General features: G+C 45.4%; 7 protein-coding genes and 2 long non-coding RNA genes across 29 annotated transcripts; 4 read left to right on the top strand and 5 right to left on the bottom strand.

Annotated features, from left to right (window-relative positions):
- Positions 1-1,964: 1,964 nt before the first annotated feature.
- LOC140581140 (uncharacterized) lies at positions 1,965-3,454 on the top strand. The gene is made up of 2 exons (XR_011984181.1): positions 1,965-2,067; positions 3,085-3,454. It is a non-coding gene; the product is annotated as an uncharacterized lncRNA (long non-coding RNA).
- Positions 3,455-9,763: 6,309 nt separating this feature from the next.
- Positions 9,764-14,283, bottom strand: slc35f6 (solute carrier family 35 member F6). 3 transcript variants are annotated; one of them, XM_023839385.2, is made up of 6 exons: positions 14,048-14,283; positions 12,188-12,260; positions 11,844-12,015; positions 11,101-11,316; positions 10,914-11,024; positions 9,764-10,477 (listed from the first exon to the last, which is right to left on the bottom strand). In XM_023839385.2, exons 1-6 carry the CDS (start codon positions 14,122-14,124, stop codon positions 10,008-10,010), a joined length of 1,119 nt encoding a protein of 372 aa, XP_023695153.1. In that variant the 5' UTR covers positions 14,125-14,283; the 3' UTR covers positions 9,764-10,007. The 3 variants fall into 3 exon arrangements, with proteins under 3 accessions (XP_023695153.1, XP_023695155.1, XP_023695154.1); XM_023839387.2 differs by lacking the exon at positions 14,048-14,283 and adding an exon at positions 13,943-13,993; XM_023839386.2 differs by lacking the exon at positions 14,048-14,283 and adding an exon at positions 13,194-13,377.
- A 13,322-nt stretch (positions 14,284-27,605) lies between these two features.
- kcnk3a (potassium channel, subfamily K, member 3a) lies at positions 27,606-53,355 on the bottom strand. Of its 9 annotated transcripts, none has more exons than XM_023839402.2 (6): positions 53,220-53,355; positions 51,394-51,489; positions 49,516-49,602; positions 47,329-47,475; positions 44,737-46,601; positions 27,606-30,636 (listed from the first exon to the last, which is right to left on the bottom strand). In XM_023839402.2, the coding sequence occupies exons 5-6, from the start codon at positions 45,017-45,019 to the stop codon at positions 29,780-29,782; spliced, it is 1,140 nt and encodes a 379-aa protein (XP_023695170.1). In that variant the 5' UTR covers positions 45,020-46,601; positions 47,329-47,475; positions 49,516-49,602; positions 51,394-51,489; positions 53,220-53,355; the 3' UTR covers positions 27,606-29,779. The 9 variants fall into 9 exon arrangements, 8 of the variants coding, with proteins under 8 accessions (XP_023695170.1, XP_023695173.1, XP_023695174.1 ...); XM_023839405.2 differs by lacking the exon at positions 44,737-46,601 and adding an exon at positions 37,495-37,619; XM_023839406.2 differs by lacking the exon at positions 44,737-46,601.
- Positions 44,918-48,602, top strand: LOC111858035 (uncharacterized). The gene is made up of 3 exons (XR_002841496.2): positions 44,918-44,965; positions 47,371-47,458; positions 48,395-48,602. It is a non-coding gene; the product is annotated as an uncharacterized lncRNA (long non-coding RNA).
- Positions 53,356-53,458: 103 nt separating the features above from the next.
- On the top strand, positions 53,459-78,059 carry enpp1 (ectonucleotide pyrophosphatase/phosphodiesterase 1). 2 transcript variants are annotated; one of them, XM_023839389.2, is made up of 23 exons: positions 53,459-53,605; positions 58,477-58,549; positions 61,723-61,783; positions 62,767-62,864; positions 63,014-63,093; positions 63,274-63,393; positions 66,036-66,145; positions 66,840-66,905; positions 67,596-67,668; positions 67,811-67,919; positions 69,627-69,758; positions 69,851-69,882; positions 70,972-71,093; positions 71,176-71,245; positions 72,653-72,740; positions 73,958-74,142; positions 74,322-74,361; positions 74,556-74,710; positions 75,231-75,366; positions 75,501-75,566; positions 76,344-76,476; positions 76,819-76,963; positions 77,463-78,059. In XM_023839389.2, exons 1-23 carry the CDS (start codon positions 53,459-53,461, stop codon positions 77,613-77,615), a joined length of 2,394 nt encoding a protein of 797 aa, XP_023695157.1. In that variant the 3' UTR covers positions 77,616-78,059. The 2 variants fall into 2 exon arrangements, with proteins under 2 accessions (XP_023695157.1, XP_072559330.1); XM_072703229.1 differs by lacking the exons at positions 53,459-53,605; positions 61,723-61,783 and having other exon boundaries at positions 58,527-58,549.
- A 1,204-nt stretch (positions 78,060-79,263) lies between these two features.
- On the top strand, positions 79,264-87,439 carry sytl3 (synaptotagmin-like 3). Of its 6 annotated transcripts, none has more exons than XM_023839396.2 (16): positions 79,264-79,774; positions 80,967-81,204; positions 81,420-81,632; positions 82,061-82,128; positions 82,704-82,755; positions 83,407-83,473; positions 83,647-83,719; positions 84,023-84,141; positions 84,517-84,639; positions 85,065-85,228; positions 85,312-85,414; positions 85,509-85,679; positions 85,935-86,043; positions 86,131-86,233; positions 86,611-86,801; positions 87,130-87,439. In XM_023839396.2, exons 2-16 carry the CDS (start codon positions 81,107-81,109, stop codon positions 87,216-87,218), a joined length of 1,743 nt encoding a protein of 580 aa, XP_023695164.2. In that variant the 5' UTR covers positions 79,264-79,774; positions 80,967-81,106; the 3' UTR covers positions 87,219-87,439. The 6 variants fall into 6 exon arrangements, with proteins under 6 accessions (XP_023695164.2, XP_023695168.2, XP_023695162.2 ...); XM_023839400.2 differs by having other exon boundaries at positions 80,964-81,199; XM_023839394.2 differs by having other exon boundaries at positions 80,964-81,204.
- Positions 87,440-87,559: 120 nt separating this feature from the next.
- Positions 87,560-109,489, bottom strand: ezrb (ezrin b). Of its 4 annotated transcripts, none has more exons than XM_023839393.2 (14): positions 109,471-109,489; positions 104,029-104,118; positions 99,558-99,641; positions 96,374-96,469; positions 94,412-94,686; positions 94,110-94,193; positions 93,862-94,008; positions 92,145-92,241; positions 91,027-91,190; positions 90,180-90,310; positions 89,625-89,785; positions 89,396-89,488; positions 89,013-89,258; positions 87,560-88,771 (listed from the first exon to the last, which is right to left on the bottom strand). In XM_023839393.2, exons 2-14 carry the CDS (start codon positions 104,038-104,040, stop codon positions 88,607-88,609), a joined length of 1,755 nt encoding a protein of 584 aa, XP_023695161.1. In that variant the 5' UTR covers positions 104,041-104,118; positions 109,471-109,489; the 3' UTR covers positions 87,560-88,606. The 4 variants fall into 4 exon arrangements, with proteins under 4 accessions (XP_023695161.1, XP_023695158.1, XP_023695160.1 ...); XM_023839390.2 differs by lacking the exon at positions 109,471-109,489 and adding an exon at positions 104,861-105,015; XM_023839392.2 differs by lacking the exon at positions 109,471-109,489 and adding an exon at positions 104,809-104,900.
- An 866-nt stretch (positions 109,490-110,355) lies between these two features.
- On the bottom strand, positions 110,356-114,804 carry rsph3 (radial spoke head 3). 2 transcript variants are annotated; one of them, XM_023839408.2, is made up of 9 exons: positions 114,540-114,804; positions 114,012-114,099; positions 113,726-113,867; positions 113,196-113,341; positions 112,766-112,969; positions 112,482-112,644; positions 111,890-111,976; positions 111,004-111,092; positions 110,356-110,430 (listed from the first exon to the last, which is right to left on the bottom strand). In XM_023839408.2, the coding sequence occupies exons 1-8, from the start codon at positions 114,650-114,652 to the stop codon at positions 111,016-111,018; spliced, it is 1,020 nt and encodes a 339-aa protein (XP_023695176.1). In that variant the 5' UTR covers positions 114,653-114,804; the 3' UTR covers positions 110,356-110,430; positions 111,004-111,015. The 2 variants fall into 2 exon arrangements, with proteins under 2 accessions (XP_023695176.1, XP_023695177.1); XM_023839409.2 differs by having other exon boundaries at positions 114,524-114,613.
- Positions 114,805-118,579: 3,775 nt separating this feature from the next.
- Positions 118,580-124,026, bottom strand: tagapb (T cell activation RhoGTPase activating protein b). Its single transcript, XM_023839381.2, has 10 exons — positions 123,868-124,026; positions 123,378-123,466; positions 123,111-123,152; positions 122,494-122,563; positions 122,198-122,343; positions 121,398-121,559; positions 121,164-121,273; positions 120,671-120,839; positions 120,371-120,479; positions 118,580-120,013 (listed from the first exon to the last, which is right to left on the bottom strand). The coding sequence occupies exons 2-10, from the start codon at positions 123,402-123,404 to the stop codon at positions 118,857-118,859; spliced, it is 1,992 nt and encodes a 663-aa protein (XP_023695149.1). The 5' UTR covers positions 123,405-123,466; positions 123,868-124,026; the 3' UTR covers positions 118,580-118,856.
- Positions 124,027-141,206: the final 17,180 nt, after the last annotated feature.

Raw genomic sequence — 141,206 nt, 5'->3', positions numbered from 1 at the left:
CAAGCCGGCACTGCTGCCCAGTTAGCAAGCACATGTGGGCCGATTTTCGCTGAGTTGTGGCACATTCGGTTCACTGTCAGCAACGGTAAAAAATTGCGGGCCGATTGTGGGCCTAGCACGGCGACGATTCTGGCTGACTGTCGGCATTTTTAATCTGGGCCAGAACCATTCTGAGCACGGCGAGCGATTCTGGCTGACTGTCGGCATTTTTAATCTGGGCCAGAACCATTCTGAGCACGGCGAGCGATTCTGGCTGACTGTCGGCATTTTTAATCTGGGCCAGAACCGTTCTGAGCGCGGCGAGCGTTTCTGGCTGACTGTCGGCATTTTTAATCTGGGCCAGAACCGTTCTGAGCGCGGCGAGCGTTTCTGGCTGACTGTCGGCATTTTTAATCTGGGCCAGAACCGTTCTGAGCGCGGCGAACGATTCTGGCTGACAGTCGGCATTTTGCGTGTCGGACGACTTTGGCTGACAGTCATCCATTTCAGCATTGGTAACATGATTTGTGTCGTACCTAGCCCTCACCTGGCGTAAAATTCTGGCCTGATGTCAGATAAATATTCTCAAAAAAATTCGAACCAGAACTAGTCTTAACATGGAAGATCATTCTGACTACAGTCTATAGGAGGGGTCACCAACATGGTGCCCGTGGGCACCAGGGCGCCCCCAAGGACCACATGAGTTGCCCACGGTGACTGTTCTAAAAATAGCACAACTCACCATTGAGCATGGCGTCTAAAATTTAATTTTATCCTGTTGATATTCTTCTTTAATCACATTTGCATTTATATAGATTTGAAAATGGCAATATCTAAAAGAAAGCATTTAAAACGTGTTTATTATACATGATTTAAGAAAAATGTATCAAACTGGTAGCCCTTCGTAAGGCTCAGTACCCGTGAAGTAGCTCCCAGTTTCAAAAAGGTGACCCCTGGTCTTAGTCTATAAGAACATAAGAAATTTACAAACGAGAGGAGGCCATTCGGCCCATCAAGCTCGTTTGGGGAGAACTTAACTAATAGCTCAGAGTTGTTAAAATCTTATCTAGCTCGGATTTAAAGGAACCCATGGTTTTAGCTTCCGTTACACTAGCAGGAAGAATATTCCATACTCTAACTACACGCTGTGTAAAGAAGGGCTTCCTCAAATTTGTTTTAACATGTTCTCCCGCTAATTTCCACTTATGGCCACGAGTTCTAATATTTAGACTAATACTGAAATAGTCATTTGGCTGAACAGCATCCAGACCCGTTAGAATCTTATAGACCTGAATCATATCCCCCCTTAGTCTCCTTTGCTCAAGGCTAAACAGATTCACTTCCGCTAACCTCTCCTCATAAGACATTCCTCTAAGACCAGGAATCATTCTCGTTGCACCTTTTCTAAGGCAGTATATATGAGGTTCTCATTTCATTATGTTGTATATGTAAATCTGCAAGATGTCACCTGGGTCTGTTCGAGCATTGGTAATGCTTTGTCCCATACCTGACCCTCATCTGGCATAAAATTGTGGCTGAAGGCTCTGCTCTCTATTATATCATAACCACTGTCTGTTTGGGATAAAGCCTATACTAAAGATCATGAGAAACACAATAAAGGGCTAATGGCTGACATACAAAAAGACTCCAAGCACCAGCTGTTGACATAGTACAGTCCCACTGATATGATAATTTTTTTGTTTAACATTGGAAAACCATTAAAACTTATTGGATATTTTTTGTTAACTACGGTATATCGTCAATCATTATTTTTCATCTAACATGTTTACTTAAAAAAGGAAAAGTAAAAACAAATGAAAACATTAATTTATCTTCTCTAAAATCTTGTCTTTTAAAAATATAAACCCGTTTGGAATACTTTGTGTATAGGGCTTTTCTATTGACCGTTCGGTATTTGATCATCTACGCTAAACAACCAATCCTGAAATAAGTGGGCGTTAACGTTTCAGTTTAGACCAATCAATGTCCTTTAGACGTCACTGCAATTTCACCGGACTTTGAGGCTGTTGACGGCGTCGATCGACTTTAGATGGCTGATTCAGTTTGAATAATAACGAGCGAATTGTGGTAAGTGAAATATTTCAGTTACTTTTAAAGTTCCATTTAACCTTTTTAGTCAGAGACTTTAGCTTAAGATTCTGTCGGAACGGTATGTTGGGAATGATCGTTCATTTTAAAAAGTCGGTTCAAACAAGTCACACGCCTTGACATAATATTAAATACAGGGCTCTCGAGTTTAAATCAGATGTTTAACGTTAGATTACATCTGCAGAGCTCTCAAGTCTCACGTATTGTGTGTGGAACACACGCATTTAACACAACAATCTCCCACGCCAAACGACATTTCTCTGTCTGAGAAGTGATAAAGCTCGCGCCACAGCTAATCCAAACCTGCACCTTCTATTTTTTTCTTTTCATGGGGGACATGTCACTTCAGTCCACTGCTCCTTTGTTGCTGGTGATATCTGAAACTTGTTTGGTTAAAAATGAGCACCGCAAGTTCCAATTTACGACTTTGTGCATTTAATTCCTAGTGATGGAAATATATCCTTATATATATATATATATATATATATATATATATGCGTCTAATTGATCAATCGACAGATTTATCAGTTATGCATGATCATAAGTTGGTAAAGTTGTGTGTCATATTAAAGTCACAGTAAAAAAAAACAGGGATGAAATTCATATGGAACAATCATATATTCTGTGCAGTATTGGATATAGCAGCCTTATGGACAGTTACAGTTCAGCAATGAGTGTTTTTTATGTCAGATCAGAACAGATATTACATTTCAGATTGCATACATATATGCATACAACTTTGACGTGTTGTGAATTAAATGGTGAAATTAACAACCCTGTTTAAATATTGTTTACTTGTTCATGATATTCTGTCATGGACATAATGATTCATATCTCCTTATTTGTGTACTACTGTATGTGTTTTGGAATTGTTTTATACTATAAATGTTGGGTGCTGTCTTGATCTTGATGGTATGATTTATGTTCTATGCCTTAGAAGCAGGTGGCATTAATAGTTTTGTGTTGTGTGTTGTGGCTGCAAAATTCCTTAACTAGGAGTGCAACGGACCGGGAGGCAGAGAAAAACATTCAAAGATGGCTTCAGTTGGCACCTGACAGGGATGGAGGAATGAAGGAACATGCAAAAAGGGCAAATGACACTTAATTCCATTGTTTGTGATGTATTTACTTGTTTTGTATTTGGATGTTTTTGTGTGTGTTTTTGACCACCCAAATTTCACATTTTATTAACCAGTTTTACAGGGCCATGTTCTTAGATATTTTGTATGTTGTGAAGTGCTTTAAACGCCTCATCTGTCTGTTGATGTTACAAAGTAAAGTGTAATTAAATATCAATCAGTGGTTTGTTGAAAAGCATTTATATGTTGTTTATAGTAAAAGTAAAAATAAACTTTATTGATATCAATTGTGTATCCATTGTGCTTTATGATGTCACTGGGCCTGTTATAGCCCAAATCAGGTAGAACCATGTCTGGGCCATCACTGGGCCTGTTATGGCCCAAATCAGAAAATCCATGTCTGGGCCGTCACTGGGCCTGTTGTAGCCCAAATCAGGTAGAACCATGTCTGGGCCATCACTGGGCCTGTTATGGCCCAAATCAGAAAATCCATGTCTGGGCCGTCACTGGGCCTGTTATGGCCCAAATCAGGAAGAACCATGTCTGGGCCATCACTGGGCCTGTTATGGCCCAAATCAGAAAATCCATGTCTGGGCCGTCACTGGGCCTGTTATGGCCCAAATCAGGAAGAACCATGTCTGGGCCGTCACTGGGCCTGTTATGGCCCAAATCAGGAAGAACCATGTCTGGGCCGTCACTGGGCCTGTTATGGCCCAAATCAGAAAATCCAGGTCTGGGCCGTCACAGGGCCGTCATTCTTTGCGGTATCTGGGCCAAAGGAAAATGAATAGTGTGGGCCAGATCTGGCCCAAAAGAATTTTGCTATCTGGGTATAGTTTTCAATTCAGTTCAATTTGGCGCCCTTTTCATGTTCTGAAACTGTTTAAGGGCAATTCTAAGGGAATTTAAAGCAAAAAAAGAGCATTGAAGTAAAGAAAAATAACCGAATATCGTGATAAGTATCGATATCATTTGATATTAAAAAAGTAAGATATTTTACCATATCGCCAAAATTTTAGGGCTGTCAAAATTAACGGGTTAACGCGGATTAATCCATCATCATGATTGATCTGATTAAAATTTTTAACGCAATTAACTCATCTGCAGCGCAGAATGATTCAAAATCACTGAAATGTCTCTGTCAACCCATTTCGGGTAGTTTTAGTGCGTTCCATTTCCCCTCGGAACTTCCGGAGTTTTGAAGCCGGAAGTGACTACATGCGCTCCCGTTTCTCGGACATCCGAGAAATATCTCGGAGCAGCACAGAGGATCCCGAGTTCAGAATCGGAAAGTTGTAGTCTTATACTGTACTACTTCTCATTTGTGGCTCATTAAATTGGCCGTACACGCTATACCGTCCAACTTATCTGGATGTGTTGCTACGGAGTTTTATATGTAAAGCACCGCACGTAATGTGTTATCAACTGATATTGCTAACAATGGCAATTAACCGGGCTAGAATAGGACTTCATGATTGTTGGATTATTTGTCGGACGTGCTAATTGTAAACGAACGAAGATAAAGACCATTTAAACTGAGGTATATTAAATCCGTCAAGTTGTCCGTCTAAGCAAAAAATCTTGCTTTTTGATATGGGTCCATGGTATTGCACTTCTGTGGCAGATGGAATGCATCCGACTCATGTTCAAGATGTTCAATAAACATGTTAAGTGCACATATATTCCCTTTTTTCTTGAGTCTGTTTGCTCATGCAAAATTAAATGTAATTAATATAGATTAAAAATGAATGATATTTAATCATGATTATTCAAAATGAATCCACAGGAACCCTGTGATTAATCTGATTAAAAATTTTAATCATTTGACAGCACTACAAAATTTATTTACACACAATTAGACAATCAGTCATTAGACATTCCAGAATTAATAAGATAAGGATAAAATTTAAGATTAGGGAGCGATTTTTTCGGGAATTTCCCACAGCCTCACCACTCCCGGGTACACGACCAGCCAGAAAATACTTATATGCATCGAAATATTTATAAACTTTAAACTGCTCAAGTGTGTAACTATACGTGGTGTGAACTAGGTAGTTGTCATAATGATTCAGTTCAGGGATGTAGTCCGCCCTGCAACGCTACAGAGGTCCGAAAAGATGACTCAGTAAGACACGTGTGTGTGTGTGTGTGTGTGTGTGTGTATATATATATATATATATATATATATATATATATATATATATACATACATACATACACACACACACACAGATAAAAGCTTGGACACGCCTACTGAAAATGGTTTGTTTTTCAACAACATAGAAACACCTCCAGATCGTGTAGTTTTGGTCATGTTGTGAACAAGAAGAGAAATAGAGTAGTGCAACAGATGACCTGCCCCCATAATCCCCCGACCTTAACCCTGCGGAGCTGGTTTGGGATGAAATGGATGGAGTAGTAAGCCAACTTGTGCCCAGAACGTGTGGAAACTCCTGAGGACTGCTGGAGAAGCATTCCAGGTGGCTACATCTGGAAGCTGCTTGAAAGAATGCCAAGAGTCTGCAATGCTGTCATCGAAGCAAAAGGGGGTATTTAATATTAGGCGTATATTATTTGCGATGTAGAGCGCTTTTCTTGGGTGCAATATTTGATATGTATTACTCCATTGCCTCCAGACCTTTTACTAAGGTGAATAACAGCTACAATAGAGACAAAGGCAATAATATATGTATGTCACGGAAGTTAAACGTAATGTATGTTGCGTCAACGTTAAAACTAGTAATCCGCACAAGGGGGCAGTAAAGAATGTTGCAGCCGAGCTGTTCATTTAGACTTATGTCATTTGTTAACAGTATTAAAACGGGACGAGAAAACTGCTCTCAGTTACTATTTTGGAAAATAAAGAAATAAATAAACAGCCGCACTGTGCATGTTTTTTAAATGAATCATTAATCATCTCCAAGTGAGACAATTCCCAGTATTGACTGGTGGGGCTTCAGTGGACTTTAAGGGATTGCACATTGTCATAAAAAGAAAAAAAAAGTCACATGTGAAAGTCATTAAGCCCGAGCACTTCCAGAATCCACAAATATAAAAATCTCTACAGGAGTTTACAAGTTGGGATCAAATCCCACCTCTAATTCTACACATTTTCATTAGAAATGTTTAGGAAACCCGAATCTTTACTGTGTCTGAATCTGTAGATTTTCATCTCAACTTTTTAGCAGGTCAATATTTTTTTTGTAGAATGTCCAGTGAAGATTGGCTCTTCCTGATGTTTTGCTTTTTCCTATCAAACAGAAATATTGTTTTCATAAAACTTTACCTTTAATGCACACCCGAAGCAGATGATTGCGACTATTAGTTTATAATGATTCCGATTACGCAGGTGTGCGAATGTTCCGTGTTCATTGCAGACTTGAGGTACAGTATAAAGCCAAACGCACCTTCTCTCAGTCCCACTCCTAAAGTCTATTTACAGAGCCCACTCAGGCGGCTTAAATATTTGACACGGTTTTGATTAAGCTTGGGGTAGATCCCATCCCTTCTGAAGAGAACGCAATCGAACGAAATTCAGACATAAGCCAACATACCATACACCATTCTGGTCATATATTTGTCGGTTTCGTATACGAGAAACATTCCACCCAAAGATGACCTTTTTCTTTGGTCCAAAAGGTGCACGCAAATTTGTCTTTAAGCTGCCATCTACTGGTCACTTTATAAACTTACAATCCATGGCAGCCAATTTCTTAAAAACGATTAAAGCTCCTTAAAGATGTTTGGACGTTTCTGGTTTGTATGATAGCCCCCGCTCATATGAATGGTTGTTGGAAAATGGTAGACAAGAAACACAGGGACATCACATTTGAAACACCTGGACCTTTTCATCTTACATAAACAAGACTATGGCTTTCTAAATGAGGCAATTTCATATCCTTTATTTGGTCACTGTGATTTAAACCTTCTCCGTCTGTTTAATACGTTTAACAACCAGGGATGTCGATATTTTGATTGATATTGAACCGTACTGGACACACAGAATACAGACCTCAACATATGAGGTAATAAATTATTAAAAACTAATTATAGAACGATTAAAATGGTTTCATGTCGTATTTAGCGTAAATACAGCGTTGAACGTGCAAATTGAATTATATAGGCCTATTGCAAATCAGGACAGGCTATGTGAGCGGTGCCAGTGCCCCAGTTTAATTAGTTTTTCCATAAAAAACCAAAACAATAAAAACATTTTCATTTATATTCATGAAGTCATAAAATGCATTAGTTAAAAATGATTGATTATAGGATATAAAGGGAAAACACACACAGACACGGACACACGCAAAACGTTTTAAAATAAAATAACCAAGCAGTCAGTGATGAACTGAAGACAACGTACTAAAAATAATGAATGTCTCGTATCTCTCAATATCTCCACCATCTGCTCCTCTTCTGGACACATGCCTTGCAGTCAGAAATATGTTTAGGGCCCGGAATGTGAAATTGTCCAGAATTTAACCTTGGATCGCTTCCCAGGACAAACAAGCCCGTGACAGTAGACCGATGGAGGCACTACACACATTGGGGGCAGACATCTTCCCAAAACGTTTACTGTCAAACACAAGTAATTTACGCGGAAAATGTATTGTCTTGTGTTTACACGAGGTGCGCTTTAATGATGTTGCTCCATTTAGCTTTTTAAAGTCGCTCGCTGTCATGTGACATCACGCAGACTACATGCAGCTATTCGGCCCATTTACCGGCGTCTTTATGGGTAAAGCAGCGACCCCTTCGTACCTAAAGTTATACTTTTGTGCTTTTATGTTGCGATAAGTAATAACACCGTCATGATCTGCATTACCGCGCGACCCTAAGATAAGCGGCTGGAAGATGGATGTATGAATGATTTGTGTTAATGGCGATAAAAACCATGCAGTGCAATTCCAACGTTATCTCAATATGCATAATGAAATCGGGTAAGTATATCATTACAAATTGTGCTAACCAAATACTAAATATGCTACAATGATGGAATATGATGGAAAATGACTTTTTCCTGTATCCCTTCTTGACTTGGTAAATCACTTCAATGAAAATGTTCATTGTTAATCTCCAAGTTCCATTTAGGTTGAGCCCTGTAATGTAAGTATTTATTAAGCATATAAGTATTTACGCCAAGAACAAAACCATGCTAAATGCTTTAGCCCAGGGTGTAGCTGTGCACTGGGATGACTGGTATAAGCACTGGTGACACAGGCAGGCCTAAGAGGGGTTGGTCTTCGGTTTGGGTTGCTACTGAAGGGACCAGACCTGGGGGGTATTCCACAAAGCAGAATTTCCCAGTTAGCTGGATGTGGAAACTGACCAATAAAAAGAGGCAACTGACAATTTGGCTTAAGTTATTTGACTAATGAAAAAAAATCAGCTTTATGGAATACCCTCCTGGGTACATTTCCCAAAAGCATAGCTGCTAACAATGTTGGAACCATGCAACTGAATGGCGCCAATATGTAAGGCATTATGGGGAGCCTCTGGGAAATGTACCCCTAGTCAGGAGAATGATGAGCAGGAAATAAAAACACTGATCAGCAGATGTCATGTCGTATTTAGAATAAAAACGTTGAACACGCAAATATACATTTTAAATGAGGACATTTGAGCAGTGCTAGTCCACCAGCTTAGTTTTGTATTAAAAAAAAAAAACAAAACAAAACCTGCAAACGGAAAAAAAAAAAATATATATATATATATATATATATATATATATATATATATATATATATATATATATATATATATATATATATATATATTTTTTTTTTTTTTTTTTTTTTAAATCGAAGTCACTGGGGATTGTGCCCTTAAACTGCATGACTGGATTCAGTTTAGTGCCACATCATCCCTGCAGAACTGAACCAAACCAAACTCCCAGTGTCAACAGCTAAATGCTCATCTCTGCACTATCCTGAATGCGGGCCGGGGAGCCTGAGTTAGTTCAGTGTCTAGGAGCTCATTAACACACCAAGGCTTAAAGGAAGGGAGATCCCTGATTATGTGACCTCTCGACCAGCACCACACCCCCCATCGTGAGCAACGCGCCAACATATGCAAAGTCACCCTAAGTGTGTGTCAACAAACCAGTTCTGTCCTAATAAAAGCATAGAGCCACACAGTTTGTTAAAAAAAAAAGAAAACGATTCCTCTTAATCTTACAATTACTGGCCCAACTAACTCTCATCACGACACGATACTCAAGTCATGAATCATACTCTGGCTATTGTGTCTGGATTGTTTTTACCTTTAGAGATCCTGGAGATGTCATCATGACATCAATACCCATTACAAGGAGTTCCAATTAAAACACAAATGTTAAGAAGTTAGAAGACAGACATACACATATGTGAATTGGAAGATATGCTTAATGCCTCGGCCACTGAAATATCAGTGATCAACAAACCAAATATAAATTTCTGTTTTTAAAGAATGGCAAAACACTCTCCTACAAATAACATGGTAACTAGGGGTAAAAGGCACAGATCTGGATGTAGTTTGTTAAAATGAAGACATTTCTGGCATCAGTTAAAATACCATGTCAGAGTTTTCTCTGTCAGAAGTACCATGCCAAACTGCAGTTTTGAAATAGTGTTATTTTCATGCAACTTGGCAAGGTGGCAGATTTTGTATTTAAAAAGACCATTTTCCCTTATGTAGAAGAACACTGTCATGACAAAAAAAAAAACGTATGTGATACCTCTAAATCCCTGTAAATTAAACCGGGACATAAACCTGACACAAAAATTGAGGGTGTCCCTTCAGACAGGCTGACAGGCAGCAGTTTGAAGCAGCTTCTCGTTCACCATGCTGTCCCACAGATGGTTAGCTCTCTTCCTTATCCCCGGTACCTAGGAGCCGCGATCTCTCAGAGCTGCTGCTGCTGCTCTCCTCTGCGGTGCAGCAGGGCAGCTTGGCCACCAGGGGGCGATGGAGGCCATTGTAGAGCGCTGTACCAGCCAGAAGGATGATGAAGCCCAGTACCTGCAGCCCATGGAACTGCTCCCAGCCCACGGCCAGGCTGACCACCCAGATGACGACGGTGCGGAGGCTGTCCAGCACCATGCGCGTGGTGGCACTGATCTCCTTGGTCACGCTGATGCCAGCAAAGTTGAAGAAGGCGATGCTGATGATGTTGCCTAGCAACGCCAGCACGATCATGGGCTGGTTGCCGATCTGGCAGAAGGCGTCCAGTGCGTCTTCCAGGACGCGTCGGGGGTTGTTGCTGAAGTCCCCCACGGGGATGTAGAACATCGGGATCAGCAGAATGGTGAGGATGATGAAGCCAAATAGTCCTGGGTGGAAAGGAGGAGGGTTGTTAGGAGGAAAGTCTCCATCTCAAACACAAGTGGTGAAACCGGTTTACACCTTATACCAAACTACTAGAGACACCTTGTTTGGTTATAGTTCAAATCCTTGCTAAATTAGCATTACACATCACCAGCAGCGGAGCAGTGACGGTGTTCAGCACCACTCAGACCAGCTTGTTTTTAGCCTCTGAGGTTTGGGCCCCCTGTTGGCCACAAATAGTTACTACACTAAACATTAAACAAATTCATTCCTAATTTACTGGATGCAGAAGCAGGATATTCTGATAACCAGCTGTCTGCCTATGATTTTATGACTCTAGTCACTAGCTAATGGTTGGTGGTTGAGTGGGGGGGGGGGAGCGCAAAGTGGCTTTATAACCCCCAGATAAAACAAACCCACCCCTGCCTGAGGGGGTAGTACCTTCAGTCCCGACGGCCCGCAATGGATGCACGTCGTGCTTGTAGACAAACTTCTCCTCCAGGACCATCTGCACGGCAGCAATGATCTGAGCCATGATGATGAGGAGGTCGCCTGAAAGAACCAGCAGCTCGCATCACTGCGTCACGTGTGACGACGCGGCACCACCATCCACCCGCCTCTGCTTTACCCGTGATGACGTCGTTGAGCTTGTGCGTGTCGTCCCTCTGTCCGCTGGCGAAGTCCGCCACGCCCACCACCACCAGACCCAGGATGGTGATGAGGATGCCGGCCCACTGGCTGGCCACGAGGCGGCGGTTCAGGAAGGCCACGGACAGCAGCCCGGTGAAAATGATCACGGCGCCACGCAGCATCTGGAAGCTGGAGGCGCTGGTCATGTTCAGGGCTGGGGAAGCAGAGAGCGCGGCAGCCGTGAGGAGCGCGTGGGCTCAGACGCTCGCAAGAGGGAAATCGGAAAGATACCCAGGCCAAGAGTTCAGCAGAATGCGGTAATATTACTGAAAAGCAGAAGAGAGAGTACCATCTCTGCATGGTTTGACTGGAAGGAAACTGACAGTCAGCTAAAGCAGTCAGTCACTGACAGCTAACCATTAACTCCCATTTCCCATTCGCGCTGTTAACGAGCATCACTAACTTGACCGCCAGGATAATCAACAGGTGCATTAAAACACGGAAATGTGATATTCCCAGGTATCCACATTTACTTATTTAGCGGATGCTTTTATCCAAAGTGATGTACATTTCTGAGAAAGTCCCCAGAGAAAGCGTGAGATAAGTGCCTTGCTCAAGGGCCCAATGGTGACATCACTCCTGTGACCATGGGATTTGAACCGACGACCTTCCGAATACAGGCATCGAGTCCCAACTCAGTGAGTTGCACACCGTGCGCCAGAGAGCGGAGGCAAGACGTACCGACATACATGATGGACGTGGCCAACATGTCACAGACCGCCGGGGGGAGGAAGAGCAGGGGGTTGAAGGGCTGGCCAGCATTCATCTTGGGCTCGGGGGCACGTCTGTCATGACAGAGCAGGATGTAGAACACGGCCAGGCAGCTGAACTCCCCGAGGAACATGCCCACAGCCTATGGAAGAAGAACACCACATCCAAAAGGGTGGAGAACCTACAGAATAAGGTTCATTATCCTGATTGAGCACTGAGGCCACAGAAGGCTCAGCACAGCTGCCATAAAGCTACTCCGATTAGAATACTGACGGAATCACAACATTCCACAGACTGGGAACGAACGACCCTACCTGTAGAAAGGGGTGGGAGAAGGTATGAGAGGCAGAACCATGACATCCCGACGCTGAGAAGTTGTCAGCCCACCTGCAAAGCAGAGAGAAAGACTGGCATGGGGAACTGCAAGTAAAACACCAGTCACTGATCGGCCAGCACTGCAGCCAACCAAATCCATGACAAGAAGCTCCAAACTGATAAGAACATCCAGAACCTGCACTCAAGTCACAAAAAAGTACAGAAACAAAAATACTGAGACAGAAGACCATCAACCTACCACGGCTGAACACATATTTATTTTACTGCATCCCAGAAATAATTTTATATTTATTGTAAAATCTATTCCATTACCCAATACCCACCTCTCTGCTATATGAAAAAGCACTGTAGGTGTGAGCAGAGAGGAAAAGGACACTGGACATACAGAGAGAGTAAAGCGTTTCAGAGGCAGCAACCGGCGTGTTGAAACTGGAGTGATTTTATTACGATCTGAACTCTTGGCAAACACTTCAAGAATTTCTACATTCTCTAAAAGCTGGAGAGAAAGGTTGAGTAAACATTTGTCAATATCATTAAAACGGTATCAATAAAAATCACCGAGTACTCACTTCTTAAACACTACCGATTAGAGTGGTTCAGCACACTGAATATTTTCTGTTTAACGTTAATAATGATTAACTGGCGAGTATTGAATATGAGACTCCCTTCTGGTCCGGTATGATCCAAAAGGTAAACTGAGCTGGCAATAGAAAATTTACAGCGCTGACCCAGAACCACACAGCCTGCCAAGGAAGCCTGACGCCTTACGCTACATTACATTTCATTTATTTACTATTCAAAATACCGTTAAGGAAACTGAAAGAAGAAACGGCTCATGTTCAACCTGAAATGGGGAAGGCGTGGGATACATGAGCCGCTAAATGTCACGATGAACAGAGAGTACTGAAGACAAGACAGAAACAAACAGGGAATAACTTAATCAGATTAATCAAGTATTTCTAAGCAGTGAAAAATTCAACGTACGTGCTCTATTGTCTATAGTGAAAGAGAAAGTGATGCACTGACTATTAATAATAACCGGGAAAAATCAATTTGAATTCTCTGTCAAAATACTCACGTGACCAGATATGACGCGTCATGTGCGGAGTAGCTACTCAGCGGCACGAAATGCGTTTAATGAAACATTAATAAACTGTGTAGAGAGCTACAATAATGAAATATTTGTAATATACCAGCCTCCCCGAGGATTCTGCTGGCAGACCTACTTTAAAGAAGTGAAATGCGCCCCGAAAGCCAAAAAGTAACAACATTAAAGTTATTCCACTAAACTAAAAGCGGTGGGGGTTTTCAAAGTCCCGTTTTATATCAGTGTCATTTGCAATAAACCGGTTACAGAGAAGTACAAGGGCAAATATCGATTAATTTATCACGGCGTCAAATAATCGCTGATGTAGCACCTTTTCGGCACATGACGGCTTCTCATGACAAAACATGATGACCCGAAACAAGAGCCATCAGTAACTTTAAGGGCAACGATTTAGCAGAAACTTTTGCTGATAACTTCATCACGACTGACCTAATTAATCAACTGCCCGATCATAGGAAATGCGGAGAGTGCGATCTAGTCACCACCCTGCACAATGGTTTAATCAGTTTTAATGCGACCTTGCTTTGGAAAATTAAATTACTTAACCCGTTACGACATTACAAGGACTTATTTTTTAAGAAATGAAAGGTACGATGGCATGCCACCATTTCCAAAGGATACTGACCGAATGGAGATGTGAGACACCACCCAGTTTGCCTAATATCCTGGCGTGATTTGAGCAGACCCGGGCTTGCTGAAGACTAGAAGCGTCATAACCGGAGACACTTACTTGGCGGACAACGTGTTGATAGAGCCGGTGATGAGCATCATGGCAGCCAGCAGCAGCTGGTACTTCGTCCAGGCCATGTTGACTTCTAATGCCGGGGGATCTTCTGCTAATCTTCTGGAGAGCAACCAGTTTTGATCCAGATTTCAATGGGTTTCCTGCAGAATCACGTGACTGATTTGTCAGCTGACTCTCTGTCAGCCTTTGCACCATCCCGCAGCCGAGAAGGCGGATCTTCTGAAGGACCTTAGATCAGCTCGTCAGGCGCAATCACGTGACTGCATGTCAGCTGACTTAACGTCACCCCCGTCCTGTCCTGTAGTCCTGCAAGCATCTGTGATCTTTCGTACCAAATACACCTAAAGCAGCCGCCGCCAACTTGTCGATCGCGATCCACTGGTCACATGTATAGGAGGTGAATGAGTACACTATTTAGAAATAGCGTACTCCGCTTTATCTCTGACGGTACGCGCCGCGCTGTGACGGCACACTGACGAGGAAAAGATTAATTTTCCCGTCGCCACCCCCCCCCCCCCCACACCTTTTGTAAAAGTCGCTCTTTCGAGACCCATGATCTAAACCGTTTTGCATCCTATTAGAGGAGCGCAGTCCATATTCCACTGGCTCTGAGATTAAATCGACATGCGGCAGGCTGTTTGTCAGACCTGCATGCTGAAGAGGACAGGATAATCATTCCTGCCATATCTCCAGGGGTTCAGCGAATAATGTAGGCAAACTGCTGTCGGTGCTGGTGATGGATCTCACAAGGTGTCCAGTAGAGGTGTAGGGCCACATTACATTTATATAGGCTACTGTATTTTGTTTTATTACATTTATTATATTGTATTGTTTTAGAAACGCATGTGCAATTCACGTATCAGGTTGCCCGTAACGATCTGCGGGTTGTATTACGCAAACTATGCGATTATTATTTTTATTATTATTATTATTATTATTATTATTATTATTATTATGCGATTTGAAATAATTTCTACGTATTTTGTTTCATTGCGTGTAAAAGACGCTAACCTAGATTACTACAGTGCGGAAGAAATCGGGTGAGCATTAAACCCATTGAAGCAGTTATTTTGTGAAGCACGAGGGGGCAGTGTTGCTTCTGCGTGTCACAAATGACATTTTTTAAAAGGAATTGCGTTACTCAATAGATTGTTTTGGGGGAACAGGCCTATTCAAGTAGGCCTATGCCCCCCCTCCCCAAAATCTGCAGACCAATAATTAGCAATAACCCAGCATTGTTACCTTTAATTTATTTGAATTTATTTTGAATTGAAGCGTTTTAGAAGTATGAAAGTGTCTAAAATCATCATCATTTTTTAATGATTCGTAGTCTTGTCAGATTAAGTTGAATTTGATTTGTCTGTATATACACCCATCCACCCTTAGATCAGTGTAGAGCACAAGGCAGTGCTGCATCCTGGTTGGAATGCCGGTTCATTGCAGGGCATCTGCATGCAAACTAGGGCCAATTTATGTCTGCTGGTTACCAAATTTAATGCCTTTGAACTGTAGGAGGAAACTGGAGTACTAGAAAGAAAACTATGTAACACAAGGAGAACATGCAAACTCCACACACAGACTGGAGGTGGGATTCGAACCCAACACACTGAAAACATGCAAAAGCAGTGCTACCCACTGAGTTATTGGGTCACTCACTGTACACACAAGTGTTTCATTATTATAAAATTAAAATATTTCTTTCCTCTTTTCTCTTATTGCTTGTTCCTAAAACTTTTTAGTTGGACAATAATAAAACAGCCATAAGCCCCAGTTTACCTTTCCGGGAGTGTTAAGCTATCCAGCGTCCTTGTATTTGTGATTTTGCACAAACAACTTAACTTGACAGTGGTTTCGGGCACTTAGATAGAACTACAGAAGAAAATAATTGTACAGTTTGTGTTTTAAAATATATGGTGTGTCATTTAACGATTTTCAATGTGGCTGTTTAATTTGAATAATTTATTAATGTTTTACCAAATCTGTATGATTTAATTTAGTGTTATGTCCACACAATAAGTTGTAAATGGACCAGTCTATATTATTTGTGCAAGCAGCTTTTTTAAAGCACCTGATGATCACACCCATTTGAAAGATAAACTGGAAATGTAAGTTCAGTGCATGTGTGTTACCTAAGTTAATTGTGACTAACCTTAATCTCCGTGAATTGTGACTTATTCTTACGGGTGAATGGGCGGTGATTTCGACAGCTATGGGGGGCAGCACCTCAGTGTGTGCAGAAATGGAGACAGGAGATTGGAGGTTCCTAACGGCTGTGGACACCCAGCACACCACCAGGAAAACAGCCCCCCCCCCCCCCCCAGGCTAATTTAAGCTGTTGCTAAGCTACATTCTACCAGGCTCAATCGATGGCTTTCCCAGCCACTAATTACAGTTAATTGTTTTCCTTATTTAGCATTCCTCCCCCCTCTCCCCCCCTCCATGTTTAAGCGAAAGGTCATTTGATAGTTTCATCGCACGAATGTCATGAGAGGGGGGGGGACCCTCATCCTTATCGACCTTTTATAGAGCTGAACACAAATGGCGGGAGAATCTGTTGGTACGGTTATTGGGCTTTTCCTGCAGTTTGTTCGTTGAAAATAACCTGAAAAAACCCCTGGAGAGTGGTTACCACATAATAGCAATAATAATATTATTGCTGTGTCATCACATCGTGATAAATGGACTGCATTTATATAGCGCTTCTCTACTCCTACGAGTACTCAAAGCGCTTTACAATACATGCCTCGTGTTCACCCATCCATACACCGGTGGCAAAGACTGCCATGCAGGGCGCCAACCTGCACACAGGGAGCAATTTGGGGTTCAGTGTCTTGCTCAAGGACACTTTGATGGGATTAGGAAGAACCAGGGCTCAAACCTGCAACCCTCTGGTTGCCAAACGATAGCACTACCTCCTGCGCCACCATCAATTATTGTTGTTGTTGTTATTATTAATAAAGTAATAATAATAAAAGCACATTCAGGGTCTCTAATACTCACGAGCATCCGCCACCTAGTGTGTCAGATGTTTGAGGTGCAGTCCCTAAGGACGTCTGTTAAAGGTAATCTAATAAAGTAAGTACTATATATTAATGTTGTTTTTATTTCTGCTTTGTAATGAGTTATTTTCACATTATGGACTGCAGTGGTGTAAAATGTTATATGGATTTGCCCAAGCAGTAGCAAAAAATCCTTGAATTGAGCCCAAATGTAATGCACACACATGCATACAAACACGTGCAGGTCCATACATTGACGGTGTGGATATTAGCTCTAGGATCTATAATCTTCTCTCTTGCATCTGACTGATGATTGGTAATGCTGATGCTCTCTGGTCCTGTTCAGGTCATGCTGAATGTCTGATGATCGCATTCCCAGTGGCAATGTTCACCACCATTCAAACCACGCGTTTGCGTAGGGCGACCTGTTGGTCACGAACAGTCACTGCAGTGAATATTCAATAAACACATTCCTTATTTAGGAGATGCTGAAGCAGCATTTTCAGTTAGCTAGCTACGATCTGGCGCTAGTCCCTACCTGTTTACTTGGTAATAACATGCCGCTGAGATGTCACTTTTCTGAACCTAATTGTCTGTTACCACTATGGGCCAAATAGCATTTATTTATGACAGAGGATTATACGTTTAACATTATAAGGAAAATTGACTATATGATTAAAGTAAATAAAACATAGCATCTGTTACTTAGATGTTTCCCCCCCCCACCATCCATGTATTCGCTTAAATAACCTTAATTTCCATCAGTAACAGGTCGGGGAATAGGGGCCGTGCCTTGGGCTGAGACACAGGGAAGGGTCACCTTTTAAACCCAGTGGCACGTGTGTAGCGTGTCCCCCGTGACACGGTCCATGCCGCACATGTGCTCGGATTTGTGATGACATGTGGCACTTCGGCCGCGTGGCTCTTATGTAACCGGTCTTCGACAAGCGGTTTCTGGCTGGAGTGACACGAGCGAAGCCCCCCCTCCCGCCCGAAGGCTGGCAGACACACTCGCCGCGCAAAATCGCCGTGTCCCTGTTCCGTCACCCAGGGGCTGCTTACATTACAGAACACACATGTACCACATAGAATAAGTTACCTATCTGAGGTATTTATATCTCAGGTAGCTCATCCCATGGACATCCAGTACATGATTGTGGTCCTGAAATGATCCAAATATGCAGGGAACCCAGGAACAAAAATGAAGGCAAAAAATGAGTTATTTTTGGAGTGAGACCCTAATCTTTAGTGACATTGAAACAGCACTGCAGTTTTGATCGTAATACATTTTGAAGTCAGGAACATTTTAAGGCTATAGTACCAAACAAGGAAAGGCGACATTCCCACTATGCCATTATATGTGTAAGATTATAGAAACAGATCAACATTAAGACTCACGAAAATAAGGATACATATTTATGTCAAAATCTTGAGAAATACTGTCGGATTTGGGTCCTTTTGTTTGGCTATAAAAGCACAGAGATGTTCCACTAACATCCATCTGGAATGCCAGTTGGGCGGGCGGGACTTGTGGCCAGTCAGATCCCACCAGAACCAAGTGGTCACGACGACGTTGAGCCGGAGGGTGGCTCTGTGCGCCGAAGTTCCTCTGAAAAACGCCGAGAGGCGACTGGCCATTTCCGCGGGTCTAAACGCGCTATATTTAAAGAGCTCCCTGTGGCTCGGGTGCTGGGGGGAGGAGAGACGAGGCCGGTGTTTGCTGCGGCTCCCTCCCTCTCGGCCTCGCGGGAAGGACCGTCACTGCAGATCCATTTAAATCTGCTGGCTTCACTTGCTTGTTTTTATTTGCTTGTTTGTTTGTTTGTTTACTCACATTCGTTTGGTCAGTGATGTCCCCCCCCCCTTCAATGTGGTACAGAACTCCCCCCTTCAGGCCAAAAACTCAGACTGCTTCTATTTTTGCCTTTGAGCGCTGACCTTGTGCAAAATTTAGCATGTGGAAACCTGCCCGGTCTGAATGACAACGATGGTGTTTTGAGAGCGTGCAATTTGGAAATTAGTGCCTTCCTGATTTAACGGGGTCTCATGCCTCACATGCGTATGCATGATCTAAACAAACCTCTGTTCTTCATAATCAGTGACTTAATGTATAAATCTGTTGTCTTTTTTACTCCAGTTGAATTTTTTATTTAAACTATATTATATTAGGCTTGTATAGTTATTTTATTATGATGTCATTCTCTCTCAGGTAGCTCACTGAGTTGTATGCTGCCCTTAGAACTTTGGTTCCTTTCCCTCTGTATGTGTGCTGGAGTTGGCCTCTTCTCCCTGTGGTTTTTCTCCAGTTCAGTGTTTATTCTGTGAAGGACTGGCATCCTGTAGACTGTGCACCCTGCACTTTATTTCCTGGCGATAGGCTTGAGGCTGTCTGTGACCCTGCACTGAGCAAGTGGATGTGGAAAATGGGTCATTCTCACTCATCTTTCTCCAGCTGCTGGACCACGAGTGCTGTCATCCATCATCAAGACGTTATTTGTGCGTTTGTGTATTGTGCTTTCAACAGACACTGTTTTTCCAGGAGTTCAACTCGATTGGCTTCCTTGAATAGAGAATCATTCTAGAATTTTTTCAAATGTTTTAGTTTTTGGGTTTGTACTGTTTTTTTGTGTGTGTGAAACGGCCTCTGATTGAGGTTATATGGGAAACAGGATCATTATTTGAAGGAAGAAAACACTCTCGAGTGTCTCTGTCTGCTGTGTCCCAAACAGAGATGGTTTCACACAGATGGAATAGGGTGGAGCACTGACTGTGAATGCAAGCACAGACTGATCTTATCCCCGTATCCATTCTCAAAACAGAGACATATACATAAATGTAAGTTTTTTTTAAAAAAAAGAAAGATAAAAAAAAGTTATTTTCGGTGCAAATTAATCACTTTGTAGTGCACATTTGCCTGCTCGTGTTTACCAGATTAGCGCGTTTAAACCACCAGATGATGTTTTGTCCGCTCGTCTTCCAGAGCCCCTCAATTAAATCGCTGTCATTAGGGCTGCTATTACATAGCATCTGCTCTGAGCCAGGATAGGTTTGCAGATTAAATAACGTCTGATGTGGAACTAATACACTTTATTAGATTCCGATCTGTTTTCCCAGGATGAAAAAAACGATACCCTGAATTACCGTTGCAGGCTGTTTCCTCCAATACATCCCACAGTTGTGTGAAATGAATAGGGAGCAGGGTAATATACTTATAAAGATCTCCCATGTTCCCGTATAAATATGCTCTTTGTAGATAGATAGACAGACAGAGAGGCAGATAGGCAGACAGACAGCATGCCAGTAACCAGAAAGAGTTTTGGAGGAGCTGGCTGATAAATTTCAAGGGTGGTTCCAACCTGTAATTTTACTATGTGGCTACGTGTCTGACAGACAGACAGACAGACAGACAGTCACCCCCAACTCCTTGCTGCTGGTATGAGATTTTCATATTGTTGTGCAATTAGGTGTTTCTCAACAAACACTTGTCTTCAGAAAATCAGCCCATATCATTGAGTGGTACGTTTCAACCTTGCTACTCTGCAAGGTGAAACCCACCCAAGATCTGCTCTGGGCCTTAGTGATGGTGGAAGGAGAGAAGCCTGCCGATTCTGGGATGTCGATGTGCGGTTCTTCGAGTCTTCCTGGATGATTTTCCACCTCCGCTGTGTTGGCAAGACGACCACTCCTGGGTAGATTCAATATGGACAATATGCTTCTCACTGAGGAGCCCCAGATCTGCCTTTGTAACGTTTTAAGGCTGATGATCACATCTTTGCCCTAAAAGACCTTCAGGATTTTATGTTGCTCCAGTGGGTCTCTAGACGCAGCTGCCGAATGCTTCAGTCTCTTTCTAGAAGCCAGTGTTTAAAATTAAGCTTTATTTGCCATTTGTACAAGTACATAGAAATCTTTAATTATCACATATTTCACCTCACTGTCCTATTTCAGAGATACGAACGCAGAGGTGAGAGCAAAGCTTGGGGTCAGAGCATCAGTCCAACATCCAGGAGCCTTTTTCAAGGGGGTTAAGGGCCTTGCTCAAGGGCCCAACAGAGATATAGCTATTCTGCCCAGCACAAGATTTAACCAGGTGGCCTTCAGACAGACACTGGGGCCAAAACCACGCCACACATCACACCCCTATGTCAGGCCTACATGGGACGGCCCAGACAAGGCTCCGCCTACCATAACAACCATTATACAGTACGTTAATTTGGGTGCAGTACCTTTTTCACCATTAGAGACTGTTCTTTATTCTCTCACCACAGCACTACAACCTACGAAAAGAGATCTGAGCAAATTCAAAGTGAAAAACGAAGCGTCGGTCTTTCCTTTGAACCGCACGCATCGTTTATTGTACTTCACGTTGTATATATGTGGTCTGTCGCCGAATTTACAAGAGCAGGCCTGCGCTGTCATGTTTTATAAACCATCCTTCATATTGCAGGTACGCTTTTTTGTCTCCCAGACTTCTTTCTTTCAATGATGACATCATAAAACTCGCATGACACGTACTCTGCAAAGAGAACCGCGGGTTAAACTCCCCCAAACCACTCAGGCGCAGACAGTGTTTAATCCGGATTCCCCGGTAGATGCTGGGGGCTGAGACTGAGCTGTCGCCACGCGGAGGAAGGAGGGAGAGGAGACAGAGGAGGAGGACGACGGAGGGGTTTCAAAGGACTTTTCAGGCTGAGTCATGAGCTGACGGCTCTCTTTGGTCCCGCACCCCCACCGGCGCGCAAGGAGACAGTTTGAAAAAGAAATGAAACTAATCTGAAACAGCAATGTCCACTGCAAAGGGGGATCAGTGGGTTAGAACACTGCGCCTGTGATTGGAAGGTCACTGGTTCAAAGCCCATGTTTGCCAGAGTGATTTGTGAGCAAGACGCTTAACCCCCAATTGCTCCTGGCACTGTAAGTCACTTCGGATAAAAGTGTCTACAAGGTATATGTGGGGGTAAGGCTCTTCCATAGCTGTGACCTTTTAAAAGTCGATCCTTTTTGTGTTGCGATTTTGTGTGACGTCCTGAATCAGGATTGCTCCCTATAGCCTTCTGAGGCCATGCTAACCAACTAAATGCTGTAAATCGAGAAATGCGTCAGAACAGTTTGGGGTCACTTAGATCTGTGTTTCTCAAACCAATCCTCGGGATGGACTGAGAACTTGGTTTGAGAAACACTGACTTATTACATGACTCCGTTTGTATGTCATAGGGCTGTGATGGTAATCTAGGTGTGGCTTGTCCCCTTTGTGTTACAGCTGCCATTCAAGCTGACAGATGGGCCACTTCCAGAATCTGGTTCTGGAATATTTACCGTATTACAGCCCATGCCGAATATGTCATTTAGCAGTGCTGAGTGGGTCTTTTAAGTGCAAATGAAACCTTTGGTTTTATATTACATCTGTATGCAGTTTGTAAGGGTGATATTTATATTATTAATGTAATAAAAGGTAAATGTCACAGGTAAATAATTGATTAAAGAGCCAATATGAGCTTTTCAAAATGCTCTTTGGATAGGAAATACATCCTCAGAATAAACACAAAATGGTTTAGTTTAAAATTTGTCTATTAGTGTCGGGTAAGTATGATTGTACTGGGGAGAGAAACTAAAATCCCAGTGAGAGACCATTCAGGAGTCTCCATGGCTTCCGATCACCAGCTTGGTGCCAAGAAGCTCCAGGATGAATGAATCGCTGCTAACCCTGATTAAATTGGCGGTTTGTTTGGGTATAAACAGGGTCAGCTGCAGCAGCGGAGTTTTAGATCATGGCAGTTATGGCGGTATTTGTGTAGTGGTGCTCTTTGGTGACTTGGGTTCATTTCGCACGATTCTCCTATTTTTTAGTTATTTGCTTGATGTATTGTGCGAGGGCCCCCTGTTATGTGTGGTATGTATTTTATGACAGTGTCTGGAATTTCGTTCGTTCGTCAGCCGTTTTGTTGTGTGAGTCCTTTTGATTCTTTACCTCTTTTATGTGTTGTGTGATAGCCGGTTTCTTTCATTACCTGTTTTGTGTGTTGTGTGATAGTCCCTATGGTTTGTTACCTATTGTGTGTGTGATGACCTCTTTAGTTTCTTACCTATTTTGTGTTGTGTGATAGTCCCTTTTGTTCATTACATGTTTGTTGTGTTGTGTGATAGTCCCTCTTGTTTGTTGTTTTGTGTGTTGTGTATTAGTCCCTTTTGTTCATTACCTGATTTTTGTGTGTTGTGTGAAAGTTTCTTTCATTCATTATGTGTTTGTTGTGTGATGTGATAGTTCCTTTGTTTGTTGTTTTGCTTATAGTTTGTTACCTATTTTGGGTATGTGATGGTCCCTTTTGTTCGTTACCCATTTTGTGTGTTGTGTGATAGTACCTTCTGTTTGTTATTTGGTGTTATTTTGTTTGACATGTTTTGTTCTGTTGTACCATGCAGATGTGTTTTTGTCTCAGGATTCCTTCTCAGGCATCTCACCCTCCTTCAGTTTACCTGTGCTTTCTTACATATTACAGTGATACTTAACCTTAACACTGTTAAGGTGTAAAATGACATTTTAACTGGACATATTTCCATGTGATGGAAAAATGGGCTGGAAATCAACAGGAACATGCTTACTATCAGCTTCCCAGGATCAGCTCTCAATAATAAGAGGAAAGATATTAACTTAATTAAGGATGTTTATTAATGTTTAATGGTGTTAAATTTGTGTTCTGTTTCCCAGTGCTAATATAATTTTGTTTTGCTAACACGCAGACAATAGAAGACCATACTATTACTGTGAAAGTAATTTAAAAAATATGTTTATTTTTGGTGTATAGTTGGTGTGGAATGAAATTAAATCATTTACAGATTCAGCATTCTTTTCAAAAGTTTTACAGACCGGACTTTTATGGTTTCACTCTGTGCTAACTGAAGTCTTAACATCCCCTGAAACAATGTCACAACGTTTTCAGACCTAAACATAGGAAATGCGAAAAATTTCACAAAAATGACACTGGTCAAGGGGCGGTACGGTGGCACAGTGGTTAGCACTGTTGTCTCAGCCCCCCTGAGGCCAGAGTGTGGAATGTGTAGAGTTTGCAGGTTCTCCCCTGTGTTGTCGTGGGATCTCCTCTGGGTACTCCCATTTCTCCCGGCAGTCCCAAAACATGCTAAGGTGAACTGGTTTCCAGATTGGCCATAGTATAGGTGTGAATGTGTGTGTGAATGGTATGTGTGCCCTGCAATGGGTTGGTGCTCTGTCCTGGGTTATTCCCTGCCTTGTGCCCATAGCTTCCACAAATAAGCCCTGGAGCCGCATGACCCTGCATAGGACAAGATGGTAGTGTTCCCTGGAGGCCCCTGGGAACACTGTGAGGGTCATGTTTTTTGATTTCTCAAGTGCTTTTAACACTATTCAACCATCACTGTTGAGAGGGAAGATGGAGGCGGCAGGTGTGGACCAACATCTGGCTGCTTGGATTTTAGACTACCTCACTGACAGGCCACAATTCGTCAGGTTGCGTGACTGTGTGTCAGAGGTGATAGTCTGCAACACGGGGGCTCCTCAAGGGACGCTACTCTCCCTGTACACAGCTGATTTTAAGTACAGCTCCCATCACTGTCACCTGCAGAAGTTCTCAGACGACACCGCCATTGTAGGTTGTGTGTCCGGGGAGAATGAGCAGGAATACAGGGGGGTCATCACTGACTTCGTGAACTGGTGTGAGGAAAACCACCTGCTACTGAACACCAGTAAGGCAAAGGAGCTGGTGCTCGACTTCAGAAGGAACGCTTCAGTGCATACTCCTGCGAGCATCCAGGGCTCGGACATTGAGATTGTGGACACTTTTAAATACCTGGGTGTTCACCTGAACAAGAAATTGGACTGGTCAACAAACACAGTTGCCCTGTATAGAAAGGGCCAAAGTCGCCTCCACCTGTTGAGGAGACTGAGGTCCTTCGGGGTGTGCAGAGAACTCCTACGGACTTTTTACGACACAGTAGTGGCCTCAGTAGTTCTCTACACTGTTGTGTGTTGGGCAGGGAGCAGCTCGGACAGAGATAGGAAAAGACTTAACAAGCTTGTTAAGAAAGCTGGCTCTGTCCTGGGCTGCACACTGGACACCATGATAGTACCAGAGGGTTGTAGGTTTGAATCCTGGTTCCTCCTGACCCCGTCAAAGTGTCCTTGAGCAAGACACTGAACCCCAAATTGCTCCTGGTGTGCAGGTTGGCACCTTGAATGGCAGCCTTCGCCACCGGTGTGTGAATGCGAGTGTGGATGGTGAATGTGAGGCATGTATTGTAAAGCGCTATGAGTACTCGTAGGAGTAGAAAAGCGCTATATAAATGCAGTCCATTTAGCTGGACTTGTCTGTGCCCAGCAAAATCCTGTATGGGGTGTTTGCTGTCATCTCCCTGCTACCTTTGCTGATAATCTTGCTTGCATATTCAGGCTGAAAATGGTGTCTCTAAGGTCAGAGGAAGAATGAGGAAAAGGCACTTTTCATTTCTTGTGACGGTTTGCGTAGCGGGGGGAGGGGGGAGAGACGCGGGGAGGGGGGGAGAGGCGCGGGGAGGGGGGGAGAGATGCGGGGAGGGGGGAGAGACGCGGGTCGCCTGGAGCTTCGGGCCGCACACGACAGGCCCTGGCACACGGCCGCAGCGCGTCACGCAGCAAGGCGGGGAGACTGCCAGACAGAATCATATGAAAGTGACACAAGAGATACATTTATATGAGGAAATGTGAGATGGGACCAATAGCCGGGGGGGGAGGTCTACAGCATCAGGTAGGAAAACCACATCTAAACACGAAGAGCTGACCGGGGGGGGGGGGGGGGGGGGGGGGGGTACGGTTGTAATGCGATGTAGGAGAGGAAGTTCCTGGATCCAAGGTGGTCTAGAAGAGACTCTGGGCCCCCTGGCTAAATGTGACCTTGATCCTCTCACCAGGGCTGCCACTTCCAATCTAAAGAAATATAGGATGTTTGCAGGAAAACACAGAACAAACTGTGTTTTTCTCAGCATTTTCTTTTCGGGATACAGACGATCCTGTACTATCGAGATGGGTGGCAAATCTCTCACTAACCCAATTTTGCGTATAATTTGGCATATTCAAGGTCCCGTGAATCTGTCAGGGTGTCCATGCCCCTACTGCGGCCCGGCATGTGACCGCTATGCTTCTTCCCGATTGGACACTTCCTGCTTCTGACCTTCCTCCTTAGAGCCATTTCCTTGCAGAAGGACTTTGGGCCAAATCCGGCGCCATAGAGCAGACGCCGGCGCGGTGGGGGTTGAGCCACCGGGGGCTGCGGCGATGTCGTACCTTCTGCCATTCCTCCGTGAGCCTTAAAATGCAGGAGGCGGCGTCTCCCACAAGAGGCCGTGGAACGGAGGGTTGTGGGAACTGAGGAGGGAGAAGGGGATGAAGGAGGGTTACGAGGATGAAGGAGGAAGACAGCAATGAGGGAGGATGATGGGGACAAGGGAGGGGGGGCTGAGAACCAGGGCAGGGGATCAGGGAGGGTTACCGTAATGCAGGAAGGGGACATGGACAAGGGAAGGGGACATGGACAAGGGAAGGGGACCAGGATGAGAGAGGACGATGGAGATGAGGGACGGGGGAAATGAGGATGAGGGAGGGGAATGAGAGTGGGTTACAGGGACAAGGGAGGGATATGGGGATGAGGGAGGATGATGGGGATGTGAGAGGGAGACAAGGGGGAAGAGGGAAGACAGACAAGGAGGTGGGATTGGGGAGGGAGATTGGAACAAGGGAAGGGGGTGGGGACGAGGATGAGGGAGGGTGATGGGGAGGTGGGAGGGAGATGAGGAAGGGGACAGGGACAAGGGAGAAGGATGGGGATGGAGGGGATGATGTGGACCAGGGAGAGGTACGAGGGAGGGTTATGGGGATGAAAGGGGGAGACTGAGACAAAGGAAGATGATGGGGATGTGTATGTGGCTCTGGATGAAAGCATCTGCTAAGTAAGTAAAAATATATCAGTGCTGTAAAGGGTGGGTGTTACATATGCATGTACATGTGTGCACTGCTGTTAGGAATAGGGTTATAAATGTAATGTTATTAATGTTGAGGTAGGAGGCTGTGTGTGTTACGGAGCACTAAGGCTCTGGCCCTAAGGTACGATCAGTGGGAATCAGTCTGTAGATCTGTAATTAAACAAGGTACAGAATGTCAGACGGGTTACTTACGAAATAAGAGTCTTGTGACTTCATCCTCTCTTGTGTCACAGTGGTTTAATGTTATTTATGGAGGACTTAACGGTCTGTAGCCTGTTCCCCTGCGATATGACGAGGAGAGTCACACTGGGGTCGTCTGGAGGACCAGCCAGGGACGAATGGCGAGGCAGCGTCTGCTGATTTGTTGCCTCTTCATGTTCATCTTCCAGCCAAGCTCAGTAAATTATCATGTGCTTTTAGCGATTTTCACCCATAATCCAGAGTGTTAGCATCAGCAGTCCGGGAGGCGGACCTCATACGGACCTCAAGCTGCTCCGTGGACTGTGACCAAATCAGCACATCACAACAAAATAAATAAGAGGAGAACTACCAGCTGCTTTCTATATCTAGACTTCTTTAATTACAGAAAATTTCTTATCAGTGGCAAGGTAATCATTCTTTAATTTCACACGCCAGCATAACAGTACTTTTCGTTAAATAATTCTGAGACAGTGAGACATTAAACTCTTCAAATATTTATGGAATCTCTTGTAAATGGAAATTACACCCTTTTCTGACAGCCCATAGTATGCTGATTCAAGCTACTTTTGTTCTAGAAACCTCCATCAGAGGTGTATGCCTTCTTAATGGAGTGGAAGGGGAGAGAAATCACAGTGAGTATTTACTCAATTCATCCCTAAGGTCTACGAATAAGCACTGTAAACCAAACACAACACAGAGGTTCAGATCCTGGGTGAAAATGGATACCAGCACCGAGGCCACACGAAATGGATAGACCTCTGCCCAGCAATGGCCTCATCCTGTACATACAGAGAGGAGGGTTTGCTGTTTCTGGGGCCACACTCAAGAAGTCCACCACCCCGTGTAGTGACTGTTTGCGGCTAACAAAGGGGCCCCAAACCTAAGGGGCCCCATGCAAATGTGCGATTAGAGTGGTGGTCTATACCATCGTTGGGCACAGATGGACATATACATAGGGACATTAGCAGTCTGTACCACACTAGGCTGTGTCAGCTGACATATTAACACATGACCTCAGTGACTTTAAAAGCAGTTTAACCACTGAAAAATTCAGCTGTGGAAACTGTGTTAAGTCTTGTAGGAATGTGTCTCAAAAATAACTGTCTCAGGTTTGGGAATGACATCCTCATTAGAAGGTCCCACCAGCTCTAAAAGTACATTTTACGCTGGTCTGCATGGACGGTGAAGTTCAGTGCAGGTCAAGGGAGTCCCCCGACGAGATGCTGGCAGATCCGGCGGTGGGAAGGGCACAGGGAAAGGGCATCTGAGCAGCAGAGGGCAGTGATGTACTTCAGGGAGGCGTCCTTTGCAGCGCATTCCGCAAACGGACGCACGGACCTGCGTCGACAGCCTTGGGAAATCGTTTACCTTGCTGTCACCCAGTTTCAGCAGAAAAGGGAATGTTACTTTTGTAGTGACATGCGATGCATCCTCCTCGAGTGATATGGGTCTGTTCTTTTAATCAGAGGACAGAGGACACACAAAAAGGCAAGTTCCCACCACCAGATATTGCTGGAATCGCGGCTGTTTCAGATAGAATCTCGGCATTCTGGGAGCCACTTATCAGAGGGAGGCCACAGTCTGACGCCTGGTCACACATCGGTCCCACTCGGTCACCTCATCTTGTTGTGCATGTGCACAGTGATGTTGACTTTGACATCCATCATCCAGTTTGTAGGACCGTCAGCAGACGCACAGACCATGACGAGTGAGTGCTGTCTGATTCCCGTACCATGTTTTTGGACCCTTGATCACTCGTCCAGACCCACACTGTCCTCAAGCACCATCTTCTTGTTCCCACACCTTTGTTTTTTGTCCCACTCTACCAGCGATCGACACGTCTTCACATTTCAAAGGATATGAAATTCCCGTTAAATTCCAAACTCAGACGCTATAGTGTTCATTCGGCTGGTTCTGCCATGAGTACCAGCGTGCTGATATCTAAGATGGTTTCCTAAAGTGCCATTAACCCTCAATTACTCATTATACACTCGATGTACCATGTGCCGCAAGACATTAAAGCAAGGTTAGAGCAGCTTATGTGCACGGGAAAAGTATTTTTGAGAAACACAGTGGGGGAGACTGATCTGTCATGGGCTGGACATCAGGTGAGACTGTGAGACTTAAATCCTTTGGCAGCAAAAATAATATCCCCTGATAGAGTTATAATTCTGTTAATTGTGAAAATTACAAATATATACACATTTCTTAAATATTCCTGCACTCGAAAGTGTCCCCTTAGTCTTCAAGGGAAACGAAGACACAATTTCATTTTATAAAAACAAAGTATTAGGATATTAATTAATGATGGGATCATCTGATAAATATCTCTGTCCTGCATATTTCATATCATAAAAGTATGAATCACTAAGTGTAGCATGACTTACTAAAGAGCTTCCTCCTCACTTATCCATTCCTATATGTCCCAAAACAGGTGAAAGACAACTACACCAAAGAGGAATGTTCTGCCTGTATCTAATCCGAGTTTCGGTTCCATTTGCTAGATAAAATGCGGTGAGTCCTCCGGCAGCTAGATGGAGCTGCGTCGTTTCATAAGTGCCCTGTAAGTGGAGAGACTGTGCAGGCCAGTGGACACGGAGCTGATGGCAGAGCGCCGCTGTAGGCTGCAGACACAGCCGTTGGCGTGGGGGTCGGTGAAGGCCTCACCCTGGCCCATGTAGGCATCGGAGGTGGATAGGTCCCGGGAAATCATCATGGGAATGGAGTACTGCAGCTTCTCCCTGCTCTTGTACCACAGGCAGGAGCACATCGACTGGAAGTGCATGACCTCAGCATAGACATTGCGGAGGCCACGGCCCGACGAGGATGACGGCGGGTCCGGCGCACAGCACGGGAGGCCGGCCCGGCCAGAACGCGACAGCAGCGCCCGGTGCTCGGCGTCCCGCTTCTCATCCTCTGCGTTCATGGTCATGAAGCGCAGCACCACTAGGTTGAGGAAGGCCCCGATGACGGTGAGGCCTGTGAGGATGTAGATGAAGCTGAAGGCGACATATTTGGGGTTGGTCTGCAGGGCGTGGTCTTTCTGCAATGCCACGTAGTCGCCAAAGCCAATGGTGGTGAGCGTGATGAAGCAGTAGTAGTAGGCGTGGAAGAAGCTCCAGTCCTCATAGCGGGAGAAGGCGGCGGCCCCCACACACAACGTGCTGATGCACGAGATGAAGCCGATGGTCACCATGTTGGCCATGGACACCTCCGTCCGCCGCAGACGAAGGCACTTCTTCAGGCGGTGGAGCAGGTACTTGACAAAGGTGTTGATGCGCTCACCCAGACTCTGGAACATGACCAAGGTGAGTGGGATTCCCAGGAGCGCATAGAACATGCAGAAGACCTTCCCACCGTCTGTGCTTGGGGCAGCGTGCCCATACCCTGTGTGACAGACGGGGAAAATGGAGAGGTGGACGTTAACAGATGGTGCCTGATGACTGAGCTCACACTAAGCCTCAGACTGTCTGTCACTAATGAATGAGTTCATACTAAGCCTCCTGCTATCTATCCCTGGTGATGGAGCTCACACTAATCCTCAGACTGTCTGTCCCTGATGACTGACTCACACTAATCCCCCTGCTATCTGTGCCTGATGGCTGAGCTCACACTAATCTTCCTGCTGTCTGTGCCTGATGGCTGAGCTCGCACTAAGCCTCAGACTGTCTGTCACTAATGAATGAGTTCATACTAAGCCTGCCGCTATCTGTCCCTGATGATGGAGCTCACCCTAATCCTTCTACTATCTGTCTCTGATGACTGAACTCACACTAATCCTGCTACTATCTGTGGCTGATGACTGAGCTCACACTAAGGCTCTCTCTCTCTCTCACACAGAAAGTCTCCTGTTCTCGTCTTCCTGCCAACACGCTGAGGACTTTGAGAGATAAGCCAGCTTGGCCAACTAGATCTTTATCAGCATGATCTGTGAGAACGAGCCGCGTGATTCAGTGACAGGCAATCCTTCACAGGCTGAACTGCACTTGAAACACGTCTATTAAAATTATTTACTTCTAATTATCTAAAACATTTTTTATAATCAGAATATAGCCAAGTTTGAATTTTAAATCGGAACAGTTATGTTTTCTTGGACCAAACACTAAATTAAGAATACGAATAGCGGAAAAGTGGTCTTTTTTTTTTAAACCCGGTTGCATAGTTGTCACTGGGAATGGAGGTTCCTCACATGGTAATGCAGGTATAGCTCTGCCAGAACCCAGAGGCTAGAGAATCTGCAAGAAGAAGTTGCTGGAACGGTTTTAACTGCCTGTGTGTCCTTTACAGTTATAAAAATGAATGCCAGCCCAAAGCCCAGTAAAACCATGGAAATCATTCCCAGCTCAGAAGGTTGCAATGACTTAAAGCCACCATCTCTCACACTGTCATGGCCGTGCTGTAAATATCGACCCGGGCCTGGACTAATGATGGAGCCTTAATTAGTACAGTGACGAGCATCACCTTAAAGGACACCCATGTGGCTTCACGTGCCACTCACAGGCAGCCCTGATGAGACTCCATCCCTGGTCTCTGATTGGAGAGCAAACCACCCCCCTGAGGCTCTCAGGGGAACTGCAATATATCACTGCTGCTATTATGTAATGATGGCCTCTCCTCTTTTTCCAGTGATGTCCTGCACTTTCTTTTCATTTTCCTGTCTGAGTTCCTGTCTCCCCCCAAAGCATACATTGACGTGCCACTGGGGGCTCCAAACCCTCCCGAATCAAGAACATGCTGCATTTCCCTCACATCAGCTGCCACATTCTGCCAGCACATGTAATTTTAGGGTACATGGCAATTTAAGAGGTGTGATGTCAGTGCTCTTTAATTGAATGCAGGCTCAGACATGCATCATGTGATCAGCCGGGCACTCAGGAGCCTGACATTTCCTTCCCTGTGTACATAGCCATTTGTAGACAGTCTTATAATGAGCCTGAAAATGTCTGGTGTTGTCTGGTTTTGGTGTTGCTGTAGTCAGTGATGTAATGTTTTTCTTTGTACTATTTGGGATTAGTCAAAAATTAAGCAGACTGGGTAACATCTGTGTTTGCTTGAGGTTGGCTGAATATCACCAAAACATGCAATTTCATTTCTAGTGCATAAAAACAAACAGTGCATCCTTCCACATTCAATGCCTTTTACAGTCCAAATGTCCGACAGATAATACAGACAGACTGCATTACGCAGGGAATTTAACATACTGCTCATCAATCTAAACCGACCTGTGACTCATTACCAATGACATGCTGTTAAGAAGACAGGCTATTTTCTTACTTATTAATCTACCTGCTTGGTAATTATTAATGGCACTGAGCCATCTGATGAATTAGCTCACGCTGACATACGCGTGATTGCATGTAATGAGCAGGACTCTGTGTGACAGTGCTGCTGATCTCATAAAACACGCCGGTCATGGTTGTCATGCGTAAAGTCACTCTGGGATGGCGTTTATTGTCAGCAGGGGCATGTTATAGCAGATCAGATGGAGACAGAGGAAGGGAGAGGCTTTTACCAGCAGGGCGGCGACACCCCTTCCCACATTTCTCAGGATCGTCTCTAGTCCAAATCGCTCCACGCTGGTTTCCTAATTAGACAAACGCGCATTTTTGCGGGATGACAGGAATGCAGGAAGGCTGGATCCACCACCAGTGTCACCTTGTGTTTCTGGGAACGATTTGTGGATCCTGATTCACAGTGCTCTCCCGCTAATGAAACAATTCCCTAAACAAATAGTGCCAAAATAAGGGATTATTCCAGAAAGAGGGCTGTTTCCTCAGTCTGGCTCTGACCATATTTAATTACACAGGCATTCGCTAGATAAGTGTGTCAAACAAAGCCTTGCTCTTAATCTGTTAGACTCATCACGCTCCTATGTAATCCTTAAATATATTTTACTGTCCTTAATTCCAAACACAGACCTATAGGGGGCAATGTGCAGCTCAGTGGGTTAGGATGCTATGATCAAAGAGGTGCCGGATCAAATCCCAAGGTGAGCAGAGTGATTTCACTGTTGGGCCCTCAATTTCACCAGGGAACTGACCCTGCATTTCCAAAAACTTTGGATAAAGGCATCTGCTAAGTAAGTAAAAAACGTTACAGAAAAAAACCCGTAAGAAGGCCGTCATCAGCCTTGGCGTGAGGTCAGGCAGTATTTTTTAGCATTAAAAATTGTGATAATTTTTGCCGATAATTTTACTGATGTGATTTCACGCCTCAGTTTATGATTCATCCAACAGCTGAAATCCCATCAGGCTGAGTGGGATCAGAGGCCCGCAGTGCGTGTGAGGAAATGGTCCTGTACAGGAGTGGCGAAGGGCAACGGCGTCAACGAGGCTCATGGCGGACGGTGACCCGGATTTGCCTTCTGTTGACTGTCACAGGAAAGCTGCTGTGACACAGCTGCACCCACGGATGTTTACAGCCAGACCTGATGGTTAGTGAGGCATGAGCTGAATTCACCATGTGATCATACCTCTCAATGGTCAGATGACTTTAACTAGCTGAAACATCTTGGATATGTGCCCCCGTCAGTTTAACCGTATATTTATCTGTCTGGTTGTTTGTTTGTGTGACTATATTTATCCTGGGGGAATGTTATTATGTGCCACTGTACACCTATATATGTATGGTATGACAATAAAGCCCACTTAATGGTGATTATTATTATTATCCTTATTTTGATTATTATTATTATTATTATTATTATTACTATTATTGCTGTTGTCATCATTGGCTTGCTCTCTGTATGTTTCCCCGTGCTCTTGGAAGAATGTTATCTCGAGCCGCTGTATAGCTGTATCTGGATGGTATGACAATAAAGCCCACTTAATGGTGATTATTATTATTATCCTTATTTTGATTATTATTATTATTATTATTATTATTACTATTATTGCTGTTGTCATCATTGGCTTGCTCTCTGTATGTTTCCCTGTGCTCTTGGAAGAATGTTATCTCAAGCCGCTGTATAGCTGTATCTGGATGGTATGACAATAAAAGCCCACTTGGCTGGACGAAGGAGTCAGACTTGGATCCATTTATCCACATTTCTGGCATTTCCCAGGGGCTCCAAAGTACGTGTCTCTTAATGAATTTTAATCCGTTCCATCATCTGCTGTTAATTCCCTCCTCACCATTACTGGGCCTTTATTGCCGTTCACTCTTTCCGCTAAAAGCCAAACCCCAATTATTCCTCCACCCTAACTGAATTTCTGCAGGTGTTTCCAAGATCGAGCCATATTCCCGATTTCCTAAATTAAACATTTGATATTTCCGGGGGCTCTTGCGCGATTGAAAGAGCATTTCCTGCCCCTTTCGTGGCTAAAGGTCCTCGTGCTCCCTGACGCTCAGCTCACAGCCGATCGTATGATGCCTCGCGCCGACTTTCGCAGTCGCAATTAGCTGAGCTAAAAATGCTTCGAAAGCACTTTGAAGCTCAGCGTGGTGGTGATGGGACCCCCCCACCCAGGATGCCTTGGGAAGCACTCACGCTGCTCTCATCCTCGCTAGATTATCTCCCGTATGTCAGTCTGTGTCGTGAGGCACGCTTCAGTGGAGATGGACCCTTGTCAACAGACAAGCGAGCTGGAATCTGGTTAAGAGCGAAAACTGAACCCGTGCTGAAAACCCAGCTTTTGTGAGTCAGTTCATATTTCTGCCAGAATGAGAGCATCGATAGTCAGAGAAACCCTGGATTTGAGATGGCAGGGCTTTGGATTCATCCATTCAGAGGCGTCTGGAAGGCAGAGGCTTGGGACATCACCGGAAAAACCCGTTTGATGTTGTCACACTTTCACCTTGTAAGCATTTCATGACAAAAGCTAAGAATCTTCAGCTTCAGCTTCAGAGAGGAAAGGGATTACTGGGATATTTCAGGAATAAGAAAAGAAGAATATGATGATTTGAAACAGAGAACCAATACGATGGGACAGAGAAAAGCTTGTAGCTTAAACCGACACTTTACGTAACTGAACCTGGTTATCTACTGAACTGGATGTTTTTACTGAGGGATGTTACTGTAACAGTTCAGCATCACTCACTTTGCCCTAAGGTACAACGGTGCAGTAGGACTTGAATGTTTGAGGTCCCTGATTTTTACCCATAATTCCATCTGTCTCTAACACCCCACTGGTCTTTTCCAAAACCACACCACAGGCTTTGCAGATACGTTAAAGCCGGCAGAGTTGTGATACCGCCATGTTACCTTACATAGCCTGCCGATAAAGATGGAATGATAAACCGCGGTGGGTGCATCCCTGTCAGCACATCAGGAAAGACCGGGATCAGGCCGTGTTTCCCGACAGAGAGGGGAGGGACAGGATCGGGGCATGGAAAGAGTGGCACCTATACCAAGAACAACCTGAACATTGTAAGAAGTGCAGGGATCCATCCTTCCCGAGGCCCCGCCCACCCCGTCACCCGCGGTGTGTGGGGATGCTTTCAGGACAGCTGGGAGATCCACCTGTTTCTTCTCGCCCCTATTTTTCCCTCCCTCCTGCCATTCTTGGCAGCTTAATCGCCACTCCTCCGCCCTGTTTACATTCCAGACACACTTCTTTATGGCGGCCCGGCTCGCTCTTTAAATATTCATTAGTGGCCTGCTGTGAGAGGCACTCGTCCATCTTCCATTGACACCCTCACACTATCGCTGACCTCCTCACTCACAGCGTGTTTTTAGCCGCGAACATGTTTCCCCATTTCACTGTCCTAACAACAGCCCCGGTAACTGTTTACGAAGCAATCAGCTGTTAACTAAACAAAAGAATGACAACGTGAACCGAAGGGCTTCTGGGACCCTTGGCTTAATTTTAACATCGACGAGTATATGAGTATAAGAGAGATCGAAGGTTCCGTGATCTACTAAAAATCATGTTTAATATAAACAAAGGCTTCCTGTGTGGATAGCCATGGGGGAGTGATGGGGGGGAGATGACACAGCATGTACTGATCCAGGATCAGTGTATGCCTGTACTCTAAGGTCTGTGGTACTGTTTGTGGTTGAGCTCTAGCCTGGATCCACCTTGACAGTTTGGATTATATGTTCCATCCAGTGGTTCAACAGCTGGACCTTGAGCTGACAGCCTGTGGTTTCCATGCCTGTTCTCTTCACAGAACCTGCAGCTGCACAACCTTCAGCTCTGTCCTGCGGTCCGATACACCAACAAACCCAACTCAGTCCTCTAATGCTGCGCCTGGTGTGTTCTTCCTTTCTGACAGCTTGGCTAAATCGTCCCGATTATTATTTTACTCAGTGGGCAGAAATAAGAACGATAACTTCATCTGCAACAGGCTGCCTTAAAGCTTCTGGATGCTACTCTTCCTCCCCTGAGATGTTTAGCTGTGCAGTTGCATTTCAGAATAAGACGGTTCCTTCCCTTTCATGGAAGTGTTGGTTTTCTAATTGGGATTGAGGCCTGATGTTTAGATGGTCCTCTGAAAGCACGCAGGCGTGATACCCATGAAGTTTTACATACTACGTCTATTCGCTATTAAGAAATAATATCTCGGATGAAAGCAGCACTAACATGAAACAATGTTAAGTGATAAGCCGGTCTTCGTTTTTGGGGTTTCACCCAGGTTTTCGCAAAAATTACCATCCTTGAACTAAAGACATTGAACAGTATTATAATGTGTTAAATCCATCCATCGTACCCTGGTCAGGGTTGCATGGGGGCCTGGGGCAGCTCAGGGCACAAGGCTGCGGTACACCCTGGACAGGATGACAGTATGTGCTAAATTGTTAATAAAAAATATTGCTAATCTAATTTCCAAAATCCTCACAATTGTAAGTAATAGCAAAGCCAAAACAATGTCACAGAGAAGATGAGTAGTGATGTTTTGTAATTCCCTCTATCAGCCATTGCATGTTATTCATCAATTTATCTAAAAGATATGTCACACAATAAAATACACAAAGACTCCCAGCCATCTGCTGAAAAAAACATCCGCATCCATCTTCCCTCCGGCCATTAAGCTGTCATAATTCACATTGGATACTGAGCTCTCCTGACAAGAAGAGGGGCTTGGTCACATGCTCAGCCTGCCGGCCAATAGCGCGGTGGTTCTCAGCCCTGCACGGCCGTCAGCAGGATGTATGTTTTTTGCAAAAGGAAATTGGAGAACCACGGTCATAAAACTATTAGGGGTATTAAAAGGCCCATAATGGATGTTTTGCTTTGTTTTCCACCCGCTAGGCATCAGTGGAATCATCCACGAGCACAGTGACAACCAAGACCTGGGTTTTACCACGTCGGGGACCAGGGGGGTGGATCCGCGCCAAGAGGAATGGATGAGTTTGTCGTGACTTGGCAGGGGCGTTGGTTTTCTGTGGAGGCTTCATGCAGGAGGTCAGGTGCCTGTATCCACTGAGCCTAGCAATCAAAGAGATAAAAGCAGAAACCGGACCGGACCACGTGTGGAGATCCCCCTACGAGATTCCATACCGAGACACATTCTGTGGCCTATCACAGGAATGAGGAATTTATATGCTGATTCTGGGAAAACTTGCAATCTATTATTTGGGTTGCATTATTAATATAAAGGCATAAAATTGAATATTGACGTGACATTTTTTAATTTTAGAAGCGAATACGATTTCAGAGAAGATCAAACATTTACATTTACTTGTTGCTTCATTTTATTATTACAGCTCAGTTTGACAGCAGTCAGACTCTTTTAAAAACGAATCAGCCGATAGTGTGACAGAGTGACAGAGCACAGGGTAAACACAGATATTAGCATCTAGGTGGCTACAACAGCTACACAGTTTAGAAAAGGGTGGCTTCACTGTGGCGTCACGCTAACGACCTTCTGCTTGGCTCCCAGCTCTCTGCTTGCTGATTTATTTGTGCTTTCGTCATGATACCAGGAACGTGACTATTTTAGAAGCTCTATCATTTATCTCCGCGAAGAAATGTGGCTTGTAACAGTGTAGTGGGCCTGACTCACCCTTCAGAGACTTTTACAACCTGACGGTTACACGCCGGGAGAGTTTGAGCAAAACATGGCGCTTCATTAAGCTCTGTGTCAGTCTCTCCATTCACCTGGAATCGAATGGACTTCACACACACGTTTTTCACACACCTTTACTTACCAAATTTCACTTGTTGTGACAAGAAAAGTGATGTGATTTGATTTGATTTGATTTTGGAATGATTTGCTCATATTTACAGCTGCATTTTACTCTTGCTTGTTACAGGTTTAAATGAAGCTTGGAATGTGCTTCAGTTTTTCCAAAGGCCAAAATCATTTCACACCAGTTTCCCTGCTGGATCGCTGGACTTCCCACACTGGGAAAACATTCCTTGACCATAACTGGCTAATGATTATGGAGGCTGGACTTGGAAAGGTGACTCAGAGTTTTGACGATGCAGCTTTCCATAGTGGATGGCCTGAGTATCTCTTTAGTACAGCAGCGGAGTTGTGAGAAAACATAACCGAACATGCATTTCAGGCTTGCTGACTTCATAATTGCTGTCATTAGGCATGATGAAGATTTTACTGAACACCAGGCTCTCAAACTCCTTTCGGCACCCTGTTGGTACCTCACAGATCTTTGTAGAACCTGATAATGATCTTCGTCTGCCGACACGAGATCCCCGTAATGTTCGTCTCAGCCTGGTGCAGTGACCGGACTCACGCCACCGCAGTGCGATGCTGTTTACGCGCCAGCCCGTGCAGGCTGGGCGTCAGGAAGCGGGCCGCTCTCAGCTGGCATCTGCTACATGAGCCTGGCCTGGCAGAGTTACAGTACGTCTCCATCCCTCTGGAGGGCCGGCCAACTAAGAAGCAGGTGTGCTCTGATTGGACACCTCTTCCCAGGGGTACGGCACTCAGGGGTCATGTCCCAGCTCTATGACAGCATGCATCCAGGCCTCAAGGGCAGTGAATCGCTGACCCGGGGCACTGACAGCAGAGAATTGTTGTGTCTGTGCTTAAGCAGGAAGAGAACAGAAGGCGTGACCTGTACCTCACCTGCATCTGAAGTCCCTGGGCAAAACCCATAATCGCGCCAGTCATGTTGTAATCACATCTGCGAGAGTCAGCCTATTTCATATCAGCCTTTTGCTTTAGTTTGTTGTGTGCTTTTATTTGGTTGCTCAGATACAGGCTTTTTCCACTGGAAGCGGTCGTCGGCTGTCCGGAATCACTTAAAATTCTGGGCAAGGCAGGTGCTCTGGAGTGTCTCTCCCTGGGCGCCAAACCGCCGGGGGCGATTGAGCATACGCTTGTTCTGTCAGAGCATCAGGGTGGGATCCGGAAAACGGACATCTGCCATGTGAGCTCCTGATCCAGATCCTCCTCCCAGATTATCACGCCTCACGTTTCCTTCATGGTGGTTGCAAAAGAAGCATGAACGATTATAGGGAGAAGCTGCGAGCGACACTTTCTTTGAGCGTGTTGGCGGCCATCTTGCCATGCTGCTACAATATGCCTCTGTGTGTCACACAACAAATGTTACCTGCGCCATTAGAAACCATGAAACAGGAATATAACAAATTTTAGCCTCAGGCACTATCACCACGCAGATACATCACCAACACTTCTGACATAAAAAGCTTTTACTGCTTTACCATCACTGGTGCTTCTCTGCATTTTCAGGTCCAACGGTCTGTTGGTGAGAAATTGTCTGTAAAGTAAGTTTCACTATTCGGAGATCCAGAGATGGAGGAAAATTAATCTTAACCACCAGGCTTATGTCAGGATAATACAAATTTATACAGTGGTGATTTCCCAAACCACTTTAGTACCTGAACAGCAGACCATTGTGATATTATATATCTGAGTGATGAGTGCATAGAACATTAGTGATGATGAGTTCAATATTTATACTGAAGTCTCACTATGCGAGGGAACTGCAGGCAACCTGAAGGTTCCCAGAGACACACTAAAGTCCTGCAGGTACTCCAAATGTCACTGGGGATACTCTAAAGTCCTGCAGGTACTCCAAATGTCACTGGGGATACTCTAAAGTCCTGCAGGTACTCCAAATGTCACTGGGGATACTCTAAAGTCCTGCAGGTACTCCAAATGTCACTGGGGATACTCTAAACTCCTGCAGGTACTCTAAATGTCACTGGGGATACTCTAAACTCCTGCTGGTACTTTAAATATCATTGAGGATTCTCTGAACTCCTGCTGGTACTCCAAATCTCACTGGGGATACTCTAAACTCCTGCTGGTACTTTAAATGCCACCAGGGATACTATAAACTTCTTTGGGATAATCTAAACCCCTGCAGATAGTCTAACCTTCCTGGGTATTCTCTGAACTCTTGCAGGTATTCTAAACTTGCACTGTGATACTCTAAAGTCTTTCAGATACTCTAAACTTCCATGGGGGGGTTCTCCCATCACAGTCAGAATTGAACTGCTGCTGCTTAACATCCTTGGAAGGAGCTGGACTTGATTATTCTATCAGGCATCAGATTCATTTAGCTTTTCACACTGAGCTGTCTTCAAGATCATCATTTAAACAGGCAGTCAGTGTACTGGAAGGGGGTTATTTATTTTTCATTAATGGCAGATTTACACTAATGTTCAAAAGTTTGGGGTCACTTAGAAATTTCCCATGTAATAGCTTTTCTTTCTCAGAATAGACTGATGAGTTTCAGAAGAAAGTTCTTTATTTCTGGCCATTCTAGCCATCTTCAATCAAACCCACAATTGCTGATGCTCCAGATACTCAACTAATCTAAAGTAGACTTTTGTTGCTTCTTTAATCTGCACAACAGTTTTCAACAGTGCTAATATAACTTCAAAACGGGATTTCTAATGGCCAAATTTGCCTTTTAAAATGATAACCTTGGATTAGCAAGCACAACGTACCATCAGAACACAGGACTGACGGTTGTTGATAATGGTCTTCTGTACGCCAGTGTAGATATTACATTTAAAATCAGTCATTTCCAGCTACAATAGTCATTTACAACATTAACAATGTCTACACTGTATTACAGATTAACTTGATGTTATTTTAATGGACAAAATCGATTTTTTTCAGAAACAGGGACATTTTTAATTGACCCCAAACTTGAATAATAGTGTATATCAACTATTCTAGGTGGGCATTTATTATATACATTAAGAGCACCCTGTTGCCTACAGAAGTCTTCACGCCATGGATTTAACAGAGTGCTTGAAACTTTCCTTATGTAGTTTTTGCACTTGTGGCTAACTTGTTGGCTTTAACAAGTCCGGCCATTCTCCGCTGACATCCGTTATTAACAAGATGTTTCTTGCCAACCAAACTGCCTCTAACAAGATCATTTTTTATTGCACCATTCTCTGTAATCTCTAGACAGTATTGTATGAAAATCCCATAACTGCAGCTGTTACTGAACTGCTGGAACAACCATATCTGGCATCAACTGTCAGGGTCTGTACCCATCTGTCCCAGTCTTTCATGTCTCCTCCCTGTTTGGCCAGCAGATGTCGCTGGTCATCCTGTTCCTCTTCATAAATCCTTAGTGTGTTTCCAGTTCTCCCCAAACTGCTGCATAGCTCAATGAGCTGAGTGTGTGGTCACTGACCCCTCTGTCATGTATTCAAATTCTGCTTCCTCTGTTTTTGTATTTTGTAGATTTTGTTTCCCTGGTGTTTCATTTGTCTTTCGAGTTCCTGCGTTTCGCGACTTATATTCTGTTTTGTTTTTTTTGCTTTGTTTCTATTTTACCTGCCTTCATTATTTCCCTAATGCTTAGATTCTGTTTCCTTGTTTCTTTGTCAGTTCTTAGTTTCCCTGTTAGCTCCTTGATTTAATTGTTCATTTCACCTGTTGCCCGTTTTGCCAGCCCTTGTTAATTGTTCTCACCTGTCCTGCGTTATCCTTGTTTGCGCTCCGTATTTAAGTTCCTGATCCTGCCCTGCTTCTTGTGGAGTCATTGTTGTTGCAGTTGCTGATGTTCTTGTTGCCTGTGGTTTTGCTAGTTTTGGATTCCCTGCCCGTTCGCTGTGTAACTCTTTGTAAATTATTCTGCTACTTTGTGCCCCTTTTTAGTTTTGACTCCTCGCAGTCCATTGTTTTGTAGTGTCCCTAGTGCTTTCAGTTTCCTGCGAGCCACCAGTGGATCGTCCACCTATTTCCTGCCTGCACCATGCCTCACCTCCGTGCCAGACACTCCCAAGACCGTGACAGAATGATCACAACACATTCGGAATTGCTTGGGTCATCCATATTGCCCATTCTGAAGTTTTGTCAAACACTAGACATCAATACCCAAATAAAAACTGACGGAGCAAAGATCAAAAAAAGATAGAATGAAAACATGGAGGACTATTTATATGGAAGACATCAACAGCGGCAGTGAAGCTCGCCTATAGGGCGCCACATGATGTTCGCCGGGTACAGTTATACCCCATAATGCATAAAGCAAGGTACATCCCAGACAGAATGCCATCATGCCACACGTACTGTCTGTCTTCAGACTGCAAGAGGACAACAGAAAGAGGAAAACACAGAGGCAGACATGGCAGAACATGGAAAACTCCTCACTCAGGCCCAGGACCAGATTCAAAACCCAAACATAAGAGGCTCTGAGACCACAATCCACCACCATGCAGTCGTTCATCATTAGTGATGAAATGTAAGGTAAAATGTCACCCCAAGGACCGATGCGACACGGAACGCTTAGATATGTAGATATGTAGAATATAGACCAAAACATACATTTTAATAACTTATTTGTAAAAGAACAGCCTGGGATATTTTTGAATACTTATTTTCATAAGCCGGCATTCTCACCCCAAAATAGTCTTACCCAGCTGCGTCAATGCACGAAATTACCGCTATAAAAAAAGTACGAATAAACTTTTATGCAGAGTAATTGAAGTAATTTCCTCAAGCCACGCATGCATAACAACTGAAAATAAACAAAGCCCGTTAATCGAGTCGCGTTTGTTGCTTTATTTTCCAGCCAGTGGGACACATTGATTTATTGCGTCCGGTCGTGCCGGGCCGGACCCAGCAGAAACCCGCAGTTCCGCGGCTCGGCTGCCTGACGTGAGAACGGAGGGTTGGCATTCAGCGCAGCTAAGGTTGCCAAAGAGGAACCATGTGAAAGGTCCGCGAGAGTTTATCAAAACCGCCCTGATGCCAAAAGCCACATATGTGAGAACACTTTCCAATTGCTTATTTATTTTTCCCATTCAGCATTCCTTCCATTAACGTGATCCTTCCCAAAGGAATCTAGAGGGACAGGGGAGGGAACTGGTTCTGCGGCTCTCTCCAAGCGTTTTATTTAAATATCTTCCGTTTGCTTTGCATGTGAAGTCTAATAATATTTTCTCTCAATCCAATTCTACCAGTCTGTAAATCACGAAAAGCTTATTTTTAAACTATACAGGGAGACAATTGTCAAATGAGAGACTGTATAGTGTAAAGGTATTGCGCAACGTTTCGCGACAAAACATATGCATGTCATACATAAAATCAAGCACTTTTAGGTATTATTAACTGAAATTATAGTATAATGGCTTACAGATTGACCCTGAGAAGTAAGGAATCTTTAGGGTACATGACGTGCTCTCTGCGAAGGGGCTTTAATAACCGCCCTGATGTAATTATCATTTAGAGCCAGCGGGAATATGCGTGTCTTCCCGCTACAATATTGCTGTCATTGTGGATATCAGTTAAAATGCAGTTAGGTTAAAAGGCATTATTATTATTATTATTATTATTAACATTTGGCCTATTATTATTACTACTAGGCCTACTATTATTATTATAAAGTTCATGAAAATATTTACGGAACTTTTGAAATGATTTCCACTGGAGGAGGCTGACTTTGAGCTGTAAACAATACTCTCGCGTATAATGATTTTCTGGGACGCCCTTTCATTGCAAAACCGGTTGCAGTTTAACTCATACGTCTGTTTTGCGGGATTCGATTTATTCTGCCATTGCTGTATTTTGAGACGTTTATAATCCACCCTGCCTCGGTTCACAGCGGCTCGAGCAAACAGCTCAAAATCCCTCCGTAGTTCACTTTGAAGATGTGTCACGCCACTCGCAGAGTCCCAATGCATCATGTGGAATTGGGATCGTAAACTATAAAATAGGTTGTATTTTAATGAAAATCCCGTTTTACTCATTTATATTACAAATTCCAGGCGGTAATCGCAACATTTCTTAATATCTATAACGGCACATTATATTCGAGGCGTCAACAAGCTGGCTTCACATGTGTCATGGACTAAAATAAACACAGACTTACATGGATGCGCGTCTGGAGCAGCAACCTTGGACTAGATCCACCAAGACCGTCTACAAACGTCTGAAAGCCATCTAATGCCGCTCGAAATATACCATTCAAAATCCGCCAATTCAGCTTTTTAGGACTATTACCAGCCTCTTGCCGTTTAAAACTGATGCCCGGATATCGACAAATCACCAAGCTATTGGTATTGAAGGAAAGTCCATCTACACTGATATGAAACGCGATTTCTGCTTTACACCTGTAGTGTTGAGTAACTTGCGCCGGAGTCTTACCTATTGTGGTGATCACAGTGATTGCAAAATAGAACGAGCCGGCGAATTTCCACTGCACGCCGGCTTTGTGCGGCTTCAGCTGCAGCACCACCCCTTCCAGCTCGTCAAAGTTGACTTTAGTCAGGTTGTATTTACTCATAAGCTCTTCCTTTTTGTCGTCCAGTTTCTTCTTCTGAGTCGTCTCCTTTTTAGATTCCAGCACGTCGAAGACGGCCGCTCCAACCAGCAGGTAAGTGAAAGTGCAGATGATGAGGGCGAGGGTCCGCACGTTTTGCCTCTTCATGATCTGGCTGGCGCTGCTCTCTCCACAAGTTTAAATGCACATCTTGAGGATGGAGAGCTGGGCTGGCTCATGGCTCCGCTGTGCTGTGCCAGACGCTCTTTGATCACTTTATTCCCAAAGCCCACGTTAAGGGGAGCTGTTCCTTCAGCACCACCCCCACGCCGGAGACCCACTGCGCGGCTTCCTTATTTGGCCATTTGTTCTGAGGTGTATTTGCCTCTCTATTATGGCATGTGCACGCGTCCCGTATCGCAGCACACTAATCCTTCCTATTTAGGATGTACAGTTAGCGGGATGCGATGGGCTACGGGGCGCCATATCTCAGAACTTATCAAAATATCTCATCTGCATACAATTAAAGGACAGGGAAAGTCGGAATCAGAGTTAAAATATGTATGGTATACTAAAAGAGCGCTTTGTTTTGAAGTTAACGTAAATATTGTATTGAACTGCATCCACTCTATATATGCTGTTTTCCAAGACAATTTGTAAATGTAGAAGTTTAAATGCAGTCGAATACCAAATTCTGTATCACAGAGAGTATGCAACGTGTCTGTTTTGCAAACTATATGATAACAGGTAACCATTACACTTTAGCTAAAGAAACAACATACAGCATTTGTCACAAACTTGCGGCCGTAGAAGTAAAAATGTCACCAAATCAGAACAATTCACCTTAAATTTGTTTAACCCGTTCTTCCGTGTAATGGATGCGCTTAGATCTTATGCCGGTCCCTTGCCTTGTCGCTTTTATCCCCTGTTATCTCTCTCGTTTTATACCAGACTGTCAGTGCCATTGAACCACTGACCGGGCATATCGCTTCTGTTGTGAGGGCATAGCCTGGGGTAAAAACTGAGTATTTGGCGGGGCTTCTAACACGGCCTGATCGCTGCTTTATTGCCTCGATCCAATAAGTCAACCCCGTGTGCAGCTTAATAGATGCTGATAGCTGGTGGAGAGACTCCAGGGGAATATTTACTACGTATTATTCCCTGTAATTTTTCTTCTTAAACGGCTTCCCTCAGATGACCACAAATGTTCTTACGGATCGGATGATTTCCATCATCCTGCGCGTAATTATGAATTTCGTTAACCTTTTTCGCAATTAGACTACAAGGTGCGAGATTTCACCTTCCGGCGATTTAAGCTATTGTGTTTACTGAAGTAGGAATTATATTTGCATATATTATGGAACTAGACAAGTTAACTTTTTTTTCATTTAGGCCTATAGGATAATATTTAGCATTTATTGTGTGTTATGGTACCCTATATTTTTTACTCTGCGCTTGTTCTTAATGCCAGAGGCGCGTCCGTAATGGCCCTCTGGTAGACTCACTCCGTTGGGGTCCCACTAATCAAAGGTGTCATGAGAGATTTATGAAAATGGAGGCTAGGCGGGGCTAATTCTATTGAAAATGACTGAGAAGTATACAGCTTTTATTATAGCTAATGCATAAATAAAAAAATAAAAAATAAAAAAAAACAGCCCTAGCGACGTCCCTGCCACTCACACGTGTGTGTTATGATCCCCTGGAGCCTGCAGCGGGAGGTCAGAGCCCCGGTGCCGTGACGAACCCCTGGCTGAATACAAAGCCGTCATTAATTCAATTTGGCGGGCCCAAGTGAAGAGCCGCGTCGGGGGTGTCAGCTCGGCTTGGCGCGGAACTACATTTATTTTATTTTAGAGTGCAATGATCTTACTGTGCTTATAATGGGTCTCGGTATAAATAGAAGCATCCAGGAAAGATTGCCCTAATTATAATGTTGCCTTTTAGTCATGTACACAATGTATCTGTAGTATGTATACTTTGCATAAACCAACAAATGCTGTTCGTTTCCCTTGCATTGCCGAGACTTTTTATTATAATGACACGTAATTAATATTTGAATAGCCCCGCTAGATCTGAAGTCGTGTATGATTATAATTAAATCACTATATTCCTTTTCCACCAACTGAAATGATCGTTATTTGCTCCTCGTTGAGAGAGGAAAGTGCATGAAAAAATGAACCCTTTGAGATGAAGATTGGCCTGATTTTCAGACTCACATGTAATCAGAAATATTTGCAGTAGGATGATTATCAGTTGTTCGTATTAAAGGTCTTCAAAAGGTAACAGCTGAACACTCCGTACTTTGGAGGTGCTATTGTTAGACATCCTCATAGTGTGATGGAGGTATAGGCTTAGAAGTTTTAGTTTGATCAGCTGTACCATAGGAGACAAGCAACATGTTCCAGTTAATTGGACGAGCTACGCATGTGAGTGTTTCGTCTTCAAAGTCTCGAGAGGCAGCACTTGGAATCAATTACCTTGGTTTTCCATTTCACCATTGATCACTCCTGGGGTCACAGAGAGCACGTCTCTAATCATGTGGGATGGGAGCTTCACCCATGGTCTTCCACCAGGCGATGCCTGTGTCAGGTTCCTGTCAGATGCATTGTATCCTTTGGCCAGAACTGGATGAGTAGATCAAATTTAACAGTTTTATGCTGTGTTATACAGAAGAAACAGTCTGTGTTCATTTTAACTGTAACTGTGACTTCAATGAATGTCATTACATACACATATGGCCTGTAAGGGTCTCCCTCAATCTGCATTGCCCCATACCTGCATTTATGGAACTGTTTTCCTTCAATATATTTCTATTACTCTCATCCATATTATAGCAATGCAACCAAAATAAACATACCAGTTGAAATGTATAGTTTTTATTTTTTTGTTTTGTTACCTTCTAATATGATATTGCACCTTTATTCTGCTGCTTCAAACTGGGATGGTCTGTTGTCAAAGTCACTTTACCTTCTATTTACCAGACTGTTCTGTTCAAAGCAGCACACGTATTTGAGAAAGCAGACTCAGCTAGTTGCTTGAGCAAGTGGACATTAAGGGTCTTGATCAAGGGCCAGGTGCCACAATTGCTCCACTGACCTCAGGATTTGAATTGATGACCTTTCAATCACAGGCACAGAGTCTAAACTTGCTGAGCCACACACTATTCCTATAATTGTTCCTCCACTCATGGTTAAAACTGTGCTTTATTGACATCTGCTGTAGGGGCAAACAGCGTGGGGGAACTCTGATCTGCGGGGTGGTACTTGACCACATAATTATGGTTTCAAAATGAAATCAACTTCAGCTTCGCTGAAAGATCAGATCTGACAGTTTCATCATTACATACGGTGCATCGCAATCAATATCACAAAGCACTTCTGAGATTTATAGACCATAACACAATTCTCCAATCAAAACAGTCCTGCTATCTCAAAGCCACAAACTTTCCCTTCATATGAATTGCTAATTGCAAATTGAATTCCGTGTCAATATATGTAGATTCACATCTTCGACAAATTCCCTTAACCGTGTCCCTTGACGCAGCTACGTGGACACAAGTGATCCCATGCCCTGAAGGTCTTTCTAATGACTTATGAGGACATGTGACCTGCTGGACATGTGACAGAGGCGTGTGACACTGAAAATATAAAAACAACAAACAAGCAAACAAACACGCTGTGCCAAATGGTCAGGGAAAGGAGGTCTGCATTTTCACAGCATTGGCAAGATAATAAAAACTTTGAAGGTCACAATTGAGATTTGTGTCCATTATTATTTCATTCTACCATATGATATATTTACTAATTTAGATTTTTCTCTTCTAGGCACAATAAACCGTAATTAGCAGAGTTTTAATAGAGAGCTATACAGCTTGGCAACTTAACACACACACACACACACATATATATATATATATATATATATATATATATATATATATATATATACAGAAAATATTTGAGAATTAACAATAAAAGTGATAAAAACAAAGTCTTGTGTGATCATATTACTGGAATGTGAAATAAAATCCTCAGGATCATTTATATTCATCAATTAATTATAGGATTATAATGTATCCTGTAACGGAGAGGAACCACCCCCCCGTTCATGCCAGTGTGAGGCCAAAGCCTAATTTGCCTGCTGGGGGGTCGTTATGTTTGCCACCACTGCTGGGCTCATTACAGCAGCATCACACATCTATCCCAAAGCCACACCCCCCTCAGCACTTTTCTCGGTCCTCATTGTGGGTGTTATTTAATGCACCCGTATTTCAAAGGTCTTATTCCTGGTTTGGTCCTCTTCATTATAGCTTCCTACCTGAAAATTCTGGTATTCGATATGAGCTCTTGGCTTGAACCTTTCTACAAGAATATAATTATTAACTGGTATATTTTGTTAAGACCATCATGAAGTGTTTATCTCATGTGGGAGACGCAAGACGCGTAGGTTTTTAAATATTCAGTTAACATTGGTATAGTAGTACTCCTCCTGCAGGACTTCTACCTTGTGTGAACACAGTTAACAGTCTTATCCTCATCTCATACTGGTGTTACGAGGAGTAGAAACAGAGCTCTGAGTAATGTGATTTACCTGGCAAATTTCAGAGGTTTATGTGGGATTTGCACAAATCAGTCAGACAGACAGTTCAGTGATTAATGACTCACCAGTTGATGGATTTGACTCTCATTCTCTTCTGTTTTTCTCTACTCCCCAAATGACTGTTGTACGGGTCTTTATATAAAAAAGGCCGCCTATAAGGAAAAGGATAAGAATTTCCCATAGGTATGTCCGTTCCTTTGGATTTCAGCAAGGAGACGCCGTGCACCTAATTCGTCTGTATTTTGAAAAGGTTAACAGTTTGTCCCGCGGCTACGATGAAGAGAAGGTTTAATTTTTAAATTAATCTGTGCGTCATAAGGCAGGCTTATCTGAAAGGTTTGCATACACGGAGACGATAGGTGAATAAGGCAAGATCTTCACATGCTGCCTTGCGGAGAATTAAAAAACTGAAAAGCTGACAGAAACGGTTTTTGTGGGGTTATTCCTGGATTAAGATTTCTACTTGGTTTGTCCTTGCTGCTTGTTTTCACCGGAAGTTGTCTCCACACATACATCTATATGCACAAACACACACACGGCAACACATGTTTATTCATTATGTTTATTAAGTTTACACTGTCTAATGGGAAACGCATTTCACGTCAACAGACACCTGGTACAACAGAGCGCATTCCCGTCCCACACGCGTGAGCCCGCACACACGGCCGCGCCGAAAAAAACGGACGGTTGAGCGTCAGCTTGAGGACTCGCGCCCTGCAGGAGCTACAGTGCGCTGTATTATTCATGACACTGAAATGACAGGCTGCCTTATGAAAATCGGTCCACCCGGGTCTGAGCAGCAGGCGGAAATATCTGTGCCACGTTTCGGGAAGCACCTTGATGCGGCAGAGCAGAAAATTCAAATCAGTGTTTAACTTTAGCGCTGCCTAAACAGCTACATGGTGGTGTATAAAAATATTACAAGAATGCTTGGGGGCAGGTGAAAGCTTATTTCACAAAAATTCGTTTGCATTAACATTTGGGACTTGTAGAAACCGCCTTCCGTCAATGCCCCCTACTTCTCTCTGTGGAGGGGGTGTAGACTCTGAAGTCCCCTCCCTCCCCCCTAACGCTTCTTCTGTCTGTCACCCGGAGGCTCGTCCCGGGCCCCTGTTTGCTCCACCGGCTGGTGAAAGGGTTTATAAATCGAAAGGCATTTCCTTACACAATTTCTTCACCTCCTTGTCAGTGTTGTTATCCTGTCAGATAGGGACCTTTGGGCTGAATAGCTGACGTTCAGCCTTGGGGGAGCGTGGGGCCGTTTTTAAAGGCTAGCTCGTTGTCTCCCTCCGGAACCTACTATACACATTGCATGGTAACATCATTATATTTTAAAGCGGAACGGAGAGACAGGTACTGAATGTTTCAAACCCTGTTCTGGGCAAGGGGAGGTCACATGATTGTAGCCGTCCAATCCTGTCAGGGACCAATCAGGGAACAGCGTCAGACCAACCAATCAGGAGTCAGTTATCAGCGAAGTGGCGACAAAACCAGCCTATTCATCCATACAGGACAAAGCGAACGTGTAGGTTAAGATTTAGGGTGTTAATGTTGGTTGTGTGTCAGCTTGTATGATGACAGATGACTGGATTGCCAACTCTGACGCATCTGGCGTGACGCTTTCTGATTCTCACGCACTCGCAAAAAATCTTATGGCAAATCTATATTATTCGATTATAAACCTAAAATTAGCTGCATCAAAAGCGTCTGGGTAGTTTGCAAACCCATAGTGACTATTTACAAGGTAATAGAACTGTTACATACATGTAAATGATTGTGCAGAGTTGTCTCGAATTGAAAATCTCACGAAAACCCAGCCGACCGAAGTCGGCAACACTGAAATGAGCTAAACCAGTGTCCTTTAGGTCCATGAAAAAGACAGAAAAGCACACGACTCGTGCAAAAGACGAGGTTACATGGGTGCAGTAGAAGGAAAAACTCACCTAGTGTGCCCAGCCTTGAAACAGGTTAGTGCTGGTGACCAGGGGCGCTGTAAGGGCGGGTAGGACGATTCCAAGGGCCCCTGAGTGGCAGGGGGCCTAAAAAATGGAAAATAACAAGATTGGTCTGGATATACCTTCATGGGGCCCAAAATCTCTAGCAACGTACCTACTGGTGACTCCCTTTAAGTGATGCATAATTTCGAGAGCCTCACTCTGTCCTAGGGCAATGTTTTTAGTGAGTCACGTTCATAAATAATTTGCATTATGAATCACACAAAAAATCTCATTATAAATCACGCCATCCGTACACAATTAATAATGTTCTTGCAGTTCGTCCGGTATAACCCGGTCCCTGGATAAATATGACTTGTGGATGTTTGAAAGATTCTCCCTGTTGGACAATTTATAACTCCCGAGTATACGACTGAGGTTTGTGAGTTTGGGAGACGCTGTTATATATTTCGCTTTTCCAGCTAGGATTTCTATTCTAGGATCAGTACCATCGTGGGTTTTGTAGACTTGCGCTTTGTTATAGTCTGTTTCTCTGCTTTAAATTTCCACATAAATGACAGTGCGTACATCAAAGATGACAGAAATATATGCCGAGGAAGCATGATTCTGGGTTGGCGTACCACAAAGTAGCAATAGAAATGTCCCTTCTAAGGATATATACTTTAGTATATATATACGCTGGAAATGTTTGAGTCTGTGGGAATGTACGTCCTTCCCACGTTTCCCATGAACCCCAGTCACAGTGGCACCGCTGTGGGAGCCAGTGTGCAACGGAGGCGTCCTTGTCTTGATATAACTTTCTGTGAATAAGACGCAATAATGTTAAAATACATTAAGGTTATGCACGTCATTGACGAGTGCCCAAAAAAAAGATAAGAAAGCCCAGCGGAGCAGATAAATAACCCAGCGGAAGGGTGAAGGTACCTGATGTACTCAACATGTACAGTAATCAGGATCGGAAAACACCCTGAGTTTAAAATACTAAACTAATATTAACATCTTAAATATTTTGTGGCAATATATCCCAGTCAAATAATAAACAATGCGGTTTTACAGGTAGGCCATTTTCCGACTTTGCTCGCAGCGTTTATCATGTTTTACAGATGTAGCCTAACTTGAAGATAAATGTATATGTTATCTTTATATAAGGTACATAGACCGAAGCAGTGAAGTGTGCTGTCTGTGTTTGCCCTGTTACCTGGGCCACTAGAATAAAGGCGGAAAAGTAAAACATTCAACTGCGGAAGGACAATGCCGTTCTGTGGTCGTTTTAACTCATTCATTCATTCATTCATTCATTCATCCATCTATCTTCTGACCGCTTCTTTTGGTCATGGTCGCAACATGGGCACACCAACCCATAATAATCCACTATTTTCGACTGACTGGAGTCTTGCGCAACATAGAGAAAGCATGCAACCTCCACGCAAACAGTGCGGAGGAGGGATTTGCACCGCCGGACCTGGAGGTGTGATGCAACAGCGCTACCCACTGAGCCCTATTCACAACAGTGGGAAACCGCGTGATTACATTAAAGAAATTATATTCCGTCCAATATAGTTCAGACATGTTGAATTATAGCTACAATGATTCAGTGCAATTTATCATTCTGAATATCGAGAAGCATAAAAAGTTCTAACACCGGAGAGTGCAGACGTGCCCAATTTCACTAGGTGGTGCTCGTATTCTTCTGTAGGCCTACGGATTGAAACATTGCGAGCTGTACACTAAGGTTAATTTCACTAAATATTCCACTGAGCAGGTTAAACACGTGGTTTCTTCGTTAAATGTCAGTCAGTTTTTATTAAACTTACCATGATCACCGATAGATATAGAACTTCAGCTGCAGACGGGTCAGCGGGGCCGGAGATCTTGGCTGGCGATCTCTAACACACTTGGTAAAATATTAACACGAATGTGCAAATGTGGGATTCAGCGCTCCTTGCGCAGCTCAGCAGCGAAATAAACGCCCCGGTATCGCGTCAAAGAGCAGGAGGCGGTCCTCGTGTGAGAGCTGAAGGGCTGCGGCGCTGGAAGCCAGGGTTCCAGAGACATGGAGAACCAGGGCAATGGGTCGGGGTGTCCCGAAGCCGAGGAGCATACAGTCACACAGGCTGCCACATTACTGACCCAGGAGGAGGTGACACATGCCGGTGACAGCAGCGGGAGGAAGGCGCGCAAACGCCGGCTTATTTTTGCGGTGAGTGAGCCATCCACGGGGCACCAGTAAATAACCGATCCGAAAAAGTTACACGTGTGAAGTTCAAACTGGAGATGACTGCAGATTCAAAGTACCCTTCACCTCCTGCTTGGCCAATACCTGTACCTGTTATAACACGCAACAGGACTGAACCCTTACGTAAAACCTTTTTTGAATACTACTTTTAAAAACGGTATTTTTAAAAACATTGCCCGTAATGTTGTGTAATAGCAATTTTCAGAACTTTTTGACCTGTATACAATTAATGTTTCTTAATATGTTGCGTTAAAACGGACGTTTTTGTTTAGTTTTTCCTGGTGCACCTTTAAGTGCCAGACTCGATATCTGTTAACTTTGTGGGCTTTGCAGACTCCAGACACAGATGATTTATACTGAATGTGTACATGCCATTTGCCTTTTGCAAAGTTTCCATTACAAACCTAGGGCTTTTTTTACGCTGTAATTTTATTCCCAAACATAGACGTGTATGAGCACGTCTCATATTTATTGTTACTTGTTAGATGAATGGTTATTTGTAGTGAGCTCACGCTGAGCGCTTATATCCATGTAACTGCGTTGTAGTGTGTTTTCTCAGAAAATTAAACTTTGCACTCGTCCAGCTGGGAAGAAGCCTCGATCGGCAAACATTTAACTGAGAAACACCGCCAGTTCTCATAAAATATCATTTCATGCAGTCACCGCTTGTAAAATTTCATTTAAGTATATATGTTGTTTATTAAACAGCTGTTTAATAAATTGTTTCAGAAACTGCGTGTGAAACCAAATATTGAATTAAAATTAGGACATGCAAACTCCCCGTGATTAGTGCTGCTTAAAATCTAGAATCAATTAGTTAAGTTTAAGTACTTTTTGTGAAAATGAGGTGTAACTTTTTCAAAACGAGACATGTCTATTGCCAAGAAAACACCGTATGTTCCCCGCCCGGTTTTTTAGAGCGCCGTGACTGTCTGTTCACAGTTTAGCCATTCGCACTGACTTGACCTGTAGGTTTCCGCCAGACTGTGTGTTTTATTTTTATAAAACCTCACTGACTTGTGTGTATTTTGGCCCGGATCGGGTCCAGACTGTAGGCCCTCCAGTACCCACGTGACCCTGAATAGGACAAGCGGTTACCGAAAATCGATGGATGGGATGTTTATCCATTTACTTTAAGATTCATAGCTTTTCTCCAAACAAATGTTTTTTTTTTTTTTTTTTTTTTTACATTTTCTCATGGAGAAAAAGTGTGATGGCATTTTTAGATGACGTACATAAGGCACTATCCTTTTAGGCACTCAAACCAACAACCATATGGTTATAAGTCTTAACTACTACGAGTTCATACAGTAGACACATAAATAGATCCTTAAAATGAGAAAAAACTGGATGCATTTTGAAAAAAATCGACAAGTCTGCTCAACCCTTATTTTTTTGTAGTCCACATAGTTGAAAAAATTGCCCCAACAATGATAAAACTGGCAGTTGCTTTTGACTCTGCTTTGTCACAGTACTTGTGGTTCCAGACATATGGAGGTGTATTTTTAGCAGTAGTTGTTTCAGCTATAGGATTTTTTTTTATAGGATAGTCATTTCAGCCATTCCAGCAATGAGTGTGAAGGAAGTGTATTAAAAGAGGAGGACTCGGGAACAGCCTAAAACTGGTGGGCAATCTTATCCACAATAGGCAAGTGTGTATGTAGGTTTTTAGGATAACCTTTAGGCGAGAACTCTTCTGCCAGTCCTCTAATTAATAATATAATTAGGGTGTTGCAGCAAAAACCTGCATTCACAGTGGCCCTTTCTGGATAAGATTGCCCACCCCTGGTGTAAAATCTAGAGATAAAATGGTACACAGAGCACGGACCAAGTACAAAAAAGCCAAACTGTTTGAACTGCGAGCGGTAAACAGGAGTTGGTGCTTCACCACACCAGCCAGACGCCACAAATCTCTGTGTCCCGACCAGAAAGGCTCTTGAGCAGGAATAGTTGAGGAACCACTTTGAAGGACCTGAAGACTTCAGATAGTGGAGCAAAGCTATGCCGCTGAATAATACCAGAGGCTCTGTGTAACACTGGTCTGTGTGGGAGGCTGATGTGAAACAAGCATTTACAGAAATGGTAAACATCTGTGTGCCGTCTGGAGTTGACCAGAAAGCAGGGGAATAATCCCATTCTGATGTGGGAAGAAGCTTTACGGTCAGACAAGACGAAGATAGGCTATAAACTGGAAGCGCTATACTGCTGATATGACCCGGGGCCTGTATCACAAAGCTGGTTTAACAAAGTCAGAGTTCAAAGATAATTTCCGGCTTGACACAAACCAACAAACATGCAATCTGAGATAAACAACATCACAATGCTGATTATCAGCAGTCACTGTCAAGCCAGGTTTTCTTACTGAGACCAAGATAACTTCATGAGCATGTACGCATAAAGACGTGTCGTGTGCAACGAACGGCCAAGCACATAAGCGTGGATCGCAACAGGGCTACGTACTTCAAAGCAGCAGGACAGAGAAGTGTTATGGTAGAATACAGTAATGGCGAAGCGGAAGACCGTGGCTGCCGTCAGTGTTAGAAAAGCAGGCAGTGGATCACTGACAGTATAAATGCATACAGTTTGATTGTCCTTAAGAAAATGCCATAAATGTCTTAATTTCCAAAAATGTGCTTTGTGGATTTGTAATTATTCTTAGACTTTTTTTATTCATATTCATAATCATTTTTTAAATTATTCAGTATTAAATGCTTGTCACCCTTCAAAACCCATTTAATGTTTCTTTATCCATCATGCACACACACACACACACACACACACACACATTTGCATTCATATCTTTGTGGGGACTCTCCATTCATTTCTGTGTGAAAACTCCTAATCCCAACATGACAACCTTAACCCCTACCCAGACCTAACCTTAACCATAAGTAACCAAACAAACCATAATATTTCTGGCATTTTTAGTTTTTTGATTGAAGTCACAGATTTGTTTTTTTTCAATTTTTTTTCAACCGAAAAGGTGGTCCCCACAACGTCAAAATAACACAGGTTTTTATTATGACACCCCCCCCCAAACACACACACACATACACACAGCATGGGTATGTGGCCAAGGAAGATGACAAAGGTGCTGACATACAGTATCTAAAGAGAACGACCTTCATGTTCATGAAAGTGGAGAGGATATAGTATGCAAATGGACTAATAACTTTGGAGGTAAATGAGCTGGACATGTTCAATAAAGTGTGATTTAAACAATGGCCTTTGGGGGACAATACATATCATTTGATTTTCAGATTATGCATTTATATACAACATTATTAATAAATGTACTGTGTCCATTCACCACCAGTGAGTGAAAGAGAGTGACAACTATTGAATGTGAAATATTAACAAGATTCATCACACATAGGGAAAGGGTTCAGAACACAGAAATAATCGGCGTGCATCTCTGCCTGTGGACATCAAAGCTCTGTGATTAGCTTGGTTGATGAAAGGTAATCAAAACCTGAAGGTAAAATGCAAGAAAACGAGATGAAGTGCATTGCAATACTGCAAGTAGTATCCTACGAGACTGATCCTTTGGAGAAAAGTCTTGTTTGCAGTGGGACAGTAAACCCAAGAAGGACCCAAAGCATCCCTGACAGAATAAAAAGATGGATGTCCTAGTTTGTCCTGTTCCTGGCCGCTAGAGATCTGATTCAATGAGGAACCTTCATGACCGTCTGCCCTGAAAGACTCTAAAAGCTGTTAGTCTGCAGAAAAGTTCCGGTGTGGTTCTGTGTGGGGTCTAAATATTTAAGCAAGCAGCACTTTTCAGACTGATTTAATTGCATTATAAAGAAAATTACACTAGCAATAAAAATACTGATTGTGGAAAAACAATTGTCATTAATGATCCAAGCAATGTGTTCAACTATTTCATGCACTGAATCCTGTAATTGCCTTTGTGTTTATGTGTGAATGTCCCAGAATTCAACTATTTCTTTCCATTTTTAACCACCCACTAGTTATGAAGCTTGGTGTGCATTTTCTGGAGCAGAACCAAATATCCAGAGGACCAGCAGTGTTTGTGTAATTTCTTCTGAAATTGTGATTCTCAGCTGAAGGTGAATCCACACTACGTGCATTTGAAGGGCTGTTTTTCACTGGGTGTACATTCCATGATCATATTAACTGGGGAAAATAGATGCAGATGCTTGCTAATACAAGTGAGGAAAGTGTGGGGTCAGATAGCAGGATCAGCTGAAATGAGCAAGGACCTTGCTCATGGGCCCAACAGTGATAAATGGGATTCAAACCCACAACTTTCTGGACACTGATTTCCAACCCTCTGAGCTATAATAACTACATGACCCTATAACAAAAATACTTATGAAGCCCATTTTTCCTAGCTGTGTGATAATGATTAATCATTGCCACATTTGAGCTGTGAACCTCCACGTTAAAGAGCTGACACCATACTTTGCCAGTCTATCAAATTATCCAAGGCTAATGCTGAAAAGTGCTGAGAGCATTCAAAATGTCCCCACATTCTCTGGGATGACCATGTCGGTTCAGTGAGCATTGTCTTGGCCAGGACTGTATATTTGTTTACAGATCAGTGAGACCATGCTGAAATAGCATCATAGAGTGATCTTAGTGAAGTAATTACACAGGCTGGTTTGTCTGGGCTGGGTTGCAGCCCTCATACTAATGAGAGTCTCTGAAAGACAACTTCATGAAAGAACAGGTGTGTGCAGGGTTAGTGTATAGCGGAGTGCAGGTCACAAAGTCAATAGAGTCTCTGTGGAACATGAGACCATTTGACCATAGGGCACAAACCCCGCCCGCCATTTATTCTCCTGTGTTGTTCTTCCCTCTGCCCACAGGTTTTATTGCTGTGCTTGCTGATAGGCATCTTAGCAGTCATCTTGGCACTGAAGCAACGCTCTAGCGTTAAAGGTAAAGTACTGCCGACTTCTACATTTGCCAGCTGATTTTAAGGTGATGGATTCATTTTACATGGTGCTGATTTTTATTTGCTGTAATCTTGCCACACAGTGGAGAGCTGTCTTGTCCTTCGTCTTTCACGCTCTCCCTCGCAGGACACACTCAAATTAACCTCCGTCCTGGAAGGACTACATTTTTATGAGGCGGAATCTGACTTTTATCATCGTGTAAAGCTGTAGTCAAGCCAATTTGTCTGCAGATATAAAAAGTAATTTTTAAAAAGACGATTTACCTGTCTGGTAAATCGGAGGTACTTTTAGACTTAGCATCACCGTTGAGTCTAAAAGGAGTTTTTGTTTTTCTTTTCTGCCCACCCCTTCGGAGGACAACTTTATTTTAAATTAAAGTTACAGTGTAAAGATATTCAATTCCAGTGTGGCCACTCCAAACTCACCCGCCCTAGTACCGTGATTATACAAAAAAAAGGCGGGGGGGGGAGGACACAGAAATAACAATCATAACAATAAAAGACATTAATCACCATGGGGAGAGAAAAAAGGGCTAAACAGAAATAATAATAAGAATAATAATAAAGGCGGGATGGAGAAAACAAAGTGTAGGGGAATGCAGAGTAACTATAAGACACATAACACTCCTTAAAAGGACATCAAACAACAAAACATTAATAGCAGGCTATACAGACATATATATATAAAAACAATAAAAAATAATAACAATAATATCAACAAGAACAACAGCAATAATAATAGTAATAGTAATAATAATGTTACAAATAGATGTTTTTATATATATATGTGTGTGTGTAGCATACATACTATACACATATACACGTATATTTCAATTCCTATATCTATGATACTTTAAAAAGTAATAATAATAATGATATTGATCACTCAACCTCCTAAAAGGAGTTTAAGTTACTCATTTACTCAGTTACTCAGCCATGAACTTATAATGTAATGTACAGATTAAAAAAAAACACATAAAAGTGTCTGTTTCAAGCCAGATGTTAACACAGTGACCAAATTGGATTTGTGTTGGCATGGATGTACTGTTATTGTGTCCATGTTGGGCTTTGATCATTATCCTGCCTGACACTCCTCTTCATTTTTCATTGTGTGAATATTTTTTTAGTCCCTGCTGGGACCTTTACAACATCCTGCATTTGGAGAGAGGTCCTTGTTTTTCCTTGTAATCTATTTTCCGTCTGATGATTGTCCGTGGTCAGGGAGAGTGGGGACCCTCAGCATCCTGTCCAGGATAATGTTGTCATGTTTTATTTTTCTTTATCGGGATACTACAGTTTGGTGAATTTTTGTAGCATAGAGGAGGTTGACTGAAGGACAGCTCTAAGAGTGACCACAGCGCTATCCTGTCAGTGTGGTTCCCCGTGATTCGCCAGACATGAAAGCTGACTTACTATTGGCCAGAAGGGGGTGGGCGGTGTGTGGACCAATGGGCTAAGCTCCTGTGCCTGTGATCGGAAGGTTGCCAGTTCAAGCCTGGCTTTGGCTTGTCTTTGGGCCCTGGAGCAAGACCCTTCAGCTCCCTGGGCACCATCAGGGGTGGCTGCCCTTTGCTGGCAAGCTGGCTCTCAGCTACATTATCACCAGTCACGCATGATGAGACGCCAGTGTACTTTTGTAAACATGTGGCTTCTGTGGAAGCGGGCTGTCTTCGAGACGACCGGGCTTTTTCGGCTGTTTATATGTTTTCATTGCGTCTCTGCAGAAAACATCTCCAGCAACACAGAGTAATCATCCTGTGGCTGCCTTTGTGAATTCGATCGCAGGACTAGAAGGATGGCTGTAAAATGGATTGCGTCACCGCATTGCCTACAATTTATCTGCTCCATAGCATAACTGTCCTGTTGTATCAGACGAAAGGATCTTTTCCACAACTGGCTAAATAGCTGTACAGTATAATGGAGGGGGAGGGCCCGGGATCCTGTCCCAAGATACCGGTTCATTGCAGGACTCACACAAACACACTCACACACACACATTCGTGCTCTTTGGGAGACATAGAGAAGCCAGTACGTAAACGCACAACACAACACACATCCAACGTTCACAGACAGAGCGTTGGAAGGATTTAAAGGCGAAAGGCGAAAGTGTTCTGGGGGCAGTGTGTTGCTCAGAGAGATATGACTCTGTGATCAGAAGGTTGCTGGTTTGAATCCCAGGGTTGCCAGACTGATGCTGCCTTTGGTCCTTTAAGGCCCAACGTCAGGGGCACTGCGTGCTGGCTGACCCTGTACTGTGTAGCTTAAGCTTACTCACACCTATATATGTGTGTCTTTGTGTTTCATGCAGTGCAAGGAATTTCCCTACAGGGATTAATAAAGTATCACTATTCCATTCTATTCTGTTCAATGAGCTAAAGTGCCACCTCTGAAAACATTACATCACACTTTAGCATTTCCATAAACCAAGCTACGTACTGCAAGCCAGCCCCATAAACTATATATAAACTAATTACTAACTATACATAAAGAAGTTAACAATTTATTAACTAGTCAATCTATCTGTGACACATAAGGATATAAATATTTCTGTGTTTATCATTTCTGTAATTACAATGTTGCAAAATCTTGATATGTAGAAATTGTATGAAAGATGGAGTGTTGTGTCTGAGCGATAAACATGATGGTCCTTTGTGAGGTGTTATAAACACATTGTGGAAAAACCCCAGCCAGCCTCTCACACATCTCTAATTACACATCTGCAGCTAACGACACGGTCTGGCATTTTTTGTTGACCAGTTTGCCAGCCAGCCAATCAGATTCTCTCAGCACAGTCACATGACAGTAATGGAGCTTCTGGCAGTTTTCCAGACTCAGCTTTTGCATCAGACTTTGGTGTTTCTTTAGCCCTCATGTTTTCTGCCCACAAAGACCCCTGAATCCTGAGTCTATTGCATGTCCATCCTTCAGCTTTTTATCTTAACAGATCCCAGATGCATGGAGTGCAGTCGGGTTAGGGTTAAGCTACCAGACATCCTTCAGTTTATTATCCTGCTTTTGTTCTGCCTACTATGTGGGCATTTCATTTGTGCTGCTGTTTTTTAGGGCTTTACTTGTATCTTCACTATGCAAATCCATTTACCCACACTGTACTGCATCCAATGTCTGTGCCCTGACCCAAATGAATGCTGCTGCTCAGGGTACAGCACCTGGATTAATGAGGCCTGTGAAGACATGGAGGCCGTTCAGTGTCCGAAAAGGTAAGGACAGCAGAAACCGAGCGCTAACTACGAGACCCTCCATCAGGCAGACATCTGGAAAATGCTGCCACATAATTCTGGGCCCGTCGTCATGCTCTGTGGCTGTGGTTACTCAGTGCAGAAATCCAGACAGAGGATGGTAGACAGACCGGCCGTATCTGAAGATCAGCCTTGGGGCTTGTTTTGTATTGTATGAGTTTCTTTTAACTACAGTAGTTGTACTGTGACTGTGTCCTGCTGAACGACAAGGCTGCAAATGTTCTGCTGGGCTGCAAGGCTGCGGCTGTCTGTTCTGCTGGGCTGCAAGGCTGCGGCTGTCTGTTCTGCTGGGCTGTAAGGCTGCGGCTGTCTGTTCTGCTGGGCTGCAATGCTGCGGCTGTCTGTTCTGCTGGGCTGCAAGGCTGCGGCTGTCTGTTCTGCTGCGCTGCCAGGCTGCGGCTGTCTCTTCGGCTGCGCTGCAAGGCTGCGGCTGTCTCTTCGGCTGCGCTGCAAGGCTGCGGCTGTCTGCTCTGCTGGGCTGCAAGGCTGCGGCTGTCTGCTCTGCTGGGCTGCAAGGCTGCGGCTGTCTGTTCTGCTGGGCTGCAAGGCTGCAGCTGTCTTTCTGCTGCGCTACCAAGCTCCGGCTGTCTGTTCTGCTGCACTGTCAGGCCTAACAGGAGTGAGGATTCTGGAATAAAGCATACAGATGTTAGGGGGGCTACTCACTGTCTTTTGTAGAGGAAGAAAAACAAGCCTACCCTTTGTTTCAGTTCAGCTTTGAGGTGGAAACAGAGTGATCATAGTGTCTGGTTATTATTCTTGGAAACAGCTGTCTGACTACATTCTGTCTCAGATTTGCCTGGGTGCGTTATATTAGCTACTCTCAAAACACAAAAAGAAATCTGAGCGTAATATTAACATGACAGGACCCAACTTGTGTTATGCTGAATTATTTCACATCATTGTAATTTTGTTAAAATGAATTCCATTACCTAAATTCACAGCTTCTCAAAATCGCCCCTCATTCTGGTTTCCATGGATGGGTTCCGAGCTGGGTACTTGGAGGACCACGGCAAACACCTGCCAGCTATCAGTAAAATGCGTGAGTTGCCTTCCTGTGATATGTTTCTGGAAGAATCACAAGTTTTTACAATCGTGTATGTGTTATGGTGTTGTGTAGGCATATCTGCATCTGTTTTCCAGGCCTGACAGTCATGCATGAGGAATTTATCCTGTTTTATTTTTTTGTAGGAACATGTGGGACGTCCACCTCATTTATGCGTCCTGCCTATCCCACAAAGACCTTCCCTAATCACTACACTATTGTGACAGTGAGTGTGCACGGTATCCTGACAGTAATGCATACAGTGTCACTGAAGTGACAGTGAGCGTGTGCTGTATTGTGACAATAATGCATAGAGTATGACTGGTGTAACAGCAAGTATCACACTTAAACTGAGGCTACACTGATTCCTGTAGTTTAACAATTGATGCTGTTTCATTCTCTGAAGGGCCTTTATCCTGAATCTCATGGGATCGTGGACAACAGGATGTATGACGTCAGAAGAAATGCCAGCTTCAGTTTAAAGAGTGAAGAGAAGTACAACCAAGACTGGTACCTGGGACAGCCTGTAAGTACAACAACAACAACAACAACAAATTTATTTTTGTATAGCGCATTATCACAACATTACATTGTCCCAAAGCGCTTTACAGCATCCCCACCCAAAGCCCCCAGTGAGTAAGCCATAGGCGACAGTGGCAAGGAAAAACTCCCTAGAAGAAAGAAACCTTGGGAGGGACCAGACTCAAAGGGGGAGCCCATCCTCCAGGGGCCGGCAGGGAGAGTCAAATACAGTTTAGTCTGAAACACAAACGGGGAGCAGGGGGGAGATGACAAGCCGGTGCCAACACTTCCTCCAATCGCCAGGCAGCCAGAAGGCAGGGAGCGGGTCATACAAGGAAGATGACACTGGCAGAACGGCGAGCTGGATGCACGGTCGTCATTGGCAGTGGCGACGTCACACGTTGCAGGGTGTGCTGGACATCTTGATAGATTGAAAGCTCCAGGTAGCACCACCCAGGAGAAGGTGGTGGAAATAAATGCAATTAGTCAAAGTAAGGGAGACTATAGGCAGTGCTAAAAGTTAGATGAGTGCAATATGAAGTGCAATGCTCCGGCAGATATGGCTATGGCAGCATAAGTAGGAGGGAGAGGCAGGTGGGAATGCAGGCATGGGGAGTCCCTGAAATGTCAGCACTCCAATCCCACAAGCAATTGTGAAGCTAAAGTGACAGCACTGTCAATTCAGTTTATCCAAAGCCAATGGCACCGATCCCCACCCAGCTCTACACCTCACACTATAGGTTTAACTGGGAGTGAGAAGCTAGCTAGAGCTAGAACTAGTGTCCCTATAAGCTAAACTAAATAGGTGTGTTTTTAGTCTAGACTTGAATATTGAAAGTGAGCCTGAAACCCGCACATCCGGTGGAAGACCGTTCCACAGCTGAGGAGCTCTATAGGAGAAAGCTCTGCAGCCTGCCGTAGATCTTTCTACCCTAGGTACTAACAGATATCCCGCACCTTGAGATCGAAGCAAGCGTGGGGGATTGTATGTGGTCAGCAGATTATTAAGGTAGTCTGGTGCAAGGCCATTCAGTGCTTTATAGGTTAACAGCAGTATTTTATAGTCAATCCGAGACTTAACTGGTAACCAATGAAGGGAGGATAAGACTGGTGTGATGTGATCAAATTTTTTAGTGTTTGTGAGAACTCTGGCTGCCGCATTTTGTACCAGCTGAAGTTTATTTAAGGAACCAGACGGGCAACCAGAAAGGAGGGCATTACAGTAGTCTAGTCTGGTAGTTACGAAGGCATGTATTAATTTTTCTGCATCACGAAGTGAGAGCATCTTACGAAGCTTGGCTATGTTTCGTAGATGATAAAACGCAGTTCTAGTAATACTTCTTATGTGAGCATCAAAACATAGATCTGAATCTACTAGAAGACCAAGATTTCTAACCACTGTGTTAGGTTGTGTAGGAAGGCCACTAATGCTGAGGTGGTGAAACTTATTTCTTGCAGCCTTGGGACCAATCACCAGTACTTCTGTTTTTTCTGTGTTTAACATTAGAAATTTTTTTGCCATCCAGCACCGAATATCTAACAGACAATCTTCTAACCGAGATAGGAGTGATGTATCATCAGGGTTAACAGATATATATAACTGTGTACAGTCCCTGGGTTGCAGGTTGCAGAAGCAGACTTACATTTACAGCTGGTACTGGACATGAATAGGCAGACATATTCTATTTGTAGAATTGCAAGGACTTTTCTAGGATTTTTAGCCAATGATATGTTTGACACAGTGAGTGACAGGGGAGGGGGCACCCTGCGGCCCAATCAGCTTTCATCTTCTGGCTCTGCCCCTGTACACACCCCTGGTGTCGCGCCAGAACATCAGTGTGGGCTACTAGCGGCAGTGCAAACAAACAGACCACGGGGGCTCCATGTTTTGGGTAGAGATGTAGATCTGATGCAGATGCAGCTGTGTCCCTCACTGGCCTTAGGCCCTCCCGCATGTGCCCACTCACTGCCAGCTTCCAAGCCCCCACATCACCGAGATACTAAGTGAATAAGGCGATGAATCCAAGCCATCGGCATTTTAATCTGCTTTTAATACCTTTTTCTTGGTGCCGTGCCAGCAGTAAAGTGTGTATTTAACAGGAAAGGGTGGAGCGCTGTATGTGTGGCTGGTGGTCTCCTGTTCCAGATCACGAAGCCTCTGACGTAAAACCCCCCTGTTCTCAGAAACCCCCCCCCAACTCGCTTCCTAGGCCAGGGAACCTTGACAGGCTGCGCTCTGCTGTTAAAAAGCAGCGTTTACCGCTGTTCATTTTTCAAGTAGGAACCTGCCTCGTGGCCTGAAAGGGCACCGTCTTCCACCTCGAGTCTCCTTGACAGTTAACCTGTTGTCTGCCTCGAAACTGATGTTCCCCGCGGCTTGGCCCCTAGCCAGGGGGAGGGAGTCGTACGTGAGCGGCCAGCAGTTAAAAGCAGGCTGGGAGGATCTGTCACCCCACCCAAAGCTTAGCAGCTGTTTCCCATTGGCCAGTCCAGATCTCAGAGATAGTTTTGGAAGAATGTAGTGCCACCAATCGGTCCATTATTGGACAACAGAGGAATTTATTGAGGACTCGGGGTTTGCTGACCTGGAAGGCAGAGTCTGCGGGGTTCCTTTAAGCTCCAGGTCTGCTATATGTGTGCTTGCAGGTATGGCTCACTGCTAAGTACAACAAACTGAAGGCAGGAACCTTCTTTTGGCCAGGGTCAGATGTTCCGATCAATGGGAGCTTTCCAGACCAGTACAGAAAATACAACAGGTAAGAATGGAAAAGTCAAAGGGGAAATGAAGAAAAAAGCACAAGCGTGACAACAAATATTGTGTGCAGTACAACATTTCGGGGGTTAGCCTAGCCTAGCCTAGCCTGCCCTGTCCCAGATTGCACATGCAAAAGTTTATTGCAGCATGCAGATGCATTATGGGTAGTTTAGATTTGCATAACTGTTGGAAGAAATATGCCCAACACAGGGAGAATGTATAAACCCCACAGAAAGAGTGCAGAGGAGGGATTTGAACTCACAACACTGGACCTGTGAGGCTGCAATGCTAAACGCCAAGCCACCATTCCTGCTCTGTGAATTATAAAAATTACCGATGATATTTAATATTATCAATAATATTTATAATTACACATTATATGATAACAGTTACATTACTAATCACTATAACCCTGTACTGGGAAAATTATGGAAGACATTTTTTGAATTTATGGAAGGCAGTTTTGAGTATGAGCGTGACCGTGACCGTGATCTTGGCCATGAGCTTGACCGTGGCTGTGAGCATGACCATGAGCGTGACCTTGGCCATGAGTGTGACCGTGAGCGTGAGCGTGATCTTGGCCATGAGCGTGACCATGAGCGTGACCTTGGCCATGAGTGTGACCGTGAGCGTGACCGTGGCTGTGAGCGTGACCGTGAGCGTGACAGCTGGCTAACATGGCTACCCGTTCTCAGGGAAGTGACCGCCCACGAGAGGATCCAAACTGTCATGGAGTGGCTGGCTCTGCCTCCTGAGGAAAGGTGCAGATTTCATCTTCATCCTCCATCCTGTGATGTACATGCAGCTCTCCACTGATGTAAAAAACCAATATAGCCAAAAGATACCCAAGATTCACAGAGTTTACGAAAATGCTAACACAAAAAGGCGACTTATGCCTGCAAGTAAATGTACACTTTATCTTTCATTCATTTAATACAGGTTCCTTACGTACTACTAGTATATTTTTGGCTTTTGTGATTTATGCTATAAAGTGTCCTGAATTGTATAGGAAGATAAGTCCGACTTGTAAAATCTGACTTGCGTATGGCTTTGTGGAACGGGCTACTTACGTCAGTCTAGAGCTGCATGTAGCTGTACCTACACTGTGATGGCTAAAAGCCACTTTAGGAAAAGCTAGCAGCCAGCCAGTGTGATACATTAGCCTAATGGACACAGCTTATCTGCTTACTCTCTGTCTGTCTTTACACATAACACCATTAAACGTTTCACCAGACCCTGGGTCAACAGGGTGAAATATCCCGCAGAATAGGGAACGGTGACTTACTCAGACAAGAAACAAACCAGCTGAGCAACAGCAGCATTTATGTGCAAAACATATTTGGCAAAAAAAAAAAACACTGTTTTGGTGAAATTATGTGGATCACACTGGTTTGATAGGCGGCTGTTTTCATTCGATGAAAAGTGTGACTGGGTCACCATTCTGGTTTCAGGCCCGACTTCTACACGCTGTACTTCGAGGAGCCCGACTCTAGCGGCCATAGACACGGACCGGAGAGTAAGGAGGTAGGGGTGAGAATACAGCAGGTGACTGGATACCTGATGGAGAAGCTGGCCCTGGCCCTGCGGTGCCCCCTGCAGGCCATCAGCGTAAGGGCCGCTAACCATGTCTCCAGGTCACCTGATGCTCTGAAGTCGTCCTTTCCAGTTGCTGGATGCTCTGAAAACCATGGACACCAAGATGGATTATCTGATGTCCAGTCTGAAGGAAAGGGGGCTGCACAAGTGTGTCAATATCGTCTTTCTCTCTGACCATGGTACGCACTCCCGTCCTGGGGGGGGTCACTATACTAAACCGAAACATCTATTCATCCTCCGATCTTCTAACCTTGAGCTGCTCAGGGTCACAGGAGCCTATGGCAGCCACATTATAACTGCTGTGACCCCCGGACAGGATTCCAGTCTATGACAGTGTACATACAAGCACTTTAATAAACTGCAGCTCATTCAGACAAGGCAGTTAGCCTAGAAATTCTGTGCCGCACAGAGAGGACATGCAAACCCCATGCACACACTGAGGGGGCGGGATTCAAACCCCTGGCCCTGGCGGTGTGAGGAAACAGTGCTGAGCTACTTTCCATCCAAAGCATTTTCTACACAAACACGGCTAAACTGATACAGCTTCCGCTGCTAACCTGCTGGCATTTAGCATTGGGGATTAAGTAAGTTAACAAGTAAACTTTATTTATAAAGCAGCTTTCACAGACAAAACAGTCACAAAGCATTATACAAAACTAAAAAGCTGAATAACATAAAACCGAAAACCAAACAACAATGTAAAAACACACGAGTAAAAACAGATAACAGCAGACAAAATCCGACTTCATGGGAGTCTTGGGATTAGCTGCTGTAAACTCTGTAATATCCTATTATAATGAGACCTGAACATAATCATTTGGCTTTTCAATCATCTCTGGTCAGATTACACCAAAATCCCCCATAATGAGATCAGCGAGGAAGCCGGCCAGCCGGCCTCTACACGCATGTCCCGTGTGCCCCTCCCACCGCTTCACGCATTTCCCGTGTGCCCCTCCCACCGCTTCCCGTGTGCTCCTCCCACCGCTTCACGTGTGTCCCGTGTGCTCCTCCCACCGCTTCACGCGTGTCCCGTGTGCCCCTCCCACCGCTTCACGCGTGTCCCGTGTGCTCCTCCCACCGCTTTACGCATCACCCATTGTATCATTTCTCTTTTCCAACACCTGTCATCACGTCTGTCAGTTGCATTTGAAAGTGAAAATGGGAACAGTGGTCGAGTGGGGATTTTGGAGGGGTTTGGGGATTTCATTGAAATTAAATGTCAATGAAATGAAGGTAGACGATGTATTTATGTCCCTGTGATGAGCATGTTGTTTAAATTTTGTACTGTGTTATGCCTCTGGTCTAGCTTTAATAGTGTGGTTTAACAGCAACACACTGCATGAATATGTAGGTGTGCCCCTCTTACCTGCCCGGTCCCGTTTCCAGTGCATATATTCATTATGTCTGATTAAAACATATGGAGCAACACAGAACAAGGCACAGCCAACCTAGCGCATCGTCTTTGAACTTCCTGCTCCTCCCACATTGCAGGCTCTTGGTTTAGCAGCATCGAATGGCAGGAACACAAACCTTCATAGGCAAAATATACCATCTTAATTTACTCAGATTTCCCTTCAGGAGTTAATAAAGTGTCTATAGTATCTGTCATCCTGTCTGTGTGTGTGTCTGTCTGTCTGTGTAATTGTGCTTAGATGTTTGGAGTTCTGTTTGGGTGGGTCTTTTTGGGAATACCAACCCCAGAGTCCTCATGTCTCACCTCTGCATCCCTCTGTTTAGTTTGGAGACCATCTAAGACCCTTTGTTGCTCACTTTTCTCCATGTGTTTTTTTTTTTTTTGGGGGGGGGGGGTGGCTTTGGCCTCGATGTGATTTTAACATTGAGGTTCCACGAGGTATTGTACGATGTCATTAATCACCTCTGTTTAGGGATGGAGGTGGCATCCTGCCAAAGGTCTGTGTACATCTCAGCGTTCCAGGAGAACTTGGAGGCCTTCACGGTGCTGCAGGGGCCCGCGCCACGTATTCAGCCCAGGCGGCTACCGGAGGACTTTTTCACGTGTGAGATATATCCTCCAGCGCGTCGGACGGCTCACTCGCATCTCCATTTGGCCTTCCAGTAGCTAACCTTTCTCCCTGTCTTCTTTCTCCAGTTGACTATGAGGGACTGGTGAAGAATCTGTCGGTATGAGGAAACACACTTTACTCTGTTGTCAGACTCTCTGAACCGGACGCTCGGATTCCTTTTGTCGTGCGTGAAATTCGGGATTCAGCGTCTCTCTCTGCTTCTGTGCTTCGGAAAAGCCGTCGTTCTGAACGACGAGCCGTAACCCGGGTAACCAGCATCCGGCGCTTGCAGAGTCCCTCCCCTCTCTCATGCCTCCTGTCCAAACTCATGTGGCCGATGCCTAAGCCACCCCCCCCACCCCCACCCCAAAATATATATATATAAAAGGTCAGCTTTTCACTGTAGCCCACCTGTCTAGGGAAGGTGGCTGATGGCTTAGGCAGGAGCTAAATTGATAATCGGCATGTGGCAAATCAAATAACCATCAGTAAATGCAAATGATTTCCCAGATCAGTCATTACATCCACGTTCGTTTGCTCAGTTGACATTGTTGGCCATTTACCTAACTGAAGGTCAGAAGAAGCTACCTTCTGTTTCATGGGTTAATCTCAATACCAAGAACACAGAGATTGTACTTGTGGTCTTGGCAAGACCGGTTTTGCTGACTCTCCTTCCGAGAACAAACTTGGGGCCCAATGAATCATGAGATTGGTCTCTCAGTGCCAATGCAACTCCTGTATCTTTAATATTTGAGGCGGAGCAAGACCAACATCCGGGGATTTTTACCGTCCTCTATACTTGTGTTCTTGGTACTGAAACTGGCCTTCGGCGATGGAAGATGATGTAAAACAGGCACATGAGAACATTAGTACGGTCAGGTACACATACTGAGATTCACCCCATGGTTGTGTTCCTCATTCCATCGGCATGAGAAGGGGGACAGAAGCTATTGTCGTAACACACACAGCCTCTTACTAACCCCAGGAAAGGGACCTTTTTAGTGGGGGGGGGGGGGGGCAGCTGGGGACATTTACTGATCTGTCCGAAACTATTATCTAAAGTGACAGTAGAACGGTTGTGCTGTTAACACAATGTTGTATCTATTGAGCTACAGGAGCTTTTATTTCAAAGTGAGCATCTCTGAGTTTCTGGGGGTCTGTTGGCCAAAGTCTCATCCCTCCTGCCTCCCCTGTTCTCCCATTTAAGTGCAGAACTGAGAACATGAGGCCTTATCTGAAGGAGCACCTACCCAAGCGACTGCACTTTGCCAGCAGTGTGAGGATAGAGAGGGGCCTTATGTACATGAAGGAACGATGGCAGGCTGCCCAGTAAGTGCCCGTCTCACCAGGGGAGGGGCGGCCACTCGCCACGAGGCGATTAACGGGGGCACATTTACTCTTTCGCTGACAGGAGGCCAGGAGACCTGAAGTACTGCAAAGGAGGATTCCATGGCTCTGACAACGTCTTCAAGAACATGCAGGTTTGCTGTTCCACTGCGTTCCTGTTTTTTTATTCTCGCAATGAGCCCCAGATTGCGTATCCTCCTTTAATCAGCGTTGCTAAACACCCCTCGCCCGCGTGGGCCAGACATCCTCCCCGTGTGACCTGGAGCCCAAGTGTTCCTGCTTAAGGCTTCAGGAATGCCGCTCCTCCCATCGGAATGAATGTGGAGTTTGCGGATCTGCCTTGCGGCCTCCCGTCTGCCAGGGTGTGGTTACTGGCAGCAGCAGGAGGACAGGAATAGCACCGTCTACCTTTGGAAGCGGTTTTCCTGCCCCTCGCCCCCATGTTTTTGGTTTCCTGCTTCCATGACTCATGGCTGTGTGTTTGAGGGCCATGAGCTCCCCCCTTCTCTTTGCCCCCTTTCTCCCTCCCTCCCTCCTTCTCTTTCCCTCCTTCTCTTTCCCTCCTTCTCTCCTTCTCGCTCCCTCTTTTTCTCTCCCTCCCTTCCTAGTCATGTCCTTCCCATTTCATTTCGAGCATTTTTTCATGCACTAAATGCAGGTCACTGAAAGACGCCACCTCTAAAAATAACCCCCCCCTGGGCGTAGCTCAGTCCCAGCTTGGTTTTGGAAACCACAGGTCTGTTTGGAAGCACGGCAGTTTATTTCTGAAATGATGCTTTATTTGCCGTTTGCACAAGTACAAATACGGGTACAGTGGAATGCGTTAGTGTTCCTGTATTCCATCTTGCATTCCGCTGAGACACAAACAAACACACATGTATAGGTGAGTGTGAAGCTTGTGATCAACCTGGAGCATTTTTCAGGGGGTTAAAGGCCTTGCTTACGGGCCCAACGGAGCTGTGACTATTCTGCCAAGGATGGGATTTAAACAGGCAACCATCTGAACACAGACACTGGGGCCTAACTGACTGAGACTCACCCCTCAGTGAATAAAAGTGATCAGTATCACACTGTGAGCGAAAGGGCCATGTAACATATAACTAAAGCAGATAGTCCTTGACTGCTGCGGGCTCCAGACGTTGGCTACATAGAATCGGTCTGTCACCGTCCTCGCTTGCATCGTGAAATTTCATGAATACAAGGACATTTATTTGCCTTTTGTATATCAGTATTTAGGAATTCCTGCTCACACCATCCAGTCAGTAATTGTAGCAATTGTAGCAAAACTACAAAACGGACTCATAACTGGAAGGTATTCATAAAGTAAATATGAAACACATTGAAGTAAGCACTGAAAGAATATATAGCTCCATAAAATATTAATGTATGAAATCAATATAAAATATATATAAAAGAAATGGCTAAAACAGGAAAGGGAGCAGAGTAAAGTGCAATGCGCTGCATTGCCCAGTGAAGAGTGTGTGCTGTGTATTCTGCTGTTCCTGCCCCGCTCTCTAATGCCTTCCTCTGCCTTCCGGTAGGCTGTCTTCATTGGATATGGTCCAGGGTTCAAGTCTGCAACAACTGTACCTCCATTTGAGAATATCGAAGTGTACAATCTCCTTTGTGGTAAGATTTAAGTTATTTTTAAATGTGTTTTTTTTAATATTAGGACGAACAAAGTAAAGTGAAAAAATTACCCTAGTTTTCAATTTTTCCATATGTTGTCATGTTTTTTTTAAAAAAAGAAACCCAAAAAGAACACTGTAAGTGGACTATGTAATTACTATAAGCAAAATATTTAAATGGTATTTGTACAGTAATGATTCTGCCCCAAACTTTTTGATCCATATAAGCGGCTGATCACTATAACTGTGATCACTATAAGCAGTTTTCACTGTAAAATCTTTGATTTGTTGTGACATACTGTAATATGTACATTGGTCCGATAAACACACGGAACCAGTTTTGCCTCTGGCCGGAGCGAAATTTCCATAGCTCTGAAAGTCTGGACAGCGGCGGGCTGGGGACTGGAAAACTTGGAAGAGAAGAGAAAATAAATTTCGTAGGAACAATGGGCGTCAATGCCGATAAATCTCATATGCAGTCTGATAGCCCAAATTGGCTGTAAAAGGACACGCTGAGCAGAAAATACAAGCACGAGCACCCAGATGATATCTTCTGCATAGTGATTTGATTAGTGTGTGGAGTGAGGTAGAAGAAAATAGTTCCTAAATTAAACTGCGTACTACAAAGCCTGTGGAATATCTTCAATAACTGGGTCATGATTTGTGGTAAGAGACATTGCTGTTGAATTTTTGAAGTGTATTTGTCTGGTGCTTTAATCACCACAGAGAGAATGCAGTTCACTCCCGTTATATCCGATATGCAGGTGTAACACCATGTGAAGTAAACATATTGAGATTCACCCCATGGCTGAAACAGGAACCTTGCGTTCATTCCCAATAAAACGTGAAACGGCGCCTCTGGAGTCACACGTTACGACAGTGTTACATTTTCATCAAAAAAAGGTGCAATTCCCGCAGTTTGTAATAACTGCCGCAATATGTAATAATCTATTACAAAGTTCAGGGAAATTCATCACATATTGCGTTCAAGCTGCCTATTGCAAAATGCATCCGATTATTACAAAATTACATAATGAAGCGGAAATTTGTTACATTTTTTTGAGTTATTACATAATACGGTTTTATTACATAAGGTGTAAGGAGGAAAGGGTCACCGACAGGAAAATGCCCGATATGCCTGATGCCCAGTCCAGCCCTGGACACAAGGGACAGAAAGGGACAATAAAGCAACAAGGGACAATTTCTGTCTGCTTCCAGATCTGTTAAACATTCCTCCTGCCCCCAACAATGGGACCCATGGCAGCCTGAACCACCTGCTTCGGGCTCCTGTCCACACCCCCGTGTTTCCTGCTGAGCTGTCCCCCGCCACAAGCTGCGTGGCCCCAGGGCGTGCACCACCGGATGACCTGGGCTGCACCTGCCGCACTCACACCAAGGCTCAGGTGGGCTTTCAGCAGCCAGTTAAATTCATCGGGTGTGTCATATTGGGATAGACAGAGGTGGGACTTCCTGTTTGATTAATGTTTTTCATGGATAATGTATTGGACGAAAGGGTTAGGAGTTGTTGCGTAATGATGAAGGACATTAGATATTCATGTGGGATGTGAACTTCTTGTTTCAGTTGCAGGATTTCAATGACAAGCTTCGCACATACAGTTCGTGTAAGTACCCCGCAGTTGCCTCTGTTAGCTTGGCTACGATCCAGCATGTTTCCAAACCGCACGTCTGCTCGTCCTGTGACGCAAGCAGCGAGTGCCGGAATGCAGGTGCACACTCAGAGAGGCGCCTTCCACGGTGGTCCTCAGCTCCGCTACGGGATATGCTCCTCAGCCCCCCATGTTTTTTCCGGCTGCAGATCTGGGAGCGAAACGCCAGCACCTCCCCTACGGAATTCCTCGGGTCCTCCAGCCCAGTGCCAGACACTGCGTTTTATACCATCCTGATTACATTAATGGATTCAGCAGGGACACTTTCATGCCATTGTGGGTGGCTTACACTATTAATCCTCTGGTGAGTCATTTTCACAATCTTTAATATTTATGAATCAAGTTTATTGCAGTCTTGGCTCTGTGTCTGCATAGGTCTACTCCAGTCTCTTCAGGCAAAAAAAAAAATATGTGTTTAGGCTGTCAGAAGTCTCCGAATCTCTTGGATCAGGCAAATTTAGCAACTGCCTAAGAGTCCTTTCGGCCAAGGGGCACAGACAAAGTCATGAAAAAATACATATATTATATTAATAGTCAGCTCTAGCTTATAGGTATATAGCTATTACCTGTGTTGGGGAAGGGAAATGATCATCAGTTTTCTTTGTGGAGGGGTCTCCCAAGTAAAGCTTTGTCTAGAACCCCTGAAAAGGTTGAGCCTCCCGTGTGTGTGTGTGTGTGTGTGTGTTCCCTTTGATGGGCTGGCATCCCATCACAGTTGTCCCCTGCCCTGTGACCTTGTCCTGGATACTTATTTATGGAATATGGACGGCTAGCTGGATTTTTTTTTTAGCCGAAAGGCTACCAACTTTTCCAACGTTTTCCAGAACTCCGTCCAGCCTTTGAGATCGAACGTATCCGACTGTCTCCGTGTGGATGTGCGAATCCCACAAGGAGAAAGTCAGAAATGTCCTAGTGCCCAGCTCGACGGCGCCCCCTCTGTCGGCTTCTTGCATCCTCCCAGTAAGGGTCCCACCACTGACTTTTAAATGCTGAGTCACATGCGTCCAGCATACCTTCTATACACTTGGCTTAAGACCCGAGTAACTGTCTAGTGAACCCTTATAAAACCTCACATCTCATCTTCTCATCTGTAGACCTCGGGAATGAAATGGACTCATTAATCACCAGTAACATGGTCCCCATGTATCCCACTTTCAGAGGTAAGGTCACGTCTTTGGCAGAAGCACATCACTGAATAAGGCAAAGTGTGAATTCACCTCTCTGCTCTGGATAACAACATTTCTTTGTAAATGTCTTTATTTTAGGAATTATACCACAGTGTATTAAAACGGTGTGAGAGGGATATAGGGCTCCCAAAGGAACAAACAGGCACCCTTAGGTTCACTCAAAAACACTTTAATAAGTAATACAAAATAACCTCGCATTGACATCAATACCAAGCTATCGTATCGAAAGCAATACAAAATAACCTCGTACCACAAGGGATATAGAATAGTATATATCATACGAACTAATATATATATATATATATATATATATATATATATATATATATATATATATATATATATATATATATATATATATATATATAGAAAAGAATCAATAAAATATAGATAATGCGAATTATTATCACGAGCGGTGATAATTAATCCCCATAATCAATGAAACGCATAAGCAGCTGCAAAGCTATTCACGCTCACCCACCTTCACACACGGACTGGGGAGCCCTTTTCAGTCCTGGCAGGAGACCGACATGTGAGTTAGGAGAAACGCCGGGCCACATCTGAACTCCAGTCAGTACTAGGATCTGATTTCCCTAAGGTGCTAACCATGCACTGGCCCAATGCAGGAGAATAATATTAAATTGATCAGAGAACTCACTTTTAATGCCACTTATCTTATGTGTCTGTTAAATCACGTTAGTTTTAGTAAGAGGCAGGCTTATAATATCTACCACTGCTTCTGTTTCACAGCTGTGTGGACGTATTTCCACAACGTTCTCCTGGTGAATTACTCCAATGAGCTGAATGGATTGAATGTCATGAGCGGGCCCATATTTGACCAGAACTTCGACGGGAACTATGATGTGCTGGGAAAAGCCAAGCCGTGAGTCTGAGCATGTCACATTTTGTTAATGTTGCGTTACCTTACATTACGTCCGCCGTCCGCCCCAAAGACCTCTCTGTTTGCTTTGCAGTGCCTTTAGGTTTATATAAAATATTCATATTTATGCATCCATTTTAACTGTCATTTTTGTTCTCTGCCATAAAATCAAGCCTGATGTCTGACTATAGAGAATGTTCCAGAGGAATTGTGTAGCTTTTCACTGTGCAGATATGATACTGTCCTTTCCTGACCCTGCAGTGTCACATGACCCCCTCAACCAAAAGCCCTAGCCCCTCCACCTCTCCGACCTTTCGGAGTAATAGTGTCGCCCTCCTTTGGTAGGAATGAGGCCCCAACCCCTACGCACTTCTACGTGCTCCTTACCAGCTGCAGGAACACGACCTTCTCCCCCGGCGACTGCGTGGGGCCCCTGCAGACTGTAGCCTTCATCCTGCCGCACCGGCCGGACCTCACCGAGGCGTGTCCTGTGAGTGTGCGCGCTCCACCTACGGTGCTCCTGTGGCACGGAAAATGCCACGGTGCCGAACATGCTTAGATACAAGGTTTAGGGGTGTGTCTGTGTATGTTAATGTGCGTGTGAGTGTGTGTGCATTAATGTGTGTCTGTGTATGTCTCTGTGTCTATATGTTTGTGTGTGTTAATGTGGGCATCTGTGTGTGTGTGTGTGTGTGTGTCTATCTGTGTGTTGGTGTGTGTTAATGGGTACATGTGTATGTTTGTGTGAAATAATTTGTGTGTGTGTGTGTGTGTGTGTGTGCCTGCATGCCTCATCTTGACCTGCAGCTGCACCCTTCTCTGTAACCCCTGCTTTGGTTCCAGGTTTTTCCACGATTCTGTGCTGGATAAATGTCTATGGAAACAGATGGATACATGGCTGAATATACCTTTGATATATTTCCTGATGCATTGAGGGCACTGCTGTCTCTGCTCATCCAGGTCCTTGTTATCTCTTTGTCTTCTTGCAGAAGGGGTCTGACTTGCACTGGGTTCAGGAATGGGCTCAGTTTCATGTGGCTCGGGTTCGAGACGTGGAGCTCCTGACTGGACTGAGCTTTTACCACGACAGGATATCAGTCACTGAAACTCTGCAGCTGAAGACGTTTCTGCAGCTTTTCTGAGCCTCGCGTTACTGCCTGGCCGGGTGATCGTGGACGGACAGGGTACTGAGTCCACAGTGACTTTTTGTGTTTTCATAGACAAAAGGAAATATTCCTCACAAACACAGGACATTGAAAACATTTCTGTTGCTATGGACAATGTTTTTCAACTTTGGATCTTAAGTACTTTTAATCGGAAAATTCCAAAAAACCTCAAACATGTGGACTCTCTGTTACTGCAATTTTGCAAAATACACTTGCCAGCTTTTTTTTTTGTTCTTTCTTTCATCTGTTAGTGATTTAGAAAGTTGTCTGAAATAGGCTTTAAACCAAAAAATTAGTTTCATTAAGCGTGTTTTATTTCCGGTACAATTTGATGTTTTTTTAAACAAGTAACTGCATACTGTATTCTTAAAATGTTTTTATAATAAAAAGGTATTAAATGAGTGCTCTTCCAAAAAGTCACCCACATGTATAAGCTCGGTTTTTAACACAGTCATTTGTGCATGTTTGTGAATCATTATTACTGCTATTAACCTTTACACTGAGAGACAAGGCTGAATTCACAAAATGGCCATAGTGACCAATGTTAAAAGCAGCTAAATGTGTGTGAATTTGTGATCCCAAGAATCTATTGTATATTCATTACAGAATATATATTACAGATAAAAATAGCAACATAACTGTAATTCAAATTGTTATAGATTTTAAAGAGAGGATCGAGAAAATGTACATTTAGTTTTATGTGTACTTTAATATACATGTTACATATCGATTAATTACAGCCTATTAAGTAGGTTAGAAATGAAGGTCACACTGCGGTTAAAATCCGCTTATATTTTAATGTTTACATTGTCTACGTTCACAACGTAAGGGCAGCAACGCTTGAATGGCGCCTGTACTGCTGTCCGTTACCAGTAGGGGGAAGTAACGATTCACCGCAACCCACAGTGAGCAGAAAGCGGGTGTGTTAAACTGATACGCCACCTAGCTGTGGTCTCGCTGTATTGTTATGGGGACGATCGAGTGAAATGCTCTTCACAATTCGGATAAACAGCATTTAATTACTATTTAAGAAAAGGTAATAAGCGCTCACGGGCATAGATTCCTTATATTTCTTTTGAACTGTACGGTAAGATGTTAAAAATAAATGTGGTGCAGGTTTTTTTTCTTTCATTTTTTAAATGCCACAATGAAAACATGCAGTGTACTTATTTATTAGGCCCAATGCATAAAAAATGCTATTTAAACCTAGGTGAGTCAGCCTACAAACAAACTCACGACCCAAACGTTGGAAGCTCTGCGTCCTGATGGCTCACGGCTACGCACGATTTCTCACGACCTCCCGACGAGCCGCATTAACGTAACCGCATTAACTTAGCAGTAAATGACTTGTGTGCAAAGGTGCACACAGCGTGTATGGACCATCAGATTTGGCATGGGGCACGATCAGGGCTGGACTGGGATTAAAAATTGACCCACAAACCCATCGGCCTACCGGAAAAATGCCTGGTATGCCGGATGGCCAATCCTACGGGGGTTGCCTACTTTGTTCAACTGGCTGGAGTGCGATTTTCAGTTCGAGACAAATCTGCGGGTACATGCACATGCACACGCATTTATATGTATGTTACAATTTTATTACCTTGTAAATAATCTGTAGGGTTTGCAAACTGCCCCAGCGCTTTTGATGCACCAGATGCATGAGAACTGGCAGCCTTGCAGTGCAGACCTGCAGGCGATAGAGTCTACCGAGCTGGGGCGCCAGATCACGAAATACTAGGAAAAAAATACGTCCCGTATTGGTTTTTCAGTGTTAGCCGATCGCGTGAGAAACGGTACGGGTGGCAGCTTTACACGGGTGTGTAGTGACTTGTGCGCTGTGTAAAGGTGCCCAAGTGTGTAGTGACGTGTAGAGGTGCACAGGCGTGTAGTGAGGCTGGTAGAGGTGGGCAGGTGTGTAGTGATCACGTGTGCGCTGTTTAAAGGTGCCCAAGTGTGTAGTGACGTGTAGAGGTGCACAGGCGTGTAGTGACGTGTGTACCGTGCAGAGGTTCACAGGCATGGCTGATGCGCGCAGGGCTCTCGTGGAACCTCAGGAAGTGAGTCAGCTGACGTCTCCTTTCCTCTGTGGGCTCGAGCCGGTGCAGCGTTTATTCTGCGCGAGCGGCTGGCTGCAGGTAAGCGTCTCTCCTTATTAAAGAGCTCGGTCTGTTTGTCGACCGCCATACGCTCTTTGCTGTGCTGATCCGGGGGTGAGGTCTGGGGTTTCCGTTACTGGAGGCAGGTGCACCGGTGCCTCCATGCTCTTTGATCTCCTTCAAAAGTTCAGCTATAGCAGCTCTTTGATGTTTCACAGGTCTGGTCTTACTGTACAGACGTTACTCCAGCGCTCAACGCGCAGAAATACTTTACTTCCAGTTTCCTGATAAATATCAAATTGGTATCTAAGAGCAGCAGAGGTGGTGTCTACGTGTTCCTGTGTTTAGTGGTCGCCTTCCACGGCATTGTCAGGTTAGTGAGTTTAAATAACCTTCGGTATCTGGTGGCGGGGACTTTTAAGACTCTGAGATGTCAGCTGCGCAGGAATCACAGTTCGGCGTTCAGATGCTCCTTAATTGTCGCTCCTGTTGCCGGCGAGGATTCTTTGTCAGGTAGATATTTTGTTACTCTGAGTCATGGAAGAGGATTTTTGCATTTCTTGTAATCATTCTTGTAAGTCTTCCGCACGCCCCCCACCCACGCCGATTGACTACAGGAAGCATGACTGTGATGGGTAGTTGTGTTGAAAACCCTCAGAATGCTGGCAACTCCATCGTCAGTTGAAACGTAGCTGTGGCCACCGCTCCCATCTCACTTCTGTTCCACATGCGTAACTTGTTCACAAGCTTAAATTTAGCTTTGCTGTGCAAGATGAACGGATGCCATTAGGAGGATGCATTGGATGCTTTGTTCTAGACTCTATCTGCTGGTCCTGACAGCGTGTTCGTGTTTGAATCATGCGAGGCTCAGATAAGGAGGAATTTCTTTATGTACTCTGACAGGAGGGTTACACAAAGCCTAGTACAGATACCATCTGTACAGTATGTAGATCTCTTGTGATCAGGACAGATGTCTTGCCGTATCCCACATGAAGTAAACAAAGGAATCATGAATCATGTAAGAATGACAGTCTGTGGTTGTATGGACATAACTGTGAGCTGATAGGGGGGAGGAGAGATCTGTTAATCTGAGCTAAGAATCAGAATCTCAGGGTGACATCATTAAACGTTTAATGGCCGATAGCAGCGACTGAATCACTGTGTCCAAATAGAAGCCTATCTCTCCGGGGGTGTGAGAATGAACCCAGCCCATGTGTGTGCTCCTCAGCAGATCCTGAAGTGGAGAAGCTCCGCCCTTCCAGGGGGTGGGCCAGAGCAGCGTGATTGGCCAGATCGACGAGGCGTGAGGTCACACGGTTCAGGGAACATCAGGGTCTTCTGAGGGATCCCGACGTGAAGCGGAAAGAGAGCATGGATCTCACCCTCCTCAAAGCTTTGGAGAAGGAGAAGGTTCTAGAGGTTCTTCAGAGGGATAAAGTTCTGCGCTCTGTGGATGACGAACGAGTGAGGTAAAAAAAAACAACCTGTGTTTGCTTTGTGAGACCCCTGGATAATGGTGGCATTTGTTTATTCTATTTGACCATATTGACTGTTTTTTAGTTGTTACGCTTCTTTTTAGTTCTTATTCTGCTTCAGTAAACAGCTGCGACAGACCTGAGAGTGTTTTGCCTGGAAAGAGATGCACCCTCACGCACATGTTTGGTCTCCTGTCCGTTTCCCTCAGGAGACTGAGGTCAGAGCTGCAGATTTGCCGCCGGGAGGCAGTTAGTGTCATGAGGCAGTATGGGGAGCGGATGTGTGCCAGGTGCCAGCGGCCGCTGGGCCAGCTCTGGAACTGTGGTGCCGTGTGCCACAGCTGCAGCCACCGCATCTGTGCCGCCTGTCGCGTCGTCAGCGGAAAAAGAAGCTGGAAGTGTACCGTGTGCCACGCCTACAGGTGGGGGGGGCCGATGCTGGAAGTGTGCCGTGTGCCGCGCCTATGGGTGGGGGGGGCCGATGCTGGAAGTGTGCCGTGTGCCGTGTGCCATGCCTATGGGTGGGCGGGGCCATAGGGTAGAAGTGTGCCATGTGCCATGCCTACAGATATAGATGGGTGGGTTCATTTAGTCATGGTGCTGGTTTGGTAGGATTGTGTGTTCATATGGTTAAGGTTTTAAATTGTTCTATCACAAATTTAAGCAAAACTGCTTTGAAACAGGATTTGTACATCATGAAATTACACATTGTTCTGAAATGTGACCTGAATCATCACAGCATGCAGACCTCCTGATACGAGGTTTTGATATGGCTGAGCTTATGGTGGTCTGCACAGCTGACGGTTCCATGCTACAGAACCCAACAAGGTGACCGCTTTGTCTTCCACAGGGAGTTGAAGATTAAATCTGGGGAATGGTTTCTGGAAGAAAGAGCCAAGAAGTTTCCGGTAGAAGCTGGTGAGTCCATCTTCCCTGGGTAAACATCCACAGTCATTGCTTTGTTTTTTTATTTTGCACTTAACAACTACTTAATAACTTAATCTGGCGGGAACTGTGCTCTGTGCAACTGAGTGGAGCCCCCTACAGGTTCAGTGCTGTCATTTTCTTCACAAATTGCCAAATTGGGGGCTTTGAAGGTTTCTCATTTGTGATTGGTCAGCTTATACTGAGCCCAACTCCCCTGGGAGTGACCCTGTAATCATAATTATGCTAATGAGAAAATTAGAAGCTGAAGACAGAGCTTTCAGATCAGGCCACGGAGGAATGGCCGTATAATGCAGGGCTGAGTACCACATTAAAAACATACTTTACTTGCTTTGTAATGTCCTCAGTGCTGTTCCCAAACTGTATAGCCACAAAACCATAAAATGCATTCTGGCTAAATGATCCTTTTCTGTTGTAGTCCCAGAGTTTCTGTAATGTGAATTAATGGAAAAGAGCCTCCTCCTAATGTAAACACTGTGATCTTGGCCAAAACATCGTGTCATTAAATAAAGAATGATAGTGATATAGTCTTTTCACTTTTTCTTAAGAGAAATACGAATGCATGGGGGAAAAACTGCTGAAATCGTACCAGAGGTTAAGGTAAGTCCAGCGACCGTGTTGTTTTTGTGTTGCCCAGATGTCCTACGTGACGCTGACGAGGCTGTTTCTGTTCCACGCTTCGTAGAGACTTTAACATGCTGTGCCAGGCGTCTACAGTTCGGAAGTTTATGAAGAAAAACAACCTGTTCTCTATTACAGTATAAAGTGCGGTACCACACAGTGCACCCAGAGCAGGGGCAGATTAACTTACATGGGGGCCTTAGTCTGACATCCAGGGGCATGGGGGAGGGTGTGGATGCCACTTTTTTGCGGCCATAAAAATCTACCCCTCCCACCACCATCCCGCGTGGCAAAATCTACTGAGAGGGACTCTCAGGTGTTTGCTAATTCAAGTCACCATTCTATTTTCCCCCAGACAGTGGGGGCTAGTTGGGTAATTCAGGTTCAGAGAGTAAAAGTCCAGACCGGGATTTAGTTTCAACCAACCAGTTGAGCATAAAGATTCACAGAGTTCTCAACTGGTTGGTTGAAACAAAATCCCGGTCTGGACTTTTACTCTCTGGATCTGAATTACCCAACTCTGGGTATAGCCCCGTGAGACCCAAGCTTAACTTTTCAAGCCTTTGAGAACCTGAAATGCCAACAGGTACAGCTGGAACACAGCAAAGCCTTTTGTGATTTTCATTTCAGCCACATCTATGTGGTGCCTCCCACTCCGCCGCCGTTCGGCAAAGACCCGTCGTTGGGAAAGGCAATGGTGAGCAGCCTCAGCCTCCTTCCGCCCACTGAAATGCACTTTGCCATTTCATTCATTTTCATTCCAGCTTAAACGTCGCCTATGACTTGGTTACAACTGATCAGAAGCAGTGATTACCAGTCTTGTTTTGTCGTTTTTTTTGGACTTTCTGAGGCCGTTTCCTGCATTTTTAGGACCTGCATAATTCCAAACCCTTCACGAAATCCGTCGAAAACCTGTTTGTGTCATTCACGACTCATATAAAAAGTAAGTGCTGCTCATTTATATATTTCGTTTATATGTGACTGAAGATGAAAGCTATGAAATGCAGTCATTAAATAATAATGATGAGCAGTAATTGAATACAGGAAGCTAAGCAGGTGGGTGTCCTGAATGGTAGGGGAGGGGTCAGTCAGACTTGCATAAATTTTGTCTTACGTAAGGGTTTTTGAGATGGGTTACTCACGTCAGCCGAGAGCCGTCTGTGTGTTACGTGTGTTGAAGCGTTCTGTGTGTGTGTGTTTTTGCATCTTTTTTTGTGGCTGGACCTCTGCGTCTCTGTACCTGCAGAAATATCAAAGTCCCAGAATGACATGTCCGTGGATCAGGACCTGCTGACGGAGGATTACTGCAAGAGCCCGACCAGGGAGAAGCGGAGCCTGTCTGACACGGCCATCAACAAGTCCAGTGTACGGCGTCCACAGAGAGTCGCCATAGAGACGCCGTGTCTCTGTGCCTCTGCCTGTCCTCTTAAAGCTATGAAAGCTATGAAAACCTGCATAAGATATTGCTTTCCTTAGATAACCCATAGCTGCTGGGATCACTCAGATGGTATCGCTAAAATTACGTTTTATTAAGACACTTTTATCCGAAGCACCATACATTTGAAGAAGTGGGATCAGCCAGACCCTGGAGCGATTTTGAGCTAAGCGTCTTGCTCAGGAGACCGTCGGTGAAATCAGTCTGCTGACCCGGGGATTTGAACTGAAGACCTTCCGATCATTGCCCCCCCCCCCAATCATCACTCTGAACCCAAGTGACGCTGTTCCACTTTCCCTCCACAGACTGCCAAAGATCCCAGCCTTCGAGATCTGCCCAAGAAGGTTGATTCTCTCGATGGCCATCTGAGGGCAATGGGTAGCGATGACAACCTTCCCACTGGCTCAGGGTATGCTGGGAACAAAAGAGTAAGTCCCCGCAAAGCCGAAAGTGTAGCTGTACACGTTTGCCTCACGGGAATCTGCCACGTTGTCCACCAGCACATATGAGAAAGCATTTCAGAAGCATTTTCTGTATCAGGCTCCTGTAGTGAAACTTGTGTCTTGATTGGACGCAGCGGCAGTTTTGGCAACACACAAACCGCACGCTTGCATGGGGCCCCCAGTTGCCCACAAACAATTCCCCCACTAAACTTTAAATAAACAGTTCCTTATCCAGGAGATCTTCTGCTAAGCAGCTAGCCACCATCTTCTGGCTGTACTGGCTACTTATTTAGTTCTTAAGACACCTGAAAGCGGGCTCCGATGTAGCGCTTTGAGTGGAGTCCCTGAAATGACAATCGGGCCCCAGCCCGGACCTCACGTTTCCCTGCCTTCCCCTTCGCTGTTCCCAGAACAGCACGAGCAGTTGCTGCTCTGAGTTCACCTACGGCGGCGGGGTGTCCGGGGAGATCCAGCTGGCCGTGGCCTACAACTTCAGGAAGTCCAGCCTGGAGATCACAGTCGGCGCTTGTAAGGACCTGGCGGATGGAGACCCCAAGAGGAGCAAATGTCACCCGTAAGCAGGGCGTCTCTGGTGGACCGGCTGTCTGGCCACGGCCATGTCACCATGAGCTCCTTCATTTTTCCTGTGACTTGTAGATACGTTAAGATTTACCTGCTCCCGATAAAGTTCCCGGCCCGTAAACTGAAGACTAGCATCAAGAAGAACACGGTGAACCCCATCTTCAAGGAGACCTTTTCGGTAAAGTGGAACCAGAATCCCGCTCCATTGAATCCCGTTCAGCTCGGAAGGTCCTAGGGGTTCGGCCCTCCTCACCGTGTCTGTGTATTAACAGTACAAAATAGAACAGCTACAGCTGGACAAGAAGACACTCCAGGTCTCCGTCTGGCACTCTGGAACCCTGAGGAGGAAGGCTTTCCTGGGGGAGGTCCTCATCCCCCTACAGGGCTGGAGGTTTGGGGATGAAATCACAGAGGCTCCCGTTTGGTACCAGCTGTGCCCCAAGGTAGCTGCTTCGGGGTTTAGGGGCTGCTTAGGGGTTCGTCACAGAGCTCTCACATCTTGCGCTGGTTTTCTGTGCTAATTATTTTTCATAATGGAAATTCACCATTCATTTTAATTCATTTACTAAAGTAGGCCCCATGAATGTCTGTCAGCACTGTGCTGTCCTGCATCGTGTATCTTTTCAGGGCAGTTAACACTGTGATCTGTATGGCTGTAAGAACCACCTGGATAAGGACATTGTGGACTCTCCTTTCAGTCAAAGCAGTCTGTAGGGGGCGCTCTGGAGTGGCCCACCGGCAGCCTGCTTGTGAAAGTGAATCTCTCATCGGCGTCACAGGAGGGCAGGGTTCAGTATCAGAGAAACGGTAGGCAGCCGTGGTGATGTCCCTTTGCACGGTGCAAGCAGAAACTACGTCTAGGCCCATTGATTGTCGTCTCATTCTTTTCCTCAGAGATACACTTCGGGCAAATAGACATCAGTCACCTAACAGTCATGGTCACTGGAGCCAGAAATCTCTCCGTTTCAAAGCCTGGGACTGAAACTTTTGTGAAAGGGTAAGAAACAGACAGATCCAACCATCCATCTATAACAGGGTTCTTCAACTCTGGACCTCGATTCCAAATCCAGGCCGTGTTTTCAGTTCTCCCAGGTAGTTAGTTTAATAATTACTGATTCTGATTGGTCAGAGGCTTCACACCTGACTGACAGGTAAAGGAAGGCTGGAAAACCAGCAGTGCTCGGACCTCGAGGACCGTGAGTTGAATAACCCTGATCTATAACCACTTATCCTGGTCCATCGCAGGGCACATGCATGCACACAATCACAGTGGGACGAGGCAGGACTCCAAGTCCCAGTCCTGTAGATGTGGGTCAGCAGTGTTCCATACGCTGATGCGTGTGTATGGTGTGGTTGATTATCTCCTCTGCCTAGGTGTCTCTCTGGCGCGGAGCACAGGGGCATCACGCAGGTGACACCAGCCAGTTCTCAGTGGGGCCACAAGCTCGTGTTTAGCGACGTGTCCAAGGTGCACCTACTGGAATCCTGTTTGGAGCTGGAGTTGTGGGAACACACCCGCTCTGGCCTGGGGGAGCGCCTCTTGGGCAGCACCAGGCTATCAGGAGGTAAGACCAACGTCAGTCCTGCACGAAGGCTGTGTAATGTGCACGAGGACACAGATTGGAGATAAAGGGGCGGGGCTTTGGCTAGGGTAATCTGACAGATCTAGTCAGTAATCTAGTTTTCAGTTCAGAGGAACTTAATCTCTAATCTTCATTTCCGACCTAAAGATAGTTTAGCTATAACATGATTCATTTAGTGTAACACCCAAATAAGGGTGTAGAATTCAGAGAAAAAGTTCTTGGCTTTAGTTTCTGCTGAGGCGATAGGCTTCACACTTATTGCAAAACTGTACTTTTGCGGCTGTGAAAAGACCTACACCCCTGTCCCCAGATCTGATTTGGCAGCAGATACAGCATGAGCCGAACGGGTGGCACAGCCTGACCCTGCCTATGGAGGAAGACGGATCCAGGGCTGTCTGACTGCGGCGCCACGCTCAGCTCAGCCTCACCGGCTGTCCGCTGTGACTGCCTGCACGTTTCCAGAGGACAGTCTCAAAAATGACAGCCTCCTTTACCTGAAACCCAATCAGTGGAGCCACACTCTGTGGCTGCCCCTATTTCAGTGGGTGTGACTACATGCTGTCAGTCACAAAGCTCCACCTACTTCTGTTACTTTATTAAAATAAACACCATTAAATGCATCTAGTCAAAACGATCTTTGCTCTTTGCACTTGGACAGCAGCAGGGCTTCCGAGAACTGCGTTTTAGTAAAAGCCTTACCCTCTACCCTGCAAAGACCACCCTTAAGTGTCACACCAAGAGACCTTTGTCACGGCTTTCCTTTATTATTGCCCATAATGTTGAACACTTCATAAAAAAAAAAAAAGCTTAAATACAGGACAGCAATACAGAGGGGAAAATGTTACGCCGTTTAGATTTCGCACGCTGTTAATTCCTGTAAATTTACATGACGGCACATTTCTTGCTCTACCCAGACAGGGCTGCAAAATCCTGAATCTTAAAAATTAACAGAAGAGAGGTTAAGCTCCAGCCAGGCCCTGGAGTATTTAAAGCATAGTGCTTTGAGGAGAACATCTGTCCACAGCCCCAGGGTGACGGCCACCAGACAGCCTCTGGAGGGTCACGATTAACTGCGAAAAGCTGCGTGACAAAATCAACATCTAACAGCTTCCTAGACTGATTTAATAACATGCAGTCAAGTATATACTAATAAAAAAAAAGTAATAATTTACAAATAAATCTCTTTAAATCAACTATATAGAACACAAATCTACCATTATTTTGGTTCATATAGGAACTTTATAATACAAATTAAATTTGTTATACTGCAATAGCAAAAATATACAAAGTAGGCTGAAATACCCTTTTTGGAATGACCCATATACAAACACTCACCTATGCATGATTCCTGGACATAAACAAGTGGAAGTGTTCAAATATAATGGAAAATAAAATGAATAGATGGTCGGCTTTTCGGGGCAGCTTAGGGCTGTCTTAGGGCAGCTTAGGGCTGATACTCTTTCTGAGTGATCCCTCCATACCCAAGAAGCAGCCCCCTTCTCAGCGGGACACTCGCTGCCACCCTCTCTCACGATTTCACTTTTGTTTTTAGCTACTTGGCTACAAAAAAAGCGGCATTTTTTTTTGTCCGTGTCAGATGTCATTTTGGTGACAGCGATAGCGTACAGATTCGCTAGATCGGGAAAACTCAGTTTGGCACGGCGGTGTTACAGGAACTCTCCGTCGCAGGGTGAAGGGGGCGTGTCTACAGGGTGGGGGGGGTGGGGGTAGTGCAGCGACCACTCAGAAAGGGGCGCCGGGCAGAGCCCGGGTACAGGACGCGGCCATTACAAGGCCTCAAACTCGTCGATCCGCTGCTTGGTGTTGCCCTGACGGATCTGCCGCAGCGTCTTGTACTTGTCGCGGCCAGCACGCACGTTCTCCGTGTGCAGCAGGTCATTCTGGGTCTTCTTGCTCTCGTCACGGGCCTGGGCCAGTTCGGAGGTCAGAGCCTGGGGGGCGGGAGGGGGAGCGAGGAGGTCAGGGTGACTGGGAACTGCCACAGACACAAAGCTACCATGATTTCAGCTCAAACAAAGTAAGGCAATGTCAGTAACGCAGTGTACATGGCAAGATCTGAGCCGGCCATCAGATACACGAACCAGCCAAACCAGGAAATGAGAGATCTGAAATGATATCGAGCTGACACAGAGCGGTGGGTGGGGTTTGAGGGCTGGAGGGGGCGTGGCTCACCTGCAGCTGCTTCTGCACGCGCTCGTTCTTCTCAGCCTCGGTGAGGCGGTCCTCCTCCTTGCGGTGATCATTGATGCCCTCATTCTGGAACTCCGCACTGTAGCTGCTGTTGCTCTCCTCACCGTCCTCCTGCTCGTTGTCGTCCATGAGTTCGTAGACGGGGGGCGGTGGAGGAGGGGGAGGGGCCATCATCACCCCATGGAGCTCCTCCTTGGTCTTTTCCAGGTCCTTCTGAGCTTCTTCGGCCTGAGAGACAATCGGCAGTTTCAAACCCTTCCTGCTCTCAAGTGCCCATTCGGCACGCCACTGAAAGACGTCGGCACACTGAACCACTCGGATGCTCTTTGAGAAGCCATCGCGGCGTGTTGCAGCATCACGCTCACCTTGAGCTGCCACGTGTTGGCCTCCACCTCCTTACGGCGTTTAGCCTCCTCCAGCAGGGCGATCCGTGCTGTGTGCTCCGCCAGCTCCGCAGCCTGACAGAGGGACCCAACTGAGACTTACACACAAACAACACCTCCCACTTCCTGTATAGCTAATCAGGCGGTCAAAAAACTACATTTCCCATGAACCCACCACCCATCCAGGTCACCCCCATCCCCCTTTCCTCACCAGCTGCTCCTGGCTCTTCAGCTGGTCCTCAGCCTGCCTGGCCAGCTCCTCCTTAGCCATCAGCGCGGCCTGGCGATCCACTTCCAGGCGCATGGCGTCGTCCTCTGCCCGCCGGCGCTCCTCCTCCAGCTGAATGGCGCGTTGCATCTGCTCATGCAGTTCTGCAGAGGCAACACAACCGTCAGTGCAGCGACAGCCCGCCTCGGAGCTCAGCCCCAGGGCCCACAGCTACATGCTGCCCAGACCTGCAGGATCCCCGGTGACCCGATTCTCCAACGGCGTGTAAATGCAGAAAGTCTCGGATAGACGCTGGATTTGCTTAATAACTCTGGTCTTTACACTTTAGGACTGAGTTAGACTCAGGTACTTTAGGGATCAGAGAGCAGAGTCAACCAGATGACTCTGCAGATATTAATATCTTCAGCTAATGTGCACAAAGGTCAATCAGGAAATCTGGAAACGATTAACCCCTTACAGCCCGATGAGCGACTGCATCGTCTCGAGACTCCCCTGTAATGGGTGCCCCCCCCCCAGGGCCCTGGTGAGGCCCCTCACCTCTCTCGGCCTTCTTGGTCTTCTCCTCGATGTGGTACAGCCTCATCATCAGCTCCTGTTTCTCTCTTTCCATCTGCTCCTTCTCCCGCTCGATGGCCTCCCTCTTCTTCTTCTCATTTTCCAGCTGGGCTCTGCAGATAAGAGCGACGACACAAAGTGCAGTGACGCGTGGGGGTGGGGTGGGGGGGGGGGTTATAAAGGAGACGCGGCCGGGGGCACTGCCTGGGGATCTGACATTGGAATGGGGAGATTCACGGTGTACTGAAAACTACGGCCATATTGTTTGTTACCAGTGTAGCTGCGGCCAGATGCGGTATTAACACGTGGGTGTTAATCTATGAAATCTTCATATAATTTCATTACAGAAAGACAACTATCCTAATAACTAATAAACTATTTTAAACCTTATAAATCAGAAACTATCAAGGAACTGAATACTATTCACTTTGATTTATTAAAAACCCCTTAAGCTGCTAGTTTATCGGTTGTTAACCGGTGCACTACTGTCACGAGTCCTGTTGAATCACACCGGCTTCATGTAGCGTGCCCGGTAACTGTGTCCAATGTGGAATGTATGCTGTTATCTTTGGTAGATAGGCAGTAATCTCCCCTCCGTCTCCCATTACCTTAAAGTATTAATATTCATTATGTAAATTAACCAACAAAAAAAATCAGTTCCACTCTGTACTGCACATGGCTCAGAGGATCGTAATCTTACACTGGGAACGCAAACGAGGTCCAAGTCCAGCATTATATAGTCTTGCCAATAATCACACAATAGACAGATGCCCACCCCACACCTCCTTGCGCGTGGAAGGCATGCCCCCCCCCCCAGCCCCACCCCTACCTCTCCATCTGCTTGTGGTGCTTCTCATCACGGGCCTGCGCCTTCATCTGCTGCACCTCGATGGTGTCGGGTTTGCGGCGTCGCATGTACAGCTCGTGGTTGCCCATGCATAACTGCAGGATGCGCTTGTTGATGCGCAGTCGGGGGGCATAGAACAAGAAGTCCTGTGGGGGGGGGGCGGGGGGGGTGGCAATGTTATGTGAGGCAGCTCGTGGCGTGAGGAAAAGCAGCGGGCGGAGCAGACGTGCAGCTCTGCATGCCTGCCTCTCACCAAACACGTTAGCAAATCTATTATAAAAATGTGTCATTTGTTCCTGCAAGTTCGTCGGTCTCGGCCGTGTAAAGAAAACCCTCATATTACATAGATGAGAAGCTGAGGTAGTAACTGTTTGACCACAACCTGTTGCATGGTTACTCTGTTTACTTGCAGTTCCCATGGCCTCCTGTAGGTGACACTCTTTCCCAATGTATCACGTTAGCTATTTACAGGATCATGATGCTGACCGCTCACAGTTGACCTGCGCCCTCTGACTGTACCCGTGCAGCGGTTACGCACTCACTGCATGCTGTAACAGCGTTCATGTTCTTCAGTTCACGCCCATGGTTACAACATCCCAGGCTGTTCAACCCAGTAACCAAGTAACCTGGGTCTCCCTTCATAGAATCGAGGGGGATTATCTCCTCGCTTTAGGGCCTGTCAAATGCTGCGGAGCTCATGGGGGTGGGGCTTGCTGGGTGCGGGTGGGGCCTGGTCGGCACCACATGGCCAGGTGTGAGGTCAGTGGCAGGTCAATGACCGCTATGCTATCGGGTCGGGGCCTGCTTTCTGCCGGCGCCATCGGATAGGCAGTTGACGGGACACGCTGGGGACATGCTCAGGTGTGCATTTACACCCAGAGGTCCTTCTTTTACAAATGGACTGTAAATCACATCTATAATATTACTGTGCGAGACAATGGCCAGAGTCTGTTCACTGTGCCACATGCCGACACAGGGGGGACACAGGGTCATTTTACGGTGAGGTAAACAGAGTCTGCTTCTACGGGCTCCCATTAGAGCCCCGCCCATCACGCCGAGCATCATACCAAACGCCGGGGGGGAGGGGGGGTGTCACTTACCGGAGCCTTTTTGTCGATGGGCTTTATGATGAACTTCTTGTCGTTGAAGGAGATGTTCCTGATTTCACTCCAGGGAAATCCAATCTTCGGAGTCAGTCTGAGAAGAGGAAATCAGGATGGGAATAAGAAAACAAAAGCCACTTCAGGCCGGCCAATTAGCTGCCCATTTTCTGCCCATCGAAACCACTATTTATTATGCAGACACTCATTCCTATTCGCGCGAGAATCTGTGGGCGTATCAGTGCTCTCCAATCCCATGCCTGCAAACTAGTACAGTCTGATGCTGGCCTGCGTGTCACACAAAGCCCTGAATCGCGGCATGAAACGCCAGGGCTGGGGAGCCAGACTGCTAAATGACGGGAGCTTTAAAAAGCGACTGAAAAGCCCACGTGCACCAGCAGCAGAAACAAGGGCTGGGGTCAGGGAGGACCCCGGGGTCTGGACGTTCAGCTTGGCAGATGCCAATGCCAGTCAGCTGCCTCTTTACCTACGGCAGGGCGAGAGACCGACAAACCCCACGCCAGCCGAAAACTGACATTTCAGGTATGAAAGGCGTGAGGCGCGTCTGGAGTGATTCACGCATTCCCAGGAGTTTCGACGTTTACAAAGCACACAAACGCAGCTTGAGAGACTCGACGGGCAGGGCCGGCCTGGCCCGGATGTGTGCGTGGGGGACTCGTGCCGCACCGTGGGGACCCGGCCTCACAAAGGCCGCTCTGTCGCCATAAAAGCGGCCTTGTGTCCGTGCGGGCGGGTGGCGGCGGTGGGGCCCCAAGGGTTAAGCGCCTGGATCCGTCTCCCTGGGCCCCGGCTCTGAGGCCGGCCCCACATTCTTAAGGCCAGCGCTGCCTGAAAAACCAGTCCGGGTAGCCATGGTTACGGCAAGAGCGAGGGCACTGCAGGAGAGAGGCATTTGTTCTCTGAGCCCAGACAACACTGCACCCAGTGTGTGTGTGTGTGTGTGTGTGTGTGTGTGTGTGTGTCTCACGCTCTACTAGACCCGAAAACCATGGATTTCTCCACAAAAGGTTTCAGTGTGACCATGTTAAAAAGAACAGCTGTCAAACCACGTTGATCAAGTTAGTAAAGATGCTGAGCAGGAACATAACAGAAGGTCTGTGTAATGGGTGACAATTTCAGGGGATTTCCCCCCCCCCCCCCCCCCGAGATGGAATGACACCCAGAGCCCAGCCCACGGAGGTCCGAGTCAGCCTGAGCTTTAAATACACGCCTGCGGATATCATGGCTCAGAGAAACTCAGGTCACTGACCGCGGTGGCACAGTCATGTTTGTCCGAAGCTGCGGTCCACGGCCCTGTGACGGACTGGGGGGGTCAGTGACTGACGGGACGCGTCCGCCGACAGGGAGAGCCTCTAACGGCGGCTCCGAGCAGCAGCCCTGCTGGGCCTGGGCTTTAATGGCAGAGCCTTAGACCGAGCAGCCTGGAGACACTTTTCAGGAAATGTTCACATAAGCAAAGATGTTTAAAAAAAAAAAAAAAAACTGAATAAATGTAGTTACAGGCAGCCCAGCCCGAGATGGGCACTGGGACCCTCCGCCACCCAGACTAGGATAAGCATACTGAAGACGGCCAGATGGATGGATGGACAGACGCAGTATATGGACAGGGGAGTCTAGCAGAGATTAACCCATAGCTGCTTGGTGAGCTGTGCGATAGACAGACACTCGACACAGTTGGGGTCTGGGGGCGACTCACCTGTCCTCCTTCTCATAGATGTTGAGCCCCAGGGCGTCCACGCCCAGCCACAGCTCGGTGCCCTTCTTGTTCTTGATGTCAAAGTAGTTGACGCCGTACATCTCCAGGTCCTGCGCTATCTTCAGGTACTCCAGCATGGCGTCCTCCCTGAAACCCGACACGAGCCCATGAGAGGCGGCGCTGGCCCGAGATGACCCGCCGTGTCGGCGGGGCCGGGCCGCGCTCAGTGACGGCCTCGCTCGGCTTACTTCAGCATGCCGCGGTGCTCCTCGTGCCACACCTGGATCCGCTCCTCCCACTGCTCTCGGGAGAGTTTGTGTTGCTCCAGCACACTGAGGGCAGAGAGATGGGGGACTTTAAGACCAGGAGGACACCACTGGAACCAGCACTGGGTTATGGGGAAACCCCAGGATACTCTGACAGCATCCACAGTTTGGTCGTTTTGGTCATCGATAACACAACGTGACGCTAATCACTGATGGTGCCCCCATTTTGCGGCCTAGAGACTGGTCAGCTGCCCCCTTGTGGTCCTCTGGAGACAGGCACTCACCGCTGGGGCAGCAGGCGGTCAGAAGTGAGGTATCCGGCGCGGTGCACGTCTTTGGCGAAGTCCCCGTGCTTGGCCTGGACGGCGTAGGAGGCAAGCAGCACGGCCGTCTCCGGGGGACAGTAGATCTCGTCGGTCAGGATGGCCTCCTTCACCTGCATGAAGAACAGCTTCTGCGTGATGTCCTGGATCAGCTCCTCGGACACGTCTTCTGGGAAGAACTTGGCCCGGAATTTGAACTGCAGTGGGTTCTCCTTCTTCACGTCCTGGGATGCCACCTGGGGAGCAGAGGGGAAGGGGAAGATAGGGCCATCTGTTCGCCATCACTGCCACTTGCTGCCAGCCTGCGTCATGCCAAGGACGTCCGGGGTAGGATCTAAGCATCCTCTAAAAGCCCCGAGTCCCTACGGATGACACTGCTCTCAGATGACATGCTGTGAGGACGCTGCTCCCACTGCGACTCTTATGTCCCAATTACTCATTTACGCTACATTAACTTAGCAGATGTTTCTATGCAAAATGACGTGCATGCTTTTGAGAAAGTGGGGTCAGATAATCCCCAATTGCTCCGAGGACTAAGGGCCCTGGCTCAAGGGCCCAATTGTGAAATCACTCTGCCGACCCTGGGATTTGAACCACCAACCTTCTGATCACAAACACAGCATGCTAACCGACTGAGCCACACCATCATTCACGTCAGGGCGAGATACGAGTTATAGGTAAAGCGCTATGCAGGATTCTGCTAAATCCTGTGCTGGCTGGGAGAGCTTCGAGCCAAATGGTCTCCTGCCCAGAAGGTCCTCAGGGCCACACACACATGGGAGTCAGACACTCCGCACTCTTTGGGGAATTTCACAACCCCAGGAAGAAAAAAAAAAAAAAAAAAAAAAAAAAGAAGCTCAGCTCCGACGACTGGAGAACATGAAGCTTCAGTCTTTAATTAAATGGCACCTGGGCAGCCAGCTGACCTCTGCACGGCTAAACGGCGTCCGCTGACACCCAATGGAACCCGACACCCGAGATCTTCACCTCCTTACGCGCAGTGGCGGCCTCACTGAACAATATCCTCCACAGGGGGCAGCTTCACTTACTGATGGCATTTTTTAATTAAATATTTCAGCTGACGGCTTGGGCTGATGGAGGGGATGAAGATCAGCCACATGCAGGGGAACCGACAGCAGGCGAGAGCCGACAGTGTCAGTCTCTGCAGGCTGAGGCTTCATTTACACTTTAGTCAATGCATTAAATGTCAGTCCGTTCAGGAGCGTGCTGCACCAATTTAGAAACTTTCGGCAGACGCCGATAGCGATAAGCAGCTAACCTCTGATCGCCACAGATCTGCAGAGAACCTGATGTTACTTCCTAAGATCTCGGCAATGTGTAACAGCCGTATATAATCAGGCAGTGAGATGTCAGGGAAGTCGCTCCGACTTGGGAGGTTCTAAGTGGCGAATAAGCTGACGGAATCCCTCGTCCTCCATTACGGAAAATAGACTGCACTGGATGATCCGCTATCTCCACTATTTTAGTAACTAATGTCTCAAGCTCTGGTGCTATTAACTTTGAATACTGCCTAACGTCTAAATATTGTGTCAGTCATGATCGATATTGCTACCCATCGGACCGATGCCAATATTTTGATTTTTAAACGATAATTAGCTGATGCCTTTACGTAAACTCAGTGCTCCCCACTCTGGTCCTCGGGGACCCACAGTGGGTCCAAGTTTTTGCTCCCTCCCAGCCAGACAATCCACAGTCCTAAAACGCAGACTGTCTGCAAGTCCCCAAGGACCGAATCAGGAAACACCGTATTAAATACATTGTGCGTCTCTTGTTCAGGACATGACGGTTCCATTGAGATGAAACCCCGGAACACAGAGGGGCCCCCGCATCGTCCCCCGTTCGGGCCCCTGCCTGCCTCCCAGCGGGCTGTGAAAGACAAACAACGGCTTCAACCTTCCTTACTTTTTTATCGAGTTTCAGCCAGGTGTGATATCCCTTGCTGTCCATGTACTGAAGGCCAAAGTACCAAACCTCCCGCAGACCGATGGTCTTGACCACCTGTGAGGAATGCAGACCGTGAGCTTAGGGTTAGCGGGTTAGGCGGTCAGGATAACCGGTAGCTTTGGGTTAACCAAGGAACAAAGTCATCACAGAGAAGGTAACAGCACACAAAGAAACAAGGCAAGCATCGTGATGGACCATCCAGGTTAACTGGCAAGCAGCAAGAAGATTCGAGAATTTGGAATGAAGTAAAGAAGCTAAAACAAAGTTAGAAAAGTATCCACTAATCATTCACACCTGAATCAATAAAACATCAAACATGAAAGCAATAATATTCACAATCTACAATATATTGACCTGTTTGCATGTGTATGTAATGCAGCGATACAGAACAATTATAAATTACACACACAGGTATATATACAGGCAGACACACACAGGTATATACACATACACTTGCATATAATACACAAGCCCAGAACACCAACTGCCCTTAAAAGCATCAATAGAAAAACAGCTGTACAGATACATATTCCTATATATGAGGGTATATAAATCAGAGGAAGAGGAAGTGTTATGCCAATGGGCCATCATTGGGAACACCCAAATTAATGAAAAATCCATGTAATTAATAAAGCACGGGGCGTCGCACGCTGAGGGTTAATCACAGTCTTCCAGACGGGGTCAGATGTCAGGCCCGCCTAGGTGAGGAGGAGGCCACCCAGAGCGAGGGCAGTCACCGACCGTGTCACTCGATAGCGCCCGTCGTCATCGCACGAGGACGAGCAGACGTGGATAACGTGCACCCCAGGCACCGAGAACAGCAGCGTGTCGCTGTTCAGGCGTTCTGAGGAACGCGAGCACCTAAACCCAAACGGCCACTGCAGGAGTGGAACCCGGAAGTGGAGGCTCTCCGGCCTGCCTGCGGATTCCTCGGGGGGGGTGTCAGGGGGGCGCGGAGGAGGGGTACACACATGCCGCGGTGACCTCGAAATGAGGCAGCTGGCATACGAGCCAGTCCCAGATCCTCACGCCAATGAAAGACTCTGTAGATGGGGCCGGTGCAGTGGAGCCGGACCAAGCGGGCAAATCAACTCCCGGCAGAAACTGGAGAGCAGCACTCTTCCTCAGCACTGACCACTGATTAAATACTTCTGGACACAATCAGCCCATTCATGCGGCCGTTTGCCTTGGGACGGATGGGGGGGGGGGCAGGCCTCAATGTAGGATTCATGAGCGCTGGAGTAGGTGCAGATGGCATTTTATCTTATATTATGAAAATGGTGTCAGCTAGCATAACGCTAATGATACAATCTAATGGGCGAGCCAGCGTTTGCTATTCACAAACGCACATCGTAAAAGGACATCAGAGGGTGGCTCCCCCAGATAAGGAGGAAGAGGAGAAACCAGAGGCCGGAATGGCATTCCAGAGGCCGCTCCGCTCCTGCTCCGAGCTGAAGGGAGTTTCTGAGAGTGACGCCACTCTCGAGCGCAACAATCGAAGACAAACTCAAGCTGAAGTAGATAAAGCCTCACTGGCAGCATTAATCGCAGATCCCTTATCCGCGGACGCGACAGCGGGGTCTGGATTGGCGAGTCTCGCTGGTATGAGAGCCCCAGCTGGGCTCAACACAAGTGGCTGGGGGGGCAGGGGGGGGGTTAGGGTACACAGGAGGGCCGTCAAAAGGGATCCCAGGCGGAAACACCAGCCGTGACGGCGCCGGACACAAACCACGCCGTTTTTCACACGGGCCCGTACGCGGAGGTCAGGGAGGGGCTCGGGGCTGGAGGACTGAACACTCAGCATTTCCAGCTGGGCAGAAGGGCGGGGCCAGCACTCAGGCGGGGACGACAGCGGCCATTAGGGCCACGCGAACGCCCTCATTACATCACCTTGCGGCCTTTCCATGCTTCTTAAGTCATCTGACTGCTGCAGCTCATAGCAACATCAAATTTGACCTCAGACAGTGGAAATTAAACCTGTTTCTCTGATAAAATCTTATTAAATATATAAAAGTACGTCACGACCGAGACGAGATTCGGTACCTGGCCATACTCGGCACGCTGGTTCCACTTGATTAATTCTGGGGTACCGAGTACGGAGCGTCACCCTACACCCCCCGAGTAGGGCCCACACAGCCTCAAAAGCATCCCAAGACTCACATCAGAGCTAAAAATCTGACATTCTTCTGACAAACCCGTCAGGTAGGTACCGGTTCCGCCTGAGTACGCCCCGTGGGCTTCCGTGGTGACAGAAGCGCATTTTTTCACATGTGGAATGCCCAGCAGTATCGGAAGCTTCATTTCAGGGGACGCGTCAGCGAGAGGAAGGTTCTGAACTTCCTGATGCACCGCGCCCAGCCGTCAGCCCAGGGCCCAAGCTGGCCGTGCAGCGTCCCTCTGGCTGCAGGGTCCCTCTGGCTGCAGGGTTCCTGACGATTCAGCTTCCTGGCCTCCCGCCCGCCTGTCACCCCTCTAATGCCCAGCCTCGCCCGTTTGTGTGCAGATAAGCCCTTATCATTGCCCAGGGCCTCTGTTGTGCTGTAAACTGTGGAGGCTTCCCGTTTTCAAGGCCTAGCTGAGACGGGGGGAGCGCAGGCCTGTTCCTTAACGACCGTTTGCATGGAGCCCCGTCCGAATTCCCAGCTTCACTCTCTCTGATCATTCGATCCCAGTAGGGCAGTGCAGGGGCTCCGCCAAAGTCTTTGGCCCGAACAGAGAGGAACAGGCTGGGTTCCGATTCTGCACATCTACATGTACAGCCGGAGACAGTCCAGATTTTGGTGGCAGGCCAGCTTGAATAGACTGGACAACTACTTTTCCATTTCCAGATTTAAATGGTAAATTGCTCTTTAATTGAATCCTCTGCCAGTCCAGGCTGATTCCATATCCAGGATAATATTTATTTATGGGCAAAAAGGTTCTAGGACAATATAGATCTTCAGAAGCAAAACGCCACACAAATCAGCTGATTATCTGCGCCGTGACTGCTGCGTAATGCTCTTAGCACGGGCGAGTCGGACAGCAACCGGCACTGGGAAGCGTGTATGCAGGAAATAGGTAGGTAACGTGCGTCCAGAGAAGAGAGGTGGATGAACAGCAGATCACGAGGCGGGGAGGAAGAGCGGGTGAAGGTAGCACAGACCTGGTCGAAGAGCTGCTTCCCCGTGGTGCTGGGCTGGATGGCAAACTCCAGCTCAGCGTCCATGGTGGTGACGCGGACATTGACCTGTGGGGATAGAGAGGCCGTGAGCGGGGGCCGCAGAAGGTACTGGGAGGGGCGAAGTGGTATTGCTGCAGCACTGCAACCAGGAGATGGACGGATGGAGCATCGCAATCAACCCAGCACTAACGCACTCCAACACAGGCTCTCCGCGCCATAAGGAATGTTCTACAAACCAACAGCAGCACAGCAAGGCTGTGAAAGAAAGGCATCCCTCACTGCCCTTCAGTTAGAGTAGAACCAGACTCTTGTCTGTCTGAGGTGCTTTGGAGTCAGGTTTTGAACAAACGCCAACATCAGTCACCAGAAGAGCCCCTAAATCCACCACAAATGAGCTCCACATTGGCGTATCTTACACAACTTAAAGTGAAAGCAGCGTCAGAGAACTCGCAGGTTAAGAACGGGACTGTATTTCGCGGTATGCTGGGGTGGAAAAAAAAAAAAAAAAACGTAATATCATTGAATAAAAAGCATAATCTCAGGGCGTCTCACACAGAGTGACGATGTGGCTCAAACACTGGCAGTAGGAGGGGAGCAATTGGGGCCCGTGGGAGGGATTAATAACAAAAAGATAAACACCCCCGGCTGTACCATGTGACCTGTGAGGGCCCCGCCCATAACAAAAAGGTCTTACTTAATTCTGACTCTGGACAAGAGGCAGAGGCCATCACACACACACACACACACACACACACACACACACACACACACACACACACACACACACCGTGTAAAGCATGAGGGACGTTTGCATATAACACTGGCAGCGAGCAGGAGCTACGACAGTCCATCTCCCATCTCAGCGAAGCACCTCCCACCTGCGGGGCTGGCTAATGGAGCCACTCCGCCTTGCGCCTCCTCCCTGCTGCCCACGCCGAGTAGCTGAACGAGGTCAGGGGGCGTTTGGGCTTCGCCAAGAGGCACAGCCATGGCTAAACGCCGAACAGGAACAGACAGAAAGACTCTGCACCTCAAACTATCACTGATCACACACACACACACACACACACACACACACACACACACACACACGGGGACAAGGAGGGCAGCTACACTGGGAGCCCAGAATCACAAAAGGGGGCAGTTTGGGGTGGGGAGGGACGCAGCCTGGATCCATCGTTAGCATTAGCGTGTCTAGAGGGGGGGGGATCCTACTTCTGGGAAATGGCATGCAGGGGGTGGGGGGGGGGGGATCCATTAACATGGCAAAACAAAGAATGCCTTTCACTGCTGCCCTGCCGGGCTTCCTCCAGCAGCAGCGGGGGCTGATGGCTGCGCAGAGAGGGGCTGGGAAACACTACATCACCCTCATTTACGTTACACTGGAAAGACGCCCCGCAAACACCATGCCGGTCATCTCCGGATGAACGGTGCCACGCCGAGTGCACACAGACACGCGGGGCACCGCCCCTGTGCCGCCCAGCCCGCGCCAGCGCCGGCTATTTCCTGAACGCCGTTTGTTGGCAGCTGCTGGATGCCTTTTGTTTATACGGAGGGCCATCTTTGTTGTGAAACAGAATCTGCCTTTCGCAGGCTGCTGACAGATGTCCTCCCGGCGAGAGGCGCCGAGGGCCACGAGGCCGAGCTTCCGGCTGACGCGACGGTGGGCAGGTTAGCAGACAACGGGGGGGGGGGGGGGGGGGGGTTTGCTGGATGTTTCTATGATGTCATGTTGCGATATTGGATCCCATCGCCGGGAACCGACTGCACGGTCCGATAATCGGGGGTGGGGGGAATCAGTGAAAGAGTGAAACCAGGAGGAGGAGGGGGGGTAACTTCAAAGCGAGGAACAAACAAGGCTGGGCATTTTCATGCCAGACAGGTGTCAACAGGGGGGTGGAAGGGATCACAAAGCAGGACACAAAGATCACACGGTCCCTGTCGGGACTGGCCGATGAAGCGGATCCCTCATCCGGACCCGAAGGTGAATAATATTTAAACTGCGTTTAAGCCACACAGAGAAAAAGTGGTTAATGAGTAGATCCCGAAGCGCTGGGGCCCGACTGAAGGTCACCTCACTCCATAGCCTCAAAGCCCGTCACTAAAGGGCTATATAACCGTCAAAGGATTCATAGGACCAGCACCAGGCCGGAGGAACGTTTTTACTGCTAAAAATAGCTGACAATTCAATTCAAATGCTGTCAACTGAAACTTTTTTTTTTTCCTTGCACAGTGGGAAAGGAAAAGGGGAAAAAAAACCACAGGACATTTTAATGAACGTGTACCCATTTCTATGGCAACGATTACTCAAAATCGAGAGCTGGGGATTGGATTAGCATCTGGTTTAAACAAACAAACCCCGTCGACATGGACAGGCACCAGAATCCGTACATCCGACACTGCGGACGGTTACGTCCTTTGAATAACATTCTCTGCAGGCGTATCACCATTATACACTGATCAATTATTCAGGTGAACAAATGGTGACCACAATGGCCGCGGACGCAAAAAGAAACACCCATGCGAGTCGATAAATGCCACACCTCTCATCCGTCACAGGCATTTCTGCAGCGTGACTCAGTGTGCCAGTTTCAGAGAGACTTCATGTACTTCTAGTAGGAATGGGACATGGCCGGCATGGGCGATGGCCATCTTTATAGCTCACTGCAGCCCTCCCGCCAATGGCACACTTATAAATAAATTAAGCACTGTATTACATTCCAAAAAAATGATGTGCAAGCACTTTCCTATAATGAATTTAAAATTAGTGTGGACTTTCAGGAATGCATTCACCCAAGTAAGGCCTTCCTGCGTAAATGTAATCTGAACTTTCAAAGAAAATACCTTTCATTTCCAAGTATATTTAGAGAGAAAAATCAGCACTGGTGTTTAACCAGAAGAGTGTTTGATTGTGTGCAACAGGACAGAGAAAGCAGGTCCTATTTAAAGCACCGGCCATTTTGCATTTATAGCAGTGCATCCAGGGGAAGACACACACTGTCACACTGATGACCTCATTTCCAAGGCAACACTCACAACAGCCGGAACGTGCTTCTAAACAAACCAGCAGCACATTTCAAAGCCGGGGTTCAAAAGGCGAGAGCCAGCCAGCCGAAAAACTGGCACATATCAACAGAAAACAGCAATGTCCGTAGCTCAGTGTTCCCAGCACAGAGATCACGCATCCTCGCTAAAGCTACCTGCGTGGCGTTTTAGGTTTTACTGAAACTGACTAGAAAAACTGCAGTACGCAATTTCCAGTTTTGAAAGAATGCACGTTTTTAAAAGGTAAGAGGCCATAAGTTTATATGACACTGCGTTACGACAGAACAACTATCCCTAAACAGCAGCTTAACGGGTCGCCACACTGCAGCATCACACGTTTAATGACGCACATTAAATTATGGTCCCAAATCGACTCGATTTCAATTACAACCGTGACGAAACTAAACTAATACACAAGGATGAAACGAATCCCAATCATCACTGAACACCCGGACGACTGACATACCCCCCTAACAGCAGAGAGCAGGTCTCCATCAGCAATACAGTAAAATATTGATTGTGCAAATAACTTCATTTCAAAACATAAATGTAAATGATGACAGTTTGATAGTGGGAGTGCTATGACGTCAGGATGACACAAAGAAAGGCAAAAGGTGTACATAGGGTGGCTAAATTGAACCCACGTCAACGTGACACACCTTGGGACTAGATGCAGGTCAGTATGGCAGCCAAAGACAGCCCCTGCTCTGCCGTCTGGCCTGATCAGTGCTGGGAGGTTGTCTGTGACGTCCTGCTGAACTTCCTGATCGGGAAAAATCACCCTCTCTGTCCTACTTTCCTATTAACTGCCTTTAAGGTAACTGCCAGCAAGTACTCTGACCAACATATACGTCGCCATTAAAATATTTTCCATTTTGCCCACAGGAGAAGTGAAACTCCATCACAGACTATGAAACCATTGCCTTACATTTTTTATGGTGACATTTCAGAGGCATAAGTGGGGACTTATTACTAAATGATTACATAATTATCTATAGTTTATAATGAAGGCGCTGGACTAGCATAAAAACGACTTTCAGAGAGAGAGAAAGCAGCCAATTTCCACATATAAATGACATTCAAAATGAGAAATACGGGCTTTACAAAGTTGAGCAATCAGCCCAGAGGTCGGACGCGTCTTCACCGCAATGCCTGTTAAGCCTGTTAAACTTTACACAGCAAACTAATCCATAACAACCAGTTAAGACTAAAAGCAGGATATTTCTCAATCAATCCTAGCGGGAAAATAAAAAGTATCGTTTAAATCAACCCCTAACCCAGATATACATAGTGGGTTACTAACCCATCTTACGGGATGTTTCATTGCAGAGTATGAGCTGCCCAGACGTCAAAGCAGATACGAGGGGGGAAATGTCACGGAAATGAAACGACATTAAAGCATATTTACCGGCTTTGGCATTTTCGCTCGCTGTTCTCGGCGAAGACGCGGAAAGTCGGGCTCCTTGAGACAGACGGAGGCACAGCCGAGGTTCTTCCTCTGAAATGAAAGAAGAGAAACAGGTTTGAAAGAGCGCAGCCGAAGGACGTCCCCTTTAAAGACGGGATGGGGAGTGAATGAATCAGCCCGGCGCTCCCTCCCGTGAATCACGCCCGCCAGCCTCCCTCCCCCTTAATCATCATTATAATTAGAATTAAAATTATTACTACGTTAAGTTCAATCGAAGTGGGCTGGGCGCCTAGTCCATCGCCGGAGTATTTTAGAAAGGTCCCGACTTAGAGCTATAAGGGACACAAAGGAGGAGGCGTCCCAGCAAACTAAACTAAGCTAGAAAAAAAGAAATAAAACTTTCCTGCTATGTAAATTTCTAAAAAAGAATTCCCTGCGGTAATTCAGTTTGGGCGAGCTGGGGGAGGCCCTTGTGATCGTGGCGGATCCCCGAAAACGCAAAAACCTTTTAAAACTCTATTTTTTTACAGGATTAATCTCTTGCTGAAGCTCCGCGGTCAACAGGCAAACGGCACCGGTCAGATCTGCGTGAACCGTCGCTAAAGGCACAAAGTTTAAAGAAAGAAAAAGGCTCTTTGTTAGTAAAAACCGAAAGCGGCTGCTGTGTAAAAAGCCCCCGTCAAATTCCCCTAATCGGCCCTGAAAGGCACCCGGCCGCGTCCCGCATTAATCCCCAGGCACCTGTTGATCAATTACTGATACATTTCACGGGCAGCCCACCGCAACGCCCCGGCTCTCGGCCCTGGGACCCCTGATGCGGAGCTTTTCTCACCGCCACAAAAACAGCAGGTGTGCCTGGAACAGGTTCCCCTCCCCCCCACGCCCAGCCGGTGACCGAGGCACGGCAATATGGCCGACGGCTTGTGGGGCGGCGTGCCGGGCTCCAGGCACCGCGGCCGGCCAGCAGAAGGCGACACCGGTCACAGCGACTCCCAGCAGGGCGCAGGGAAAGGTGTGAAGCTGTCGCGGATAGACTGCGTCGATGATACACAATGTACTTCTAATAGAATGCAAAGTGATTATTTTAAGTGTTTATTTTTCTAAGACTTGACTTATTCAGTACAGCTGAGCGTAAGAATTCTACGTGTTACTTTGGTAGAAGCGCCAGTTTTGATGACGGCCCCAAGTTCTGTGTCTGCACTGAACAATGTAAACATTCACATTTGCATATCCGCCTCAATTAGACGACACGGTGTGTCCAGGCCCCCCGATTTTCTAGCTATACCCCTGCACGTGTCCCAAGCTCCGTCACTTTAAATGCTGCCAGAGACCTCCTTGATACGTAATCTCCATTCTTATCTAAGAAGTTTAAGATACAACACTGAAAGGTACTCATAGATTTAGTGTTTGTAACCCATATAACAAAACATTTCACCTCTTTTTTCTTTTTTTCATAAATTTTAATTACTTTTGGATAGCTCCTAAGTCTGGCTGTTGTGTTCCGTTGCTTGTTTGTTTTATTTTTGGGAGGGGATATTTAGATTTTTTTCTAAAAAAAGGGTACTTTCTGTTTTTCCTCTAAAGATTCTGTAAAAACCAAAAGATACACATTTATTTTAGCTGTTTGGGAGTGCTAGAATGTTTGGTATGTGTTAAAAAAAGTTTAAGTTTTACATCTTTTCCATATTATATGTGCGGGCCTAATTACTCTGCTCCGTGTTGCATTATGGCTATACCATCAAATTGATTTACTTGTTCATGAGAGTATTTATTCACATCATCATCATCATCCTTCTTCAGCGTATCACATTTTCCATTTCACATGTCTATCCTAAATTGGTGTCTCTGACTTGAAAGGTAGGAAAAAATGCATAACAACCCACCCTGTACATTGTATCAAACAGCCCAGCATTGATGCTGGTTGTAACAATGCACCAGAGGATGTTTGACTGTTGATCACCTTTTGTTGAATTAAGTGATGAGGTTGACCAGGATGTCCATGTTTACCGAAGACTTAAAGCTTTCAATTTATGTTTGAATGACTCTTATGATTGGCTGATGCTGAGAGTAAAAAAAAAAAAAAAAGGTGATGACCAGAGAGAGTCTCCCCAAGCTGAGATCAGGCTCAAACACCTGGACAGGTGGCAGCGGTTGGCGTCTACGGTTTGAAGCCTGCTAGCAGGTTAACTACTTTTATTGACTTTATAAGCTTTATTGCACCAAAATCTGGTTACCTGACCTTTATTTATACATATATTTATTTATTAATTGTATATATTTCTATTTCTAACTGTAATTTTATGCTATTTTTAATTTCTGTTTTTTTTTCTCTTGGCAGTGTGTTTTATTGTATACTCCATGCGACCACTTGCACTTTTTATAATTCACGAAATAAAAAAAAGATTGATGTTTCTATAGCGCCTTTCACTACACAGTCATGCCAAGGCATTTGACAAGTGTGTGATAATCCATTACCACATCATTTATGCAAAACATGAATGTGTAAAACAGGGAAAAGGGGGAAAGGGAATGGCAGAAAAGAGAAGAATAAAAGGATTCTGATTCTGATTGTCAATATGGTTCACAAGGCCACTGTGAAAATGGTAACTCATTTCAGAGCAATGTGCATTAATTAAAGTGAGAGCGGTGTGGGTTCTGACGTGGCTGAAGTCACATGTCCTGAGCTTTCAATTCTGCACCCTGCCACTCCCTCTGGAACAATGAGCTAATCTTCTGCTTTTCTAGTAATTCCTTCCCCAAAACCATGAAAATAATAAGATCCATTATCTGTCTTTGTGGTATTTTCTCAAAGGTTAATTACAAACAAAAGCTTCCCCGTGTCCAGATTATTCTTAACAGTGCGTAACCACCAAACTCATCCAAGGCATTTACACCTTGGGTCATCATTGGAGGTAAGGTTAGGGTTAGCGTTAATCAAGTACTTTAGAGGTGAACCAACAGCTGTTTGCAACCTTCACTGGTTCACTTCTTAACCATTGGCCTCTGTGATTAGGTAAAAAATAAATGAAATGGACAAAAACTGGAACTTAGTGATTTTTTTTTTTACTTGCGTTGACAAGGATTGCCACACATTCATGCTCTGGACACCTTATCAGATAATCATTCAGTGGTTACTTCATTAGATACCGTTATGAGATACCAGGTAAGACCCGCATTATTAGGCATCCCTACGCAGTGCCGGGTAGGACCCACACTATTAGGTACCCCTATGCAGAGCCGGGTAGGATCCGCTTTATTAGGTACCCCTACGTGGTGCCGGGTACAACCCGCATTATTAGGTATCCCTACGTGGTGCTGGGTAGGACCTGCTTTATTAGGTACCCCTACGTGGTGCCGGGTACAACCCGCATTATTAGGTATCCCTACGTGGTGCTGGGTAGGACCTGCTTTATTAGGTACCCCTACACGGTGCCGGGTAGGACAGTACTTTTTTTCCGCAGAACCACTTAAGCGTTGATGAGCTATTTGTTCAGAGAAGCCTTTCTGAACACCACTGTTGTGTTGAGCTGTTATCACTTGTCGTCTTTCTGTTAATTTTCACAGGTCTGGTGATTCACTTCTGACCACTGTCATTATGAGGTACTTTCAACCACAGAAATGCCCTGAATGTTTATTTAATCCAAGGATCGTCCCTAAACTCTAGACGCCATAGTGTGTGAAAATCCCAGGTTGTTTCTGAGATACTGTAACCTGCACTTCTTGTTCCAACAATCACATGACAGTCAAACAGGGTGACCAGATAATCCATGTCAGGGAGGACACTCTGAGCTAGGACAGGATTTGTAAACTACCATTTCAATTAAAAGGACCTGGATCTCAGTTAAGCACCGAGTTCTTGCTGTGTGCTGATTGGTCAGTCTCCTATAATCATGCATATGCCACTAATGTTAATGCATAACAACTAGATGAGTTTTTCAATCAAACCAGTTAAAGCACAAGAAGATGTGAGCTATTTAGCTAAACACAGGTGCCTTTCAGTTTTAAAGTAGTTTGTAAAACCTGGAGTAGCTTAAAGTGTCCCCCCTGACATGGATTATCTGGTCAGCCTACAGTCAAAATCTGTGGTGTTTATGTTCAGTTTCAAGGACTTTATTCCCTGTTAGGAGGCTGTTTGTTTAAGGACCTCATGTACATAATAAAGTGGCCATTGTGGAATGGTTTTTCTCTGATACCCACAGGCCGAAGATACCCATACAAGTAGGCCTATGCCATTTCAGACCCATGACAGTGTAACACCCGGCTGGTTTATGCACTGAATTGAGCATCACTTTGAATGAAGACATTCCAAAACAAGTACATGTAGCCTAAATGTCAGCCTTAGGAACCATATAATACACGCTTAGAGTTATTGCTATGTGAGGGCCACTTAAAAGACAAGAGATCTCCCACACAGCTGGAAGCAGATTAAAATGTATTTTACGATTTAAATTTTTTTTGCGATACATGCAGGCTAGAGTTCCTTGGGTTTCCACAAAGCGCTACAGTTCATCTATGGAGGACGCGGTTAGGAAACAATGATGCCGGAGCGCATTTACCGTCAGGCTGATTTGCTATTTCTGCTTCGAAGCAGGGCTGACGGCGGGTGGCCGCACACACGCCCATGCCTCAGCCTCAGCGGAACAGTAAATTGGGTGGGAAGGCGCTATACACGGAAACCGACCAATGGCGAAGCGCGATTAAAAATAGAGCCATATATATATAGCGTAACCACTGTAAAGCCAGCAGCCACCTGTGAGGGACAGGTTACAAGTGTGTCGCGGGCGCAGTCATGCGCAAGCCAAGTGCCCTAGTAAACAGTCATTTTTAGGGTGACGAAAACAGGTCACTTTACGCAATACTAGGCACCATTTCACCTACTGACGCTATTATTATATATAGCGTATATTTTCATAGCTACTAACAATTAATATTAAGCAGGAATAACGAGAAGGCTAAAAGCGCAGGAATGATCGGAATGCGCCGCAGCTTGTAAAAGTTTGCATTTTAAAACAGCTTGGCTTGCTTTTGTTAAAAGATATTAAAACTGAATATCGAACCTGAAACTTTCCCGCACTGCGAAAACAGTGCATGTAGGAATGTGATTGAACCATCTTATCTCATAATTTAGACTTTAAATCTCATAGTTATTACTTATTATCATTATTATGACTCAGTATCCCATAATATCGACACAGTATCTCATAATTACGACTTAATATCCAGCAATGTTTTTTAGTATGGCGGAAACGGACTTCCATATGTTAATGGCGCCCTAATAAAAATGACACCGCCCATTTTTGGATTTAGGAAGCATTTTTAATGTTAAACTTTCTTAACTAACGATAAGAACAGCTAAGGAATAGTCCGTACCCTGCGTAATCTCAGCCACCGCAAACACGCGCCACTCCCAAGTCTAACTTCGTCCAGCTCTTATTTACTTACTTATTCGTGGTAATGAATGGAACCTTTTTTCAAGAGGCCTTTTTCTTAATCTTCTATCAGTGTATACGCTGACACATCGGCTTCCTTTCTTTTCCTTAAATTAACCATTAACAACTTCCAGGGCTGGTCATCGTGCCTGTTTATACCCTGAGACGCAGATCAGCTGCATTGTCACCTCAGTATGTTTTCTCAGCTCCATCCGCACATCGCAGACTGCAGCTTGGCTGTATTTAACCTCGATCTGACTAACTTCATTACAGACCTCTAAGAAGACTAAGTAAACAGCTGATACGCAGTAACCTTAAGTTTCCCACACTGCTGTTTCCTAAATGCTGTGTTTGTTCCAAAAGTCACTCCATGGAAATTTAGTAATTACAGTTATATGTCATACAATTTAATCAGTTTCAAAGGGGAGATGTCTGAATAAACTTTTGTGTTGTGTGGAGATTATGTGCAATTGGTAGGGCAATAACTACAATATTATAGCACAAGGGCTTCACACCTTGTTAGTACAGTGGGCTATTCTGAATCATTTGAAATATGATGGGATGGCAGTGCTCAGTGAATCTGAGTGAATCCATACAGGCTGCAGTAACGTCAGCCTCCTTTAGCCCCATGGTTAATAAGTACAGTGGACGTTGTGGGGAACAGAAGATTCCAGAAGAATGTAGATCATTCCAGAAGATCACAAAGAGGTCATGCGCCGTGTGAAAGGAGCTGGCAACGTGTGAGGGGAGGTGACCCCCCCAGCAGAAACACCTCTGATAACTGGAGAGTCACACAGGAGCCTGAGAAGTATTTGGAAACAAACATACTGTACAAAAATTAAAAGTGGCCTGTTAAGGTGTCTAAATATAGACATAAAACTTAAGTACACAATTAAAATCGGTGTGATTTCCTTTATTTTACGAAGACACTTCCATAAAGTCTGCTGTAAAATCACCGTCTACAGAATTTGTCCTGCAAAAGAACAGAGTGATGGTTAGTAGCAGATATTTGTCAGTAGCAGTTCACACCTTCACTTACAGGTATATAACTAGTAAATATGTGATGGTATCGCAATAGTGTCACATGACGATCCATAAAAATGCACATGACGGTCCCTCACACAGTGGTGACTGAAATGAAAGGAGGAAGCCCACGGATACACCAGGCACAGACAAACTCCACACTTGGAGCAGGACTCGAACCCTCAACCAATAATGTGGGCTGCTACAGTGCTGCCCTAAAATGGAAATTAAGATGTGGAATTTCTCTTCGGTGTCTGAGGCACTAAAATCCACCCACTGACCTACATTTTGCACACCTGTGTACGTTTATGTGTGGAGAGCTCCGTCTGATCAGTGCAGTCAATCACTTAAAAGGAACACAACTTTTGTAAATGCAAATTACAGCAGAACCACTGAAATTATACCGACATAATGTAGTTTATCTTTAGGTAAAAGGCTTGCCCTCATAGGTGTGGGCTGGGGCTGGCAGGATGAAGCTTAAGAGCTCTCCAGGAGAAACACAAAGCAGGCCTTGACTACTTACTTTTGTAATCGCTCACTTCGAATCAGGTGACAAATACGCCCCCTGGTGGAAGGCCTCTACCCTCTGCGTTGTCACATCTTTGATGAGCACTGAAACAGAGATGAGAATTTTTAAAAATCCCACTCTGGACACTTCCTTGGGCTACTATAACGTGCATTCAGTAAGTAAGTAAATAATTCTTCAACTGTCCACAGCGTACTTGGGCACAAATCAAAGGTGTATATGAAATGCTATACAGAAACATAAATATAGTTTTGGGTACTAACATACGACTAAATCATCATAGTATTAATATTTTGTGATATTTTATGCAGCTTGTCTGTTAAAACTGGTCATAAAAACGTGAAGATGCAAAACTTAATATTTTTTATTTTTTTATTTGCCACTAGATGGGGAATTTGAGCTGGACCATAACGAAAGCATTTTACTGAATCATTCATGTTAGGAACAGTACAGTCAGACTGGTTTTCATTAAATTTGATGGCCACAGACAGTTTCCATTACTGCACCTCTACACGGTCACTTTGACAGCCGGCTCTCAGCGTCATCTGCCTCTTCTAACCATGTTATACAGGTTTAAAGGGATAAACAGGTCACCGCTGAAGGAATCTTAGCAAACTATTACAGGACACTCATTCACTCACTGTATGAACCTCTCTGCAATGCTATACATTTCTGTGCTGGTACAGAATTCTGTGCCATACTTTCTCTGACATTCTTTGCACTGTTGCTGTTAATTGCTCATTGTTTATTGGTTTTGCCTAATCATGTGTTGTGTTATTGTAAACCTGCAATTGTCTATAGGATTAATAAAGCATCTACCTAAGTTCTTCAGAAACCGGTTGCTGTAGGAAAGCTTTGCTCTTGGCTTGAGGCGGTGACTTACTGTCCAAAACAGTCCTGGCTGCACATCGTCTTTCCAATGTGCTGCTCACTTCTTCCATCAGCCATGGCAGGAACCCAGTTTCCACGTCTGCACAGCAGATTGGAGTACATTAGTGCTCTACCATCACTCATGCGCCCCCTCTTGGTCACAAGCAGTAACTACACAAACAATAAACAGACACATTCCTTATTTAGAACCTAGCAGGTTCTGCTAGAGAGCTAACTATCACCAATCTTCTGACTCGTCCCCAAAGTGAATATTTGAGTGGGAAACAATGATCCCCCAAAACAATGATCCCGCTCCTGACATAGAGACACAACCACCCACAAAGCCCAGCCTCGGCAGAATAGTCACATGACCTTGGGCCCTTGAGCAAGGCCCTTAACCCCCAGCTCCCTGGGTGTTGCAAGGTGGCTGCCCCTTCACTTGTGACCCCTGAGCCTGCTCTCACCTATACGGTAAGCAAGATGGGGCAAAGTGAAAAGGGAATTTGCCCACAGTGATTAATAAAGTATCGCTATTGTATTGTATTCTATTCTACAAAGTACTCTGCTCGACAGAAGTGATGCGGGGCGACTCCGTGGCAGCTAACCTCTCTGAGTGGGGTCGTAGAAGAAGCCATGCTGTTGCAGCACGGTGTAGACGGACGGCAGCAGCTCTGTCAGGTGCTGCTGAGCAAAGGCGCGAGCGGCCACCTTCTCCGCCAGCTCCTTCTCCTTCTGTAAGACCTCCCTTTGCTCCCGGATCCTTCGCTCCTGTATCGAGAGCCCTCACATCAGCGCTCCACCCCAGCAGACGTGTGGAAGGTGCCCTTAGAACCTTCTCCTGACTCAGCCTTGGCTAAAGGGCCCCGCTGTTCGGGAAGCCCAGGCCCACCTTCTCCTCATGACGCCGTCGCTCCCTCTCCTCCAGCCTCTGCACCTCCACCAGCTCGGCGTCCCGCTGGGCCTCAAAGGCACGCTGCTGCGCCTGCAGGCTGGCCAGCTCTTCCTCCTCCATCACCTCCAGCAGGGCCTGCTCCATGGTCTTCCCCACCAGCACCTCCAGCAGGGGGCGCACCTCCAGGTCAAAGTCGAACAGCTCCAGAGATGGACAATATGCATGATTATTACAGGAGGGCGTGACGTGCCCAAAGGTAAATCTCTTCAACTGTGAGGATTTTTGGGAAATCTGCGTAATTAAATCCTAGCAGGAATATCTGTTCCCTGGACAGTAAACAGCCATACTCTAATTTCATACATAGTATCTGATGTCCGTCCTACCTTTCAGATGACCCTAGTATGCCCGTCATTGTTATAAAAGATACCTCTCCGTCCTCGATCTGTGTGGCCACATCTTTGCCAGTCTTCGCTGGAATAAAGAGTGGAGTTGCTGGCCTATCCAGAAAGGCATCGGTCTGGCATCCTGCATTGGATTCCTCGATCCGATCACTCAGTTCCTCGAGGTACAGGTCTGAAGAATAATAAAATGTTGCTTTTATTACACCAATAATCTACACAATAAATGCACAATGTTTTAATGTGTATTTAAAAACGTGAAAATTATGTTAAAGAGTAAAAACCCGAGTTAAGTTAAAATCTGAGATAAATATATCTTCAAAGATTATAGACTAAAATAATGAAAGATTTTTTTAACTAATCCACGTCAGAAACGTAATACACGTCACAAAAATAAAATACGCACATGCTGCATGATTAATTAGATTCATCACGTTACATTTATTTATTTAGCAGATACTGACACTGGACACTGACCGGCCTTAGTGGACGATGACGCCCGACTTCTGCCATAATCTACCGTTTGCTGGGTGAATTTAAATACGACGTGTGACCGTACCGGTCTGAACGTCCGTGTGCTTCCTGCCCTCCACCGGCTCCGGGGTCGCGACCCGCTGCTGATCTTTAGGCCGTTTGCGGGCGGCGGCTCTCCTGCGGGACTCCGGTTGCCTCTGCAGCTCCGCAGGGTCCAGCTGGGCTGCCTGACACAAACAAACGTGTTTCACCTGCGCTCACGCCAGACAGTAATAAGAAACGAGCCTCAGGGCTGCCGGCTTCGTTCAGCGTGAGTTTCACGCCAGATGCCTTAGAGCTGGCAGCCCTGCAGCCCGATGCGAGGCGCTCACCGTCGGCAGAGTGTGCAGGGCGTATGTATTCCCTCGGATGACCCGCCTGTCGTACATGATGTTCCCGTAACTGGCCGGCCCATCGTTTCTGCGTTAGAATAAGAGTGTAAATCATTGCTCTTTCCCCACACACAACCCTAAAGGGACATACATTAACCTGGAAGTTTAGATTGAAATAATGTTTTCAATCGCCCACTGTAAGGGTCTTATATGGAAACGGACAGGCAGCTATAAACAGCTCAGGATGAAAACAGTGATTAAAAAACAAAATCCGCCGCGTTATTAGCCCGCTGAAAACCTTCACATTACAGTATAGGTACGCTCTAAGAAAATGTCCCATTTTCACACTGAGCTCATAATCCGTCTCCAACTATAGTTCAATATTGTTATTATAGATCCAATAATAATAATAATAATAATAATACTACAGCCAAATGATGTGCCGTGTGTATGTAAAAACTAAACGAATCAGGAAGGTTTGCTATCACAGATGGTGCGGCGGGGCGAGTTACCGGCCAGCAGACTTACTGCTCCGCCGTGGATTCGCGGTACTTGCTCCGGCTGTGTACGGCTCTGGGGCGGCTGGCAAAAGTGTAAGTTCCAGCCGGAGCCTCCTTCTGCGAAGGCAGAACCGTCGTCATTTTATGTAACAGCACCACTAATTATTTTTACTTCATTTTTTTTTCTTAGAAGAAATGGGGACAAATCATCTGCTATGTATTTTTTTCCCAAATCAGCCCATGGCAACAGTATCCAAGAAAGCGCTACACGCCAACTTCCGCCTGTTATTCACTTCCCGTCTCATGTGATCGTGTGTTGTTAGCAGTTCTAGTTGCTATTGGATACAAAGGCTCATCTCAGTATTAATGAGGGAAAGTATTACCAAGGAACTGCAATGCAATGGTATGCAGGATAGCCCCTGTCTTGTGCCCTGTGCTTTCTGGGATAGATGCCAGCCTAAGATGAAGTCGCTCTGCTTAATCAGAATTTACCCAGTAAAACATATGAGCAAATAATGCAAGAAACATATTCCGCTAAATTACAAGAAAAGCACAGGAAAATGTGCGCGTGTGTCTGCGTCTGCCCCATGACAGTCAGACCAGTAAGTCGTTTGACGTATATAATATTTGTTTAGTATTCCGCAGGTTTCTACAACTGCGTTATTTATAACAAACTTAGTAAATACATGGGTGTAACAAAAATGATCATCTTTCTGCTCAAGTACAACCTTCTTCCAAATGAGGGACTAATCAAGATTTAGAAAAAAAAATCAGAGCATGCCTAAAATTTGAAATAATTTTTTTAAAACCGATCATTTGGATTGACAAGCTACAGTGTTGAAAGTTAGAATGGCTCATTTAGAAACAAGACGTTAATAGTGGTACTGCTGTCTACTTGCATTTGTGGTTCGTTTACTCCAGCCCCCCCATTGTGATTAAACATTGTCCCCGTTCTACCATGCACTGCAATTGAGTAACATATTACGCTTTTTTAGCACATTTATTTTCAGCACTGTGCAAGCGACTCACATGTTACATTACACAGAGAGAGGCACATGTCTATTCAGTGCACAGTTCACACAGTTCCTTCATTGCAAGGTTTGCTAATGAATGTGCTTTTTGAACTTTTCAAGGTTCCTATCCTATAGCAGTTTATTTAGCACTTGAAGGCAAGGTCAGCCAGTCCCTGAAGCGAATGGGGCTGAAGCGGTTTGCTCAACGGCCCAATAATGACATCGCTGTGCTAAGTCAGGGATTCGAACCAGTAACCTGATCACAGACAGCACCGATCCTGACCAGCTCAGCCTCACGCCATTCAAACAGGCTGTTTAGTCCTTTCTCTGTTCTACCTGGTCTGTCCTGTCAGCTGGATCTCTAAGTCTGACACTATAGTTTATTGCAGGACTAGACTTGCCTGTTACAGCAGCAAAGGAGTTGTTCTTCTTGGGGGAAGAGTGTAAGTTTCTCAGAACTTAGCTAATTATATGAACGCCTTAGATTTAAATAAAACAGTGCCTTTTTTTTTTTAGAAATTCGTCTTACTTTACAAATAGTATTCTTCAAAAAAATATTTTGACATTAAAGTGACAGACTTCTTTTTAATAATTATAGATCCTTTACAGATAATATAAATGAAGCGAATAGCAGCACATTTATAATAAGCTGTGGCATGTGTGGTGGCTTGTGTAATCATGTGTTCCGATCTGACCAATCTGCTGTGCTTCTCATTGCAGCTTTCAGCCGTGTAAGTAATTCGGCATCAGGTTCATCATGCTAAAGCTAATAAATAGTTTTAGTTGCTATAGATGACTTGTTGCTATAGCAGAAAGTAATCTTGTTGTATGCATGCAAACTCAATTTTGTAAAACTGGAGCAGTCAGATGCTCGTGATTCAGAGGCTGGATCATGCTGAGCTGGCAGAACGACGCTGTTATCAGTGCTCACGTGCCAGGGGGTGCGGTTTTGCTGCTGTTCGAAACATTCAACTGGTCTGGAAACCGTCGCATGTTCATGAGAACATCTGACCATCTTACCTCACTTCATATTTCAGTCGCTTTTGTTGAGAACATCTATCCATCTTTCTACCCTTCATCTTTCAATCACTTTTCCAATACAGGGTGTCGGTGTGCCATACAGCGTCGGGCACAAGGCCTGATCCGTCACAGGGCACATACCATGGGTACTATGCCAGTTCCCCTAACTCCACATATTTGGGTTGCAGTAGTTAACCAGAGCACCTGGAGGAAACCTGTGCAGCACAAAGAGGTTATGCACACCCCACGCACACAGAGCGGGGGTGGGATTGGCGCCCCCCAGCCCTGCAGGTGTGAGAAAACAGTGCTACCCATTGAGCTGTCTATTAGAAATAAATGTGTTTGTTGTTTTCAGCTGAGTGTGTATGATAATTAATTCACTGTTGTGCCAGAGCCCTTTAAATGAACACATGATGTACTACAGTCAGGGGGCTGAGTTTCCTGTGTCAGGGGCGTCAGAGAGGCATGGAAGTTCTGGCAGTTTCCAGGGCCCAACACTTTATAGGGCCCCCAAAATGTAACTCTTGGTAATCCCCTTCCCTATTTGAACTTGTACTAAAACAGCTGACTATCGCTGGAGCATGTCCATTATGGTTAAGAAACCAGATGTAGTATTTGTTTGATTATTGATTAAGCTTCTTTCACACAATGACTGTATCCGCAAGTGGACGGAATGGCAGCCGGTGACAGGTGGTGGTAGTCCGCAGTGACAGTACAGTGGATATCTTTGCTGTTTAGTCAATACGCGGTGAGAATTCATATATCTGCTTTTTCAAAAGCTTGATTAACTTCAGTGTAGGATTAGGTGACTGGGCCAGGAGCTGTGTGGGATTGGTGTGTGAGCTAGCGAGTGCATCTGCATCTGCGAGATGGGCTAGTGTGTTAGCGCGGTCGATGAGCTTCAGCGCTGCCAATGCACCTTAATGTCATCAGTAAGGCTTTAGCATCGTGAATGAACTTTAGGATTGTCAGTAAACCTGTGCAGTAACCTTTAGCATTGTCGGTATGCTTTAGTACACTTTAGCATCCTTAGAAAACTTTAGCAATGTTAGTAAACTTTAGCATTGTTAGTAGGCTTTAGTGCAGGGTTGCCAGCTCTCACGCGTCTGGCCTGACACGCTTTCAGACTCTTACAGCAAATATCATTCCATTGTAAACCTAAATTAGCTACATCGAAAGTGCTGGCAATCTTGTTAGTATGATTAGTACACTTTGCCATCATTAGTAAACTTTAGCATTGTCAGCAAACTATAACACTGTCATAAGGCTTTAGCATGATTATAGTACACTTCAGCATCATCAGGAAACTGACTTGTCAGTCAGCGTCAACATTGGCAGCATATTGTAGAATCATCAGTAAGCTTTAGCATTATTAGTACACTTGAGCATTGTCAGTTAGCTTTAGTATTTAGTATTTAGTATACCTGGCATCCCTGGGAGTATTAACACGTAACATATAGCTTCTCCTTTGCAGTCAGTTTTATAAAGGTCAGCAGGTCAGCTACCGGCATGGTAATATGTTCATGTCGTATGGTCACATTATGTGGCAAAGTGTAATGCAGGGATGGCAATGCATGCTGAGCGGCACAGAGACTGTCGGGGCCCTTTGACAGCACAGCTAACACAGCCGCAGCAGGAAGAGGAAGTCCGTCTGCCTGTCCTAAAAAAAGAGCACGCAACACTCTCCTCAACGAGGCAAGAGAAATTCAGAGAAAAACCAGATCAACCTTCACATACAGCTGGTTTCCTTTTTCAGGCAGACAGAACATTTTGTTCTCGTTCGGGGGGGGGTGGATCCACCCGCTGCTTGCAGATAGCAGATCTGGGTGGCTTCCTGGATGGTGCATTTCACCGCGCATTTCTGATTAACTTGTGAATATGATTGTATTTGTGATTGTTCATGGTGTTTTAGGGTCTTCTGCTTGCTCTGCTCAACCCCAGCCTGCTCAGATGTTGTTAAAGAAATAGATGCTGTCTTCTCTTCATGTGACCCTATGTTTCCTGCTTTGGCAAGTAAACACACAGAAATCATAGCTTAACGTAATACTGTTTTAATGTAGTGGAAATGAAGTGGTTGTAGTTAAGGTGAAAAATCAAAATATATACAAAGGTTCTTCTGTATTTACAAATGCACATTATATTAATGAAACCAAAAAAGTGCACATTCATATGCTAAATTAAAACCAGGTATATTTACAGAGCTTTAAGGTGCCGAAATAAGTAATTCTTCTTGCTGTTAACCTTTGCTATGAAACACAGTGCTATGCTGTGTAAGCCAGCATGTGGTCCCTCTGTGTAGCTGCTGCTAGGCGTCAGACATAGGACTCCTTAGCGTAGGTCATCTCCTCAAACAGGGGCTGGCTGCACCTGTGAACCACTCTCTCTTGCTGCCTCTTGGATATAGACTCGGACATTGCCCTCTGGCGATACACTACAGCCTGCTCAGCCGGACCCGTGTCTCTCACATCCGTGGCCCCCATCTGAAGGCAGCAGTCCGTGTAGCTATTGCTGGAGCATGAGCCCAACAGGTCCTCTGTCATGGAGGTGGGGCGTGACTTCCGCTCCATCATCCAGGCGTCCTGCACCGTCATACGGCGATTAGGGGGAGCCAGTGGGAACCCCAGAATGGTTTGCTCGTATGAGGGGGGTTTTGCAGGGATCTTGCTGTCCACTCGCTGGAAAACCTCAATGGCTGACAAAGGGCGTGGCCTGGGAGTGGGTTTGGTAGATTCCGTCTCATTCTGTGAGTCTTCTTGGAGGATCTCACAGGAGAACGCCATCTCTTTCTGGCTGTCCCCTTTTTTCAAGCTTCCCCTGTTGTAAGCAAGGGCAGCCCAGCTCATGGCCCTCGTCGGTTTCTTCTTTTCATTCCTGATGGAGGACGTACGCCTCTTCACCTCCTTCTCCTGATTTTGGACCTCTTCTCGAGCATAGCTAGACTTTCGGGAGTTGGGAGGTGAGGACAGCGGAGAGCTGGTGAAGACGGAGTTCTCTGACAGGTTGGACAAGGAGCTCTCCAAAGAACAATTGGATGAATAGGAACAATCCTTCGATCTCGCAGTGGGCTTCGGTATAGTCAGCATGCCACTGAGGTTCTGGAGACCCAGAAGCCTCTCGCTTTGGCCAGGCTGCAGGACAGAGTCAGAGTTCTGCTTTTTCAGGGTATTATTCTCCAAAGCAAAGTCCTCCTTCTCCATGGAGAAGTCATCATGGCTCCTGGCTAACACTTTCAAGTTGTTAATCCCCAAAAACGGGAACAGAGAAGGTTCTGAACATCTCCTAGAGACAAACTTGGTGTCATTGGAGGAGCAGATGAGGATTGATGGTTTGTCGTCTTTGCACTGTGGAGGGCTGCATTGGTCTTCAATCTCCCCTGTCTGCTCTTTCCTCTTTGCTCCCTCCACATCTCCATCTGCATCTGGGTCAGTGCTGTCGTAAGCGGAGTCATGCTGATGTGAGGACAGCAAATCTGTAAACCATCACAAAAACATCACACAATGAGCACGTGTGACTCATGAGAGGGCTTAGAAGATGCTCATGGGAGTTTTTCTTACACAAGAATTTTCTGAGGACAGAAGAATGATTGGATCAGAGAGATAACCAGGTGGGTCCAGGCAACTAGAGGAGGCGGGACCAACCAATCAGATGTGGTCCTGCCTCCTCTTATTGCTTGGACCCACCTCCTCTACAATCTGATTGGTTATCTCTCTGATCCAGTCATTTTTCCTTCTGTCCTCAGAATATTTTTGTGTAAATAAAACTCCCATGAGCTTAGAAGATCACCAACAAGTCAGATTCAGGAGTTTACATCAGGTCATCAGCACACCTGAATTATCTGCCTGCTCTTCCTTGTCTGGATCTCCTAGAAGCTTCTGGACATGTTCTCCAAATATTTCACAGCAGTTTTCGATCAGGAACTGTGTAAGGGCCGTGACCTGAAGACAAATACAATTTAATTAAGGGAATGAACAAACAAAACTTTTTGGTTTGTAAACTGCAATGGTCATACCCTTTTGTTTGAAATTTATTTGGAAATACATCCCTTCCTATAAGCAAGGGACCTTTTGAAACCTGTTGCATGTTACATGTTAAGCACCATGGGACAGGGCAGCCTGCATTTGCTAACCTCTTCCACGTCGGCCAGGTTATCGCACCGGAGCAGGTTGGGGGCGATGCAGACGGCGAGGTTGCGGGCGTCCATTTTGCTGGCGTTGGCGTTTTTGCTAACGTGGTGGAGCACGCAGAGCAGATGCTGCAGGAGGACGGCATTGGGTCTCGGCAGCTTGTCAGTTACCCTGAAGGAAGGAGAGAAGCTCCGGTTGGTTTTGTGCCCTTTTGATCCAACTTCTCCTTTTTTAAGAGATGCAGAAAGCAGAAGAACCCGGGCCTGGAGTTGTGTCATTTTTAAGGGTCACTTCCTCTTGTGGTCTGGCCAAAATATAAAAATTCCATTCAAAAGCCCCTGTATTTTCACCTACGGAGAACTCAACTTCAGAACTGAAAGTGGTCCCTCGTGACCCTGAGCAGATACGTGCTTCGAAAACCTCTTTGAGCATCACAGTATGGGACATCGGGGACACTTGGGGACCAGTAGCTTGTCCGACGACGCTGCACCTCACCTCTTGATCTCGGTGCACCTCTGCTCCTCATCCTTCTTCTCCAGGGCCATCATCCAGTCCTTGTACAGCTCTGCCACCAGCAAGCTTCCAGGAAGCTCCCTCAGGAAGTCCTACAATTTCACAAGTTTGAAAAGACTTTACTACCTATGCTTAACACCAGCTCAGGAGTCCACGCATCCAAGGTGAAATGGCTCCGAGATATGAAGGGAGCGTGAGTTTGCCCCGTGAGCTCACCTTGAAGAGTGCGGCAAGGAGGATGACAGACTGGGTCTCCATGTCAATGTCCAGCCCCTCATTCAGCTGTGCCTTGAGCTCCTTCAGGCACTTGCTGTTCCCCGCCCTCCTGAAGACACCTTCTGTAATAGAGCCCCTCTTCAGCAGCAGGGTCAGCATTTCCTGTAGCGTGGAAGAGAGACACCGAGCATCAGAGCTGAGGCTCCTGTAACGTGCAAGGAAGCCGCGGGCAGATAAAGGGAAGCGAATGAGCACTCAGAGGAACATCAGAGTTCCCAGCAAGAGATCAGATACAGATTCTCTGCCAGCTTCACAGTCTGCTTGGTTGATAGTCACCACGAGAGCTGGGAATACCAGATATTACTAGATATCACTAGATATTCAGCCAAGCAAATTAGCCCATGGTGCCTCAGTGGGGAGCATTGTGAGTAGGATTAAATTCTGCCTCTGCTCTGTGTGTGTGTGTGTGTGTGTGTGTGGCTTGTTTTCACAGTGTTGTGTGGGTTTCCTCCCACAGTCCAAAAACATGTGGTTAGACTAACTGGTGTGTCTAAATTGCCTGTAGCATGTGGGATGGACTAGCGTCCCATCCAGAGTGAACCTCTGCTTTGCATCCTTTGCTGGCTGGGATACATGCCAGCTCATCTGTTTGGCAACCACTTATCCAAGGTTGTAGGGATAAAACGTACCATCATTTAGAAGTATCATGCAATGTGATTGGTTGGGGATGCTTTCTATTTAGAAGTATCATGCAATGTGATTGGTTGGGGATGCTTTCTATTTAGAAGTATCATACGTACTGTGATTGGTTTGGGAAGGTTCTCATTTTCATCGCACACGTTTGACAGCAACTGTCCGAACAGGGTCGTCTTGGAGGTGTTGGGATGCAGCAGAATCTTCTTGGATTTTCTCAGGAAGCTCCATCGGTTGTTGCTGTTCCCGTTTTCTGCATGAGATATACAAAGCGGTCTCAGGCCTCTCGTCGTGGTGTGTTTTCAAAGCAGCCGCCCTCCGGCTGCGTGGCAGGGACCGGCAGCTGTGCCGATGAAGCCGCATTGCAAAACAAACGGTCGCAGATTCAAACATTCAAACTCACCAGTGGGCGGGGCCACCCTCTCATCTGCATTGCTGAGCTTCTCAGACTGGGGAGTGGGTTTCACGTTGCCCTAGAAACAAGGCGATATGATCAGACCAAGCACATGACCTGCTGCTACATGCATCTGTGTGTGTGAGAGAGAGAGCAAGCGAGCGAGAGAGAGAGAGAGAGAGAGAGAGAGAGAGAGAGACGGGCACAGAAAGGAAGAGCTGCAGGCACTTGTTCAGCACTTCACACCTCGTTAAATAAGGTGTTGGAATCCTGCCCCTATGCCCGAATTAACCCTAAGCTGGAGGCTGTTTTTAAAACTACCGCCAGTTGCCAATGACAACCTCAGTCACAGGTGCAAAACTTCTTAGCTTCTTGCAATTTGAATCAAGTAATGATGTATACCATGTTAATCACTAAATAGTTGTACATTTTTTAGCTATTCATCACACACACACACAGATATATGATGCCAGAGTGCATTTCATTGCCTAAGTACTTTGTGCACAGGCAAAAAAAGTAGACTTTAACTGAATCTAATCTAAGATCAAAAGTTTAGCCCAAATTCACTGAGTGCTCAATGCTTCAGCATGAAGTGATAAAGCAGATTAGGGTCATTTGTTACTTACTTCCATCAGTGAGTCCATGTCTCCCAAGATTACAGTCTTTGACTGAAATAGTGGAGGGAAAGAAGGAATGGGTTATTTATACAGTAGTACTGGTTTTCCATTTAAGTAGCAATTAGATTATTTTCTCTGTTCTACTGTTTTATTTACTGAAGCTTTGAACCACAGGTGTCGATCTGTAACAGTGGGGAATGATGGAACCAGGAACGGCAGAATGTGAAGAGAGGAGGTGAAGAGAGGAGGTGAAGAGAGGAGGTGAAGGCTACGCACCACGACGCTGCTGCTTGGCACCTTCATGGGGATGCTCGAGGGGGGGGGCTGACCGGTGGGCCACTCTGTCCTTCACCTCCTCAACAGTCCTGCGGGGTGAAGCAAGGCATTTTTTTCACGAAGGGTGACACAGGGAGGGCATACACGACATCGTGCGTTCGGACAGGAGGTGCAGCACTTATCACAGATACGGTTTCCTCAAAAACTAGGTGGGGATGTTTACTTTGAAAATACGCCACAAGTGAAACCGTGCAGACCAACACTTTTCGTAAAGCTGTCATTAATACACTTCATATAACTTGATTTTTATAAGCATGAGTGTGCTTTTATATACATATATGTATATAATTTATTATACAATTATTATTTATATAAATTTAATTATAGTCAGAGAAAACGGAGTATCATTGATAATACAGTAATATTACTCTGCATGAATAATTTGATAATTTGCTATAATGAAGCGATAGGTTGCTGATGTGTTACGTACCTGTGTAAAGTGTGTCCCAAGTGATCCTTCGGCTCAGACGATCTGAGGGGACAGAGACAGCATGGTCCTCGATGCTAGATCACACAGTCACTCACTGCGACACTCTGACTGTCTGTTGGCTGCCACCCGCTCTCTTAATGACTCGCGGGCGGTGGAAATTCTCAGCGCGTTGCGGCGAGCGGAAACGGCGTCACGCACTCTCACTGCCTGCGAAAAAAACGCAGAGAAACCTTCCAGGGGCGGCGGTGGTGGCGGCCGCGTGGCGGAGAGGGGGAAACGCGAGCCACGTGACACCTGGCCACGGGCTTCCGCTTACCTGGACGCGTGTCCACGTGCGTCCTCTCTGCCCTCACGTGAGCCGGGTTCGACTCCGCTGAAGTAACAGGTAGATGACGCTCCCTCACAGGGCTGGTGCCTTGACTTTACTCTTTCTGTTTCCTGGCCTTCATTTATAGCAGTTCTGCTTAAGTACCTGAACCAATCCCTTAATAACTACGCCACCTGCTGGTTGTGGCATTCTGTGCCTCTTTCCCCACTCACAGAATCATCTCACTTTTAACTGATTTGGTTTATACTGAGTCGGAACACTTCTGTGTGCATCTGGATAGTGCACTAAGATGCTAATCTGTAGCATGAATAGCAAACTCTACCCATTCACTCCTCGTCCTGGGCTGATCTTCATTCATTACTGGGGAGCCTGTTTTCACTTCCCTTTTGAGTTTTTACATAATGTCTGAAAGTAACTTGGCAGTGCTGTGTATCAATTTACTTAGCAGGGGACCTACTAGTTAAGGGTGTGGCCTTGGATTAGTCCCTTATTCATGAGCCAAACTGTTAGTGGCTTTGGATGATGGAAAGCAAATTTATGGAATTAACCACCCCCCACCCCCAGCCCTAAATGAGTGCATACATTTACAAACACTCAGAACCCTCTCATGTGCCTAGCAGTCATTTTGTGAGATGGAATGGGGTGGGGGGGTGGGGGGGGGCACCTGATGGTCACTGCACAGCACTAAAGGCCAAGTCAGGATCAGGAAGCTCTCAAGGTCAATCTGGAAATTCCTAACTTCACCATGGTATGTAGCCTGTCACAAGTCCTGCAGACTCAGCACATATTTCAGCTTGCAGCATGCCTTCTCCCTGGAAGAGCAGATCGCCGTCCCGAACGGAGCAGATCACTCCCAACATCTCTGCACATATCCACCGGAATAGCTGACACAGGTCTCCGGGAAACAGCTGGAGGCGAGAGCTAAGGTCTCAGATCTGGAAGTTTAATCCAATTTTGCCAAAACTATGTTCAGATTGTTTTCATTAACAAACGGTGTGCCAGAAATAAACCTACAGCAGAGTGTGCTGTTAGCTGGTAATCACCGGCAGTTTGTCGCCTGACCACGATTAAAATAAGTGGTACTTTCCCATACTGGTGCTGAGAATCCCCTCAGCAGCATGCAGGACCTGTGTCCTTGTTATTGCTAATTTTACTGTAACAGTATAAATAAGGAGAAATATTTTCAGGTTAAAAATAGCCCGGTAAGACAACACCAACATCCATCTTTTACCTATAGAAAAACCTTATGACTAATATCCAGTGTTTTCTGTTGTGTTTCATTGAAAATATTGCTTTCGTCACTTTTTTGGGGAAGTGCCCGTGTTTCGTTTTGACACATTTTGATCCATAGCCAACTTCCTGTCAGCTGACAGGAAGGGCCAGTTGCTCAAGTGGAATTAAAAGGTGCTACTTTGGTGTTATTGGTTCATGTACATATCATATAAATCTTTTAACAACTGGTCACCCCACACATGCACGATCAGGGGATTCTTATGTTTTTCTTTCTCTTTCTGAAGGATATAAACTCTTTGGCGGGAATTTATCTGTGGCTTTCAGTGACTCATAGCTATTTTATAATTGTTTTAGACTTGACTAGGATGAACTCTGCTTTCTATCGTAGACTGAGAAATTCACTGCAAAAGATGCAAGATGCAATTTTTTTGGTCATTTCCCAAAAATGACAGAAACCTTTGTCGGTGTCCTCGCACGTCTCATCTGGATGATCACTCGAGTCCTGCAGCCATTCATTTCCCAGAAATGCTCTTCGAATTCCAGCCATCATCCCATGCACCAGAGGCCACAAGGCGAGAGATGTCCTTGCCCACACGCAGGACAGGACAGGACAGGACAGGACAAGCCGAGCTGGATGGGTCAATAACACCCTGCCAACGGATTCCCAAGCCCCAAAATAATGGCGGATTTTCCCCACAGAAGCTCCACGCCAAACTTTGTGTTCTGTCCACACCACAAGACGTGGGAAGACTGAAGGTAGTCATACCAAACCTTACCCTTTTCTGAAAAGACCACCAAAATAACACAGACAAACATACGGAGCAGCTCTACAAATGCAAATGAAACACCTACAGATAAGCCCATCCGCGTTACGCTATAGCCTGGTTTAATTATGTTTACTGAAATTTGTCTAATAACAATTTTCTTAGGTTTGGAGACATTGTGGCATTGTCCCATGTGCCATAATGATCAGCCACTAATATGCAAACATGCAGAAAATGCCCAGCTTAGTGTAAGGTGTGAGTGACTGGAGATTATAGGTCCTAAAGAATCAGTCTGCAAAAAATTACTCTGATGCTCTGCCTGATACCTTCAGTTTCATATCTGTTCTGATATTAAGCAAATATGACCGAAGTACCAAAGTCAGGTCAATGTCAGTTCCCCTGAATTCCGTCACTTTAAATATTTTTGGCTCGACCCTACATGGTGATTTACAGAAATTCCCTTGTTTGTGGTCACCTGCTCTTGTGTTCAAAGTTCCCCATCTACAATAACTGTCTCTTGTTCCTAAAAGTAGAAGAAGAAGTGCTTGGAGAAGGAGTCCACCCACACAGTGCCAATGAGAGTGTTCACACTGATTGATGTCTCACTCTGTGGGATTCCTATAAGTGAAAATCGGACTGTGTTCATCTCCTGTCCGTGCTTGGCGATGGCTAGAACATTGCTGAAGAGGAGCAGGTGCCGTGTTCTGGTCTTCAGACCCTCTTTGATCTGGACCTGCTCGTTTGAGACCAGCTCTGCATTCTCATCAGTGAGGCGCAGGAGGCCAAGGTGGCTCGCAGTTGAAAGTCAACAGGCAGTGGACAAGCGACCTTTAGATCAGACTGGATAAGTCTTACTTGAAAGCCAAAAGGAAGTGAACAATCAAGCTTTATGAAGGGACTGGCAGCCACACTCTAGATCTTTACCCTAATGTGCTTAATAAACAAAAATACTGCATAACTACAAAGAAATGTCAAGATCGTAACAGGGCTGCAAAGGCTCAGAGCCGCACAGATCACGCATCAACCTGCTTCTGATCTTTGATTTGTAGCACAACGATGGGAGAACATCAGGTCATTAGAGAGGAGTCAGGGTTCAGACTTCTTTACTGTCATTGTATGACTGTACATACAAGGAAAACATGCTTGGTTCACTTCTAATAACAGCACCGGTACACAACAACAAAGACTTACATGAAAGGACATCTACGGAAACAATAACTAACGTGAGACCATGATTTAGAGTAAAATGTAAAATTAAAATTTTTAAAATTAAGGAACATGTGGGTAGAATATGCCAAAAGACCTGGATGAGATGAAAAAAACATGACGGTGTATGTACAGTATGAAGGGGTGAGAGTGTAAACATCTGTCAGGGTATCCCCTAACTTCCAGCGTGCCACAGCGGTATGGGCTGTGACATCACCTCTGAAGCTCGCTCTAGGTCTTATCGTTTTACACTGGAGGGTTACAGGGGGTTTATAGTTTTATAAGAAATCTCTTACATCTGTAAGCAGCAACACTGGCCAATAAGAAAAAAAAGACGTGTTTTAAAACAGGACCTGTAATCTTAACATGCATCTATCACTGTTCACATCACTAAACTAAAGATGTCCTGCACAGAAAGAAACTCCCACCATCGCGCCCCATTACTGAGCCACGCTTCACATTCTCTCTGACCCTAAGGGTTTCAGGAATTCATGAACACCATCAGTTGAATTTCTTTTATCTGTTAATCTCATACTGGCATTGCAAGACGCTCAACACTCATCCTGAGATTACCGCCGTAAAAATGTACACATCCGTCTTCTATACTGCTTTTCCTATAGAGCGGCGTTTCTCAAACCAGTCCTCAGGGACTCGCAGATACAGTAGTCCACGTTTTTGCTCCATGCCAAACTTCAAGGAACTGAGAGACAGCAAAACATGGGCCATCTGGGGGTCCCCCGTCGTGTAATCATATCTTTTTGGGGACCGCTTATTCATTTCTATGGGGAAAATGCTAACGCTAACTCTGACAACCTTAACCCCTACCCAGCCCTAACCATAACCATAAGTAACCAAACAAAATACAAGTTTTTGCATTTTTAGTGTTTTTCATTGCAGTCACAGATTTTTATAAAATAGAGTTTTCCCATATGCTGTGGCAGGGAATCATACCCAGTTCTCCAGAGGTGTGAGGCCACTGTGCCGCACCCGAAACCCTGAACACCATACCCCAGCACCTCCACATAAATGAAAACTCCTCTTTGCAAAATGTTAGCCAATAATCACCTGATACACACAAACTGCAGATTTCCTAAGCTGTGTTTGCAAAACCGAAAGCATGGGTTTCATCACAAAGCTTACGCTGCCATGCAGAATACACTGTTACTCAATGCACAAAATGCCAGTGACTACAGTCAAACACACAGGTGTCCTACTACACATGCTAACAAGCTAAACTGCTCCCATACAGCTTAAGAGGTCAACACTGGCCACAGCAGTGGACCCTGGCATGTCTGGGGGCAATGTCACCCTTTGTGGGGGCATCATCCACCACCACGCCACCCCTAGACCATATAACACACCCATTGACGACTTGTAGGGCTCCTAAGGATGCTCTGTTCGAATGAGATCTGGAGCAATCGGGAATTCCTTGTGGGTTATCAACTTTCACCGCAGCTTTTCCACACCATGAATGAGTGTTTCCACAAAGATCCACCTTTCAATGGTCTTCCTTCCAGAATATGCCCCATTTTCCAACCCCATTAAGGAATTTGTCTCATCATGGCAATGGATCATATATGTAGAAATCTCCATAAATTCTTCAGGCTATGGAGTTGGCATGGGGTAACAGTCATGCCAGGGTGGACTGACCATGGCAAGGGCGTTTCCCACAATGCCTCACCAGGGGTAATACGGCCTGTGATGTGGACGGGGCCGTCAGGTCTGACCCAGCTCAGATATGGGAGAATGAACCCCGTTATGTTCTGTCTAATAGATGCTTTCTTTCTGTAATTATTCCCAATATCTGCTTCTGATTGGCACTTTTTCCCAGGAGAAACTGATTTGCATCTTGGCAAATCAAAATTCAATTCTGAATGCATTTTTCTTCGCATTGTATTTTAGCTGCTAACAGTGTGTTAAGGTCCTTCACAGTCTATGACAGGTGGGTACCGCATGTTAATATTCTTCACAGTTATTGACACATATGGGTTAAATGCAGAGAACACATTAAAATTAAAAAAATTAAATTAAGGTCCTACACAGCATCTCACAGCTGACTTCAGCGTGTTAAAGTCCTTCACTATGTCTCACGGCTGGGTAACGTGTTAAAGTCCTTCACTATGTCTCACGGCTGGGTAACGTGTTAAAGTCCTTCACTATGTCTCACGGCTGGGTAACGTGTTAAAGTCCTTCACTATGTCTCACGGCTGGGTAACGTGTTAAAGTCCTTCACTATGTCTCACGGCTGGGTAACGTGTTAAAGTCCTTCAAAAGTGTATGACTGCTGGCTACTGCATGTTAAGGTCCCTCACAGTGTTTGTCATGCCGGTGATGAACCAAGCACAGGCCCACCTCCCACTGCGTCTATAACCAAATGTAGGCCCACCTCCCACTGCGTCTATAACCAAATGTAGGCCCACCTCCCACTGCGTCTATAACCAAATGTAGGCCCACCTCCCACTGTTTTATCCGCAAGCACAGCCCCTCTTCCTGCGCTGCAGTGTTCCCCCTCGTCACTCTCACTCTACGTGACGCAGGGCCCAGCCTCCTCCTCGCCCACCACACAGCGCCAGTGACCGTAAAGCCAGCTGTCACGTTCATGTTCTGGCTGCGCGGGTCTGAGCCTCTGATGTCTCATCATGCTGGGAATGGCATCTAATCAACACTGCTGACAGTCATAATGACCAGACCGAGAGGCTGCGTCTCCTACAGATGCTTCACGGTATGCAGATTGCATGCCAAACGCTAACCTCGGGTCATTTTAGGGCAGCCTGTTTGCAAATCTGTCAAATTTACTAAATTGGTGGGAAGCTGGAATATTTTCAGCAGAAAATCTGTAGAAACTGGGAGAGTGTTTACAGCAGAAATGTGCTTTAACTGGTTCCAGGAGGCAGTGTGGCCCTTGGATTATTGAGAAAGTCATTGAAAGGAAAACAAAACTGAAACAGTTTGTTTCAGTCACTGATCGGCTGACAATAAAATAGGCCTTTGGGAAAGGTTCATTTCTTCAGACTGATCTTTCCCCCTGCGTTACGCGCCTGCCCTCCTATGAGTATGACTTTAAGTGCAAAAGCATATTCAGCGACAACAGTGGGGCATCCTACAGTAACACGGGTTAACCAGGTCACAGAGACACGTGGCACATTCAGCAAGAGGCCCTCCCCAGGAATACGCTGTGACCCATTTCTACAAGCCCCCCCCCCCCCCCCCCGCCCCCGCACAAAACACCATTGTGACTGAAAGGGCCACAGGGGTTGGTATTTGTGTGTTTTTTCTGAACGAAATACTCAGTTTTGTGTTTTTTTGTCGCTTTGGGGAAAAGATGCAGTAGGGAGATTTTACACTTTTATTTTCTTCTGCTGTTTATCTTTAGGGTCAATGCATTTGTTTCCCATTAATAATGACTCATTCGTTTTAGTTAAATGACTGGTACACAAATAGCTTCTGTCTGATAAGCTACATTTAATAGTTATATTTGTCTTGAATGTATTGATATGTAAAAGAATCCACCAGCGTGGGCAACGTGTGTCACATCGCAGCAAAACCCCCCCCCCCCCCCCCCAAATGCTCCGTGTGCCTGAAACAGCTGGTCTGGCTATCTGGCACCACCGGGGGGGGGGACGGGGGGACGAGCGCAGCTGCTCACCAGCGGTACCATGGCGATCCACAGCTGCCCCTAGAGGCGAGGTCAGCTGCTCCCAGATGTCTAACGGTGTTCGGCGCTCATGTCAGGCTCCGTCACCCCCCCACCCCCCACGCTGCGAGTCACTGCGAGTTTCAGGGCCCCCAGGGAAAGTCCCATGAGTCAAGCGCGGTGGCCGCAGAGTGGGCACTGGAAGATCCGCTGACTGTACAGGCGGGGGCGACGTGGCCAGACACAACCTGGGGCGAGTTTGTTGTTTCTGTTTGTGGCCCTCTGATTGGCTACTCTCTAGCTGCTTTCAAATGACTCCTACACTTCAGTTACCTTTATACAGTGTTTTCCCTACACATATGTTCAGTGTATGTTTGTTTATCCACACATACATTTTCCAAGCCCATTTGTCCTATGCAAGGTGACAGAGATCCACAGTGTATCCAAGAAGCCACGGGTGCAAGGCAGGGAATAACCCAGGACAGAACGTTAACCCATCGCAGAGGGTGTGTATGTGTGACAAATAAAGCTTGAGATAGACAAGTAAGGGGGTGGAGAGAGATAGAGAGGCAGACAGATAGGTAGAGAGATGGAGAGAGGGGTAGGGAGGCAGAGAGATAGAGAGTCAGGTAGATAGACAGGTATGGAGGCAGGTAAATAGATGGATAGGTGCTGATTCCATAGTACATTGCAATGACAAATGTATTGTAATTATGTATTCTGTTTTGCACAAAACTGAAAATAAAGGGCTTGTATTTATTAAATTCTGTTCGTTGGTATTATTTATTTAGACTTCACGCTAAAATAATGGTAACAAATTTAACCATGTTGGGGGAGGGGGGAGATGGAGGGCCCCATGGATTATTTGCGTCGGGCCCCCAGTGCCCATAGAATCACGTCTAGTAAGGAGGGCCAGTCCGCCGCAGTGGAGAGTTCAGGCCCCTCCCAGAGATCTGCTGAAGAGCAGAGATGGAGCTGGTCGCTGCCTCAGAGCGGAATCTCTGAGCCAGACAACAAAACGGGGGAGCAGCTTGTGGCTCGCAGTCTAAGCGTCTAATCAGAACACTGCTAGTTCCTGCACAGCCTCAGCAGAATAGTCACATGTCTATGGGCCCTTGAGCAAAGCCCAATGATACACACAGACTGGAAACAGCATTATAGTTTTGTGATCAGTGTGAGTTCTTTTGTTGTTTAAATAAAATGATTTTGATACAATTTAAAGTCACTTTTTCTTTTTCCATGAACAGATCCAATTTGGATCCGGGCCAGATGAGCTATTATTTTGGCAGATCTGGGGAGTCTGGCCCTGATCCAGTATGGACCCATGATCTTTATCTGTTCCGGATCCATTCCGCTGTGCAAGTGGACTAAGAGCTGTGACACCTCTGGGCAGATCCGGTGCAGAGTCATTTTGCTATCTGGGGATGTGCTATTAGAAAACAAGACAAAAAGAATAGCAGAACACACAGCGACAGCGATAGTGCTCTGTGCTTTAAAGGTGAGGAAAACACATCTAGGAAATAAAGTAAGAAAAGCAATGTGATGTTTCTCTGGAGCTTCAGGCATTGTGTGCAGCTAACACGCTAAATTCAGTGCTACCATCTAGTTTATAAACGTATACATTATTATTATTATTATTATTATTATTAATAATAATAATACAACAACAACTACTACTACTACTACTACTACTACTACTACTAATAATAATAATAATAATAATAATAATAATAATAGAGTCAATATAGGCAGTACTCCTGTGTGGGAAAAAATGTTCTGTAAGCAACGTTGTAAACCAGGAAATGACGCCACCCAGTGGCCAAATTATGAATATAAAGTTCTAAACACGCGGAAACAGAAAAACGAACTTGACTTTTTCTCTTAATCCTTAAACTGTAACGTCACCTACGTGGAGTAGAATAACGGTAGTGATATTATTAACCTGGCTTACGCTGGAATCAGGTACGTGTGTGGGAATACCTTTTCATTTATACATCATTTACAGCGTCATTTCTGTAAACGCCTAACACTGAAAAGCCCCAGGGAGCGGCTGCCCTTATGACATTAACAGCGGCGTCTTGTCATCTGCTCGGCCTTTAATGCTGTGTAAGATGAACTGCTGTTACATCTCTCAGTGCCTCCTCCATTATTGCATAATTCTCATTAAGACCACGCTGACAGTAGGGCGAAGTTGAGAAACTTGTCTGAATTGTGTTTTTCTGCTCCTCCATTCCCGGAAGTAAAGTGCTCATCATTCTGGGTGTTTTTTTTCAGTTACACTGGAGGAAATTGTTTTTAATATTATTTAAAAGAAGAACCACTCATTACTGGAAAACTGGCTGTTTATTTCCTGTAAACAAGACGTGACCAAAATGGACGTCCCTTTGGATAAAAGCGTCTGATCAATAATATGTAACGTTTTTCATGTTTTTATCATTCGATCAGATTCGTAACATGCTTAACCCATATGCCATTATAGTCATTTTTATTTTTGAATCTGTAACAAAGCAATTATTGATTAATAAAATATGCCTTGATTATTAAGAACTGGTACTTCTGTACACCCATTTTTACTGACAGGATGGTAAGTAATACCAAAATTTTGAACAAGAACACATATATGCGGTTAGTGCTTCTCACTTCCAAAAATAACACAAAAATGCACCGAACATTTAATGTCACGCATACGACCAAATTATTATTTAAAAATGACTTGTATAACAGGGTGGAACGGAGTGTAGCAGGTTGGAACTCCAATATTAACAGGTTCCAGCAGGGGATGAGTTTTCTCTCATTGTCCTGCATGCTTTGCCATCTGCAATATGTGGAACTGCATGCATATAATAATTATATAATAACAATCACATTTTTTCCAGATTTCCATGTAATGTGCAAATAGAGGGAGGGACACAACAAATAGCTTTGTGTGGGTGTGGTTCCTTATCGGAATCAATCATGATGACAAGTGGCGCATTCTCTGTTCAGGTGGCTATGGAAAGAATTACAAATGAGAGAGGACAGACAGAAGAAATTGTATTTTATTTATAGTTTATAAAAACAAAGATGTGGCAGTACGGTGGCAAAGCGGCTAGCACTGTTACCTCACCTCTAAGACCAGGGTTCGAGTCTCTGCCATCGCCCCACGTGTGTGGAGTTGGCATGTTCTCTCCGTGTCATCGTGGGGTTTCCTCTGGGTACTCCAGTTTCCCCCCACAGTCCAAAAACATGCCGAGGTTAATTCAAGTTACCGAATGGCCCATAGATGTGAATGATGTGTGTCCCCATCCTGGGTTGGGGTCCCTGCCCCCATAACCTCCAGAACTGGCATCTGACACCCCCAGCCCTGAACTGGACAAGCAGTTACAGAAAACAGATTGTTAAGAAGTGAATTGTAATCACATGATGAATTACAGCATCTTCACTGTTAAAGAAATGCAACATTTTGGCCCAAAAACAATGATACATTTATCAATTAGAGAATCTGGCAGAGGTAGTGACAAATATGAACATTGAGTGTTGTTTGTTAAGTGACAAAGACAGGACCTGCTAAAGTTCCATTATTTAAAAAACCCAATAAACTTGTGGGTCTAATAGACATGTACACATCAGGCCAGAACAAGAACAACTAAACTTGAACACCAAACAAGGATTAACAAGCAATAACGAACAGATACGTCGCTGTATCTCAGCTGCACTTGGTGCTGGTGCCATTTCCCAACAAATGTAATTTAGAATATACATAAAATACAATTTATTCAATTTACTCTGTTTAGGTTTATAGACCTAACAGGGTGGAACATTTTGAGGTACGCTAGCCGTAGCCCTTTGAGTGATTAGCTTTACGCTAACCTTCTACAGATATACATGTTTTTATTTTATTTTTATATGTATTATATATTTTTTTGACTGAACAAACTTTTTCCCTAACATACTCTAACAGTGTGGAACTTTAAGGGTGTGACAAGAAGGATGACCTTTCAAAAACTAAAAAAGGCATCAGTGATGGTTGCAGCTGACCTCAGTTTGCACAGTTGAATTCCCGCCAAACAAAAACGATGTCACTTCCCGATAATGCTCTCAAAGGAATTGTAGCCTTTTTTAGCAAGAAGGTATATACTGACAGGGTGGAAGATGTCTTCAGGGACACAGTAAATGAAAAAAACTGAAAAAAATAACTAGTTTCACTTGATTTGTATGTATGACTACAGGCAATTCACCCTATTTTGTAACATAATTAAAGAATATTTTGAGATTTTTGTCATGTGCTGGTTGATAGTTTTTGTGGAAGTTGAATACTTTGCACTGAGGATATAATAACATTTTCTGCATATATCAATAAAAAGTTATATAAAATACAGAATAGTATTTTAAATGTGTATTATCTTTGTTTAAGCGATAAAGAAGACCTAAATATATAATTTAACGGATTTGTTATAGATATGTGACTCATTTTAGAGAAAATGTGAAAAAAGACACCCTGTAACAGGAATGAATGGAATGCAGGGAGGCTGAAGAGGGTAGCGTACATATTTATGTGTATTCAGCAACAGGTCATTTCTGAAAGTGAAATAAACTTTTTTGTTTGTCATCACAATATGTGAGACAGCAGCAAAGTAAAACAAACGTGGGTGTCTTGGGTAAAACGTGGGACTTGGCATCAGTGTAGCTCTGACCAGACTTTTCTCGAGTGGATGAGATATTCCTACATGACGTCTTGATTTTTGTTCCGTATTTTTGTGCGTTGACTTGTTTTGCTTACCGTACTGGTGCCAGAACTTACTAGCTAGAGGTAAGACGTGTGTAAGATTCAATGCATGAATAACAATATTTTAATGCATTTTCACATGGCATTATGAATGAATAAACAAGGAAATGGTGAAAATTAAAAAAATTCAAGTCCTATTTAACCATGTGATTATTTTGTATTGCTTTAAAGTGGCATCACAATATTCCTACAAATGATCATCATCAGCACAAGACATGCATGTGGGTGAAAGACAGGACCTCAGCCAGTTTAATATGCACATCTATCCATCTTCCAACCTCTTCTCCTGGTCAGAGTATAGATATTTATATTGAGTTACATAGATCTGCTACATCACCAAGGTCATTTCTGTAGAGCAGTCTACCATTTGATATATAATTACTTTTTAATCCCATAATTACTGGCTGTGTTTGGAAGAAACATGCCCAGGACCTTGATTTCCATCCCAGGCACTGTAGACCACAGCAGCAGATGCTGCCTGTCAGGGCTTCATAGAGACCAAACCCAAGGAGCAGATCGAATGTGACGCCTGGCGTCTGGCGAGTCCAGCTGGTAGTTAGTTAGCTTTTACATAACGGAGTGACCGGAGGTCATCTGCCTCACAGCAGGAAGGAGGGACCGTGCATGAGGCGTTCAGATGTCAGACGCAACAATGTTGCCATTATTACAACACAAACGGCTACAGTGCAGCTCTCAGACACTGCAAAGAGCAGCTCTCGGATCGTGTCGAGTCCTGCAACATTTTTAGAAATCTTAAAGGGCGTCTTACATTTATCAGAGGATTAATGAACAGGCTAAGAACCAGACACTGTGCTCGCACACGTCCCCTTAAAATGAAGATGGGACATTTTCCAGATGATTTAGCCTTCAGTGGACTGATCTTCACCACTGAGTCGGGTGCCATTAGGCCTCTTTAGCCCTCAAGCTGATCTCATTACATCAGTTGAGGACAAACCCTGAGAGACTATAGGTTACATACATCACCAGATGCGTTTCTCATAATTCCAGAATTATGAAAGGGTTTTATACAATGTGTGCAGTGCCACAAAAACAAATTAAATTCTTGGTGGAAACGTTATTCAATACACCTAGCTAGTAGAGCGAAAGACTGACATTATTAGGTACACCCAGCTAGTACCAGGCAGGACCTACTTTATTAGGTATTCCTAGCTAGTGGGTTGGACTAGGACTCACTGTTGTGCTGAGCTGTAATTTTTGCAGTTGTTGTCTATTAATTTGAACAGGTCTGTTCATTCTCCTCTGACTTCTCTCATGACCAAAGTATTTTCAGCCATATTCAGCTTCCGTCCAGCTCGCCCTGTTTATTCAGCTTCCGTTCTGCTAGTCCTGCTTATTCATCTTCCGTCCAGCAGGCCCTGCTTATGCAGCTTCCGTTCTGCTGGTCCTGCTTATGCAGCTTCAGTCCGGCAGGCCCTGCTTATTCAGCTTCTGTCCAGCTGGCCCTGCTTATTCATCTTATGTCCAGCTTGCCCTGCTTATTCATCTTCTGTTCTGCTGGCCCTGCTTATTCAGCTTCTATCCGGCAGGCCCTGCTTATTCATCTTCTGTTCTGCTGGCCCTGCTTATTCAGCTTCCATCCGGCAGGCCCTGCTTATTCATCTTCCGTCCGGCAGACCCTGCTTATTCATCTTCCGTCCGGCAGGCCCTGCTTATTCAGCTTCCGTCCGGCAGGCCCTGCTTATTCATCTTCCGTCCGGCAGACCCTGCTTATTCGGCTTCCGTCCGGCAGGCCCTGCTTATTCGGCTTCCGTCCGGCAGGCCCTGCTTATTCGGCTTCTGTCCGGCAGGCCCTGCTTATTTATCTTATGTCCAGCTTGCCCTGCTTATTCATCTTCCGTTCTGCTGGTCCTTTTTATTCGGCTTCCGTTCTGCTGGTCCTGCTTATTCGGCTTCCGTCCGGCAGGCCCTGCTTATTCGGCTTCCGTCCGGCAGGCCCTGCTTATTCGGCTTCCGTCCGGCAGGCCCTGCTTATGCAGCTTCCGTTCTGCTGGTCCTGCTTATGCAGCTTCCGTCCGGCAGGCCCTGCTTATTCAGCTTCTGTCCAGCTGGCCCTGCTTATTCATCTTATGTCCAGCTTGCCCTGCTTATTCATCTTCTGTTCTGCTGGCCCTGCTTATTCAGCTTCCATCCGGCAGGCCCTGCTTATTCATCTTCCGTTCTGCTGGCCCTGCTTATTCAGCTTCCATCCGGCAGGCCCTGCTTATTCATCTTCCGTCCGGCAGACCCTGCTTATTCATCTTCCGTCCGGCAGGCCCTGCTTATTCAGCTTCCGTCCGGCAGGCCCTGCTTATTCATCTTCCGTCCGGCAGACCCTGCTTATTCAGCTTCCGTCCGGCAGGCCCTGCTTATTCGGCTTCCGTCCGGCAGGCCCTGCTTATTCGGCTTCTGTCCGGCAGGCCCTGCTTATTTATCTTATGTCCAGCTTGCCCTGCTTATTCATCTTCCGTTCTGCTGGTCCTTTTTATTCGGCTTCCGTTCTGCTGGTCCTGCTTATTCGGCTTCCGTCCGGCAGGCCCTGCTTATTCGGCTTCCGTCCGGCAGGCCCTGCTTATTCGGCTTCCGTCCGGCAGGCCCTGCTTATTCGGCTTCCGTCCGGCAGGCCCTGCTTATTCGGCTTCCGTCCGGCAGGCCCTGCTTATTCGGCTTCCGTCCGGCAGGCCCTGCTTATTCGGCTTCCGTCCGGCAGGCCCTGCTTATTCGGCTTCCGTCCGGCAGGCCCTGCTTATTCATCTTCCGTCCGGCGGACCCTGCTTATTCGGCTTCCGTCCGGCAGGCCCTGCTTATTCGGCTTCCGTCCGGCGGACCCTGCTTATTCGGCTTCCGTCCGGCGGGCCCTGCTTATTCGGCTTCCGTCCGGCAGGCCCTGCTTATTCATCTTCCGTTCTGCTGGTCCTTTTTATTCGGCTTCCGTTCTGCTGGTCCTGTTTATTCAGCTTCCGTCCGGCAGGCCCTGCTTATTCAGCTTCCGTCCAGCAGGCCCTGCTTATTTAGCTTCCGTCCAGCAGGCCCTGTTTATTCGGCTTCCGTCCGGTAGGCCCTGCTTGTGCAGCTTCTGTCCAGCAGGACCTGCTTGTGCAGCTTCTGTCCGGTAGGCTGTCCTAATATAGTGCGGAAAGTTGCCCCAAGACTTGCCTTAATTCAACAAAATAACTAGACCAGACAAATGGCCAGTGACAAAACCTATTAACTTGGGACTGTAGCAGTCATCAGTTTTTATTGTTACATTGAATTTCAAAGGTATATCAAGACTTCAGAGTGGTCATTTGGTGGAAAAGGGTGTTTTGGAGTTATTCTGGTTTAAAGCATCTCTGTAAAAACCAGTCTAGTACAATGTACCTGTGTTTCTGGGGACATACAACCAAGAATGTCCAGAAATGCATTTATGATTCTAGTGTAACATAGATGATTAAAATTAAATGATATGTTATATTGAGTTAAGAGATTGTTTAATCCGTATGTACTGTGTAATTGTATCGGACAAGTAGCACTGGATTATGTAACAGTATCAGACCAACACGACAGGACTATATAACTGTATTGGACAAACAGCACTGGATTATGTATCAGTATTGGTCAAACAGTATTATATTATGTAACAGTATTGGACAAACAGTATTGGATTATGTAACCGTATTGGATGGGTACCACTGGCTGATGTAATGATACTGAACAGATAGTAAATAATAAGATTGTTACACTATTTGCACTTAAAAGACTAATTTGAATGAATAAAACATCATTGCCAATAGATTAAAATTTGTGTTATTTCGGTTCTTTCTGATCTTTTTACTGAATGTATCACAGCTAAATAACAACGAGTTGCACATTTATCCACATATAAATGATCATTTAAAGCTGAGGAAGATTCTGCAGGTGCAGTGTTCAGAGCGCCACCTCATGGCAGTTTCCTGGGACAGCCAGCATCCACTGCAGCAAAGCTTCAGGGCTAAACAGCGGCCTTCACAGACTCACGCTCAAATTTACATTAATAAACTGCTCCTGCTGCTTTTCCCCCGAGAAGAGAAACCCTCAGAAACATCAACCAGAAAAATCTACACGTCAAGGCGTTTCCCACACAGCGATCACGTTTTTTTTTTCTTTTCCTTATAACACCCAATATTGTGCCAGTATGACGCACAACACAGAAAGAGCACCAGCTCTGCAGGCAGGGACAGATGCCATGGCACCATTTGTTGCTTCATCTCCGGCTCCTATGTCCCCCACTGTTCACTGTATCTTCTGGGCGTTGACAATCCTTACAGCTGGATACATGAACCGGCAAGTATAAATGATACCTTTATCGTCTTTCACAGGTTTATGGGAGTGGAGGTGATTCTGCCCCTCGGTCCACAGCCAACCTCCCTTGGATTGCAGAAGCTGGACTGCAAAGGCCTGTTCAATCAGAAGCTCAGTAAAGACAAACACACTTTTGATTTCTGTTATCCATCCATCCATTGTCCAATCCGCTTATCCTACTGGGTCGCGGGGGGGTCCGGAGCCTATCCCAGAAGCAACGGGCATGAGGCAGTGATTTCTGTTATCAAAGCACCAAAAAAAAAACTGGCTTGGTTCCTAGTGCTGGGGAATCCCTTTCATAAAATCCATCCATCCATCCGTCTTCTAACAACTTATCCCCATCAGTCCCTTGGGGCCTGGAGCCGATCACAGGCAGCACAAGGTAGAGTCAATTGTATAGTATTTTTAAAACTGGGATAGTCCATAGAGGATGGCTTATTTGCTGTAGGTCTGTAACATTAAATCAACTTTGATACAGCATCAATCATCTATATCTAACTTTTATGGAAAATTATTAAGGTGCCATGATCTTTTAGATGGCAGCTGGAATATCTCTGCACTGTGTGACTGTAGCTGCTCTTTATGTTGATGTCATCTCAGAGTACCGGTACATTTTACAAGGCTATCAACACGACAATAAAGTGCTTGTTTAGATATTATTTGGTGCAAGTTGCCAAATATCAGGTCTGATACAAGACAATTAAAAGAGCAGAGCATAAGATATCACATTGGTGCTTTAGTGGCTGAAGTTAAACACCAAACCTTTAGAACTGACATCACAGTGGAAACCTCAGACAAAACTTTCATTTGCAAAACCTCTGTTTGAAAAAGTTTGTAAGGGCCTGGAACCTGTCCCAGGCATCCCAGTCCAAGCAGATCTTCATGTTCAGAGAAAGAACAGTGGAGAGGAAGCTGGGGATGAACGTGGGGTGACTGAACATTTCAGTCACTGATTTGAGGAGATGATGCAGGAAAAATGGGATGTAAACACTCAGCTCTGCCCTCTGGTGGCCAATTACCAGCCACCCTTGACCAGAGTGACCAGTCTACAGGACAACCTCATGAAAACATCAACTGCAAAACAGCACCTCC

This window comes from Paramormyrops kingsleyae, chromosome 19 (assembly GCF_048594095.1).
Source record: "Paramormyrops kingsleyae isolate MSU_618 chromosome 19, PKINGS_0.4, whole genome shotgun sequence".
Classification (NCBI taxonomy): domain Eukaryota; kingdom Metazoa; phylum Chordata; class Actinopteri; order Osteoglossiformes; family Mormyridae; genus Paramormyrops; species Paramormyrops kingsleyae.
Note: the sequence above shows the minus strand (reverse complement) of the source record. Positions and strands in the feature narration are given on the sequence as shown.

Excerpts from the sequence above, each read along its gene's own strand:
- slc35f6 (XM_023839385.2), bottom strand. The coding sequence starts at position 14,124 with ATGGCCTGGACGAAGTACCAGCTGCTGCTGGCTGCCATGATGCTCATC. Across the intron at positions 12,261-14,047 it reads ATCAACACGTTGTCCGCCAA|GTGGGCTGACAACTTCTCAG; the intron begins GTAAGTGTCTCC and ends TCTGCTTTGCAG. Across the intron at positions 11,317-11,843 it reads CACGTCCATCATGTATGTCG|CCCTGAACATGACCAGCGCC; the intron begins GTACGTCTTGCC and ends CTGCTTCCCCAG.
- kcnk3a (XM_023839402.2), bottom strand. The coding sequence starts at position 45,019 with ATGAAGAGGCAAAACGTGCGGACCCTCGCCCTCATCATCTGCACTTTC. Across the intron at positions 30,637-44,736 it reads CACTGTGATCACCACAATAG|GGTATGGGCACGCTGCCCCA; the intron begins GTAAGACTCCGG and ends TCTGTCACACAG.
- enpp1 (XM_023839389.2), top strand. The coding sequence starts at position 53,459 with ATGGAGAACCAGGGCAATGGGTCGGGGTGTCCCGAAGCCGAGGAGCAT. Across the intron at positions 69,759-69,850 it reads ACCGGAGGACTTTTTCACGT|TTGACTATGAGGGACTGGTG; the intron begins GTGAGATATATC and ends TTCTTTCTCCAG. Across the intron at positions 74,362-74,555 it reads GCTTCGCACATACAGTTCGT|ATCTGGGAGCGAAACGCCAG; the intron begins GTAAGTACCCCG and ends TTCCGGCTGCAG.
- sytl3 (XM_023839396.2), top strand. The coding sequence starts at position 81,107 with ATGGATCTCACCCTCCTCAAAGCTTTGGAGAAGGAGAAGGTTCTAGAG. Across the intron at positions 83,474-83,646 it reads CGTCGTTGGGAAAGGCAATG|GACCTGCATAATTCCAAACC; the intron begins GTGAGCAGCCTC and ends CTGCATTTTTAG. Across the intron at positions 84,640-85,064 it reads GGTATGCTGGGAACAAAAGA|AACAGCACGAGCAGTTGCTG; the intron begins GTAAGTCCCCGC and ends CGCTGTTCCCAG.
- ezrb (XM_023839393.2), bottom strand. Across the intron at positions 94,194-94,411 it reads GACCGCCTGCTGCCCCAGCG|TGTGCTGGAGCAACACAAAC; the intron begins GTGAGTGCCTGT and ends CTCTGCCCTCAG. Across the intron at positions 91,191-92,144 it reads CCATCGACAAAAAGGCTCCG|GACTTCTTGTTCTATGCCCC; the intron begins GTAAGTGACACC and ends CCCCCCCCACAG.
- rsph3 (XM_023839408.2), bottom strand. The coding sequence starts at position 114,652 with ATGACGACGGTTCTGCCTTCGCAGAAGGAGGCTCCGGCTGGAACTTAC. Across the intron at positions 112,645-112,765 it reads GACGGCGTCATGAGGAGAAG|GAGCGAAGGATCCGGGAGCA; the intron begins GTGGGCCTGGGC and ends CTCTCGATACAG. Across the intron at positions 111,093-111,889 it reads AGCCAGGACTGTTTTGGACA|TGCTCATCAAAGATGTGACA; the intron begins GTAAGTCACCGC and ends TCTCTGTTTCAG.
- tagapb (XM_023839381.2), bottom strand. The coding sequence starts at position 123,404 with ATGAAGGTGCCAAGCAGCAGCGTCGTG. Across the intron at positions 122,344-122,493 it reads GAGGGTGGCCCCGCCCACTG|AAAACGGGAACAGCAACAAC; the intron begins GTGAGTTTGAAT and ends TATCTCATGCAG. Across the intron at positions 120,014-120,370 it reads AGAGCAGGCAGATAATTCAG|ATTTGCTGTCCTCACATCAG; the intron begins GTGTGCTGATGA and ends GATGGTTTACAG.